The sequence below is a fragment of the Lytechinus pictus genome, chromosome 4, assembly GCF_037042905.1.
Source record: "Lytechinus pictus isolate F3 Inbred chromosome 4, Lp3.0, whole genome shotgun sequence".
Classification (NCBI taxonomy): domain Eukaryota; kingdom Metazoa; phylum Echinodermata; class Echinoidea; order Temnopleuroida; family Toxopneustidae; genus Lytechinus; species Lytechinus pictus.
In genome coordinates this window covers 9656018-9800196 of record NC_087248.1, presented here as the reverse complement: position 1 = coordinate 9800196, position 144179 = coordinate 9656018, and the positions used below count along the sequence as shown (strand labels likewise).

Sequence of the window (144179 nt, the reverse complement as noted above, 5' to 3'; positions counted from 1 at the left end):
TTGCCAAGAAAAGCAAAAGCTTGTAGAGAAGGCAAGCCCCTAAACTTAGTTTCAATACTAATTATAAACAAACTATATATACAACTCTATACAAAAATCGAGACGGACACAGAAGACAAACTTAAAACAAGTAATCCACAAATATCAAAATAAAACGAATAAGCGACAACAAAAATAAGAGAAAGTAATTCAAATAATAATAATTACATTGGTAACACACACAAAAAAGTACTTACAAAATCATAATAGGGAGGGAAAAGTGGCAAAGGAAAGAAAGAGGGAGATAAGGGAGGTGCAAAGAAAAAGTGCAAATGAAAAGAGGAACATGGCAGGTGCACAGGTCGTAATGTATTGTATTATGTTGTAGTGTTGTTTTTTTTATAAGTAAAGTTTGACAAATTTATTGGCAGTTAAAGGTTAAGTTATTATGTAGTTCTAGTTTAGGTTATGTGTTAGCTTGACTTGTTGGTGTGCAGTATTGACAAATGAGCATCGTTTAAAAATATTAAGGTTTGTAGATTCTTTAAAGTCGTTGGGCAGGGAATTCCAATACACAGGTCCAAAAAAGATAAAAGAGTTTTTCGCTAATATAGTACGGGTAGGGGGTAGGTGATAACAATTACGTTGTCTCGTTGGGTAATCGTGTATAGAGGAGTTTTTACAGAACATATTTGAAAAAATTGTTGGGAGATCATCTTTGTTTAGTTTATACATAAATTGGGCGAGTTGGAAAAGATATAAATCACTCACTTTAAGAATATTATTTTGGAAGAATAGTATATCTGTGTGTGATCTGAACTTGGTTTGAAAAATTATTCTAAGAGCCTTCTTCTGCAGCAACAGTATTCTGTGTTTGGATCGCACAACCCCATGCCAAAATGCCATAATTAATGTATGGTAATATTAATGTATGATACAGTGTAAGTAAAGTGTGAGATGGGAGAAAATATTTGAGTTTGTTGATAATTCCGATGTTTCTTGAAATTGTTTTGCATGTATTATTGATGTGTGGTTTCCATGATAGCTTATTATCAATAGTAACCCCCAAAAATCTTGTCTCTGAAACATTTTCAAGAACAGTATTATCAAAAATTATGTTATCAGGTATTGTATTTAATCTGTTACTAAAAATTAAATCAGTACAGTCGATCCTTTCCTTTATTGGACCAAGAATAGAAACATAATTTAATATGATAAAATACAAAATAATAAGTGGGAATATGACATCGTCAGCTTGCTCACTGCAAATTTATGAAGGCATGCATAAAACTGTTTCACCGAAATAATGCAAAACTTAAAAATGTCGTAACTTTGTTATTGCTAGTCTGATTTTGATGACAAAATTTGTTTGCTCCTTTAAATGCGAGAGAGTGAAACGAGCGAGGAAAGTTATAAGTATTCTTTAAACTGTTTCACCAAAATAAAGCAAAACTTAAAAATGTCATAACTTTGTTATTCATTGTCCGATTTTGATGACAAAATCTGTTTGCTTCTTTATATATATATGTATTTAAACGAATGCCAGAGAGTGAGCGAGCGAAGAAAATTATATGTATCCTTCGATTGGGGGAGGGGTAGAAATTGCACCAAAACGTAGCATGGGCCTTATTTTCTGTGTATTGATAGAAGTTTCATTTTGTGATATTTATCTACTATGGTTCTTTAAATTTTGTCGCCTGTTTTGCTCAACAGCACTCCCTGTTGTTACTATGAATCTGAGAGAGAAAGCACATCAAGCGATGAAAATAAGCACCCTTCGTACTGTTTCATTGTAAAAAAAATACACCATGAAAAAAAAGATTTGCCACTTTTGCTTTTCCAACTATCGTATAACTTATTGAATACGAACGAGCACGGCGACCGAGGAAAAAACTAATCCACTTTTATTCAGCAACTTCAACATATCACAGCATACGTGCCCCGTAATCTACATTAACTTATTTGATATAATAGTGGTGCCACATATTGGAAATCAAAGACAACATTTTGGGAGAGAGGCCATTTAATGAAAAAAAAAAGGTTTATGAAGCCTTGTCTAAATCCTATTTTTAACCAAGGGCTACATCACTGGCTGATTCACGGGAAGGAGCAGGGGAGGAGAAAGAAGGTTATCTTGTTCTATATTTCAACTTAGAGAGATAAAAAAAAACATGACGTCATTATACCGTCACCCCCCCTCCCCTCTCCCCGAATCATTATCATGATGCCATCCCTTCCCAAACCCATAAAAGCTCAGCGGCCACCAAGCAATTATTTAGAAGCCCGCCTATATCCAGGTCAGATAGAGATTACACAAACCGTTCAACATGTTCAAGGGTGACATGATACTACGGCAAACAATAACATGATGGGGAGAAAATGAATAGCGATTTTTTTTTTCTGCTAGAACCATGGTAACGCGGAACAATGTCAATATTACCGATTAATTTACTCCGTTCAGCGCTCCCTCAACAATCGCTTCGTATAAGCATGGACCTATTATGGTATAAGCAAGGAGCTGGTCGGTTGGGCAATGTTTTTGTGATGGGGGGGGGGGGGATACTCTATAGATGCCGGTGTAGCGGCAGATTGATTCCACCGGTGGATACGGTATCAGCCAGGCAGGTGTTTAAAGGTCCAGTCTGCCCCAACAATTTGTTGATTTGAATAAATAGAGAAAAATCAAACTAGCATAACACTGAAAATTTCATCGAAATCGGATGTAAAATAAGAAAGTTATGGCATTTTAAAGTTTCGCTTATTTTTTTACAAAACAGTGATATGCACAACTCAGTGACATGCAAATGAGTCAGTCGATGATGTCCATCACTCACTATTTCTTTTGTTTTTTATTGTTTGAATTATACAATATTTCATTTTTTACAGATTTTACCATAGGGACCGACTTGACTGAATCATATAGTATAACCAATGCTAATTCCACATGTTCAGGGAGGAATTAATCACTGTTTCACTTGACAATGAGGAGAAAAATAGAATATTTCACATTTCATATAATAAAATACAAAATAAATAGTGAGTGGATGACGTCATCAGTCTCATCATTTGCATACCAACCAGGATGTGCATATAACTGTTCTGTGAAATTAAGCGAAACTTTGAAATGTCATAACTTTCTTATTATACATCCGATTTTGATGAAATTTTCAGTGTTATGCTTGTTGGATTTTCCTCTTTTTATTCAAATCAAGTTTTTGTTGGGGTGGACTTGTCCTACAACAGCAGATATCGTTCTTACTCAGAACCTGATCTGCCGGGTTTGACGCGGTTTGATGTGTGCAGATTTGGTTCCTCGGCGTATTTGGTTCAGATTGGGTATATATAGACTACGTGCATTGTATAACTGATTTGGTATGACATGCTGCTCTGGCAATATCGGGGGTTTGGATTTACGGTCGCATTTTGGTCATTTTTATCCAGAGGCGGATCAATGTGGCTTCTGGCAAGGGGTGCGATGGGGATGGGGTATTAAATGTGAAATGTGTTGATGTTTCATGTATTAGTATAGACCTGGCAATCTTATATTCTAAACAGTTTTAGTAATCATGTTGAAGAAGAAATACATAGGAGTTGAAGGAAGTTCCTAAAAATGAAGTGTTTGGTTGCAAAAGGGGTTAGGTCCACTTTGGGCCATTCCGAGAAAAACCATGTTTTTTTAATTCTCACTTAGTGCAATATTCTTTTGAGAAACTAAATTGTCATGATGTACTACCCTATTATGTGAACATAAAATTGGGTATATAAGAAATCTATACCCGTCTTCAATTTTTTTTTTCTATATATTTCTTTTAAGTATCATTATGGACCTAACCCCTTTTGCAAGCAAACTGAAATGAATCCAATCTTTTTTATTTAAAAGGTGATTTTTGTTTGCCATTTTAGTTCACCTTTTAATGGAAATTTCAATTTTCTTTGGTATCATCTTATAGAGCTACACAAAAATACAAAGAGCTAATTAGAAAATATAGCTTGATAGACATTTGGAGGAAAATGCATAAGGAAGCCAAACAGTTTACATACCGAAACAAACATTTGAAAATGGCATCTCGTATTGATTTCTGGTTAGTACAAAATATCTTTACAGATTTTGTACTAAGTACTTGCATTAAACCAGTGCCAATGTGCCCATACTATTGTGGAATAACTGAACAACTCTCTATTGAAAAATTATGAATATATAACAGGTATTCGAACTGTCATTGAACGGGTTAAAAGAGAACACAAGTTCGAGACGAGTTCACAATATTTGTGGGATATTTGTAAAGTAAAAATTCGTGAATTTACCATATCTTTTTCGAAATTACAGAAATCAAATGAAAGAAAAATAGTGAGTAGTTTAGACAGGAGATACATTGAACTTCAGGATAAAGATATTAATGAAAATGAAGATAGAGATGCAGAAATGATCAAAGTTCAGCAGGAATTGAACAAATATTATAAACACTTGTGTGATGGAGCCAGAATCAGAGCAAGAGTTGAACATTTTGAAGAGGATGAAAAATACTCCAAGTATTTTTTGGGGTTTAGAAAAGAGAAAAGGTGTGAAACATACTCTTTCAAGTCTAAGGATTGGTGGGAAGATTGTGCAAGAACAAGGAAAAGTGAATAAGTTTGTTAAAAAATCTTATTCAACTCTGTATAAGTCTAATATAATTGATGACAGAATGATAGATAACTACTTGTCTGATATAAAGTGTCCACGTTTGAGTAGTGAGGATGCAGATTTTTGTGAAGGCGTTGTAGCCACAGCCGAAGCAACAGAAGTAGTCAAACAGATGAAATTAAACAAAGCTCGGGGCGTAGATGGGTTAGGTGTTGAAGTTTACAGGGAGTTTTGGCCTGAAGTTCAAGGCATTGTACTTAAAATTTTAAACGAGGCTTATGGAAAAGGTAGATTGAGTTATATCCAACGAAAAGGTATAATTTCCTTATTGTTTTAAGGTGGTGAAAAAGAAGTAGTCAATAATTGGAGACCTTTGACTTTACTAAACTACGACTATAAAATATTGGCGATGGTTTTAACCAAGAGAATACAAAAGGTGTTGAAGGTCAGGTTGGGTATTTGAAAGGGAGAAGTGGTTCTTCCAGTGGAAGACTTGTTCAAGATGTAATTGAATACTTCTCTATGACTAACAACAATGGTACTATCATCTTCGCAGACTTTAAAAAAGCTTTCGACAGTTTAGAGAGGAATTTCATTGATAAGTGTTTACAATTATACGGTTTCAAACAGTCGTTTAGGCATTGGGTTTCTGTATTATACGCTAAACCTTGTTTATCTGTCTTAGTAAATGGTTGGTTAACCGAAAATTTCACACCTTCTCGAGGTGTTAGACAGGGCTGTCCTCTGTCAGGCTTACTTTTTATTTTATGCATTGAAGTTCTTAGTAACAAATTAAGACAAGATAATACAATTAAAGGCCTGAAAATAGGTCTTCCAGCAATCGAAATAAAGTTAGCACAATTGGCTGATGACATGACACTTTTCGTCGAAGACGTAAAGTCTGGTGTCAAGGCAATTAATGTCATTGAAGAATTAAGCAGCATGTCTGGAATTACAAAATTTTGCAAAATCGTTCGGAATATATTTTAGTTATAATAATAAGATAAGTAAATAAATGAATTGGTCGCTAGAAAGGTTCATGAAGATAAAACTGATTTTGAATTCATGGAGGCAAAGAAATTTAACGTATAAAGGGAAAATACTTATTTTAAAAACTCTTGTGATATCAAAGCTTATAATAATAATAATAATAATAATACAGGTATATTTACCCAGGGAAGCCGCTTCAGTTCCGAAAACTGTTCTCCCAGCGGGCCCTGCTATTATTATTACCCCGGCTTTAGCTGGGCTGCCTAGGCGCTCAAAGCATTCAAGGAATTTCTTCCTACCGGGTACCCATTCATCTCACCTGGGTTGAGTGCAGCACAGTGTGGATAAATTTCTTGCTGAAGGAAATTACGCCATGGCTGGGATTCGAACCCACGACCCTCTGTTTCAAAGTCCGAAGACTAATCCACTGGGCCACAACGCTCCACAAGCTTGCATATATAGCACAAATTGTGACACGTCCGCTTTATTATCTAAAGGAATATGATTTAAAAAAATTCCAAAATTTCTTATGGGGCTCAAAAATAAAAGTTAAAAAGGAATATATGATAAATCCTGTTCAAGACGGGGGTTTAGGTATGACAGATATTCAGACACAATTTATGTCTTACAAGCTAAAATGGTTGTTTAACTTTTTAAGCAGTCTTGATCTTATAGAGCTACTAAAAAATCTATACATTGAGACATAAAAATCAAATTTGATGAAAAATGGACCTAACCCCTTTTGTGAGTGAGCTCTTCATATGTACAATATCTTTTATTCAGTTAATTTCATCTTTCTTTATTTGGCGCTCCTCCCTAAGTTACAGCTTGATTTATCCGGCCTTAAATCTAAGATCAGTGGGAGCCCCTTTAATTAGTTTCAGGTCAGTTTGGTTTCCCCAAGTTAAAGATCGAGTTCACAGATGATCGCACGCCGAGCCAGCGAAAGGCCGTGTGCATATAGCAAGCAGAGGTAGATATTTTTGTAAAGTGCACACCATGTTACCAATATTGGATAATTTTAGCATTTCAATTTATTTGAACGCAGGATAAAAGAGCATTGACGATTGCTCACGGGCATTGCCGAGGCCGGGCATCGAACCCCGGACTTTCCATGTATAGCCAGGCGCCTTAGACTACTCGGCCAAGGCACCCCCCGTCGATAACGATAGCAATAACGATATCTGCCAAAGAGAAATTGGTGCTGAATCCGCCGGAGTTGGAACACGATCCGCCGGCAGAAAGTGTTCCCAGAACCGTATCTGCCGATCGACATAATACCCACCGCTACACCGGCCGTGTTTGCGCGCTTGAATACCCGTCTTTGAAAGGAATTTTCTACCGTTTTCAGTTCTGATGCGCTTTCTGAATAAAAGAGGGATTTTCTTAATCTGAAATTAAGTTACATAACTTAACAAAACACAGCACGGAAACAACAAAGTACGAACAAAAGAGAGTCTTTTATATATCATGTATATTATATGACCTTGCGACGGCATATTCTAGTATGGTTTGGTCGGTACTGGGGAAGTAAATCTACTTTTACTGCTTCTACTTCTACTGCTGCCGCCTTACTGCTATTAACATAATTGAGTGATAATTAAATAATATACTATTAAGTGATGATTTACTGTTATACACCTACTATTCATCATACTACTACTACTACTACTACTACTACTACTACTACTACTACTGCTGCTGCTGCTATATTTTTTGCCAAATATTTGACAAGCCAGAATGTATACAGATCATCACGTTTAATTGGTCATAAGAAAAACATTGAATCAACGCCAAACATCTTTCAATCATGGGCGGAAATCCCCGGAGGGACAGGGGGGACGTGTCCCCCTATCCAAAATAGTAGGGGGATACAATATCAAAATATTTCCCCCTACTTTATTTGACATTCTATGATGGAAAGAAATACATCAAGATCAAAATGGAAATAAAACATGTATTTTGGACGAAATGACATTACTTCTTTGGATGATAACTTTTTTTTTGGCTTGTCGATTTTTTTAACGACCTTACATTTGGGGTGATAACCTTTTTTTGCTTGTCAAATTTTCCAGTCCCTGGTCCACCCTACCTTTGGGGAAAGATTTCCGCCCTTGCTTTCAATGACTTCTACCAAACTTCTACTACTATTACTACAACAACAACAACAGCAACTACTACTACTACTACTACTACTACTACTACTACAACTACTACTACTACTACTACTACTACTACTACAGCTTCTACTACTACTACTACGACTACTACTCAGGGACCTGGGAACGATTTTTTCAGTGGGGGTGCTGAAATCTCTTTTTTTTTTTTTTTTTTTCAAACAAGTTCACACCTAGTTACCAACAATGCATATAGCATTTCCATTTATTTTAAATCAGGTAAAAGAGCATTGTAGATTAAATGCCTTGCTCACGGGCATAGCTGCCGCGGCCGAGGATCGAACCCCGGACTTTTTCATGCGTAGTCAGGCGCCTTAGACCACTCGGCCACGGCACCACACACACAAAAACACCCTCACACACACACACACACACACACACACATATATATATATATACATACATATATATGAAAGTCACTTCTTAGCTTTCTTCTTATAAAAGAACATTGATATATAATTAGATAACTCCAGCGCGAAGCGCCAACCATTTTTTTTTTTTTGGGGGGGGGAATTTCATGTATTTTGCCCTGAAAATTGAACATGTTTGTGGTCCTGAACAAGATGCGTATGTAACAAATGATATCTGAGGACGTGATCAGCGCGAGCAGATATTTTTTATATACGCTCTGGCCTGATCGAAAGGGACGTGTTATAAGGACAATTGATGCGAGCGCAAAGCGCGAGCGGAAACAAAATTGAGATTTCAGACCTATAAACGGGACATTCTATTCATGTTTTGTAAATCAGAACATGATGGGTAATTTGATATATTCTGACATTAAAAATGTGAGCGCGAAGCGCGAGCAGATTTTTTTTGATATTTTGATCTGAAACTCCGTACTGAATGTAATATGGTTTGAAGTACAGATAAAGACAAATCAGACGAACATAAGAATAAAGATTTGATCAAAATCAGACAGAAAATATCAAAGTTATTGATTTTTAAAGATAAGCAGTATTCCGGTAAAACCGTTTTAAGCATGTCTTCATGAATATTCAATGAGCAAACTGATGATGTAATATCCCCACTTGTTCTTTTGTATTTTATTATATAGAATTAGGTTTATACAATATTTTCCCTTCAAGAACCAAAAACAGTTGAATTGACAACTGATTTAGTCCATTCGATATTCTTTGCTGCATCTTATTTCATTATAAGGGAGACATATCATTCACACTGGTATGAAAGAAATGAAACAATTTTGATTCCATGTAATAACACAAAAAACAGGATAGTGGGGATGTGACATCGTCAACCCACATGGGCGGAAATCCCAGAGGGGACAGGGGAACGTGTACCCCTACCAAAAATAGTAGGGGGACACAATATCAAATGTCCCCCTATAAAATACTATTTTTGGTCTTTCATGATGGAGAAAAATACATCAATTCACAATCGAAATAATACATGTATTTTGGACTAAATGACCATACAATTTGGGTGAAAACCTTTTTTTTTTTTTTTTTTTTTTTTTTTTGGGGGGGGGGGCTTTGTTATCAGATTTTCATAAAATTTAATTTATTTTGATAAAATTTATTTGATATAAATATTTTCAGCCCGGAGTACCCCCAAAACAAGCTGTGTATCTGAATAAACATGCATGCGTGCGCGTCTTAAGAGTTAGACCTAGTATCTGGGCGTTCTAAATACATTTTTTTATTATAAAAATCAATAATACGAGCGCGAAACGCGAGCAGAATTTTTTTTATATATTCCGATCTGAAAAAGGGTGAATTTAAACACTACTTTAAGTACTGTGTCGGAAAATTCTCAAGAGGAGGGGGGGGGGGGTTCTACAACACGTCGTTCATTTTGATGACATTTCTGTCATTTATCATACCTACCACTAGCTTTCCAGGAGGTGCTGCCTATGGAAAATAACATATGCAGCACACCCAAGCACCCCCAGCACTCCCGCTTCCCAGGGCCATGGGGCAGGGCGAAAAAGACTGAAATTTGATTTCAATTGTCTGACTTGTTATTGTTTATACAAAACACGAGCGGTCGGGCGCGCGCACATTTGGTGCCATGAGCCTAATTACATCAGGAGGGCTAAAGATATTCGTTCGACCCAACCCATTCGAATTTTTTTCAATTTGATATTGCTGATTGACAAAAGTGTATGAATATGATTCAAAATGTAACACTGATTCTAGAAATGGTAACTACTGAACTTCCTTTGCCCAAATTGGGAAGATATATCAATGATTTGGAACTATTTTTTGACTGGCGGAAGAATTGGGGCTATTTTACTGTTTCAGTTGATGAATTTGATCCCATCATAGTTATCTTCATAAATGGCGATTTATTTTTAAAATGAGCTGGCTACGATGGCTTCTCTGGTCAGATATGGAATGTCAGATATATATCCTATCCAAAGGTAGTAAACATTCCACCTTCTAATTTCACATTTAATTTTCATGAATTTTTCAAAAGTGCCCTTTTAACACACAAGTCTATAGGGAATGTTTTACGCGTGTGACACCTATAGGTCATACAGGCGAATTTCCTATAGTGGATGGAATACCTGCCCAATCTCCTCAGTAGCAAACAATTTCTAACTGATATCAATATGTTTAGTCATCAAGTCATGCAAGTGGTGCAAAAATGGATTTGATGGCTTAATAGCAAGGCTATATCAGGTAAAGTTAGTAGGTATGTGTATGTAAGCCTAGGAATGCATATAGACTGGTCAATGAGAGCCTAGGCCTCTTTATGATCGGATTCATCATTGGTTTGTGCTAGTGTATGATCACCTACTCAATGTTAGAAAAACCTTTACAAATTGCTCATATTAAAATTGTTAAAAGGTATCTGATAGTGCTCAACTAAGGAGGGAGGGGGGTGGCTGTGTGCTCCAATCTTAGTCTAGCCCCCCCCCTCTTTATAAGCCATGCCATCTATAAAATTATATTTCTTTCTTTCTCTCTCTCACTCTCTTTCTCTCTTTCTATCTATTTATGAATCTCTTCCTTCTAAAATCTGATAGGCAATAGCCCTAGGAAGATTTGGTATAATAGGTCAAATGCAAATGTACTAAGGTAATATGATCTCATTTTTTTATTGTTTCCTCATTCAATCCCATGTATATCTGGTAATTATGTTTGAGGAAGTTCTGGTATCCTGATATCTACACAAAATTTACATACACCTTTATATTACAAGGAGAATAGGGGCCTATATTGTCATTGCATTCACTGTTGGGCTATATGCAGGTAGGATATGTATACATCCATATATATAGTGAATATAACATGTATGAGTAACACATTAAAATGGGTCATTGCATAGAAAATAGGCATTTTCAATGCATTTCTTTGTGCTAGTGTGAGTGTACAGATATAAAAGATTAGCAAAGTGCCTATTTAAAATAATAAAATTCATAGGTCATGTAATATAGGTAATACAGGCGAATTCCCTATAGTGGATGGAATACCTGCCCAATCTCCTCAGTAGCAAACAATTTCTAACTGATATCAATATGTTTAGTCATCAAGTCATACAAGTGGTGCAAAAAATGGATTTGATGGCTTAATAGCAAGGCTATATCAGGTAAAGTTAGTAGGTATGTGTATGTAAGCCTAGGAATGCATATAGACTGGTCAATGAGAGTCTAGGCCTCTTTATGTTCTGATTCATCATTGGTTTGTGCTAGTGTATGATCACCTACTTAATGTTAGAAAAACCTTTACAAATTGCTCATATTAAAATTGTTCTTTGGAATGGGCCGGGTAGAGAGAACTTTGTGAACTTTACTGAAGAGAACTAGAGTGGTACCTTCAAGAAGGTATTTAGAAAAAGGCACAGAGTAAGGTAAGGTATCTAATAGTGCTCAACTAAGGAGGGAGGGGGGTGGTTGTGTACTCCAATCTTAGTCTAGCCCCCCTCCCTCTTTATAAGCCATGCCATCTATAGAATTATCTTTCTTTCTTTCTCTCTCTCACTCTCTTTCTCTCTTTCTATCTATTTATGAATCTCTTCCTTTTAAAATCTGATAGGCAATAGCCCTAGGAAGATTTGGCATAATAGGTCAAATGCAAATGTACTAAGGTAATATGATCTCATTTTTTTATTGTTTCCTCATTCAATCTCATGTATATCTGGTAATTATATTTGAGGAAGTTCTGGTATCCTGATATCTACACAAAATTTACATACACCTTTATATTACAAGGAGAATAGGGGCCTATATTGTCATTGCATTCACTGTTGGGCTATATGCAGGTAGGATATGTATACATCCATATAGTGAATATATCATGTATGAGTAACACATTAAAATGGGTCATTGCATAGAAAATAGGCATTTCAATGCATTTCTTTGTGCTAGTGTGAGTGTACAGATATAAAAGATTAGCAAAGTACCTATTTAAAATAATAAAATCCATAGGTCATGTAATATAGGTGCCATGAGCCTAATTACATCAGGAGGGCTAAAGATATTCGTTCGACCCAACCCATTCGATTTTTTTCAATTTGATATTGCTGATTGACAAAAGTGTATGAATATGATTCAAAATGTAACACTGATTCTAGAAATGGTAACTTCTGAACTTCCTTTGCCCAAATTGGGAAGATGTATCAATGATTTGGAACTATTTTTTGACTGGCGGAAGAATTGGGGCTATTTTACTGTTTCAGTTGATGAATTTGATCCCATCATAGTTATCTTCATAAATGGCGATTTATTTTTAAAATGAGCTGACTACGATACCCTTCTCTGGTCATATATGGAATGTCAGATATATATACTATCCAAAGGTAGTAAACATTCCACCCTCTAATTTCACATTTAATTTTTATGAATTTTTCAAAAGTGCCATTTTAACACACAAGTCTATGGGGAATGTTTTACGCGCGTGACACCACTTGATTCGACATGAAACCCGGAAGTTTCAAGTGCAACTACACCCATATTACATATGTCTCTTCCTGCTATCGAGCAGTGTGTAAACTATGGTTATCACGTATCGCGTGCGACCACGTCTGTATCGGAATGCCGGTATCATAGGCGAATTGGGCCGGGTACCGGCGGTCCAAAACGGCTAGCTGATTAGTACCGCCAGTACAAAACGGCTAGTTGATCAGGCACGCCAGATCCAAATGACTGGTTCAAATTTTTGCCGAAACGATATATAGGAGAGCCGCCGTTTGGTTCCACATTTAAACAAAATTTTGCATTTTGATTGTAAACATGGACCGTGATTTTTTAATGTAATGCGAGGACATATTGCACTATCTTAGGCATGGGGGTTATCTGTTTGCACACAATCCCCTTTTTTACATATATTATTCTCTGAAAATTGTGTCAAAATCTATATATCACAAATAATATTTTTTATAAAAATACGTCAACATTTTGCTTGCTCGCAGCTTAGAAAAATTCGTACACCAAGTCTGCCCCCCTCAAAACTTTTGCCTCATTATGCCACTGGGGTAGATAGTAGACTATTTTCTTTTAAAATTGTTACTTTTCAAAAGAGGAAGTGCCCCCATTTTCCCCGTGCCCCCCCCTTTCAAATTTGCTCCGCCACCCCTGATTATATTATTCACCTTTTTCTTCATATGTATACATTTGGTGAAATATATAGCGTGAGAATTGACCCGCGGACAGAACGTCGGTGCCATATATATTTTTTTCTCTTTAAACTTCTTTCGAGGGACTTTATTTACATCTCTATAATACAATTTACAAATCACAAAGTGTATACAGTGATCAAATTAATCAATCAATAAATGAGTTCCAGCAATTTGTCAATTTCTTTTGTATTCTTATTTTTGGTAACATATTTTGAACTTATATACCATCTTAGTTTCATTTTCAAATTCATCCATAATCTATTTACATTAACAAAGTAATAACCTTTTTTCATACTCGTTTCAATATAATTTCTGTAAATGGTGTATTGAATAAAATTCAAAATGATATTAAAGGAGAATGAAACTCTTGGAGCAAGTTAGCTTTTGTGAAAGCAGAAAAATCAAAGAATAAGATCAACAAAAGTTTGAGTAAAATAGGACTAGCAATAGAAGAGTTATGAGCATTTGAATGTCGAGATCACTAATGCTATGGAGATCCTCCCATTGGCAATGCGACCAAGATCTATGATGTCACAGATGAACAACTCTCCCCTTTTGGACACTAAAAATATACCCCAAAACATCTCTTTTTGCTCATTCTAATCATATGACAAACGATTCATCAATGATATAATGTTGTGAAACCTCTGTACTTGTCCTCTCATAAAGAGAACACCTCACCTTGTGATAGACTCTATAAAAGTGAGAATATAAGTGAAATAAGTACTAAAGTAATGAGGGAGTTGTACGTGTGTGACATCACAGATCTTGGTCGCATTGCCAATGGGAGGAACTACATGGCATTAGTGATCTCAATATTCAAATGCTCATAACTTTCTTATTATTCATTCAATCTTCCTCAAACTTTCAACAATATGTTTCTTTGATTTTTCTCTTTGATATGGATTCAGCTGGTTGCAAGGGTTTCATTCTCCTTTAATTAACCAGTATTTCGGTTCCTGTATATTCCAACCTAAAATTACTATGTTTCCATTAACACAGACCTGTACTTTAGAAACAGAAAGAATTGTGTCTTCTACCATTTTTCATAGAGGTTTTATATTCTCACATTTTATCAACATATGCATAATTGTTCCCTTAAGTAAACAAAGATTACATTTATCATCATTTTTTAAATTCCATTTAAATAAATTTGATTGGGATGGAAGTCGGTGCCATATATACTTCAATGATCAGTGAAAAAAAATGACAATACAAAACTTGTAGCTGCTTAGTATCTCTTATTGCGCCAAGCTTTGATGATCGTAAGAAGCTACGACCAGTTTTGAGTCGTCATAAAATATACACCTGTGTGTGTGTGTGTTTGCTTATGTCAGCACCAAAGCCCCTTCCCCCCGAGCTTAAGGTCAATTTGGCGGCCCCTCATTTATACAGGTCAATTTGATGCCCCCTAAGTAATCTAATGTCAATTTGTCCCCCCCCCATGTGGAACATGAATGCGCCCCATGCAGGCCAAACATCAAATTGCCGCCCAAAGGTCGAACATAATTATGATAAATTTTGCACCTCCTTACAGTTCAAACTTCAAATGGCCGCCAACGCTCTTTTATAACCCTTTTTTACCCCCCCTTGTCCCCTTTCTTTTTCCTGTTCTCTCCCCTCCTTAATTCCCTCTTCCTTTTTCCCCCTTTTCTCTTTTATACTTTCCCCCATTTTTTGCGATCTCTGCTTCGAATCTCCCTTTTTTCTCTCCCTTTTATTTCCTTCTCCTTTTGTGCATGTGTGTGTGTGTGTGTGTTTGTCTCAATGAGGTGTCACTGAGAGTTCCCTGTGTTTTTGGCAGCCTTGTTGGACTATTAAGCTTTTAGTTCTTTTATTGATATATTACATGCATTATTTTTTATTATTTTCTACTTACTTTCGGGGTTTGGTGAGCACGCAGCAGTGTTTACCCCCACCCACCCTCAGCACACCAGTCGCCATCCCATCCTTTTTCTTGCCCCGGTTTCTTACATGAGTAATGAAGACATATAGATCTATACAAAATCGAAGTTCACACCCCGAATAGCACAGGCGTACAAAGGGAGCACTCAGTGTGAATATGGCTTCGTGGCCCCACACAGCTGTAATCAACAATTGGAAGTGTGCTAAAATAATGCATAAAATGTATTCCCAAAACATATATACATCTCTATGTCCCAAAATAAGATTCTCAAATACTGTGGGTGTGGTTTATTTGGAGGAGCCAATTGGTTGAAAAGGACCACTGGAATTTCACATTTTTGCTGTAGGGGTGTCAAAGTTGCATGAACGGCGTATAGGAACAAATCGCCTGGTCGGAACAAATCGGCTATGACGATCGCATCACACAACAAAATTCGGAACTAATCGGCGGATAAAAGAGCCGCCGATTAGTTCCTCCGGCCCCGATCGGCTGCCCGGTCCATTTCGCTTATGACACTGGAGCTTGATTGAGTCGCGTTATATGAGGGATGTTATTGGAATATGTGAAAGACTATGTAAATGATTTGCGATTGTCGGATGTGATAATTATGTACATTATAACATATTGAAAAAATACAGGGAGAACCTGATTTCGTGGGGGTGCTGCCTATGGAAAATAATACACGCAGCACCCCCAAGAAACACCCCCAGCACACCCGCTTTCCAGGTCCATGCTACTACTACTACTTCTACTTCTACTACACAGCAAAAACTGTGGACCACACATGTTATTTTACACCGGTGTTAAATTGACAGTGTTAGTTTAACACCTATAGGTGTTATTACAACACCTTTTGTTGTTACATTTACACTGTTTGTTGATATGTTCATCTCTAGGGTGTAATTTTAACACCTTAGGGTGTGGCCTGTATTATCACCGGCTGGTGTCGGGTTTTAATACCAGTTTTTACAGTGTACTACTACTACTACTACTACTACTACTACTACTACTACTACTACTACTACTACTACTACTACTACTGCTAATTACTACTACTACGTCTACGAGTAGTAATTGTACTAAATAGTTAGTAATGAAATATAAATAACCTCAAGAATGAGGAAGGTAAACGTTAATGATATAAAAATGTTATTTAAACATTATTTCGAAAAACAGTGATACATTTCAGAATGTTACGACAACGATGTGTGTGTTTTACAAATTAAAAGCAATATAAATGCAATGGCTATTTAATACAGAATAAACTAACCTGCATTGGCCGAGAATGTAGCAAATACATACATATGATGTGGGCGTCGCTGGTTGAAAAACAGGAAAAAACGTTTAAAATTAAAAAGGCATGAATTTTCAGGCTTCAGATCCATCCAACCATGGTGTGTTTCCATACACTGTATTTTATATAAACCTCAAATGAATGAAGAATGGATCAAACATCTCTGAGCACACCCATCCTTACTTTCTCTCCACCACGGTTTGTCGAACCCCTTTGTATCTTGCTCCTTGATTCATAACATGATTCAGGCCTTCAATTATAAATATGCGTTCATCCTTGTTGCCATTATGACTTTCTCTTTTGTCGAATTCAATCTTTTTTCCCCTTTATATTCATCCGTCCAGCGCTCAATGAAGCATCACGTATACCGCTTGAAACACATTCTTGCCATCAGTGTGCCATTCGAACTGCACCGCGAACAGCGAGCAACATCGTTTCTTCCGTCATTGGCCTATATACAACGACGTATTCGCATACATTAGTAATTCCGAAGCTTCGTTATTCCGAAGGTTCGGTTATTCCGAAGGTTTGTTATTCCGAAGGTTCGTATTTCCGAAGGTTCGTAATTCCGAAGGTTCGTTAGTCCGAAAACGAAATAAGGTTCGTAATTCCGAAGGTTCGTTAGTCCGAAAACGAAGTGGGGTTCGTAATTCCGAAGGTTCGTTAATCCGAAAAAGAAATGAGGTTCGTAATTCCGAAGGTTCGTTAGTCCGAAAACTAAATGATTAACTAACCTTATTTCGTTTTCGGACTAACGAACCTTCGGAACAACGAACCTTATTTCGTTTTCGGATTATCGAACCTTCGGAATAACGAACCTTCGGAATAACGCCACAAATGTTCGGATTAACGAACCCTTTTACGTTTTCGGATTAACGAACATCGAGGTATAGGCAATTTGCGTGTTTCGGAATTACGAACCTTCGGAATTACGAAGTGTAACCGTATTTATGGGGGAGCTAGAAATTGTTGTGCCCTCTTCAAATAAATAATTTAAAACTGAAAAAGAAGAGAAATGTATCGATTTGAAGGCAAATAGTTCAATTTGACATTATATTTTAATGTTATATGAAAACTTGGCATAAAATTATATTTTCATAAAAAAAAGTATTTTCTTTGCTCGCTCACAATTCTGTATGCCATGTTTTGCCTATAATTCTCTCTCTCTCTCTCTTTTATTTATTTATTCATTTATTATTTTTTTACTAATACGCTACTAACTATCGGAAGACAAGCCCTGATTATGTACTGTTATCTTAAAGCCTAGTCAGATGAAAACATGTAAACTTACACGGATCTACACGGACCTGGCCTGCCACCAGAGCATGGCGTCTGCACGGACCATCAGGGCGTATAAGCACGGACTAGCACGGCAGCAACACGGACCAACCGGGCAGCTAAGGTCGCACATAGAGGCCTATTTATCTAGCGACGATAGCTGCATGGACCTGGGAAGCGGGGGTGCTGGGGGTGCTGAAGCACCCCCAGAAATTTTCTTGGGGGGGGGGGGTGCTGCGTGTATTATTTTCCATAGGCAGCACCCCCACGAAATCAGGTTCTCCCTGTATTTTTTCAATATGTTATAATGTACATAATTATCACATCCGACAATCGCAAATCATTTACAGTCTTTCACATATTCCAATAACATCCCTCCTATAACGCGACTCAATCAAGCTCCGGTGTCATAGGCGAAATGGACCGGGCAGCCGATCGGGGCCGGAGGAACTTATCGACGGCTCTTTTATCCGCCGATTATTTCCGAATTTTTTTGTGTGATGCGATCGTCATAGCCGATTTGTTCCGACCAGGCGATTTGTTCCTATACGCCGTTCATGCAACTTTGACACCCCTACAGCAAAAATGTGAAATTCCAGTGGTCCTTTTCAACCAATTGGCTCCTCCAAATCAACCACACCCACAGTATTTGATAATCTTATTTCGGGACATAGAGATGTATATATGTTTTGGAAATACAATTTATGCATTATTTTAGTACACTTCCAATTATTGATTACAGCTGTGTGGGGCCACGAAGCCATATTCACACTGAGTTCTCCCTTTGTTCGCCTGTGCTATTCGGGGTGTGAACTTCGATTTTGTATAGATCTATATGTCTTCATTACTCAAGTAAGAAACCGGGGCAAGAAAAAGGATGGGATGGCGACTGGTGTGCTGAGGGTGGGTGGGGGTAAACACTGCTTCGTGCTCACCAAAACCCCGAAAGTAAGTAGAAAATAAAAAAAATAATGCATGTAACATATCAATAAAAGAACTAATATAGTCCAACAAGGCTGCCAAAAACACAGGGAACTCTCAATGACACCCCATTGAGACAAACACACACATGTGTATGTGTAACACATACAAAAAAGGAGAAGGAAATACATGAAGATGAAAATAAAAGGGAGAGAAAAAAAGGGAGATTCGAAGAAGAGATCGCAAAAACTGGGGGAAAGTATAAAAGAGAAAAGGGGAAAAAGGAAGAGGGAATTAAGGAGGGGAGAGAAAAGGAAAAAGAAGGGGGACATGGGGGGGGGGGAAGGTAAAAAAGGGTTATAAAAGAGCGTTGGCGGCCATTTGAAGTTTGACCTGTAAGGAGGTGCAAAATTGATCATAATTATGTTCGACCTTTGGGCGGCAATTTGATGTTTGGCCTGCATGGGGCGCATTCATGTTTCACATGGGGGGGGGGGGGACAAATTGACATTAAATTACTTAGGGGCATCAAATTGACCTGTATAAATGAGGGGCCGCCAAATTGACCTTAAGCTCGGGGGGGGGGGGGGGGCTTCCGGGCTTGGTGCTGACATAAGCAAACACACACACACACGTGTATATTTTATGACGACTCAAAACTGGTTGTAGCTTCTTACGATCATCAAAGCTTGGCGCAATAAGAGATACTAAGCAGCTACAAGTTTTGTATTTTGTATTTTTTTTCACTGATCATTGAAGTATATATGGCACCGACGCCGCGACGTTCTGTCCGCGACTCAATTCTCACGCTATGTATTTTACCAAATGTATACATATGAAGAAAAAGGTGAATAATATAATCAGGGGTGGCGGAGCAAATTTGAAAGTGGGAGGGGCACGGGGAAAATGGGGGCACTTCCTCTTTTGAAAAGTAACAATTTTAAAACTGAAGAAAATAGTCTACTCTCTACCCCAGTAACATAATGAGGCAAAAGTTTTGAGGGGGGCAGACTTGGTGTACGAATTTTTCTAAGCTGCGAGCAAGAAAAATGTTGACATATTTTAATAAAAAATATTATTTGTGATATATAGATTTTGACACAATTTGACACAATTTGGGGGTGCTGCATATGTTATTTTCCATAGGCAGCACCTCCTGGAAAGCTCGCATTGTTGATTTTTATAATAAAAAAATGTATTTAGAATGCCCAGATACTAGGTCTAAATCTTAAGACGCGCACGCATGCATGTTTATTCAGACACACAGCTTGTTTTGGGGGTACTCCGGGCTGAAAATATTTATATCAAATCCATTTTATCAAAATAAATAAATTTTATGAAAATCTGATAACAAGGCCCCCCCAAAAAACAAAAAGGTTTTCACCCAAATTAAATGGTCATTTAGTCCAAAATACATGTATTATTTTTATTGTGAAGTGATGTATTTTTCTCCATCATGAAAGACCAAAAATAGTAAGGGGACATTTGATATTATATCCCCCTACTATTTTTGGTAGGGGGACACGTTCCCCTGTCCCCTCTGAGATTTCCGCCCATGTGGGTTGAAGATGTCACATCCCCACTGTCCTGTTTCTTATGTTATTACATGGAATCAAAATTGTTTCATTTTTTTCATACCAGTGTGAATGATATGTCTCCCTTATAATGAAATAAGATACAGCAAAGAATATCTAATGGACTAAATCAGTTGTCAGTTCAACTGTTTTTGGTTCTTGAAGGGAAAATATTGTATAAACCTAATTCTATATAATAAAATACAAAAGAACAAGTGGGGATATGACATCATCAGTTTGCTCATTGAATATTAATGAAGACATGCTTAATACTGTTTCACCGGAATACTGCTAATTTTTAAAATGCAATAACTTTGATATTTTTTGTCTGATTTTGATCAAATCTTTATTCTTATGTTCGTCTGATTTTTCTTTATCTGTACTTTAAACCATATTACATTCAGTGCGGAGTTTCAGATCAGAATATCAAAAAATTTCTGCTCGCGCTTCGCGCTCCCATTATTAATGTCAGAATATATCCAATTACCCATCATGTTCTGATTTACAAAACATGAATAGAATGTCCCGTTTATAGGTCTGAAATCTCAATTTTGTTTCCGCTCGCGCTTTGCGCTGGCATCAGTTGTATAGTTATATACCTATCCTGTTCATGATTAGAAAAGTGCTTGAGATGTTCTATTTTTAGGTCTGAAATCTCATTTTTATTTCCGTTCGCGCTTCGCGCTCGAATCAATTGTATAGTTATATACCCATCCTCATTTCATGATTAGAAAAGTGCTTGGAATGTCTCGTTTTTAGGTCTGAAATCTCAATTTTGTTTCCGCTCGCGCTTCGCGCTCGCATCAATTGTATATTTATATACCTATCCTGATCATGATTACAAAAATTGCTTAGAATGTCCAGTATTTAGGTCGGAATGTCAAAGTTTTCAGCTCGTGCTTCGCGCTCGCATTATTTAATTGTTGATATATGTATCGTCTTAATGGGTAACTGCAAACAGTCCTTATAACACGTCCCTTTCGATCAGGCCAGAGAGTATATGAAAAATATCTGCTCGCGCTGATCACGTTCGCAGTTATTATTTGTTACATACGCATCTTGTTCAGGACCACAAACATTGCTCAAAATGTTAAATTTTCAGGGCAAAATACATAAATCCCCCCCCCCAAAAAAAAAAATAGCTCGCACTTCGCGCTCGAGTTATCTAATTATATATCTATGTTCTTTTATAAGAAGAGAGCAAGAAGTGACTGTCATATATATGTATATATATATATATATATATATATATATATATATATATATATATATATATATATATAATATATATATATACATGTATATATGTGTATGTGAGGGTGTGTGTGTGTGTGTGAGAGGGTGTGTGTGTGTGTGTGTGATACTGCAGAAAGTATTGGAAATTGACTGTTCTTGTTTCAGTTTGGTTTATTTCCATATTTTGCAAAATATAAAAGGCCTACATTTAAATATTCGACAAGTAAGAAAACAAAAATAATACAATGGTACAATATCATAATTTAATAGACGTAAAAAGGGTAACATCATTTAAAGATGCAGATTTTGTGACACATGAAGGAAAATACAAGCAGTGCTTATAGTTTCCTCATTATCAATTTGATTTATTATGAATATTATTTTTAAAAAGAGAGAGAAAAAATAAATATGCTTTAAAAACAGGAAGAGAGAAGGGAAAATGAGGGTGAGCTGGCGACAGGAACTTTCACCCTAGAAAATGATTGATATGAATCGATAGAGAAAAATCAAACAAGCATAACGCTGAAAATTGCAGTCGAATTTAAAATAAGGAAGTTATGACATTTTAAAATTTCTCTTATTTTCAAAAACAGTTATATGCACAACTCAGTGATACGCAAATGAGAAAGTTGATAATGTCCCTCACTCACTTTTCCCCTGTGTATTATTGTTTGAATTATACAATATTTCAATTTTTACAGATTTGACAATTAAGGATCAACTTGACTAATATAAACTGTTAAAGTGATGGTACATAATTCCACATGCCAGGGAGGAATAAAATTTTGTTTCACATGACAATGAGGAGAAAATTAGAATTTCTCATATTTCACTGTATATATGTTACTATGCGCTTTACATTGCAATTATTATCATCCAGGTCATCGGGTATTTGCACGCCCGCACACAATGTGTGCAACATCTTCACTCCCTGGGGAGCATTCCAACGAGAGATCCGAGACCACTTTGCTAGGCATTATACTACATAGGCTTTCGCATTCTATCGGGGATTGACGCCTTTCAAAAGGGCGCTAGGTCGTGGTGGGATTCGAACACACGACCGCCTGATTACAAGGCGAGAGTCGGGACCGCTACGCCACGGCATTTCCTGACAGCTTCAAGCAATGTCTCCAATAAGATAACAATACCGCAACAACAAAAAAAGTGCGTTTTTGCCAATAAAATGAACTCAAATTTGTGATGGTGCTCAGCCAAATAACAGTAGAACACTAAGCATACAGGTTATAACAATAAAGTAAACATGGTAAACACGATTTGTATTCGGCCTATATAAATCAAATGCACAATTTTTTTAGTAATGATTTAGATAAATCATTATGGTATTAAGAAGAATGGTTATTCATACAATTTTAAACAATTCCCCGCCATCAGGACCATTTCAATAATTCTCAGTATCAAATCCAACAGAGATTCACTTCCACTCATCAAACAATTTCATAACGTATTTCGACAGTAGGAGGAGAAACCGATGACTCAACGGTGTACTTTTTTCCGGAATGGTTAGTCCATACAATTTATCATTTAATATACCGGGCATGTAACTACTTCAATGGTAATCATTTCAATAATGTAATATCACACTTTATGACCGAGAATCAATGAAATAACTGTGATATCAAATAGTTGAATGATTATGATAGTTACCTATATTCAAAAGGGGAGCTATCGGTAAGCAATCCTGTAAGATGTTTAGTGGTGTTTAAACAAAATATCGTAGTACGAGTAGAATATGTGGAAACTCCACGGGGGTAACTGTACAGCAATTGTAATGTCGAAGTCACGCCAACGGTACCTGCCCCACATCGAGCAAATATTACTCACTATTATGAAGGGCATACAAATTGGGTTGAAATGGCTAATGTGACTGCTACTAAAGGGACATGATTTCTGAACTGCCGAAACAAACGCATTGTTTTAGTGCGTTCACGACACTTCAAAAGAGGTTCATTATTTTTTCAGTCCTAACGTTATACTGGTACAAAATACCCGTAAATGTTTGAGTGACAACAGAACATCGCACTGCCACGGATAAAGGATCTGTGAATGAAAGATAACATTGAACTTTTCAAGCTAGTAGTTCTTCACCTTTATCGATTAAACGATAACAATGACAATCACTCTTTCTATCAAAACAACCCAACTATTGGTTTATTATTTTTCATAATCGTTAATTATCTCATTGGGTTTCTTATGTATTTTATTTGTTGTTTTAAAGGGCAATTTTACCATGTAGTCCAATTGATTTCGATAATGACAAACATACAAGAGAACTAGTATATATATGAAATAAGGTAAGGCGACAATCCAACAAGCTATCTTAAATTAATTTTGTTGATCTGGTCAAAACTAAGATTAGTACTAAGATGGATCAATTTTCAACTCTTAGCCAGACTACAGTTTTTTTTAATATGAAAAGTGCAGTAAAAGTAAAAAGGGGGTTTCTTATGCTCACTCATAAAGAATTTTATGAGGCGCCGAATGTACCAATATTATATAGAACAATTATTTGTTATATAATCATTATTTATTAAATAATAACTATTATTTATATATAATTTACATTTTATTTGTAAATAACTACTATTATATAAAATATCATTTCTAATTATTTATATATAATTCAAAGTAATACTTCATTATTTGTAAATAATAATAGTTCGACATTCCATTATTTATAAATAATGATTATTTGTTTTTCATTATTTATAAATAATGATTATTTGTTTTTCATTATTTATAAATAATGATTATTTGTTTTTCATTATTTACAAATAATGATTATTTGTTTTTCATTATTTATAAATAATGATTATTTGTTTTTCATTATTTATAAATAATGATTATTTGTTTTTCATTATTTACAAATAATAATTATTTGTTTTTCATTATTTATAAATAATGATTATTTGTTTTTCATTATTTATGAATAATGATTATTTGTTTTTCATTATTTATAAATAATGATTATTTGTCTTTCATTATTTACAAATAATGATTATTTGTTTTTCATTATTTATAAATAATGATTATTTGTTTTTCATTATTTACAAATAATTATTATTTGTTTTTCATTATTTATAAATAATGATTATTTGTTTTTCATTATTTATAAATAATTTGTTGAGTTTTCCATTATTTATAAAAAATGATTATTTGTTAAATAATGAAAACGTCTACTTCATTATTTATAAATAATTTTTTCGAGTGCACCATTATTCTCATTATTTATAAATAATCATTATTTAATGTTCGAGTTTTCCATTATTTATAAATAAAGATTATTTGTTAAATAATGAAATATCTACTTCATTATTTATAAATAATAATTTTGTTTCAATATCCCATTATTTATAAATAATCATTATTTATAAACAATTTTTACAGTTTGCCATTATATACAAATAATCATTATTTATATACAAATAACCATTATTTACCATACTTTTAGAAATAGTGCGGTATGGTGTGTAATCCCGTAGGATTTTTTTTGCCAAAATTGATTTATTTGGTTGCTTTGGCTTGGATAGGGTCCCTTAAGACAAAAAATGAGATCAGATCTGGTTGGTTTGAGAGTGTGAAATGAAATAAGTAGGGATTTCAAAATGATACATAACTTCTAATTATCATCAAGGATTCCTATTTTCAATATTTAGAGCACGCCGAGAAAGAAAGATGAACAAAACATTAAAATACATAAACTTGTCTCAGTCAGATGTTATACATCATATATTGCGCACTTGAATACTATTCACTTCGTTGAAAGCTACGCGGGGGGGGGGGGGGCGAGCTGAGTCGGGGTACATACCCCATCCTCCTAGCTAGCAGTTGCCAAAGCTGTTGTACATGTATAACTTTACACATTTGTATACGTTCTCCCTTACGTGTACTGTATCAAAGCAATAGCTTTGATCCAGCTGAAGCATGGCGGCTTGTCATTGTTCGAAACCCACCTTCACCCGACAAAGGAAATTATAATTGGTATAGTGTCGAAAATCTGTCTATCTGACGGTCAATCGGATCGGGTTCGCCCTAGCCTCTTGTCGAGGCCCTGTCGGCTGCTTTCCGAGCGAACATGGCAAAGCACGGGAGAGAGCTTTGATCAGTGAACTATGGAGAGGTCACTTTTCTGTCCGAGCTACATGTATGCAGAAAACTCTATGATGTCTATGAGCTTATCTGGGAAATTATCAGAAGAGAGAAATGCTCTAGTCGTGACCACCTTAAAAATTACTGTGCAAATCTCTCTATACTCTCAGTTACAGGGATTTTTAAAAACCAAATCATGTCTATACGTCTGCCAATGGTGTTAGACAGGCGCGGATCCAGGAGGGGGCCGAGCCGGCCCCGGCCCCCCCCCTATTTTTTGACAACCTGCAGAAAAAAATGTACTCTTTGACTTGATAGAAACTATGAAAAACAGAAAGAAAAGAAAGAGGTATCATACCCATTTGAAAAATGGTGTCGATCCTCCAACCTTTCAAATGTTGATTTAACATTTCGATTTTAGAGTGTATAATATGAAGAAGATTTTTGTTGTTGAAAATTGATAGATGTTCTAATGTTCCTCTATCAGCTGACATCAGGGTCCCGTCTTACAAAGAGTTATGATTGATCCAATCAACCTCAACTGTATATGGAAATCAATCCTTACCATTTTTTGTTTTTCTCTAGGAAGATTGCACCATCTCCTAGTAAACAGAAAAAATCACAGTGAATTTTCAAGAGAATGGTGAATACATCATATCTGGAAAATATTTTGAACAAACATGCTGCTTGCCGTCCATAATTGTGGTTGATCGGATCAATAGCAACTCTTTGTAAGACAGGGCCCAGGAAGACGATATTTTTTTCCATGCTTTGAGTGAATATTGATCTTTTCTGCCCAGGGTGTGAAAAAATTAAAGAAATGGACACAATAAATACCGCAATCTCCATTGGTCATGTGTGCACTCCCAATCAAATTAATTTATCTTTGCATACCTGTATGATTATGTCTGACGGTTTTGATTTAATCATTATTTATTTATGCTGCTTTATTCAAAAGGGTGGTCTCTTCAGTACAAAACTGCTTTACAAGAGCTGAAGAGAGTCCTTTTCTTATTTGTTTATGCGTGATTTCGAATTAGAAGTGTGCTGGGCGTTACTTTTATTTGGGAGCTTAACCAGGCTCTTTTATTTAAACAGGTTGGATACGCAAACGAATAAGAAGAAGACACAAACTTTCAATGACGATAAAAAGTACCAATACCAATAATCATTTCACTTGCCCATAGCTCGTAATAATCAATGTTTTTTCTGCCAATTATAAAATATTGTTGATTTACTAAAATTGTTTGTATTCATTTTCATGCATGTATACGCGGTAAGATCTTGAAGGTAATTACATATCAGTAATCCGCAGGAAAGCAAACATAAAACACGATATTTGATAGTATAATTTGACAAATAATTACAATGTATTACATATTTCGATCACTGCAGAAATATTGGCAATCGAATGATATATCGCACATTTGAACACAGCTCTCGTTTGGAGCGTGACCTTAGGAATACAATATTTCTACCAGCAGCAATGTATACAAAAGTAGTTTATTGATCGATATTGGAAAAATTGCAGATGTCGTGTGTAATATAAAAAATACAATTTTAGGACGGTTGTTGAATCGCATAGATGCATATTACGGTGAATAGTATTATGTCGGCCAATACATGTATCATTCTTCACTGAACGCAACAAATAGATGCAGATGATGAAGGACATATTGATATTTTTCTTCGTTAATGACCATCAACTGTTATTGTGATGTCGACCAGCAACAGTCAGTGATGGGTTATACCATTTTGAGCAGAGTGACAGCAAAGAGGGTTCGTTTATCGGTGCTCTTACTGACGGTCCTCGCCATCTTTAATGCCATCGTCGCCTCCTTGCTACTAAAGAATTCTGCCGATATTCACCAACCGCGGGATTCAAAGAAGAATGTCAAGAATAGTTTTCATTATCACAAGCCCACCGTTGACCTCAAGAAGGCGGACAAGTGGATGTTGGAATTTGCCAACATGTCCCAGAAGGAATCGGTAACCCCATTGCAGAAGGACAACCCTGTAGGGCTACCGCCTGGTTGTTGGGACAATAGCACCTTCGTCATCACACTGGTGGTATCAAAATTTGAAGCCAGTTCTCGCCGCCAAGCGATCAGGGATTCATGGGCAAGACCGTTCACGGTGGAAAATAATACTGCCCACACCGTCTTCGTGGTGGGCGATTATCTAGATTCAAGAACACGCTACTGACATTACTGGATTGACCAATGAAATCATCAAGAATAAGGACATTCTGAAAGGACAGTTCAACCTTGATACAAGGTCAGGTTCCCTGGTATTTCTTGGTCTTCATTGGATTCTACGAAATTGTCATCAGGTCAAATATGTCCTAATTGTCCATGATACCATGTCTGTCAATTACAGGCAATTGTTCAAACTTCTGAAGCATCACAATGTTCACGCCAATAATAGAAAGTTACTGATAGGCAACATTCAAAGAAGCCAAACTCACAAGCCATCTAATTTTAACGTTGTTTCAGAGAAACAGTTCGGCCAATCTACGGATCCTCTAATTCCCATTTCCAGTGCTGGCTTCGTTATGAGTATTGCTGCAGCCAGAGATGTATACAAATTATAATTGACTAATAACATGTTTCCACGGTGCCAGGTAAAAATGGCAGAGGTAATAATGGCAGAGGTAAAAATGGCAGAGGTAAAAATGGCAGAAGTAAAAATGGCAGAGGTAATAATGGCAGAGGTAAAAATGGCAGAGGTAAGAATGGCAGAGGTAAAAATGGCAGAGGTAAAAATGGCAGAGGTAAGAATGGCAGTGGTAAAAATGGCAGAGGTGAAAATGGCAGAGGTAAAAATGGCAGTGGTAAAAATGGCAGAGGTGAAAATGGCAGAGGTAAAAATGGCAGAAGTAAAAATGGCAGAGGTAATAATGGCAGAGGTAAAAATGGAAGAGATAAAAATGGCAGAGGTAATAATGGCAGAGGTAAAAATGGCAAAGGTAAAAATGGCAGAGGTAATAATGGCAGAGGTAAAATTAAAGGGGTTATAATGGGAGAGGTAAAAATGACAGCTCTAGGTAAAATATGGCCAGTCTTTAACCCCCATGCAGGTATCAGGACAACTACCCCCTGAACAATCACCCCCGGACAACTACCCCCGGGACAATTACCCCCCGAGGACAATTACCCCCGGACAATTACCCCCCGGACAATTACCCCCTGAGGACAACTACCCCCCGAGGACAATTACCCCCGGACAATTACCCCCCGGACAATTACCCCCGGACAACTACCCCCCGGACAACTACCCCCCGGACAATTACCCCCCGGACAATTACCTCCCGGACAACTACCCCTCGGACAACTACCCCCCGGACAATAACCCCCGGACAACTACCCCCCCCCCGGACAATTACCCCCTAGACAAAGGGAGTGCACAGAGTCGGTTACACTTCGTAATTCCGAAGGTTCTTTATTCCGAAGGTTCGTTAATCCGAAAACGAAAAAGGGTTCGTTAATCCGAACATTTGTGGCGTTATTCCGACGGTTCGTTATTCCGAAGGTTCGATAATCCGAAAACGAAATAAGGTTCGTTGTTCCGAAGGTTCGATAATCCGAAAACGAAATAAGGTTCGTTGTTCCGAAGGTTCGTTTATCCGAAAACGAAATAAGGTTCGTTGTTCCGAAGGTTCGTTAATCCGAAAACGAAATAAGGTTCGTTAATCCGAAAACAAAATAAGGTTCGTATTTCCGAAGGTTCGTTAATCCGAAAACGAAATAAGGTTCGTTAATCCGAAAACAAAATAAGGTTCGTTAATCCGAAAAATGAAAACCGGGAAAGCAGAGGCAGAGGCAAGGGGGGGGGGGCGGGGGACACTGTTGCCGTTCAATTGTTATGAGGATGGGAAGGCAAGGGCGGCCGAACGAATTTTCGTTCGGGGGGTAAAGCCAACAAATTAAAATCATACGTCAAAATGGGCACTTTGGTGATATTTTCACCTTAAGATTATCATCTGCTTGAAGTCATTGTGTGTTAGATAGTGATTAAATAGAGAAATACTTTTTGAAGTGACTTCTTATTATGGCAAAATGTATATTTAGGCTTTATTTTTCGGGAGAGAGTATAATGAGCGAGCGGCTTGGTAAAAAAAAATTAAAGGTGAAGTTGTAAAACTCGTTTAGGGGTAAATTATTCTTAAAATGGCATTATTGCGAGGTGTTGCGAGCGTAAATTACAAGCTAAAACTTAAGGGTATTTCAATAAAAAATGAAAATAAGTTTTTAAAAATCCGAGCAGATTTCTGCTTTCATTAAAAAGATGTGCATCTAACTAAAGAATTAACACGAGCGCAAAACGCGAGCTTAAACATACTGACCAGAAAAGGAACCTGTTAAAGAAAGCATTTCGTGATCTCTTTAGGATACATATTTCTCCAATCGAATAATTGAGAGTGTGAAGCGCAAGCTGAAAATTTGCAATATTCCAGCCTGAAAACTTAACTTGTATACTTTAAAAAGAGTATTTTATTTCGAAAAACATGAAAACAGCATATTTATTTTTGAAAAAGGAACTCTCCCATTTTGGAAAAATATGCATTTCCCTGTTTTCTATTTCATTTTTGGGGTGCAAGTGCCCCCTGCCTCCCTCCCAGCGGATCCAACTTTTGTCAAATAGGGGGGGGGGGGGCAAATTCTTTTTTCAGCCATATTTTCCTCGATCGGCAGCTTAAAGTTGATTTTTGTTTGTTTCTTTGAAAGGGTAGTCCTAACAGTCAATAATTAGCTTTATACTTATAAAATAAAGTAAATATGTAATAACATGATAAACCCTTATTAAATAATGCGAGCACGAGCTATATATTTTTTTTAATATGATGGGCAATATGTTTGTGATATTCAAAACGAGATGCCTATGTAACTAGATAATAACTGCTAGCAAGAAGCGCGAACAGAAATTTTAAATATAAGCTCTGACCTGATCTAAAGGGGACATTTTAAGAACTTTTTGCAGTTTGCCATGAAGACGATGCGTGTTTTTAAACCAGTGGCGGCGGAACGTATTTTTCCCCCTTTTTTTTTTGGGGGGGGGGCATAGCCCAAAAAGGGGCCAATAGGGGCATTTTGGTGCAAACGGATATTTTCGCCATAAGATTATCATCTGTGTAAAGAGGTTGTGTGTTTTGAAGTAATTAAGTTGAGCAAAATTTTTTAAGTGATCTCTGATTGATAAGTTATATATTTACGTTTCATTTCTGCGAGCGTAGCGAGCAAGCGGTTTGGGGAAAAAAAATCAAATCTGAAGATGTAAAATTCACCTGGTCAATTACTGTTAAAAGGGCATCCTTGTGAGATGTTGCGAGCGGATCACGTGCTCAAACTTTTGGAAATTTCATGTAGGCCTAACATGATAATAATGATATGGATATCCAGGGAAGCCACTTCAGTTCTGAAAACTGTTCTCCCAGCTATTATTATTATCCCGGCTTTAGCTGGGCTGCCTAGGCGCCCAAAGGAAGGCATCGAATTTCTACCGGGTACCCATTCACCACACCTGGGTTGAGTGCAGCACAGTGTGAATAAATTTCTTGCTGAAGGAAATAATGCCATGACTTGGATTCGAACCTACGACCCTCTGCCTTAAAGTCAGAAGACTTATCCACTGGGCCAAAACGCCCCACATAAAAAGTAAACGTTCCGATTTTAATTCGTAATCATGAAAAAAGGATATGAATTTAACTAAAGAATCAAACGCGAGCGCGAAGCGCGAGCTGAAATTTTTCATATACTGACCAGGAGAGGAACCTTTTGCATTTGGTGACTCATGAATGGGATATGTGCTAGGCCTACATATCTCACCAATCGATTAGTGCAAGCGCGAAGCTCGAGCTGAAAATTCTATCCATGAAACTGGACATTTTAGGAATTTTATTTCACCAGGATCTGAATGACTACCTTAATGAGCAATAATTAGTGCGAGCGCAAAACGCGAACCAAAAATGTGTGATATTCCAACCTTAAAAGTGAATATTCTATGCATGTTTTGTTACCAAGAACTGGACGAATACCTTATACCAAATAAAAAACTGATGAGGAGCGAGCTTCTTTTTTCTTTTTTGTTGTTGAAATTTCATGATGGCCATTTTCTAGTCAATTTAAACAGATTATTGTGCTCACGATTCGATTTTTGTAGCTTTCAGCGAGATACGCGATTACGCATTCTTTTCATGATTACAAAAGTACTGAATATGGAAAAAATGTTTAGCTTGCGCTACGAGCTCCCATCATTTGATTAGAGAGATTTATATCCCATTCCTGAACTCCAAGTAATAATCTTTAAAATATCCACTTTTCTTGTCAGTCGGCCACTCTGCCTATCTGCCTATAAATATATATATATATATATATATATATATATATATATATATATATATATATATATATATATATATATATATGAACCTCCAGTCAACCTTGTGAACTTGTGTTTATTATATATATATATATATATATATTCATATTTGTCATTGTTCAAAACCCACCTTTACCCGATTATGTCATATTGTTTACAATTTAGTAAATTTGGTACTTAATTTCCTTCTTTAATGTTTAATTGCTTTCACCCAAGAATAATACACACAAAAACACCTTGTAATTTACCAGGTGTTCTTGTGTGTATTATCTCTGCATAAAGTTTTTTAGCTTACTGTATTAAGTTATAAAGCCACATCTTAATCTGGAATGTGCACCAATTGTTTCATAATTCTTAGCTTCTTGTTAGTTGAACTGTTTTAAAATGACAGATTTATAGGTCTACTTGACAGTGTTAGTGTTGATAGTTGCGTTATCCACTTTCAATATTTCTACCTATGAAGGTGTCTTTTTTACGTTTTATCTATTTGCCTGATTTCTTTCCTGAAATTAAACCCAAAATAAATATTTAAAAAAACAGATCAGTTGGAATCAGAGACATTCAGCATTTGTGATTATTATGACTAATCGTGTTCAATTGTTCTATGAAAACTTAGAATGAGGGCCAGTTTACAAATTTTCTGATGTATATATGCATAGCCAAACGGGAGGTTTCGGGTGCGAGCCCCCCCCCCCCATTTTTCATGATGCAGAAGGCGCCGCTAAACAAAAAGGGAAAAAAGAAGAAAGTGAGAGAACAGGAGAAAGAGCAATATAAAAGAGAAAGAAAAAGTTATTAACGTAAGGTAAAGTAGAAAATATTTCGGAAACCTGTGCCACCGACCAAAACTTACAATGGGTCCCGCTTAATTCTAACATTGATGCTGGAGAGAAGGGGGGATTTTCTGAAGGTAATTGTCCGGGGGTAATTGTCCGGGGGGTAGTTGTCCGGGGGGTAATTGTCAGGGGGGTAGTTGTCCGGGGGGTAATTGTCCGGGGGGTAATTGTCCTCGGGGGGGGGGGGGGTAGTTGTCCTCGGGGGGTAATTGTCCGGGGGGTAATTGTCCTCGGGGGGTAATTGTCCGGGGGGTAGTTGTCCGGGGGGTGATTGTCCAGGGGGTAGTTGTCCTAGAACCCCCCATGCAATGAATTGTCAAAAAGCCCCCGCATGTAAAATCCTGAAGATTTTTCCACATTTTAACATTGGTACAGATCCATTTAAGCAAATGACGATATAACTGTCGAAAAATATTTCCGCTTGAGTGAGCACCACTTACTTTTGAAAAGTTATTGAAAAATGGGGTGCTGGTTTGTTAAAAATCCGAGAAAAGGTAATGATCATTGTTAGTGATCAGTAAAATTTTGAGAGAGACAAGTGTTAGCTTTATTAAAGAATAAGTCAACTATGTAAATAGTTTAAATTGAGTTAGAACGTGCATCTGATCACTAGTTGCATATCATGTGAAATAATCACAGCGGGGAACTTGCATGATAATATGCAGCATTCATATCGCGCTTAATACAAATGATTCTTAGCGCTCCATACTATTACCCCGGCTCTATAATGACATGTGCTCGTATAAAGCCATTGCAGTTTGAAATCCCATCGAGGCAACAAGTTTCCCTCCCCTCCCACCCTATGTATTTTGTTTTATAATATCAGGGTTTTATTTTATAATATCGAGATAGGACCTAACGTCAGTACAAAATTTAGACACACGAGGTGACAGTGTGTCGGGGCTACATGATTGTGAGCATTGCAGTGTAACAATAAATGATTGTTGTGTGTTACCACACCAACTGACTTTATACGTAGAGCTCAGTTACTGTTGAGAATAACCATATCTAGGAATTTTGTGTATCACAATTTACAATATTCATAAGAGATATTACATGATGGTTGGGAGGCTGGGCAGAATTACAACAGTAGGTCAGCATGGTTGGGAGTTTTGGAGCGACATTGAGTTTTGAGTCTCTTTGATGGAATTCAGAGCATGGAAAATAACTAGGAAATTTTGTGTTTCACGACTTATAATATTTTTGTGAAATTTTATGGTTGGGAGGTTGGGTAGAATTATGTCAGGATTGTTGGGAGGTTGGGAGAGACATTGATACCTTGAGCTCTATGATGCAAATAAGGAGCATGGAAAATGATTAGGAAATTTTGTGTATCAGGATGTATGATGTTCCTGTGAGACATACACCACGGTTGTGAGGCTGGGCAGAATTATGTCAGCATGGTTGTGAATTTTGGAGCGACATTGAGTTTTGAGTCTCTTTGGTGGAATTCAGAGCATGGAAACTAAATAGGAAATTTGGTGTTTCACGACCTATGATATTCTTGTGAGATTTTATTGTATGGTTGGGAGGTTGGGCAGAATTATGTCAGCATGGTTGGGAGGTTGGATGAGACATTGAGTCCTTGAGCTCTATGATGCAAATAAGGAGCACGGAAAATGATAGGACATTTTGTTTCAAGATTTATAATGTTCCTGTGGGACGTTACATTATCAGAGCTGCCAAGTAGTACTGATTTTCCGTATTTAGTACTGAAAATAGAAAAGAATACTGATGGTTTCATGCAAATACTGCTTAAGTTTCAGTTTATGTGTTGTCCTATGGTATTCCTGTGAAAATACTAATTTCCTCACCAAAATAATGCCTGGGAACGCATGCTTATTGTCATTCAAATATTTAAAAAGAATAGTACAGACGACATTACAAATAAGGACATAATATTTAACCACAATCATTCGTGACAATTTCAACGTATAAGCTTTCCCCGCTATGTTATCTATGTTTTTCCCCGCCCCCGTAACCCTGTCTGTCTCTCCACCTCTCTTATGTCTACTCTTCCTCCTTTTTGCATCGGTAAACCTGGCAAAACTTTGGATATAAAAGAAACCAGCCAGACAAAAATGAATGTTATGGAATGATGAATAAGAATAGTGCAGTTTCATTTTGATCCTGATAAATTGAATGAAAAAAAATCTGTCGTTTGATTTCTTTTTAAAAAGCGTTCACGGTTCACCTCCAACGAATTCGTAAATGGCATTGTTTGGCCGATGAAGACATTATTTATTATTTAGTATTCTTTTGTTTGGCGTCACCTGTGCCTGGGAGGCGAAAAGCGAACTGAATCCTCCCGATATAACTGATTGGGGGTAATGCAGATGGAATGCAGGTGGACCACTACACCACTACATAATGATGATGAAATGCCTAATAGTGACATGCACTTCTTATTTAATGTATGTACATGCGGGGGCTTTTTGACAATTCATTGCATGGGGGTTTAAAACTGGCCATATTTTACCTAGAGCTGTCATTTTTACCTCTCCCATTATAACCCCTGCCATTTTACCTCTGCCATTATTACCTCTGCCATTTTTACATCTGCCATTTTTACCTCTACCACTTTTACCTCTGCCATTTTTTTTACCTCTGCCATTTTTACCTCTGCCATTATTACCTCTGCCATTTTTACTTCTGCCATTTTTGCCTCTGCCATTTTTACCTCTGCCATTTTTACCTCTCCCATTTTTACCTCTCCCATTTTTACCTCTCCCATTTTTACCTCTCCCATTTTTACCTCTGCCATTTTTACCTCTGCCATTATTGCCTCTGCCATTTTTACCTCTGCCATTTTTACACCGAGCCGTTTCCACTATCAGGCATTGGACATTGGTCAATCGGGACAAGCTATTTACCACGACGCACTTATCCTCCAACCCTTGCTTAGTTGATCACATTGTTTCAGCAATTGTACCAGATAATCCAAATGCAATGGTTAAAATAGTGGATCAACTCAGCAACCAATCCTGTCTCATGAACTGCAGAGATCCGGATTTAGACATCGTTCTTCCAAGCGATATCGACAACATACCTTATTTAGATGAAGTGTTGCAGCTCCAGTTTGACCATCCAGATATCTGCTTCGCGCCAGGAACTCAGAGATCCGGAAGGCCATCCGTACAACCTGGGGCTCGGGGCTATCTATCAATGGTGATATCTATGGGCTATCTATCATCAGGCTGTTGTTTATCCTCGGAAAGCAAGAAGTGTCAACAGATACAAGTGATGTAAGGAACGAGGTTGTATAGCACCAGTACATTCTCCAAGGGAATTTCATTGACTCCTTTCCAAATCGGACGCTGAAGGTCATCACAGCGCTTCGCTGGATCACCAAGAATTGTGCGCATGCGCGTTATTTGTATGTAGGTGATGACGATCGTTTCGTAAACTTGCGAAGTGTTGTTCGCTACTTGAAAGACCTTCGAAGCAAGGGACAGGCTGGAAAGAGAGTTTACCTTGGTTCGAAAATTTATGGCGACGGAAGATTGTCCGTCAAAATGAAGGGTGGAGTAAACGTGAAGAGTTATCAAGTGCATGATGAGCTGTACAGGGGGCGCTACTACCCACCTTTCTGCAGCGCCAGTGGGTACATCTTATCCGCCGATGTGGCGCCTTCTATGTACAGGGTGGGGCTGCGGACGCCTCTTATCGGTATTGCAGACGTCTTCCAAGGAATCATTGCTAAGAGGGTGCTTGTTGAACCTGTTGGACATCGTGGTTTCAAAACATGGAGTGGGAGATTTGATGTATGTTCTTTGAGGAGTGACGAGACCCTAACTGTTCGTGGGATTGTTATGTTGGGATGGGATCGGTGATTATTGAAGGGAAGCGTAATACGGAAACTTTGGCGAAAGGTATGCAGTTCAAATCACAAAGTATTTAATCATCAATATTCAGCTAAAGTTCGAAGTACATGAAGATTCAGATATAATAGAAGACGATGAATATAAAATAATTTCGAAGTATAAGATTAAGATTCGAAGTGAAGTTAAATTAATACTGGATGGACATCTAAGTCTTGAAGTCAGTCAGTCAGGATTCGTGTGGGTCTTGTATTTTATCGTTGGTATTCTATCTCTCCAATGATCAAGAAGTCTTATTTATATCATTAGTTTTGGGGGTGTAACAATTTAAGGTGGGATTGATCTAAACTTGATCTGATTGGTCTACAGGTAACTGTCTATCAAACTTTCTCTGGTATAAGGGGTGTGGTGATGCTCTGTGCAAGTGACTGGGGCTGGAAGTGTGAGTAATACTTCTTCCTTGAAGTTAGCTGACGTCACTGAGGGTTGGTCTTTTTATGGTCAAGGTTTAGGAGTTACATGGTATTGGGTGTTAGGGAATTCTTAGATGACATTGGGGGAGTTTGTAAACAAGTGAAGATGAATGACTGAAAGGATAACAGGAAGTTAAATACATACTACATAACATCCCCTTTCTTTAGAAAATGAGGCTCCTCTCCTCATTTAGAAAAAAATGTATATAAGTAGATTACAAAGGTCATTTTGAAAAGTGAGTGAAACCAGAAAAATGTATCTCAATTATCCACTGTACTTTCACTCTCTCTCTCACACCTACTATTTACACTAAAAGGATATTAAACTTATTCTACATCTTAACTAATTGCAACTAATAGATATAACACATCGAATACATTCACTAAATATATTGAAATAAAGTAACACACAAGAAAATTAATCAACTAATTAACCAATAATGACACTATATACGTTAACTCGTGGAGACTTATGCACTTTGAAATCACTTAAAAACTTAACTAGTTCAAGTAATAACAGTAATAACAAGAAAAAAATGTATGCTATACAATTCTTAGCATCTGATCAACACGATAATTAGCGGAAAGTTAACAGGTGCGCTCTAGAAATGACAGTTTCTCTATGTTAGGAAGGCCTAATATGTACTTCAAATGAAGCAATCAACATAGATTTCAATTATTACTATCATTCCTATCCTGTTGGAGAATATCTTTCCTTATTCATGTTATAAAAGAACAAAATAAACAAGTACTTTCAAACTTGAAAGATATCATCATATTATAAGTATAAATTCAAACTTATCTTGGTAATCAACCTTGCGATGATAAATATTTGTTCAATAACATATGTATACTATACTAAATTAAATTAAACACATTGTCAACAATTAGTACTAAGTTCTAATTCAATCACATACATATCACACATTTAGCAAAACATTAAACAATCACTTATTTACATCAAATAAATTTGTCTGAAATATCTCTCTCTGATAAGTAATAGGTCCATGGTAGGTCACAGTAAACTTTAATGGTCTCGAAGGGATTAAGAGGTCACAGGGCAATTCTCTGTAATGGTCATTTATGTCATTAATGTCTTTGTACATGTCAAATAGTCTGGATATTGTAATAAAACAGGTGGATTGGGGTACAGCTTGCCTTGTGTTGAGGATTAGTTTTTCTTAGGGTCTGTTCACACTTGTAAGATTTCAGACAATAGTGATGTTACCAAAGTAGTTTCTATACACTCCACAACAATACTATATAAATCAATCAATTTGTGAGCGGTGGGCGTCCTCATCATAGTGATATGTGCTTCTATTTTCACTTCTATTTCTGAAGTATATTTATGTCATAGAATTACGCACCAAATCTTCTATATGAGTTTCACTCCTAATTTGCTCTGATAATGTCTTAATGGTTATTTTCAAGTACATTCAAACTTGATAAATTTCATGCTATACACAAAGCGGCGAAATACTAAAAGAAAATAATAAAAACCAAAATAAAATCGTATTTCTTGACACACAAGGCCTATGTGTAGTCCAGTATCATTCATCACTGGAAAATGCTTTGCTTTACATGTTAATGTTAACCAAATACAACATCATCATGATTTTGATTGAAATATAAACCATTCTTGCTTCGTAATATCATCTACCTTGATTACATCACATCCAAATGTTGTTTGAGAAATAATGAAATATTACCTGTTACATTAACGAGGTTAATCCTTATCTAGCTCAATATTCTTTGGAATCGTCAATGACTTCTTATAGTTATAAAGGTGGTTTCATTTTCGTCATGGTCAATTCTAAATCAGAATTAAGAATCTGGTTTGAAAAGTTAAGTGTTTGTCAAATTTTGGAATGTTGTTATTACAAAGGTCAAATCAAAAGGATAAAGATGATGCTATTATAACAAATTAATGAAACTGTGAACAATGAAAATACAATTATACACATGTATATAGCCTCTCGCACTCTCTCATTTGCCAGTGGAACAATAAAGAAAATGGTTTCACTTACCGATCAGAGATGAAGAAGATATCTCAAAAGAATGATTAAAATTTAGTATAATGAACAGCACAATTAATTAATGTCCAGTATTTTATATATTTGAGGGAAGAGTCAAAGTCATTCATTCTATATATCGGGATTTATGTTGTAGTTGTAGTGGTGGTCGATGCAGGACTGGGTCGATGTCGTTAACGATGGCGTCTTGTCATACTTCCAGTTAATTTAATTGTCATCGAGGTCCTTGTCATAATTGTCCATCCATCTGTATCGTCCGTCTGCTCTTCCGTCTGTATCATCCGTCTGTCCGTCCGTCTTGAGTAATGTCTCTGTCATCGTACGTACACGTATGTTTGCGGTAACATGTGTCCAAGCGTTTTCGTTAGCCGATCGAGTTCATGTTAGTGCTGGTTAAACTCTTTCCATATATCGCAGTTTCTCTGAGATTGCATTTTATTAGAGAAATCCTCAGTCTTTTATGGAAGCACAGATAGACGGGTCAATATACAACCAAAAATACCCTTACCCGGAACAAATTGCAACAAATGATTTTTCAATGGCTTTTTGTACTATTTGACCTCAGGAATAACATACTAAAAATCTACCAAAATCAGCATCCTGGAAAGTGGTTATTTTCAAGATGGCGCCCAAGATGGCCACCATTCACTGAAAATGGATACAACTGACTCATTATCCACCCTAGAATCCTATATTTCAATTCATAATCCATTGTCTAAGGGGTAAACAAGGCTAGAGTGAATTATAAGCCCTCCAGTGTACCTGGCAAATCCAAGATGGCGCCCAAAATGGCTGCCGTAGGCTGAAAATCCCCAATTCATCTAAGTGGCTTTAATTTGGTTTTTATTCAAAGGATTTAAGGGTGAAGTAGTAAATTGGAACAAGTTACAAGGACAGCCAGTGGTCTGGTGTGTCAACAAAAATCCAAGATGGCTTCCAAAAATGGAGCTTAAAATGGCTGTTGATAATCGACATGGACAGTTAATTTCATATCCACCTGGGACATAATGATTTTGGTGTCTAGACCATGTTTTCAATTGTCAAATAAGACATAGGGACAAGTGACAAGGACAGTCAGTGGTCCAGTATGTTAAAAAATCCAAGATGGCTTCCAAAAATGGAGTCTAACATTGCTGTTGCTACTTTAAAAAAACCTACATAGTTTATTCAATATCCAGAAATATGATTTATATGTCTATACCATGGTTAAATGATACATTGGGGCAAGTTACAAGGAAAGCCAGTTGTCTGGTACGTGCAAAAATCAATGACAGATTCCTAAAAATGATTCTGAAATGGCTGCTAATACTAAAAGCGGACAAAGCTCATTTTAGTTTGGCCTGGGAGATGTGATTTTGATGTCAAAATCACTGGTTTCAAGGTCAAATATTATAGTAGGATAAGTTACAAGGACCGTCAGTGGTCTGGTATGTCCAAAATTCGAAGATGGCTTCCGAAAATTGATCTTAAAAATAGGCTGCTGATACTTAAAGCGGACATAGCTCATTTCATATCGGCCTGGGAGATGTGATTTTGGTGTCTAAACCACTGGTTTCAAGGGTCAATTAATACATTAGGGCAAGTCACAAGGACAGTCAGTGGCCTGGTATTTCAAAATATCTGTTGACTTCCAAAAATTGATTTTAAAATGACTGCTGTTACTTAAAGCGGACATAGTTTATTTCATATCGGCCTGGGAGATGCGATTTTGGTGTCTTAACCACTGGTTTCAAGGGTCAAAATAATACATTAGGACAAGTCAGTGGTCTGGTATGACCAAAATCCAATATGGCTTCCAAAAATTGATTCCAGAATGGTTGCTGATAATTAAAAGTGGCATGCATAGCTCATTTTAAATCCGCCTGTGAGATATGATCTCAGTGTCTAAAATATAGTTTCAAGGGTCAAATGATATATTAGGACAAGTTACAATGACAGTCAGTGGTCTAGTATGTCAAAAATTCCAAGATGGCTTCCAAAAAAGGAGTAAAAAATGTCTGATGTTACTTATAAAAGGACATAGTTTGTTCAATATCTGTCTGGGGAATATGAGTTTGGTGTCTAAACCATGGTTTAAAGGGTCAAGTAATACACTAGGGTAAGTTACAAGACCAGTCAGTTGTCTGTATGTTATAAAAATCCAAGGTGACTTTAAAAAAATGGGGTGTAAATTCACTGTTGTTACTTAAAAGTATACATAGTTTATTAGAAATACACCTTGGAGGTATGATTTTGATGTATACACTAGAGTTTAAAGGTCAAGTAATATATTGGGTTAAGTTGAAAGGATAGTCAGGTGTCAGGTATGTCCAAAAATCGAAGATAGCTTTAAAAATTTGGGTTTTAAATGACTGTTGTTACTTGGGGGATATTATTTTGGTGTTTACACTAGGGTTTCAAGGGTAAAAAAATACTTTGGGACTGGTTACCATGATATGCAGTATTCCATTTTGTCTTAAAATCCAAGTTGGCTTTAAAAAAAAATGGGTTCTAAAGTGACTGCTGTTACTTAAAAATGGACATACTTCAAACAATATCCATCTATGAGAAATAATCTTGGCATCTACACTTAAATGCATGGGGATAAGTTATCATATTGTTTCATGAGTTGGTAACAGCAACCACTTTTATGAAATTTTAGAATCCACCATGGATTTTTTTGTAATACTAACCATCCTTGTTACTTGTCTGAATGTATTATTTGACCCTTCATACCACAATTTAGACACCACATTATTTCTTACAGATAGATATTGTAGAACTCTGACTATTATTGAGTGATATGACTCGTTTTAGATGCATTTTTGAAAACCCTCTTGTATTTTTGGCAAACTGGACTACTGCATATCAATGTAACCAGTCCAAACGTATTATTTCAACCATGAAACCATAGTGTGGACACCAAAACCACATCTCCTTGGTGGATTTTAAATGAACTATGTCCATTTCTAAAGTAACAGCAGTAATTTTAGACTCCGATTTTTGGAAGCCATCTTGGATTTTCGACATGCTGGACCACTGACTGTCCTTGTTACTAATTTTCTGACTTTCAAAACCATGGTATGGACATCAAAATTATATGCCCTTGACGGAAATTACATGAACTATATCCATTTGTAAATACTAGCGGCTAATTTGTACTATTTTTTTTAGCCACCGTGGACTTTTAGACATACTTGACCTTGTAACTTATCCCAATGTTTTTTCCCCTTTTAACCATGGTATATGCACAAAAATCATATTCCCGGATTTTGAACAAACTGTTCGTTTTTTTTGTAAGTAGCAACAGCATTATTTTTACTCCATTTTTGGAAGCCATCTTGGATTTTTTAACATACCAGACCACTGACTGTCCTTGTAACTTGTCCCAATGTATTATTTGACAATTGAAACCATGGTCTAGATGCCAAAATCATATCTCCCAGGTGGATATGATAATGAGCTATGTCCATTTTAAGTATTAACAGCCATTTTAAACTCAATTTTTGGAAGCCAGGCCGGGATTTTTGGACACACAAGACCACTGGCTGTCCTTGTAACTTGTCCTAATGTACTACTTCACCATTAAAACCATTGAATAGAAACCAAAATAAAGCCACTTAATAGATTAATTGTGGATTTTTTTGCCTACGGCAGCCATTTTGGGCGCCATCTTGGATTTTCCTGGTACCCTGGAGTGGTAATATTCACTCTAACTTGTATCAACAATTTGTTTACCCCTTAGACCATGGATTATGAATTGAAGTAGGATTCTAGGGTGGATAATGAGTGAGTTGTATCCATTTTCAGTGAATGGCGGCCATCTTGGACGCCATCTTGAAAATAACTACTTTCCCATATGCGGATTTTGGTAGATTTTTAGTATGTTATTCCTGAGGTCAAATACTGCCAGAAACAGTTGAAACATTATTTGTTGCAATTTGTTCCGGGTGAAACCATATATTGACCCGTCTAAGAGCCATGATCACAATTAAGCGTTGGTCGAATTAAAAACCGGGTTCGCCACCATGTTATGTTGGGATGGGATCGGTGATTATTGAAGGGAAGCGTAATAAGGAAACTTTGGCGAAAGGTATGCAGTTCAAATCACAAAGTATTTAATCATCAATATTCAGCTACAGTTCGAAGTACATGAAGATTCAGATATAATAGAAGACGATGAATATAAAATAATTTCGAAGTATAAGATTAAGATTCGAAGTGAAGTTAAATTAATACTGGATGGACATCTAAGTCTTGAAGTCAGTCAGTCAGGATTCGTGTGGGTCTAGTATTTTATCGTTGGTATTCTATCTCTCCAATGATCAAGAAGTCTTATTTATATCATTAGTTTTGGGGGTGTAACAATTTAAGGTGGGATTGATCTAAACTTGATCTGATTGGTCTACAGGTAACTGTCTATCAAACTTTCTCTGGTATAAGGGGTGTGGTGATGCTCTGTGCAAGTGACTGGGGCTGGAAGTGTGAGTCATACTTCTTCCTTGAAGTTAGCTGACGTCACTGAGGGTTGGTCTTTTTATGGTCAAGGTTTAGGAGTTACATGGTATTGGGTGTTAGGGAATTCTTAGATGACATTGGGGGAGTTTGTAAACAAGTGAAGATGAATGACTGAAAGGATAACAGGAAGTTAAATACATACTACATAACAGGATTACCGCCACGCCCAAAGAGCTTTGCAAAGTTTGGGAAACCTTCTCGAATAAGTCAATCTTATGTTCGTCACCGAAAAGAGAGATACTTTGAGAGAAAGCAGCTTACATATTATCCTAAAACTAAAAAAAAAAAAAACTACGAGTAGGATATGAAGGAGAACAGTCAGACCGCAGGTCCCTATGCTAATGAGCAAAAAGGCCAGATTCATCCAAATCATCTCGTGGCTGAATCCTCCTCCTTGCAAAATCTCGTGATTCGTGAGATTTTCTTTCTCTAAGAATTTACCTGTTTTAACCTCAAGTTAAATGAAATATTATTACACCATCAGATAGAGTATAAGTTACTATTTCATATTGGTCATTTATTTTGTATAAAATATTTTGTTAAATAAGTAAATTTCTGGCCTGAAAATGTGCCTTAAAACTGAATTTTCTTCCTCTGTTTTCTTTTGCAAATTGTGCAAAACTTTTTATTTTGAGCCTCAATGATATCTATATCACCATAAAGCTGAACTTCTGTACTTTCTCACAATGCCAATCTTGATATGCGGCACCTTTTAATCGGGTCAAGATCACACTTTTCCCACCAAGGTACAAGACGAGATTTCTGAAATTTTGCACTTGCAAGAAATCCAGAGTTCTGATTGGCTGGATAAGGTTCACAGAACAACAGGCGCGGGGTATTTGAGGAGATTACCACATGGGAAGTGTGACCTTCCCACGAACCCAGGCACTGGAACCGTTGGAATTTGCCATTGTGTGGTCTCTTTGACCAATCAGAGAGCAGTATTCTTGTTTTCAAGCTGCTTTATGTACCTGGCAAATGAAAAGTGTGATCTTGACCCGATTAAACCAATTCTTATTTTGAAACCTATATCATTTTAAAACATACATATTAAGCTTTATCATGATATAAAAATCATTTGGGCTCAAACAAAAGTAAAGTGTGAAAATAGCAGCTTTTGTCAGGTGAAAATATTTATTTTATAGCATATTTTAGATTAAAATTTTAACCTATATTACAAAATCTTTGAATAAATCCAAACACATGACCTGAAAGAATGATTCTTCTTCTTTACAATGGTACCAAATTCATGAAATTCGATGCACAATTAGAGCAGCAATGACCGAATGAATAGAGGTGTTTTGGTCCGCATCAAGCTCATTAAATATGCAAAACATCTCAAGTCATGAATATCACTTGGATGAAAGAAGCCACTTTCTTGGGACCTGCAGTCTGACTGAGAATAATGAAGTTTTGGTTTTGCGCATCCTGATTTTGGTGAGCAGATTTTATTTTTTTAATTCAATTTTCTTCATCATAATCAAAACAGTTGAGCCATTCAAAATATAAAAAGGGAGTCATGTAAGTTTTATTTGGCCGCAGTTATATTTTACTATCAGTACCGACTTCTGAAGGCAGCGAAATGTTATTATGTATGGGCGATGATGGGGGGGGGGCGTGACAGCCTGAAAATTTGGGATTTTGTGAGAGTGTCGCTGCCCACTAATTTCCTCCCAAAATCTAGAAATCGTTCTTTTGGTACGTTGAATGGAAGAGTGGGTTATGACCAAACGGGAAGTCGAGACACATTGCCTCCTTAAAAAACGTAATTCAGTGTAATTTCTTGCTATCTTGGTCATAAATCTTCATTGTACATGAATGGAAATATATGTGCTTCTCTTCTATGCAGCCCATCTCAACGTTCATAATGCACGCATGACTGATTGTGGTCCTACCAAATTTTCATTTGATCATGTTGATCGAGCTAATTACGATTTTGAGTGAGTTTTTCTGGCTTTTACTGCCATCTATTCGGAAGGTTCATAACTTTAATATCCGTCTTTTCTTACTTCATACGAGACCTTATGCCTAAAATATGAATTACGCATGGTCGAGGAAATGTTGAATGAAAACATGCTTAATTTTTACCTTTTCGACAGATCGTTGAAAAACATGCATTTGGTTTTCCAAACAAAGCAGCAGCAAATAAATTGGCCAACGATTTTCATTAAGAAATTTGTTCTAACACCTTTAATCGTAAAGTTCGTTTGCCTGAAGAAATCGGTATGTCTAAACGTAATGCATATTCAAAGATATGTCAAATTGTAGCCTCTTTCCTTGTTTTTTTTAAACTAGTCATTAAAACATTATTCAAGGTACAATCGCCTCAGCGCCATTGTTATAGTACGCAACCACAAATTAGTTATCGTTATGATAGGGGAAATAGACTTCTTAAAAGTCAAGTCCACCTCAGAAAAATATTGATTTGATTATACTGTATTGGGGAAAATCAATCCAGCATAGCGCTGTAAATGTCATCCAAATCGGAAGTGAAATAAGAAAGTAATGACATTTTAAAGTTTTGCTTATTTTTCACAAAATAGTGATATGCATAACCTAAGTGACATGCAAATGAGGCAGACGATGATGTCCCTCACTCACTTTTTTGTTTTCTACTGCATACAGACCAGGATGTGCATATATCTGTTAAGTGAAATTAAGTGAAACTTTAAAAAGTCATAACTGTCTATATTTTACATCCGATTTTGATGAAATTTTCAGTGTAAAGCTTGTTGGATTTTTTTCTTTTTATTCAAATCAACTTTTGTTGAGGTGGACTTGTTCTCTAAGTAAAGGTCAAAAATAAATTTCAAAAAGAGGGCGGCGAGACTGATATGAACTGTAATGTATACCTCATCGATTCAATTTTACTAGCGTAAGATGGATGCTTTTAAGAAAGTAATAGAAAACGTCAGGTGTATAGGCCTAATATTTTTTATCCATACCTGTTTAAATGATGCTATCAGCTGATTGTGTAAAAAACGATTTTAAAGAGATATTTTAAAGGTCATAATATCAATACTCCACAAATTGATGCAGAAGTTCGAGGTTCGAACCCTGGTCACCGTCTTTCGGATGGTGACGTTAAAGGTCGGTCCCAGACGTAAATAATCATATCTGATTGATACACGTCTGACAAAACTCAAATACACACACACACACACACACGTTATTCAGCATTAATAAGATAGTGGGGTCTTTCTTACTTTTTTTTCACTTTTTTAAAAATGGTTTGTAATTTTGAAATAAGTGGGTGTGGAGGGGAGACTACACTATATTTCCATGTTTTTCAACATCAATAAGATTGCGGGGTCTTTGTTATTTTTTAATATTTTGTTTTGTATTTTTTTATTTGTTGTTTGAAATATCTGGGTCTGGAGGAAAGACTGCATTTATTTTCATGTTATTCAACATCAATAAGATTGTGGGGTCTTTGTTTTTTATCATCTATCTTTTTGTGATTGTTATTTTGAAATAACTGGGTCTTGAGGAAAGACTACGCTATAGTTTCAAGTTCTACATTTTGAAGTTCCCCTTAGTCTATGTACACAGGGGTCATCCATCTATGAATCGATAGAACATTCCAAATAACCATGTAAAACATATAACATTGAATAATAACAAATGAGATTAATCGCACCGAGCACAAGCCCAGAATGTATGCATTCATTAATTGTTTCTTTTGTATAGGTTATGGTATATCATGCAGTAACATGTATTTTATATTACACATTTTTTATTTTTCTCTTTTCAAACTTCGGAAGGAGAGGTCTGTTGACAGGCAACACACTGTCTTGGTTGGGTAATGGGTAGCCTCTTGTCGAGGCCCTGTCGGCTGCTTTCCGAGCGAACATGGCAAAGCACGGGAGAGAGCGAAGCAGAGCGCCGCGAGACAGGGCCTCTGGACATCTGTACCGAATTTCACCGACTTTCTTTTGTTTTTTATTGTTTTTACCAATTCACCGACCAAAAACTGGTCGGTGAAAATCATCCAATGAGAGCGCGAGCTGCTATGACGTCATATTAAATATTCATGAGCTCATCTTGAATGGCGACCCTTGGATTCTTGGCGAAGAGTGACGACGAAATATCAAAGAGCACTGAATATGCCTCTAAAATGCTGAATATTGACCGATTTAAGGATTTGCAAGTCGATGAAATTAACTCTGCACTGAAAGGACGAGATGTCTTTGTAAATCTACCCACAGGATATGGAAAAAAAAGTAATATTTCATGCGATTCCACCGGTCGATCCGGGGCGTCGATTATCGATCTCCGCTGTGCAGTGCAGTGAGGGAAGCTGGAGTGGAGTTGCTGGGAGTTGACTCGAGTCTGACCAGCGGCTGAGCAGTATCTCCCGGGAAGTTTCGGGGCGGTGATGGGTCTGTTACGGCCAGTAGTAATAGTAGTAGTAGTAGTAGTACCACTACTTGTAGCATTTTGCTGGTTATATCCCCTTTAGTGTCCCGCAATTAAATGAATCCCCTGCAGAATAGTGTACTACTATATAGTATTCCGAACCCAAGACGAAACAGCTCTGACATTTCATTGGTTTACTCGGTGACCGGTAATATCATGATTCATGTATATTCATTAGGAAGACGTTCCTCATGAATATATAATTCAGTTCAGATGTCAAGAGGCCCTGGCTCGCGCCAGGCCTAATTCGCTTCGCGAATTAGGAAAGCCCTCGCTTCGCTCGGGAAGCAGCTGCCAGGGCCTCGACAAGAGGCTAGGTAATGGGGGGCCTAGGCAGTGCTTGCTTTTTATTAGCAATCATGCGCATGCTGAGAAGCCCGTTCAGATTACTGAACGAGGTTGGCCAGAAAATACTATTCAAACAATCAATGATTTGTGATGAGCCGCCTTCACGATCTCATATAAATTTTCTTAAAGCAGCGCTGATCCATAATGCATCAAATTTTATAACCACAAAAACGACAAATTAATCATAGGCGTAAATATTCATATCTGAATGACACGGGCGTTAAAACCTAAGTTAACAACAACAACAACAACGTTATTCGACATCATTGAGATTGTGGGGTCTTTGTTAATATCGTTTGTTTGTTATTATTGTTTTTATCATTTGCTATTTTGAAATAAATGGGTCTGTAGCAAAGACTACACCATATTTCCATGCTATTCAATGTTGATAAGATTGCAGGGTCTTGTTTGTTGTTGTTTTGTTTTTAATGATTTTTTATGACTGGGTCTGGAGGAAAGACTACGCTATACTTCTATGTTAGAATGATACACGCCGTATAAGCTAAAACAACAACAACAACAACAGTTATTTAACATTAAGAAGAATTAATTTTCGATCTTTGTTTCGAAGATTGTTTAAATGTTTTATATAACTGGGTCTGGAGAAAAAAGATATATGAACGCATTACTATAGGGTTTTAGTTCAAGAACAGATTCGCGAAAAATCCCTTTAAATTCATTACATTTGTGGATAAAGTCATTATAACATTTTTGGGCGATCAAAAATTATTACATTTGTGGGTAAAGTGCATTTTTACATTTGTGGGTAAAGTGTTATTACATTTGTTGGTAAAGTGTTATTACATTTGTGGGCTTTTATTACATTTGTGGGTGTAACACCCCCCCCCCGCCGCCTCTTTGAAAAGCGTTTCATTGCCGATGGCACTGTAGCTTCCTTATGCAGGCATGTTTTTCATTTTAACAGCAATGTTATGACACATTTCATGAGAAATAGACTTGATATTGATAAAAACAGTGATTTGCACATATCCCGGAGGTTTGCACATTTCCCGTGAAAATTGTTCATTTGTACATATCCCGTCGTCACGTTTGCAAATTTTGATAAATTTTGACAGATTTGCACAATTCCCGGCGTGGCGTTTGCACAAATACCGTTGTTTGCACAAATCCCATTGTGTGGTCTCTTTGACCAATCAGAGAGCAGTATTCTTGTTTTCAAGCTGCTTTATGTACCTGGCAAATGAAAAGTGTGATCTTGACCCGATTAAACCAATTCTTATTTTGAAACCTATATCATTTTAAAACATACATATTAAGCTTTATCATGATATAAAAATCATTTGGGCTCAAACAAAAGTAAAGTGTGAAAATAGCAGCTTTTGTCAGGTGAAAATATTTATTTTATAGCATATTTTAGATTAAAATTTTAACCTATATTACAAAATCTTTGAATAAATCCAAACACATGACCTGAAAGAATGATTCTTCTTCTTTACAATGGTACCAAATTCATGAAATTCGATGCACAATTAGAGCAGCAATGACCGAATGAATAGAGGTGTTTTGGTCCGCATCAAGCTCATTAAATATGCAAAACATCTCAAGTCATGAATATCACTTGGATGAAAGAAGCCACTTTCTTGGGACCTGCAGTCTGACTGAGAATAATGAAGTTTTGGTTTTGCGCATCCTGATTTTGGTGAGCAGATTTTATTTTTTTAATTCAATTTTCTTCATCATAATCAAAACAGTTGAGCCATTCAAAATATAAAAAGGGAGTCATGTAAGTTTTATTTGGCCGCAGTTATATTTTACTATCAGTACCGACTTCTGAAGGCAGCGAAATGTTATTATGTATGGGCGATGATGGGGGGGGGGGGCGTGACAGCCTGAAAATTTTAGATTTTGTGAGAGTGTCGCTGCCCACTAATTTCCTCCCAAAATCTAGAAATCGTTCTTTTGGTACGTTGAATGGAAGAGTGGGTTATGACCAAACGGGAAGTCGAGACACATTGCCTCCTTAAAAAACGTAATTCAGTGTAATTTCTTGCTATCTTGGTCATAAATCTTCATTGTACATGAATGGAAATATATGTGCTTCTCTTCTATGCAGAGACTACGCTATACTTCTATGTTAGAATGATACACGCCGTATAAGCTAAAACAACAACAACAACAACAGTTATTTAACATTAAGAAGAATTAATTTTCGATCTTTGTTTCGAAGATTGTTTAAATGTTTTATATAACTGGGTCTGGAGAAAAAAGATATATGAACGCATTACTATAGGGTTTTAGTTCAAGAACAGATTCGCGAAAAATCCCTTTAAATTCATTACATTTGTGGATAAAGTCATTATAACATTTTTGGGCGATCAAAAATTATTACATTTGTGGGTAAAGTGCATTTTTACATTTGTGGGTAAAGTGTTATTACATTTGTTGGTAAAGTGTTATTACATTTGTGGGCTTTTATTACATTTGTGGGTGTAACACCCCCCCTCCCGCCGCCTCTTTGAAAAGCGTTTCATTGCCGATGGCACTGTAGCTTCCTTATGCAGGCATGTTTTTCATTTTAACAGCAATGTTATGACACATTTCATGAGAAATAGACTTGATATTGATAAAAACAGTGATTTGCACATATCCCGGAGGTTTGCACATTTCCCGTGAAAATTGTTCATTTGTACATATCCCGTCGTCACGTTTGCAAATTTTGATAAATTTTGACAGATTTGCACAATTCCCGGCGTGGCGTTTGCACAAATACCGTTGTTTGCACAAATCCCGGCGAAATTTTGCACATATACCGCTGTTTGCACATATCCCGGCGTTTGCACATAACACGGCTTCACAGGGGGCAAAAGCCAAAAAAAAAAAAAGTCTTCAATCACAAATGAAGGATTTCGTACCAGAAAAAAATTTGACAAGCAAAAAAAAAAAAAAAAAAAAAGCTTCAAGCTCGTCAGGGGGGGGGGGGGGGGGGCAATAAAGGTATTCAAGATCGTCAGGGGGGGGGGCAAAAAAGGTCTTTCAAGCTTGTCAGGGGGGCAGGGATACGTCCTTTGCATGGGTTGTGGCTAGTCAGGGGGGGGGGGGCAGGCCGCCCCTCTGCCCCCCCCCGTGGGTACGCTAATGCATATCAGTAATCCACAGAAAAGCAAACATAAAACATGAAATTCGATAGATGTATAATTTGACCAATGAATAAATAAAATGAATTACGTATTTCGATTACTGCAGAAATATTGGCAATCGAATGACATATCGCACATTTGAACACAGCTCTCGTTTGGAGCGTGACCTTAGCAATACAATATTTCTACCAGCAGCAATGTATACAAAAGTAGTTTATTGATCGATATTGGAAAAATTGCAGATGTCGTGTGTAATATAAAAAATACAATTTTAGGACGGTTGTTGAATCGCATAGATGCATATCACGGCGAATAGTATGATGTCGGCCAATACATGTATCATTCTTCACTGAACACAACAAATAGATGCAGATGATGAAGGACATATTGATATTTTTCTTCGTTAATGACCATCAACTCTTATTGTGATGTCGACCAGCAATAGTCAGTGATGGGTTATACCATTTTGAGCAGAGTGACAGCAAAGAGGGTTCGTTTATCGGTGCTCTTACTGACGGTCCTCGCCATCTTTAATGCCATCGTCGCCTCCTTGCTACTAAAGAATTCTGCCGATATTCACCAACCGCGGGATTCAAAGAAGAATGTCAAGAATAGTTTCCACTATCACAAGCCCACCGTTGACCTCAAGAAGGCGGACAAGTGGATGTTGGAATTTGCCAACATGTCCCAGAAGGATTCGGTAACCCCATTGCAGAAGGACAACCATGTAGGGCTACCGCCTGGTTGTTGGGACAATAGCACCTTCGTCATCACACTGGTGATATCAAAATTTGAAGCCAGTTCTCGCCGCCAAGCGATCAGGGATTCATGGGCAAGACCGTTCACGGTGGAAAATAATACTGCCCACACCGTCTTCGTGGTGGGCGATTATATAGATTCAAGAACACGCTATGGCATTACTGGATTGACCAATGAAATCATCAAGAATAAGGACATTCTGAAAGGACAGTTCAACCTTGATACAAGGTCCGGTTCCCTGGTATTTCTTGGTCTTCATTGGATTCTACGAAATTGTCATCAGGTCAAATATGTCCTTATTGTCAATGATACCATGTTTGTCAATTACAGGCAATTGTTCAAACTTCTGAAGCATCACAATGTTCACGCCAATAATAGAAAGTTACTGATAGGCAACATTCAAAGAAGCCAAACTCACAAGCCATCTAATTTTAACGTTGTTTCAGAGAAACAGTTCCAATCTACGGATCCTCTAATTCCCATTTCCAGTGCTGGCTTCGTTATGAGTATTGCTGCAGCCAGAGATGTATACAAATTACCCTTGACTAATAACATGTTTCCACTATCAGGCATATTAGGAAGGAAGCAAAATTGGACATTGGTCAATCAGGACAAGCTATTTACCACGACGCACTTATCCTCCAACCCTTGCTTAGTTGATCACATTGTTTCAGCAATTGTACCAGATAATCCAAATGCAATGGTTAAAATAGTGGATCAACTCAGCAACCAATCCTGTCTCATGAACTGCAGAGATCCGGATTTAGACATCGTTCTTCCAAGCGATATCGACAACAAACCTTATTTAGATGAAGTGTTGGAGCTCCAGTTTGGCCATCCAGATATCTGCTTCGCGCCAGGAGGAAACAACCGAGACATATTCATGGTTTTGTTCATTAACTCCTATCCTAGGAACTCAGAGATCCGGAAGGCCATCCGTACAACCTGGGGCTCGGGGCTATCTATCAATGGTGAGTCCATCAGGCTGTTGTTTATCCTCGGAAAGCAAGAAGTGTCAACAGATACAAGTGATGTAAGGAACGAGGTTGTACAGCACCAGGACATTCTCCAAGGGAATTTCATTGATTCCTTTCCGAATCAGACGCTGAAAGTCATCACAGCGCTCCGCTGGATCACCAAGAATTGCGCGCATGCGCGTTATTTGTATGTAGGTGATGAAGATCGTTTCGTAAATTTACGAAGTGTTGTTCGCTACTTGAAAGACCTTCGAAGCAAGGGACAGGCCGGAAAGAGAGTTTACCTTGGTTCGAAAATTTATGGCGACGGAAGATTGTCCGTCAAAACGAAGGGTGGAGTAAACGTGATAAGTTATCAAGTGCATGATGAGCTGTACAGGGGGCGCTACTACCCACCGTTCTGCAGCGCCAGTGGGTACATCTTATCCGCCGATGTGGCGCCTTCTATGTACAGGGTGGCGCTGCGGACGCCTCTTATCGGTATTGCAGATGTCTTCCAAGGAATCATTGCTAAGAGGGTGCTTGTTGAGCCTGTTGGACATCGTGGTTTCAAAACATGGAGTGGGAGATTTGATGTATGTTCTTTGAGGAGTGACGAGACCCTAACTGTTCGTGGGATTACCGCCACGCCCGAAGAGCTATGCAAAGTTTGGGAAACCTTCTCGAATAAGTCAATCTTATGTTGATCACCGAGAAGAGAGATACTTTGAGAGAAAGCAGCTTACATATTGTCCTAAAACTAAAAAAAAAAAAAACTACGAGTAGGATATGAAGGAGAATAATGAAGTTTTGGTTTTGCGCATCCTGATTTTGGTGAGCAGATTTTATTTTTAAATTCAATTTTCTTCATCATAATCAAAACAGTTGAGCCATTCAAAATATAAAAAAGGGAGTCATGTAAGTTTTATTTGGCCGCAGTTATATTTTACTATCAGTACCGACTTCTGAAGGCAGCGAAATGTTATTATGTAAGGGCGATGATGGGGGGAGGGGGGGGGGGCGTGACAGCCTGAAAATTTGGGATTTTGTGAGAGTGTCGCTGCCCACTAATTTCCTCCCAAAATCTAGAAATCGCTCTTTTGGTACGTTGAATGGAAGAGTGGGTTATGACCAAACGGGAAGTCGAGACACATTTCCTCCTTAAAAAACATAATTCAGTGTAATTTCTTGCTATCTTGGTCATAAATTTTCATTGTATATGAATGGAGATATATGTGCTTCTCTTCTATGCAGCCCATCTCAACGTTCATAATGCACGCATGACTGATTGTGCTCCTACCAAATTTTCATTTGATCATGTTGATCGAGCTAATTACGATTTTGAGTGAGTTTTTCTGGCTTTTACTGCCATCTATTCGGAAGGCAAAGTTCATAACTATAATATCCGTCTTTTCTTACTTCATACGAGACCTTATGCCTAAAATATGAATTACGCATGGTCGAGGAAATGTTGAATGAAAACATGCTTAATTTTTACCTTTTCGACAGATCGTTGAAAAACATGCATTTGGTTTTCCAAACAAAGCAGCAGCAAATAAATTGGCCAACGATTTTCATTAAGAAATTTGTTCTAACACCTTTAATCGTAAAGTTCGTTTGCCTGAAGAAATCGGTATGTCTAAACGTAATGCATATTCAAAGATATGTCAAATTGTAGCCTCTTTCCTTGTTTTTTTAAACTAGTCATTAAAACATTATTCAAGGTACAATTGCCTCAGCGCCATTGTTATAGTACGCAACCACAAATTAGTTATCGTTATGATAGGGGAAATAGACTACTTAAAAGTCAAGTCCACCTCAGAAAAATATTGATTTGATTATACTGTATAGGGGAAATCAATCCAGCATAGCGCTGTAAATGTCATCCAAATCGGAAGTGAAATAAGAAAGTAATGACATTTTAAAGTTTTGCTTATTTTTCACAAAATAGTGATATGCATAACCTTAGTGACATGCAAATGAGACAGACGATGATGTCCCTCACTCATTTTTTTTTGTTTTCTACTGCATACAGACCAGGATGTGCATATATCTGTTAAGTGAAATTAAGTGAAACTTTAAAAATCATAACTGTCTATATTTTACATCCGATTTTGATGAAATTTTCAGTGTAAAGCTTGTTGGATTTTTTTCTTTTTATTCAAATCAACTTTTGTTGAGGTGGACTTGTTCTTTAAGTAAAGGTCAAAAAATAAATTTCAAAAAGAGGGCGGCGAGACTGATATGAACTGTAATGTATACCTCATCGATTCAATTTTACTAGCGTAAGATGGATGCTTTTAAGAAAGTAATAGAAAACGTCAGGTGTATAGGCCTAATATTTGTTATCCATACCTGTTTAAATGATGCTATCAGCTGATTGTGTAAAAACCGATTTTAAAGAGAAATTTTAAAGGTCATAATATCAATACTCCACTGAGTAATAAAGTTTTGTAAATGCCATACAGATTTCTATTAGAGTGTTTTTATCATGATAGCCCCGTTCATGTAATATGTTAACTCATGGTATTTAGGATATGCTCATAATTTCAAACTATCTCTAAAAACATGTTCTGGATTTGACTGGTTAGCTTGGATACAATAGTGCCCCCCCCCCCCCCATCAAAAGCTCCTGAATTCTATCACTTAGTTGTCTGTGCAATTATCTCTTTCCTTAATTATTTTAAACTGTTCTCATGATATTCATTTTTAATGGGTTTAGATTATGGTTGTAATTCCAATGCATTGGTTATTCATTGTTCATTGTTATTAAAAACATATACTTGTATTATTTGCATCAAGGGCCTCATGGAAGATTTAATTTTGTTAAATTGGATAACATGTTGAAATATGATTAGATGAATGATCATTACATTATTATTACTGTCAATATCAGTTTTGTTTTAATTTCTCAATTACTATTAACAGTTATGATTGCTATCATTAGGCGTATTGTTACCACTACTACTACTTCTACTACTACTACTACTACTACTACTACTACTACTGCTACTACTACTACTACTACTATTAATACTATCATGTAGTTTTTCATTAGGCCCAAATAGATTACAATGAATTAAATTGTGTACAACTATGTAATCTTAAAGGGGAAGTTCAACCTGAAGATTAGTTTGTTGTAAAAAAACAGCAGAAAAACATAATTATAAACTATTGGTGAAGATTTGAGGAAAACCCATTAAGAATTATTAAGAAATTTATTAGAATTTCAAGTTATGGGTTTGTGACGTCATAAACGAACAGTTACCCCATATTTTGTAATATAGAATGCATAAACTTGTTTTTGCTTATATACTTTTTAGGAAGGAGCGTGAAATGATTTGTGTAGTGATAATATACTGAAGAAACATTAAAAAAGCATATTCAATTTTGTGAGAAAATTACATTTCTTTGATTTTTTGCCAAAGGATATGTAGGAATCTTGCTCGCTAATGAAGTCACAAATCAAGTTATTAATAACTATTATCATTGTCATAATTATTAATAATACTAATAATTATTATTCTAATATTAATTATTATCTTTTTTTCTCAAACCTTCGGCAAAATCTTTTATTTTGTTGGGGCTATTTTTACAATAAAATCTTTGTCAGGGTGAACTCTTCCTTTAAAATTACAAAATGACAGAAATATGTTTTTAGGCCTTTCTGACACAGATTAAAACAAATTGGACAAACAGCTTGAAGCTGACAGAGTAATAATTCTTTCACCGGCTAAGCTATTAGGTGCAATTTGGTGGTGATTTTTCTACCTGATTGCTAAAAAAGCATAAATGCTTGTAAAGAAGCAACCAGAGAATCGACGGCTTAAGATCCTCTCCAAGGACCTGGTAATGAGGATTAATGCCTTACCAAAGGGCACTCGCGCACCAAGTGGGAATCGAACCCGGGTCACCGGAATCCGAAACCCCGCTATACCGACTGAGCTATCGCGCCTCCCTTATTTGTGTCTGTACCGTGAACAGACAAGTAAGAACATGGAGATACAACAGAAAAGGAAAGAGGGAGAGGGATTAATGTTACAAGTGGCAAAGTAAGCCAAAAGTGAATAAAAGGCACAATTTTGGTTTGTCTGGAAATAAAATCTTTAAAAGAGTTCGGCCTTTTTAAAATAAAAAAATCCTACTTTGTGAAAGATTTTGGCATAAAATTTCCCCCCAAAAGATATATATGACATTTTACCCTTTTAACTTCCCCTTTCTTTAGTTTTCACATTTTGCTTGTATTGGTCGTGGAACTTTTTTAATGGGGGGGGGGGGGTCAGTGTATGTGATACAATTACCTACATGATTAGGGAAATGAATGTTTATAACCTAGACGACAATTCCCTCAGCGTCCCGAGGAAAAAAATCAAAGGCCCCAGGTAATTTCTTAATGAACTGATTATGGCCAAAACAGAATGAAATTAGATGCCTTTGCATTTTTAAAAGGAAAAAATATCTATCGTTTGACTGTATCATATTTCACTTAGCAGTGATCATTGACGACAAAATGTCTTCGATCAAGACCCTATAATGAGACATTACCTTTGCATATATAAATGAATTTGACAAAGTTTTAACTGAAAGTCTCAAGGTGAATCTCCGTGGGGGCGGGGGGGGGGGGGGGTGGGCGTGGAAGAGTAGGGTCCATAGGGGGAACAATTTCCGGTCACTCACTGTGCAGTGACCGTGCTGTATATCCGATCCACACTGATCTCCACCACTGATAACCTGAATTTGCTGACACAAAAAGCCGCGCGCTATGCGAGATGAGATGGATGAACTGCAGCTGATCGCATCTCAATTCAGTAGCACTCTCCCCGCGCACTGATCACAGAAGCCACTTCTCTCCAGAGCTGGTTGTGTTCTCGCGTATTGTTCGAAATTTGGAAGATTGAAAATGGGATACTCGACGGACAACAACTCTCGGACAGTTGTCCTGTGTGGAATTTTGCTTGCCCTTACAGCAAGCCTGGTCGCCCTGATCATCGGGTCAGTCAGCCTTGCCAAGTCAAGTCATAGTATTGTGCAGATGAGCGATCTTACAGAGCAATGGTACCGGACACAAAAAGGTAAGTACATCTCAAAATCCGGGGGAGCAAAAAGGGAGGAGTCACAATCATTGTGCTCCTCATACTTGTTGTAAAGAGGAAGTTCACCTAACTAAAAGTTTATTTTAAAACTACCGGGAAAAAATAAGAATTTATTTATTTATTTTTTTAATTTGGAACCTTATGAAGTAATATATTCAAGTCAATGTTCATATACTCTTTCAACATTGCATGGTATAAAATCATATGATATAATATAAAGAGAATAAGAATCGGGGCGGACGAGAGTGAAGTTGACAGAAGAGAAAATAGACTGGAAAATAGTGGAGAGTGGGGATCAAGCGAGCATTTGTCCCATTCGGTCTGTAATATAAATTGCAGGAATTTCGATTTCATATGGTTCATGCCTGAGTTCATGATGACTAAAGTATTTTTTTTCGTCGGGGAGCAGATGCAAAATTATTTTTTGTTGATATACTGAAGGTACAATAAAAACCATTTACATTTTTTTGAGAAAATGACATTTGATTATTGTTTTAATTCACGATACATGCACAGCTGCTCGCATGTGACGTCACAAAAAAATGATATACTTATTCTATAAAAACTTTTTAACCCTTAATGGATTTCCTCAAACCTTCATTTAACAATATTTGTTTATGTTATGTTTTATGTTATTTTTACCAAAAAAATTTTGGTCAGGGTGAACTTCCCCTTAAAACTCTTTCAATATTAGTATTTAAAATGTAGGTAACATTGGTTTTTCAAAAATATTTCAGTTGAGCCAATAACATCATAATCATGATTATTGTAAGAATTAAAAAAAATGTTCACAATGCAACATTAATGTCATCGCCGCTAAAGTCATGTAAATTTATTTCTGAATTGACCTTTACAAAACTTCCAAAATCATATTTAAGTCATTCATGTTTTGCGAAACTCGCAATATGAGTCAGAAATAATAAGAATTATATTCAAATAACTAGAACACAATATTCTGGCACAAAAATCAGGGAAATTATTGTCATTCATGGGGAATGGGGATTCTTTTACCATTTTATTTGATTTTGGAATCAGTTGCCTGAAATAAATCAATCAATGCGTCCGTCTGGCATGCATGTCTGGGTAAAATCCACTGCAGGTCAGACGCGTTAATTGACGGTTCCTACAAAATAATAAGGACCGCCAAACATCCGTCTATTTTACTTCATTGTTGAATTATTTGTTATCATATTAGTCAGCTGGATTATATTGATATTATGACAGACCTTATCTTAAGTTAATCCTCTTTATTTCTGCTATATGGTGTCTCTAATTTTAGCTGGTATACATCCTGGCACTATAAATGCATTTTTGCTAGTACTTTCTGGTGTCATGGGGGTAATTCTCGTCAAATCATTATGTACTTGGTAATGCATTTATTGTCCAGACCAAATGGTGAATTATTATCAAACAACATACTATATAGTAAACTTATATTAATTTATGTCTAGTTATCTGTCATAATTGCTATATTGCCTGAGTGCTGCAAAACTCGATTAAAAATCAAGTCAAATATTTCCTCGCGTTAGCAAAGATCATGCTTATTATAACTGTGCATGTTGATTGAAGGGGGGGGGGGGGATGTGATATTAGTATCATGTCTTACTTATAATACATGTACATGTAGATACCACGTTAAATTAGGAGTTATCAAACACGTTCTTTTTTACACAATCGGATATCATTGAATTAAGTATCACGAGTATTTTTTTTGGGTGAAAATAGGTCTTTGAACTGGATTTTAAGCGCAATAATATTCGTGGGAACCTATTACACTTGAACTAAAACTAGTCCCTAAAGTGACAACATCGGGGATTCGTAATGGGCCATTAACACGAATTCATCGTTTCGCGTCAGTCATGGGAACCCGAAAATGGAATAAAAACAACAGATGTCCCAATGTTCATTTTGATAAATTGTTCTTTTGTCATAAAATACAAATATACGAAATACACATAATAATCAGCTTCTTACTTTTATCATGTTTATTGAGTTAGACATACACGAAACAAAGTTTTTTTTAAGGCTTATATTACTAGTATTTCTTAGTTACTTTAAAAATACTGTATTTTTTCAAATCATATTTGTCTTACGATTTAATGTAATATGTCCTATAAAAGATTTGAAAAGATTTTGAAAATTTTGAAAAAAGGCAAACCCTCAATCTCAAAACAAAAACAAAAGCAAAAACATCTAGTGCCTAGACTTAACCCGAAACTATGATCCCATTCCACGTGGCCTCAAGTAAAATTTCATTTATAAAAGTGTAACTGTCATTTGAGGTCAATGCTGAATTAATAAAAAAAAAAGAGCAACGACTCTTTTGGGGGCAGTGAAGGACATAGGGCCTTATATAACCCGGAGCGATCAGCTGTTAAAGTATTGCAAGTGGCTGACCGAATTTTAACAATGTCATGTTCAAAACAACTTTACCTTCATATTTCATATCCCGTATTGATATTCCCAAAAGCTATGTACCAACATGGGATTCTTGGTAGGCCTAATATTTCCTTGGTTATTTTAGTCGGGTTTAGAAAAAAAGATCGAATTTGACTAGCTTGTTGAAATACATATGTTTTTTCAGACAATATACACTTTTTTTCAAATTCTTGGAATGAAATCTCGTTCCTCTCTCTTTCGCTCTCGAATTGAACAGTTTCTTACGATAATTGAAAGACGATTTTTAAATTCTATAGGGCCTAATAAACACATCGGTTTCATCTTTCAGAACATATTTTTACACTTTAAAGCTTTCAAAAACTCCAAAATGGATTTGGCGCGATTGAGACCGATATTATTAATATTATTTTTTATTATTATCATTATCAATATCATTATTATTGTTAAAAATAAACAAAACAAATTAATAATTAATTACAAATATATGAATTATTATCATAATTAGTATTATTATCAATCATCATCATCATCATTATCATCATCATCATTATTATTATTATCATTATTATTATTTATTATCATTATCATAATTTTTTGTTATAATGTTTAGGGCCTTACATAAAAAGAGTGTTTAGTAATTAACTGACGGGATTCACACTTGGTGAATATAAGATAAATCAATCAACCGATGTAATGTTCTATCTGCTTATCTTTCTGTAAAACTTTTATGTTTTTCATGTTTACAAGAACATATCAACACTATCGCTCAGCAATCCTTCCGTTTATTCTCTTTTTTTGTAGATAAAATATGAATACAAAGAAATGAACCAATGGCGTGGGGAGTAAATAGCCAGTTCGTAGTTCCATTCTGCGCATGATCAGAAGATTCTGCGCATGATCAGAGAAAGGTCATTTGTACTAAAGTGACATGGTAGTTTAAAATCTAATGAGATAAGCACCAACTTTGATGTCCTGATTAATCATATATTCTTTTGAATTGTGTTTTTCATTCACATCCACAAAGAGCAAACAATGAGTCCACGAACGACTGGTATTTCACAGTTTGTCATGTACATTGGACAGCATGCTATAATATGCATTCAAAGTAGAAATACAACAAATACCTTCATGGAGTGTTTACTGGTGTGCTATTCTAGTCACCTGGACTATTCAATTTCTTCATCCTGCTATGTAAGGCATGCATACGTAATATCTTGCTTTGAAATCTGCCTATCACAATGAAATAAATGAAAGGTCATTTGACCAAAATTGTCCATGAAGTAACTACGAACTGGTCTATTGGCATGTAGGCCTACATTGAAAGTGCACCAGGAATACGCATCATCAGTACGTTGAGGGTTGGAAGGAAATTAGCATAATTACATGCAAGAAAACCGCATCTGAAGTGACTACATTGCTTCAAGGTTTTGTTTGATTAAAATATCTACTCCCGCCCGATGAGGGACTCGAACCCGCGACCCTCAGATTAAAAGTATGATGCTCTACCAACTGAGCTAACCGGGCTCTAGGGGCAAATGATAATTCTAATTGTGTCTACAAAAATAGTGAGCTGAAATATCCCGACTCCCATTTTATGCTCGAACAATGTGAAATATTTTGGTGTGGTTATCGAATTTCTAAGATCATGATACTGAACTAAAAGGAAAGGGTTTTGGTGCAGACGTGCCCCCGTTATTCCATGGATATCGCCATTGTTCCCCTTTCTAACAAAAAGTACCTTCCCCTTTTGAAATGAAAACCATTCCTATGTCATTCATATTATTGTGAAGAAATCAAACCTCCATGTTTAATGATAAACCTTTTCTGGGGGAGGGGGGGTGTTTCTCTACATATCTCCCCTCTTTGAATTTACTGGATCCAACAGAGGTAAATGTCTTCGACGATGGGTTATTATCTAGTTGATTTGTATACATAATGATTTAGGCAGGTGCAGATCCATTAAAAAAGGCCGAATGAGCCTTACCCCTCCTCCTTGAAAGAGAGAGAGACAGAGAGAGGTGGAGAGAGAGAGATGAAGGAAAAGGAAAAGAAAAACATAAGAAAAATGAAGAGGGGAACAAAGAGTAAAAGACATCCTGATAATACGGCCCTGAACCCCTTCCCCATGGGAAAATAGCCAAGTGGTAAAAGGAAACACACATTTTCAAAGAGTCGGGGCAGAAACGGCCTCGCTGCTTGCTAACCATTCAAATAATAAAGAGATAGCAAGGAAATGGAAAAGTAAAAGAAGGTAAAGGGAAGAAAAAGAGAAAGAAATATTGTGTGAGATACGGCGTCCTGTTCGTCATTAGATCCCGTATTTAGGTCTCAATATAAAAATTAAGCTCGCGCTTCGCGCTTGTATTTTTCTTTTTACTGCTAAAAAAATGCGTCAAATTCTAATAAGTGAGCCTATAATGTCATGAAGTAATCAATTCACATGCATGTTCTTATGTTGTGAATTAACATTTATGATGCTAAGTTTAAGGCATCAAAAACAAAGCTCTCAAAAGTTTTGCATTGTATGATAATTTCATGAAAATTAGAATGTATCGCCCGATGAGGGACTCGAACCCGCGACCCTCAGATGCTCTACCGACTGAGCTAACCGGGCTTAAGTTAGGTTAATATGATGATGGGTCAAATTCTAATAAGTGAGCCGATAATGTCATTAAGTAATCAATTCACATGTTGTGAATTGCTTAATCGTAAAGACAAACAGTGTCCGATTGTTCCAAAAACAAGGAAATTGGCAATATCTCAACTTTTTTTTAAAACTTAGAGTACTTCACAATTAATATATCTACAATAATTTAAACTTTTTATAATTCTATGCATGATCTGAGACGAAATGAAGGCGTATTTTTAGATTGAAACAAATGGACGTTTGTAAAGACTAGACGTTAAAAAAATGAAACAATTTCCGGAAGTTTTGCATATCATGATTTTCATGAAAAAATGATAACCATCGCCCGATGAGGGACTCGAACCCGCGACCCTCAGATTAAAAGTCTGATGCTCTACCGACTGAGATAACCGGGCTTGAGTTGGATTAACATTATCCTAGGTCAAATTCAAATTAGCCATTTATGTCATAAAGTAATTAATTCAAATATGTCATGATTTGAGATATTAAATCGCAAAACACTACTATAATCTGTAAGATGGTGTGACTCTCATATACGAACGTTGAAAAATAACCAGTATTATCTTGTTTAGATTTGTCGTTCAATGAAAATCTTTTTAATTATAAAGTCTACAATAATTTAGATTATTTGGTATTTCATTATTTACAATACTTTCATACTTTTCATATAACAAATAATGAGTTCGAAGCAAATTTGCAGAGTTTTTACAATAAAGTTAAAAATTTATGAAGATTAGAATTAGATGTAAAAAAAGTAAAACGCTTTCGAAAATGTTGCATTGTTTCATAATTTCATGAAAAATGATAAACATCACCCGATGAGGGACTCGAACCCGCGACCCTCAGATTAAAAGTCTGATGCTCTACCGACTGAGCTAACCGGGTTGTTGTATAGATATAGATTTTAAAAGGATCGAATTCAGATAAGTGAGCCGATTATGTCATTAAGTAATTACTTCACAAACTCTTAATGTTTTAAAACATTTCATCTCAAATACTATCGATAATCTAAAACATGGTTTAACTCTTCTATGAACAATAGAAATTGCATGTATTTGTTTAGACATGTCATTCAATAAAGAGCTTCTTAATTATTAAGTCTATACATTAATGTTAATTATTTGGTATTTCATTATTTATAATACTTTAAACAATTCGTATTACAAATAAGTTGAGGCTGATTAACAGGGTTTTTACAATAAAGTTCAAAATTTATGAAGATAAGACTTAGACGTCAAATAAGTAAAAGGCCTTTGAAAATTTTGCATTGTTTCATAACTCTCATGAAAAATGATAAACATCGCCCGATGAGGGACTCGAACCCGCGACCCTCAGATTAAAAGTCTGATGCTCTACCGACTGAGCTAACCGGGCTTGCGTTAGTTGTGTATTAACATGACTCAAATTCTAATTAGTGAGCTAATAAGTTCACACTTCCTTTTTTTATCATTTAATCGCAAAACTTACCTATGAAATCTAAAATAGCGATCGCTTGTTTCATGAAAAATGAAATTTGTTCATGGAACATTAAATAAAGAGCCTCTCAGTCATTAAATCTCAAACAATAACTATCATAATTCAAATAATGAGTTGAGGCGAATTCTTAGAATGAAATATATGAACATTATTTTCATCAAGATTTGATATCGAAAAAGATAAGGCATTTGAAAGTTTTGCATTGTATAAATGAAATGTAGATTAGATTTAGATGTCAAAAACGTAAAAGGCTTGTATCATAACTTTCATGAAAATGGCAACCATCGCCCGATGAGGGACTCGAACCCGCGACCCTCAGATTAAAAGTCTGATGCTCTACCGACTGAGCTAACCGGGCTTGTTGTAGATATGTATACATTTTAACTGGATCGAATTCAGATAAGTGAGCCGATTATGTCATTAAGTAATTAGTTCACAAACTCTTAATGTTTTGAAACATTTCATCTCAAATACTTTCGATAATCAAAACATGTTTTAACTCTTCTATGAACAATAGAAATTGCAAGTATTTATTTAGACTTGTCATTCAACAAAGATCTTCTCAATTATGAATTCTATATAAATAAATGTTAATTATTTGGTATTTCATTTTTATAATGCTTTAAACATTTCGTATACAAAAGTTGAGGCTAATTAATAGAGTTTTTGCAATAAGAAAGCTCAAAATGTATCATGACTAAGTTTAGATGTCAAAAATTCAAAATGCTTTCAAAGTTCTAGCATGCTCTTCGTAAAGAAAAAAGTACTAACCATCGCCCGATGAGGGACTCGAACCTGCGACCCTCAGCTTAAAAGTCTGATGCTCTACCGACTGAGCTAACCGGGCTTGAGATAGTTGTGTATCAACATGACTCAAATTCTAATAAGTGATCTAATGATGTCCTTGATTATTAGTTCACATTTTCTTAGGTTTTTTATATTTCATCGCAAAATTTACCTACAAATCTAAGATAGAGATATATTGTTTCATGAACGAAGAAATTTAGTTCATGGAACATTAAATACAGAGCCTCTCAATTATTAAATCTCCAGTAATAATTATTATGTTTTAAATAATGAGTTGAGCCGAATTTTTAGAATGAAATATACAAACATTTATCAAGATTCGATATCGAAAAAGATAAGGCATTTGAAAGTTTTGCATTGCGTAAATAAAATGTAGATTACATTTAGATGTCAAAAACGTAAAAGGCTTGTATCATGACTTTCATAAAAATGGTAAACATCGCCCGATGAGGGACTCGAACCCGCGACCCTCAGATTAAAAGACTGATGCTCTACCGACTGAGCTAACCAGGCTTGCGTTAGTTGTGTATTAACATGACTCAAATTCTAATTAGTGAGCTAATAAGTTCACACTTCCTTTTGTTATATTCAATCGCAAAACTTACCTATGAAATCTAAAATAGCGATCGATTGTTTCATGAAAAATAACATTTGTTCATGGAACATTAAATAATGAGCCTCTCAGTCATTAAATCTCAAACAATAACTATCATAATTCAAATAATGAGTTGAGGCGAATTCTTAGAATGAAATGTATGAACATTATTTTTATCAAGATTTGATGTCGAAAATGATAAGGCATTTGAAATATTTGCATTGTATAAATGAAATGTAGATTAGATTTAGATTAGATTTAGATGTCAAAAACGTAAAAGGTATGTATCATAACTTTCATGAAAATGGTAACCATCGCCCGATGAGGGACTCGAACCCGCGACCCTCAGATTAAAAGTCTGATGCTCTACCGACTGAGCTAACCGGGCTTGTTGTAGCTATGTATACATTTTAACTGGATCGAATTCAGATAAGTGAGCCGATCATGTCATTAAGTAATTAGTTCACAAACTCTTAATGTTTCGAAACATTTCATCTCAAATACTATCGATAATCTAAGGCATGGTTTAACTCTTCTATGAACAATAGAAATTGCATGTATTTGTTTAGACATGTCATTCAATGAAGAGCTTCTTAATTATAAAGTTTATACATTAATGTTAATTATTTGGTATTTCATTATTCATAATACTTTAAACACTTCGTATTGCAAATAAGTTGAGGCTGATTAACAGGGTTTTTACAATAAAGTTCAAAATTTATGAAGATAAGACTTAGACGTCAAATAAGTAAAAGGCCTTTGAAAATTTCGCATTGTTTCATAACTCTCATGAAAAATGATAAACATCGCCCGATGAGGGACTCGAACCCGCGACCCTCAGACTAAAAGACTGATGCTCTACCGACTGAGCTAACCGGGCTTGCGTTAGTTGTGTATTAACATGACTCAAATTCTAATTAGTGAGCTAATAAGTTCACACTTCCTTTTGTTATATTTAATCGCAAAACTTACCTATGAAATCTAAAATAGCGATCGATTGTTTCATGAAAAATAACATTTGTTCATGGTACATTAAATAAAGAGCCTCTCAGTCATTAAATCTCAAACAATAACTATCATAATTCAAATAATGAGTTGAGGCGAATTCTTAGAATGAAATATATGAACATTATTTTTATCAAGATTTGATGTCGAAAAAGATAAGGCATTTGAAATTTTTGCATTGTATAAATGAAATGAAGATTAGATTTAGATGTCAAAAACGTAAAATGCTTGTATCATAACTTTCATGAAAATGGTAACCATTGCCCGATGAGGGACTCGAACCCGCGACCCTCAGATTAAAAGTCTGATGCTCTACCGACTGAGCTAACCGGGCTTGTTGGAGATATTTATACATTTTAACTGGATCGAATTCAGATAAGTGAGCCGATTATGTCATTAATAAATTAGTTCACAAACTCTTCATGTTTTGAAACATTTCATCTCAAATACTATCGATAATCAAAACATGTTTTAACTCTTCTATGAACAATAGAAATTGCATGCATTTATTTAGACTTGTCATTCAACAAAGATCTTCTCAATTATAAATTCTATATACATTAATGTTAATTATTTGGTATTTCATTTTTATAATGTTTTAAACATTTCGTATACAAAAGTTGAGGCTAATTATTAGAGTTTTTGCAATAAGAAAGCTCAACATTTATAATGACTATGTTTAGATGTCAAAAACTCAAAAGGCTTTCAAAGTTCTAGCATGCTCTTCGTACTGAAAAAATACTAACCATCGCCCGATGAGGGACTCGAACCTGCGACCCTCAGCTTAAAAGTCTGATGCTCTACCGACTGAACTAACCGGGCTTCAGATAGTTGTGTATCAACATGACTCAAATTCTAATAAGTGATCTAAGGATGTCCTTGATTATTTAGTTCACATTTTCTTAGTTTTTTTTATATTTCATCGCAAAATTTACCTACAAATCTAAGATAGAGATAGATTGTTTCATGAAAGAACAAATTTTGTTCATGGAACATTAAATACAGAGCCTCTCAATTATTAAATCTCCAGTAATAATTATTATGTTTTACATAATGAGTTGAGCCGAATTTTTAGAATGAAATATACAAACATTAATCAAGATTCGATATCGAAAAAGATAAGGCATTTGAAAGTTTTGCATTGTGTAAATAAAATGTAGATTACATTTAGATGTCAAAAACTTAAAAGGCTTGAATCATGACTTTCATGAAAATGGTAACCATCGCCCGATGAGGGACTTGAACCCGCGACCCTCAGATTAAGAGTCTGATGCTCTACCGACTGAGCTAACCGGGCTTGAGTTAGTTGTGTATTAACATGACTCAAATTCTAATTAGTCAAGTGAGCTAATGAATTATCACTTTTTTTTTAATTTAATCGCAAAACTTACATATGAAATTTAAAATAGCGATCGATTGATTCATAAAAAATGAAATTTGTTCATGGAACATTAAATAAAGAGCCTCTCAGTCATTAAATCTCAAACAATAACTATCATAATTCAAATAATGAGTTAAGGCGAATTCTTAGAATGAAATATATGAACATTATTTTCATCAAGATTTGATATCGAAAAAGATAAGGTATTTGAAAGTTTTACATTTTATAAATGAAATGAAGATTAGATTTAGATGTCAAAAACGTAAAATGCTTGTATCATAACTTTCATGAAAATGGTAACCATTGCCCGATGAGGGACTCGAACCCGCGACCCTCAGATTAAAAGTCTGATGCTCTACCGACTGAGCTAACCGGGCTTGTTGGAGATATTTATACATTTTAACTGGATCGAATTCAGATAAGTGAGCCGATTATGTCATTAATAAATTAGTTCACAAACTCTAAATGTTTTGAAACATTTCATCTCATATACTATCGATAATCAAAACATGTTTTAACTCTTCTATGAACAATAGAAATTGCATGTATTTATTTAGACTTGTCATTCAACAAAGATCTTCTCAATTATAAATTCTATATACATTAATGTGAATTATTTGGTATTTCATTTTTATAATGCTTTAAACATTTCGTATACAAAAGTTGAGGCTAATTAATAGAGTTTTTGGAATAAGAAAGCTCAAAATTAATAATGACTATGTTTAGATGTCAACAAATTCAAAAGGCTTTCAAAGTTCTAGCATGCTCTTCGTACTGAAAAAATACTAACCATCGCCCGATGAGGGACTCGAACCTGCGACCCTCAGCTTAAAAGTCTGATGCTCTACCGACTGAACTAACCGGGCTTCAGATAGTTGTGTATCAACATGACTCAAATTCTAATAAGTGATCTAAGGATGTCCTTGATTATTTAGTTCACATTTTCTTAGTTTTTTTTATATTTCATCGCAAAATTTACCTACAAATCTAAGATAGAGATAGATTGTTTCATGAAAGAACAAATTTTGTTCATGGAACATTAAATACAGAGCCTCTCAATTATTAAATCTCCAGTAATAATTATTATGTTTTACATAATGAGTTGAGCCGAATTTTTAGAATGAAATATACAAACATTAATCAAGATTCGATATCGAAAAAGATAAGGCATTTGAAAGTTTTGCATTGCGTAAATAAAATGTAGATTACATTTAGATGTCAAAAACTTAAAAGGCTTGAATCATGACTTTCATGAAAATGGTAACCATCGCCCGATGAGGGACTTGAACCCGCGACCCTCAGATTAAGAGTCTGATGCTCTACCGACTGAGCTAACCGGGCTTGAGTTAGTTGTGTATTAACATGACTCAAATTCTAATTAGTCAAGTGAGCTAATGAATTATCACTTTTTTTTTAATTTAATCGCAAAACTTACATATGAAATTTAAAATAGCGATCGATTGATTCATAAAAAATGAAATTTGTTCATGGAACATTAAATAAAGAGCCTCTCAGTCATTAAATCTCAAACAATAACTATCATAATTCAAATAATGAGTTAAGGCGAATTCTTAGAATGAAATATATGAACATTATTTTCATCAAGATTTGATATCGAAAAAGATAAGGTATTGAAAGTTTTACATTTTATAAATGAAATGAAGATTAGATTTAGATGTCAAAAACGTAAAATGCTTGTATCATAACTTTCATGAAAATGGTAACCATTGCCCGATGAGGGACTCGAACCCGCGACCCTCAGATTAAAAGTCTGATGCTCTACCGACTGAGCTAACCGGGCTTGTTGGAGATATTTATACATTTTAACTGGATCGAATTCAGATAAGTGAGCCGATTATGTCATTAATAAATTAGTTCACAAACTCTAAATGTTTTGAAACATTTCATCTCATATACTATCGATAATCAAAACATGTTTTAACTCTTCTATGAACAATAGAAATTGCATGTATTTATTTAGACTTGTCATTCAACAAAGATCTTCTCAATTATAAATTCTATATACATTAATGTGAATTATTTGGTATTTCATTTTTATAATGCTTTAAACATTTCGTATACAAAAGTTGAGGCTAATTAATAGAGTTTTTGGAATAAGAAAGCTCAAAATTAATAATGACTATGTTTAGATGTCAACAAATTCAAAAGGCTTTCAAAGTTCTAGCATGCTCTTCGTAAAGAAAAAAATACTAACCATCGCCCGATGAGGGACTCGAAACCGCGACCCTCAGATTAAAAGTCTGATGCTCTACCGACTGAGCTAACCGGGCTTGAGATAGTTGTGTATCAACATGACTCAAATTTTAATAAGTGATCTAATGATGTCCTTGATTATTAGTTCACATTTTCTTACTTTTTTTATATTTCATCGCAAAATCTACCTACAAATCTAAGATAGAGATATTGTTTCATGAAAGAACAAATTTTGTTCATGAAACATTAAATACAGAGCGTCTCAATTATTAAATCTCCAGTAATAATTATCATGTTTTAAATAATGAGTTGAGCCGAATTTTTAGAATGAAATATACGAACATTCATCAAGATTCGATATCGAAAAAGATAAGGCGTTTGAAAATTTTGCATTGCGTAAATAAAATGTAGATTACATTTAGATGTCAAAATCGTAAAAAGGCTTGTATGATGACTTTCATGAAAATGGTAAACATCGCCCGATGAGGGACTCGAACCCGCGACCCTCAGATTAAGAGTCTGATGCTCTACCGACTGAGCTAACCGGGCTTGAGTTAGTTGTGTATTAACATGACTCAAATTCTAATTAGTGAGGTAATGAGTTCTCACTTTTTTTTATATTAATCGCAAAACTTACATATGAAATCTACAACAGCGATCGATTCATTCATAAAAGAACAAATTTTGTTCATGGAATATTAAATACAGAGCCTATCAATTATTAAATCTCCAGTAATAATTATTATGTTTTAAATAATGAGTTGAGCCGAATTTTTAGAATAAAATATACAAACATTTATCAAGATTCGATATCGAAAAAGATAAGGCATTTGAAAGTTATACATTGCGTAAATAAAATGTAGATTACATTTAGATGTCCAAAACGTAAAAGACTTGTATCATGACTTTCATGAAAATGGTAAACATCGCCCGATGAGGGACTCGAACCCGCGACCCTCAGATTAAAAGTCTGATGCTCTACCGACTGAGCTTACCGGGCATGCGTTAGTTGTATATTAACATGACTCAAATTCTAATTCGTGAGCTAATGAGTTTTCACTTTCTTTTCTTATATTTCATCGCAAAATTTACCTACAAATCTAAGGTAGAGATAGATTGTTTCATAAAAGAACAAATTTTGTTCATGGAACATTAAATACAGAGCCTCTCAATTATTAAATCTCCAGTAATAATTATTATGTTTTAAATAATGAGTTGAGCCGAATTTTGAGAATGAAATATACAAACATTTATCAAGATTCGATATCGAAAAAGATAAGGCATTTGAAAATGTTTGCATTGCGTAAAAAAATGTAGATTACATTTAGATGTCAAAAACGTAAAAGGCTTGTAGAATGACTTTCATGAAAATGGTAAACATCGCCCGATGAGGGACTCGAACCTGCGACCCTCAGATTAAGAGTCTGATGCTCTACCAACTGAGCTAACCGGGTATGAGTTAGTAGTGTATTAACATGACTCAAATTCTAATTAGTGAGCTAATGAGTTTTCACTTTCTTTTCTTATATTTCATCGCAAAATTTACCTACAAATCTAAGGTAGAGATAGATTGTTTCATAAAAGAACAAATTTTGTTCATGGAACATTAAATACAGAGCCTCTCAATTATTAAATCTCCAGTAATAATTATTATGTTTTAAATAATGAGTTGAGCCGAATTTTGAGAATGAAATATACAAACATTTATCAAGATTCGATATCGAAAAAGATAAGGCATTTGAAAATGTTTGCATTGCGTAAAAACATGTAGATTACATTTAGATGTCAAAAACGTAAAAGGCTTGTATCATGACTTTCATGAAAATGGTAAACATCGCCCGATGAGGGACTCGAACCCGCGACCCTCAGATTAAGAGTCTGATGCTCTACGAACTGAGCTAACCGGGTATGAGTAAGTAATGTATTAACATGACTCAAATTCTAATTAGTGAGGTAATGAGTTCTCACTTTTTTTTATTTAATCGCAAAACTTACATATGAAATCTAAAATAGCGATCGATTGATTCATAAAAAATAAAATTTGCTCATGGAATATTAAATAAAGAGCCTCTCAGCCATTAAATCTCAAATAATAACTATCATAATTCAAATAATGAGTTGAGGCGAATTCTTAGAATGAATTATATGAACATTATTTTTATATCATGATTAGATATCGAAAAAGAAAAGGCATTTGAAAATTTTACATTGTATAAATGAAATGTAGATTAGATTTAGATTAGATTTAGATGTCAAAAACGTAAGAGGCCTGTATCATAACTTTCATGAAAATGGTAACCATCGCCCGATGAGGGACTTGAACCCGCGACCCTCAGATTAAAAGTCTGATGCTCTACCGACTGAGCTAACCGGGCTTGTTGTAGATATGTATACATTTTAACTGGATCAAATTCAGATAAGTGAGCCGATTATGTCATTAAGAAATTTGTTCACAAACTCTTAATGTTTTGAAATATTTCATCTGAAATACTATCGATAATCAAAACATGTTTTAACTCTTCTATGAACAATAAAAATTGCATGTATTCGTTTAGACTTGTCATTCAACAAAGATCTTCTTAATTATAAATTCTTTATACATTAATGTGAATTATTTGGTATTTCATTTTTATAATGCTTTAAACATTTCAAATACAAAAGTTGAGGCTAATTAATAAAGTTTTTGCAATTAGAAAGCTCAAAATTTATAATGACTATGTTTAGATGTCAAAAACTCAAAAGGCTTTCAAAATTCTAGCATGCTCTTCGTAATGAAAAAAAATACTAACCATCGCCCGATGAGGGACTCGAACCCGCGACCCTCAGATTAAAAGTCTGATGCTCTACCGACTGAGCTTACCGGGTATGAGTTAGAAGTGTATTAACATGACTCAAATTCTAATTAGTGAGCTAATGAGTTTTCACTTTCTTTTCTTATATTTCATCGCAAAATTTACCTACAAATCTAAGGTAGAGATAGATTGTTTCATAAAAGAACAAATTTTGTTCATGGAACATTAAATACAGAGCCTCTCAATTATTAAATCTCCAGTAATAATTATTATGTTTTAAATAATGAGTTGAGCCGAATTTTGAGAATGAAATATACAAACATTTATCAAGATTCGATATCGAAAAAGATAAGGCATTTGAAAATGTTTGCATTGCGTAAGAAAATGTAGATTACATTTAGATGTCAAAAACGTAAAAGGCTTGTATCATGACTTTCATAAAAATGGTAAACATCACCCGATGAGGGACTCGAACCCGCGACCCTCAGATTAAGAGTCTGATGCTCTACCAACTGAGCTAACCGGGTATGAGTTAGTAGTGTATTAACATGACTCAAATTCTAATTAGTGAGCTAATGAGTTTTCACTTTCTTGTCTTATATTTCATCGCAAAATTTACCTACAAATCTAAGGTAGAGATAGATTGTTTCATAAAAGAACAAATTTTGTTCATGGAACATTAAATACAGAGCCTCTCAATTATTAAATCTCCAGTAATAATTATTATGTTTTAAATAATGAGTTGAGCCGAATTTTGAGAATGAAATATACAAACATTTATCAAGATTCGATATCGAAAAAGATAAGGCATTTGAAAATTTTTGCATTGCGTAAAAAAATGTAGATTACATTTAGATGTCAAAAACGTAAAAGGCTTGTATCATGACTTTCATGAAAATGGTAAACATCGCCCGATGAGGGACTCGAACCCGCGACCCTCAGATTAAGAGTCTGATGCTCTACGAACTGAGCTAACCGGGTATGAGTAAGTAATGTATTAACATGACTCAAATTCTAATTAGTGAGGTAATGAGTTCTCACTTTTTTTTATTTAATCGCAAAACTTACATATGAAATCTAAAATAGCGATCGATTGATTCATAAAAAATAAAATTTGCTCATGGAATATTAAATAAAGAGCCTCTCAGCCATTAAATCTCAAATAATAACTATCATAATTCAAATAATGAGTTGAGGCGAATTCTTAGAATGAATTATATGAACATTATTTTTATATCATGATTAGATATCGAAAAAGAAAAGGCATTTGAAAATTTTACATTGTATAAATGAAATGTAGATTAGATTTAGATTAGATTTAGATGTCAAAAACGTAAGAGGCCTGTATCATAACTTTCATGAAAATGGTAACCATCGCCCGATGAGGGACTTGAACCCGCGACCCTCAGATTAAAAGTCTGATGCTCTACCGACTGAGCTAACCGGGCTTGTTGTAGATATGTATACATTTTAACTGGATCAAATTCAGATAAGTGAGCCGATTATGTCATTAAGTAATTTGTTCACAAACTCTTAATGTTTTGAAATATTTCATCTGAAATACTATCGATAATCAAAACATGTTTTAACTCTTCTATGAACAATAAAAATTGCATGTATTCGTTTAGACTTGTCATTCAACAAAGATCTTCTTAATTATAAATTCTTTATACATTAATGTGAATTATTTGGTATTTCATTTTTATAATGCTTTAAACATTTCAAATACAAAAGTTGAGGCTAATTAATAAAGTTTTTGCAATTAGAAAGCTCAAAATTTATAATGACTATGTTTAGATGTCAAAAACTCAAAAGGCTTTCAAAATTCTAGCATGCTCTTCGTAATGAAAAAAAATACTAACCATCGCCCGATGAGGGACTCGAACCCGCGACCCTCAGATTAAAAGTCTGATGCTCTACCGACTGAGCTTACCGGGTATGAGTTAGAAGTGTATTAACATGACTCAAATTCTAATTAGTGAGCTAATGAGTTTTCACTTTCTTTTCTTATATTTCATCGCAAAATTTACCTACAAATCTAAGGTAGAGATAGATTGTTTCATAAAAGAACAAATTTTGTTCATGGAACATTAAATACAGAGCCTCTCAATTATTAAATCTCCAGTAATAATTATTATGTTTTAAATAATGAGTTGAGCCGAATTTTGAGAATGAAATATACAAACATTTATCAAGATTCGATATCGAAAAAGATAAGGCATTTGAAAATGTTTGCATTGCGTAAGAAAATGTAGATTACATTTAGATGTCAAAAACGTAAAAGGCTTGTATCATGACTTTCATAAAAATGGTAAACATCACCCGATGAGGGACTCGAACCCGCGACCCTCAGATTAAGAGTCTGATGCTCTACCAACTGAGCTAACCGGGTATGAGTTAGTAGTGTATTAACATGACTCAAATTCTAATTAGTGAGCTAATGAGTTTTCACTTTCTTGTCTTATATTTCATCGCAAAATTTACCTACAAATCTAAGGTAGAGATAGATTGTTTCATAAAAGAACAAATTTTGTTCATGGAACATTAAATACAGAGCCTCTCAATTATTAAATCTCCAGTAATAATTATTATGTTTTAAATAATGAGTTGAGCCGAATTTTGAGAATGAAATATACAAACATTTATCAAGATTCGATATCGAAAAAGATAAGGCATTTGAAAATTTTTGCATTGCGTAAAAAAATGTAGATTACATTTAGATGTCAAAAACGTAAAAGGCTTGTATCATGACTTTCATGAAAATGGTAAACATCGCCCGATGAGGGACTCGAACCCGCGACCCTCAGATTAAGAGTCTGATGCTCTACGAACTGAGCTAACCGGGTATGAGTAAGTAATGTATTAACATGACTCAAATTCTAATTAGTGAGGTAATGAGTTCTCACTTTTTTTTTATTTAATCGCAAAACTTACATATGAAATCTAAAATAGCGATCGATTGATTCATAAAAAATAAAATTTGCTCATGGAATATTAAATAAAGAGCCTCTCAGCCATTAAATCTCAAATAATAACTATCATAATTCAAATAATGAGTTGAGGCGAATTCTTAGAATGAATTATATGAACATTATTTTCATCATGATTTTATATCGAAAAAGATAAGGCATTTGAAAGTTTTGCATTTTATAAATAAAATGTAGATTAGATTTAGATGTCAAAAACGTAAAAGGCTTGTATCATGACTTTCATGAAAATGGTAACCATCGCCCGATGAGGGACTCGAACCCGCGACCCTCAGATTAAAAGTCTGATGCTCTACCGACTGAGCTAACCGGGCTTGTTGTAGATATGTATACATTTTAACTGGATCGAATTCAGATAAGTGAGCCGATTGTGTCATTAAGTAATTAGTTCACAAACTCTTAATGTTTTGAAACATTTCATCTCAAATACTATCGATAATCAAAACATGTTTTAACTCTTCTATAAACAATAGAAATTGCATGTATTCGTTTAGACTTGTCATTCAACAAAGATCTTCTCAATTATAAATTCTATATACATTAATGTGAATTATTTGGTATTTCATTTTTATAATGCTTTAAACATTTCGTATACAAAAGTTGAGGCTAATTAATAGAGTTTTTGGAATAAGAAAGCTCAAAATTAATAATGACTATGTTTAGATGTCAAAAAATTCAAAAGGCTTTCAAAGTTCTAGCATGCTCTTCGTAAAGAAAAAAATACTAACCATCGCCCGATGAGGGACTCGAAACCGCGACCCTCAGATTAAAAGTATGATGCTCTACCGACTGAACTAACCGGGCTTGAGATAGTTGTGTATCAACATGACTCAAATTCTAATAAGTGATCTAATGATGTCCTTGATTATTAGTTCACATTTTCTTAGTTTTTTTATATTTCATCGCAAAATTTACCTACAAATCTAAGATAGAGATATTGTTTCATGAAAGAACAAATTTTGTTCATGAAACATTAAATACAGAGCATCTCAATTATTAAATCTCCAGTAATAATTATCATGTTTTAAATAATGAGTTGAGCCGAATTTTTAGAATGAAATATACGAACATTCATCAAGATTCGATATCGAAAAAGATAAGGCATTTGAAAGTTTTGCATTGCGTAAATAAAATGTAGATTACATTTAGATGTCAAAATCGTAAAAAGGCTTGTATGATGACTTTCATGAAAATGGTAAACATCGCCCGATGAGGGACTCGAACCAGCGACCCTCAGATTAAGAGTCTGATGCTCTACCGACTGAGCTAACCGGGCTTGAGTTAGTTGTGTATTAACATGACTCAAATTCTAATTAGTGAGGTAATGAGTTCTCACTTTTTTTTTTATTAATCGCAAAACTTACATATGAAATCTACAACAGCGATCGATTCATTCATAAAAGAACAAATTTTGTTCAAGGAACATTAAATACAGAGCCTATCAATTATTAAATCTCCAGTAATAATTATTATGTTTTAAATAATGAGTTGAGCCGAATTTTTAGAATAAAATATGCAAACATTTATCAAGATTCGATATCGAAAAAGATAAGGCATTTGAAAGTTATACATTGCGTAAATAAAATGTAGATTACATTTAGATGTCCAAAACGTAAAAGACTTGTATCATGACTTTCATGAAAATGGTAAACATCGCCCGATGAGGGACTCGAACCCGCGACCCTCAGATTAAAAGTCTGATGCTCTACCGACTGAGCTTACCGGGTATGAGTTAGAAGTGTATTAACATGACTCAACTTCTAATTAGTGAGCTAATGAGTTTTCACTTTCTTTTCTTATATTTCATCGCAAAATTTACCTACAAATCTAAGGTAGAGATAGATTGTTTCATAAAAGAACAAATTTTGTTCATGGAACATTAAATACAGAGCCTATCAATTATTAAATCTCCAGTAATAATTATTATGTTTTAAATAATGAGTTGAGCCGAATTTTTAGAATAAAATATACAAACATTTATCAAGATTCGATATCGAAAAAGATAAGGCATTTGAAAGTTATACATTGCGTAAATAAAATGTAGATTACATTTAGATGTCCAAAACGTAAAAGACTTGTATCATGACTTTCATGAAAATGGTAAACATCGCCCGATGAGGGACTCGAACCCGCGACCCTCAGATTAAAAGTCTGATGCTCTACCGACTGAGCTTACCGGGTATGAGTTAGAAGTGTATTAACATGACTCAAATTCTAATTAGTGAGCTAATGAGTTCTCACCTTTTTTTAAATTTAATCGCAAAACTTACATATGAAATCTAAAATAGCGATCGATTGATTCATAAAACATAAAATTTGTTCATGGAATATTAAATAAAGAGCCTCTCAGTAATTAAATCTAATATAATAGCTATCATAATTCAAATAATGAGTTGAGGCGAATTCTTAGAATGAATTATATGAACATTATTTTCATCATGATTAGATATCGAAAAAGAAAAGGCATTTGAAAATTTTACATTGTATAAATGAAATGTAGATTAGATTTAGATTAGATTTAGATGTCAAAAACGTAAGAGGCTTGTATCATAACTTTCATGAAAATGGTAACCATCGCCCGATGAGGGACTTGAACCCGCGACCCTCAGATTAAAAGTCTGATGCTCTACCTACTGAGCTAACCGGGCTTGTTGTAGATATGTATACATTTTAACTGGATCAAATTCAGATAAGTGAGCCGATTATGTCATTAAGAAATTTGTTCACAAACTCTTAATGTTTTGAAATATTTCATCTGAAATACTATCGATAATCAAAACATGTTTTAACTCTTCTATGAACAATAAAAATTGCATGTATTCGTTTAGACTATTCATTCAACAAAGATCTTCTTAATTATAAATTCTATATACATTAATGTGAATTATTTGGTATTTCATTTTTATAATGCTTTAAACATTTCAAATACAAAAGTTGAGGCTAATTAATAAAGTTTTTGCAATTAGAAAGCTCAAAATTTATAATGACTATGTTTAGATGTCAAAAACTCAAAAGGCTTTCAAAGTTCTAGCATGCTCTTCGTAATGAAAAAAAATACTAACCATCGCCCGATGAGGGACTCGAACCCGCGACCCTCAGATTAAAAGTCTGATGCTCTACCGACTGAGCTAACCGGGCTTGAGATAGTTGTGTATCAACATGACTCAAATTCTAATAAGTGATCAAAGGATGTCCTTGATTGATTTGTTCACATTTTCTTAGTTATTTTAGTTTCATGAAAATGGTAAACATCGCCCGATGAGGGACTCGAACCCGCGACCCTCAGATTAAAAGTCTGATGATCTACCGACTGAGCTAACCGGGCTTGAGTTAGTAGTGTATTAACATGACTCAAATTCTAATTAGTGAGGTAATGAGTTCTCACTTTTTTATATTTAATCGCAAAACTTACATATGAAATCTAAAATAGCGATCGATTGATTCATAAAACATAAAATTTGTTCATGGAATATTAAATAAAGAGCCTCTCAGTAATTAAATCTAATATAATAGCTATCATAATTCAAATAATGAGTTGAGGCGAATTCTTAGAATGAATTATATGAACATTATTTTCATCATGATTTTATATCGAAAAAGATAAGGCATTTGAAAATGTTGCATTGTATAAATAAAATGTAGATTAGATTAAAATTAGATTTAGATGTCCAAAACGTAAAAGACTTGTATCATGACTTTCATGAAAATGGTAAACATCGCCCGATGAGGGACTCGAACCCGCGACCCTCAGATTAAAAGTCTGATGCTCTACCGACTGAGCTAACCGGGCTTGTTGTAGATATGTATACATTTTAACTGGATCTAATTTAGATAAGTGAGCCGATTATGTCATTAAGTAATTAGTTCACAAACTCTTAACGTTTTGAAACATTTCATCTCAAATACTATCGATAATCTAAGACATGGTTTAACTCTTCTATGAACAATAGAAATTGCATGTATTTGTTAAGACATGTCATTCAATGAAGAGCTTCTTAATTATAAAATTTATACATTAATGTTAATTATTTGGTATTTCATTATTTATAATACTTTAAACAATTCGTATTACAAATAAGTTGAGGCTGATTAACAAGGTTTTTACAATAAAGTTCAAAATTTATGAAGATAAGACTTAGACGTCAAATAAGTAAAAGGCCTTTGAAAATTTTGCATTGTTTCATAACTGTCATGAAAATGGTAAACATCGCCCGATGAGGGACTCGAACCCGCGACCCTCAGATTAAAAGTCTGATGCTCTACCGACTGAGCTAACCGGGCTTATGTTAGTTGTGTATTAACATGACTCAAATTCTAATTAGTGAGCTAATAAGTTCACACTTCCTTTTTTATATTTAATCGCAAAACTTACCTACAAAATCTAAAATAGCGATCGATTGATTTATGAAAAATAACATTTGTTCATGGAACATTAAATAAAGAGCCTCTCAGTCATGAAATCTCAAACAATAACTATCATAATTCAAATAATGAGTTGAGGCGAATTCCTAGAATGAAATATATGAACATTATTTTCATCAAGATTTGATATCGAAAAAGATAAGGCATTTGAAAGTTATACATTGCGTAAATAAAATGTAGATTACATTTAGATGTCCAAAACGTAAAAGACTTGTATCATGACTTTCATGAAAATGGTAAACATCGCCCGATGAGGGACTCGAACCCGCGACCCTCAGATTAAAAGTCTGATGCTCTACCGACTGAGCTTACCGGGTATGAGTTAGAAGTGTATTAACATGACTCAACTTCTAATTAGTGAGCTAATGAGTTTTCACTTTCTTTTCTTATATTTCATCGCAAAATTTACCTACAAATCTAAGGTAGAGATAGATTGTTTCATAAAAGAACAAATTTTGTTCATGGAACATTAAATACAGAGCCTATCAATTATTAAATCTCCAGTAATAATTATTATGTTTTAAATAATGAGTTGAGCCGAATTTTTAGAATAAAATATACAAACATTTATCAAGATTCGATATCGAAAAAGATAAGGCATTTGAAAGTTATACATTGCGTAAATAAAATGTAGATTACATTTAGATGTCCAAAACGTAAAAGACTTGTATCATGACTTTCATGAAAATGGTAAACATCGCCCGATGAGGGACTCGAACCCGCGACCCTCAGATTAAAAGTCTGATGCTCTACCGACTGAGCTTACCGGGTATGAGTTAGAAGTGTATTAACATGACTCAAATTCTAATTAGTGAGCTAATGAGTTCTCACCTTTTTTTAAATTTAATCGCAAAACTTACATATGAAATCTAAAATAGCGATCGATTGATTCATAAAACATAAAATTTGTTCATGGAATATTAAATAAAGAGCCTCTCAGTAATTAAATCTAATATAATAGCTATCATAATTCAAATAATGAGTTGAGGCGAATTCTTAGAATGAATTATATGAACATTATTTTCATCATGATTAGATATCGAAAAAGAAAAGGCATTTGAAAATTTTACATTGTATAAATGAAATGTAGATTAGATTTAGATTAGATTTAGATGTCAAAAACGTAAGAGGCTTGTATCATAACTTTCATGAAAATGGTAACCATCGCCCGATGAGGGACTTGAACCCGCGACCCTCAGATTAAAAGTCTGATGCTCTACCTACTGAGCTAACCGGGCTTGTTGTAGATATGTATACATTTTAACTGGATCAAATTCAGATAAGTGAGCCGATTATGTCATTAAGAAATTTGTTCACAAACTCTTAATGTTTTGAAATATTTCATCTGAAATACTATCGATAATCAAAACATGTTTTAACTCTTCTATGAACAATAAAAATTGCATGTATTCGTTTAGACTATTCATTCAACAAAGATCTTCTTAATTATAAATTCTATATACATTAATGTGAATTATTTGGTATTTCATTTTTATAATGCTTTAAACATTTCAAATACAAAAGTTGAGGCTAATTAATAAAGTTTTTGCAATTAGAAAGCTCAAAATTTATAATGACTATGTTTAGATGTCAAAAACTCAAAAGGCTTTCAAAGTTCTAGCATGCTCTTCGTAATGAAAAAAAATACTAACCATCGCCCGATGAGGGACTCGAACCCGCGACCCTCAGATTAAAAGTCTGATGCTCTACCGACTGAGCTAACCGGGCTTGAGATAGTTGTGTATCAACATGACTCAAATTCTAATAAGTGATCAAAGGATGTCCTTGATTGATTTGTTCACATTTTCTTAGTTATTTTAGTTTCATGAAAATGGTAAACATCGCCCGATGAGGGACTCGAACCCGCGACCCTCAGATTAAAAGTCTGATGATCTACCGACTGAGCTAACCGGGCTTGAGTTAGTAGTGTATTAACATGACTCAAATTCTAATTAGTGAGGTAATGAGTTCTCACTTTTTTATATTTAATCGCAAAACTTACATATGAAATCTAAAATAGCGATCGATTGATTCATAAAACATAAAATTTGTTCATGGAATATTAAATAAAGAGCCTCTCAGTAATTAAATCTAATATAATAGCTATCATAATTCAAATAATGAGTTGAGGCGAATTCTTAGAATGAATTATATGAACATTATTTTCATCATGATTTTATATCGAAAAAGATAAGGCATTTGAAAATGTTGCATTGTATAAATAAAATGTAGATTAGATTAAAATTAGATTTAGATGTCCAAAACGTAAAAGACTTGTATCATGACTTTCATGAAAATGGTAAACATCGCCCGATGAGGGACTCGAACCCGCGACCCTCAGATTAAAAGTCTGATGCTCTACCGACTGAGCTAACCGGGCTTGTTGTAGATATGTATACATTTTAACTGGATCTAATTTAGATAAGTGAGCCGATTATGTCATTAAGTAATTAGTTCACAAACTCTTAACGTTTTGAAACATTTCATCTCAAATACTATCGATAATCTAAGACATGGTTTAACTCTTCTATGAACAATAGAAATTGCATGTATTTGTTAAGACATGTCATTCAATGAAGAGCTTCTTAATTATAAAATTTATACATTAATGTTAATTATTTGGTATTTCATTATTTATAATACTTTAAACAATTCGTATTACAAATAAGTTGAGGCTGATTAACAAGGTTTTTACAATAAAGTTCAAAATTTATGAAGATAAGACTTAGACGTCAAATAAGTAAAAGGCCTTTGAAAATTTTGCATTGTTTCATAACTGTCATGAAAATGGTAAACATCGCCCGATGAGGGACTCGAACCCGCGACCCTCAGATTAAAAGTCTGATGCTCTACCGACTGAGCTAACCGGGCTTATGTTAGTTGTGTATTAACATGACTCAAATTCTAATTAGTGAGCTAATAAGTTCACACTTCCTTTTTTATATTTAATCGCAAAACTTACCTACAAAATCTAAAATAGCGATCGATTGATTTATGAAAAATAACATTTGTTCATGGAACATTAAATAAAGAGCCTCTCAGTCATGAAATCTCAAACAATAACTATCATAATTCAAATAATGAGTTGAGGCGAATTCCTAGAATGAAATATATGAACATTATTTTCATCAAGATTTGATATCGAAAAATATAAGGCATTTGAAAGTTTTGCATTGTATAAATGAAATGTAGATTAGATTTAGATGTCAAAAACGTAAAAGGCTTGTATCATGACTTTCATGAAAATGGTAAACATATGAGGGACTCGAACCCGCGACCCTCAGATTAAAAGTCTGATGCTCTACCGACTGAGCTAACCGGTCTTGAGATAGTTGTGTATCAACATGACTCAAATTCTAATAAGTGATCTAATGATGTCCTTGATTAATTAGTTCAAATTTTCTTAGTTTTTTTAAATTTCATCGCAAAATTTACCTATGAAATCTACAATAGCGATCGATTAATTCATAAAAGAACAAATTTTGTTCATGGAGCATTAAATACAGAGCCTCTCAATTATTAGATCTCCAGTAATAATTATTATGTTTTAAATAATGAGTTGAGCCGAATTTTGAGAATAAAATATACAAACATTTATGAAGATTCGATATCGAAAAAGATAAGGCATTTGAAAATTTTGCATTGCGTAAATAAAATGTAGATTACCTTTAGATGTCAAAAACATAAGAGGCTTGTATCATGACTTTCATGAAAATGGTAACCATCGCCCGATGAAGGACTCGAACCCGCGACCCTCAGATTAAAAGTCTGATGCTCTACCGACTGAGCTAACCGGGCTTGTTGTAGATATGTATACATTTTAACTGGATCTTATTTAGATAATAGAGCCGATTATGTCATTAAGTAATTAGTTCACAAACTCTTAACGTTTTGAAACATTTCATCTCAAATACTATCGATAATCAAAACATGTTTTAACTCTTCTATGAACAATAGAAATTGCATGTATTTATTTAGACTTGTCATTCAACAAAGATCTTCTTAATTATAAATTCTATATACATTAATGGTAATTATTTTGGTATCTCATTTTTATAATGCTTTAAACATTTCGTATACAAAAGTTGAGGCTAATTATTAGAGTTTTTGCAATAAGAAAGCTCAAAATTTATAATGACTTGTTTAGATGTCAAAAACTCAAAAGGCTTTCAAAGTTCTAGCATGCTCTTCGTAAAGAAAAAAAATTCTAACCATCGCCCGATGAGGGACTCGAACCCGCGACCCTCAGTTTAAAATTCTGAGGCTCTACCGACTGAGCTAACCGGGCTTGAGATAGTTATGTATCAACATGACTCAAATTCTAATAAGTGATCTAAGGATGTCCTTGATTAATTAGTTCACATTTTCTTAGTTTTTTTTATATTTCATCGCAAAATTTACCTACAAATCTAAGATAGAGATAGAGTGTTTTATGAAAAAACAAATTTTGTTCATGGAACATTAAATACAGAGCCTCTCAATTATTAAATCTCCAGTAATAATTATTATGTTTTAAATAATGAGTTGAGCCGAATTTTTAGAATGAAATATACAAACATTTATCAAGATTCGATATCGAAAAAGATAAGGCATTTTAAAGTTTTGCATTGCGTAAATAAAATGTAGATTACATTTAGATGTCAAAAACGTAAAAGGCTTGTATCATGACTTTCATGAACATGGTAAACATCACCCGACGAGGGACTCGAACCCGCGACCCTCAGATTAAGAGTCTGATGCTCTACCGACTGAGCTAACCGGGCTTGAGTTAGTTGTGTATTAACATGACTCAAATTCTAATTAGTGAGCTAATGAGTTCTCACCCTTTTTTTAAATTTAATCGCAAAACTTACATATGAAATCTAAAATAGCGATCGATTGATTCATAAAAAATGAAATTTGTTCATGGAATATTAAATAAAGAGCCTCTCAGTCATTAAATCTCAAATAATAAATATCATAATTCCAATAATGAGCAGAGGCGAATTCTTAGAATGAATTATATGAACATTATTTTCATCATGATTAGATATCGAAAAAGAAAAGGCATTTGAAAATTTTACATTGTATAAATGAAATGTAGATTAGATTTAGATTAGATTTAGATGTCAAAAACGTAAGAGGCTTGTATCATAACTTTCATGAAAATGGTAACCATCGCCCGATGAGGGACTTGAACCCGCGACCCTCAGATTAAAAGTCTGATGCTCTACCTACTGAGCTAACCGGGCTTGTTGTAGATATGTATACATTTTAACTGGATCAAATTCAGATAAGTGAGCCGATTATGTCATTAAGAAATTTGTTCACAAACTCTTAATGTTTTGAAATATTTCATCTGAAATACTATCGATAATCAAAACATGTTTTAACTCTTCTATGAACAATAAAAATTGCATGTATTCGTTTAGACTATTCATTCAACAAAGATCTTCTTAATTATAAATTCTATATACATTAATGTGAATTATTTGGTATTTCATTTTTATAATGCTTTAAACATTTCAAATACAAAAGTTGAGGCTAATTAATAAAGTTTTTGCAATTAGAAAGCTCAAAATTTATAATGACTATGTTTAGATGTCAAAAACTCAAAAGGCTTTCAAAGTTCTAGCATGCTCTTCGTAATGAAAAAAAATACTAACCATCGCCCGATGAGGGACTCGAACCCGCGACCCTCAGATTAAAAGTCTGATGCTCTACCGACTGAGCTAACCGGGCTTGAGATAGTTGTGTATCAACATGACTCAAATTCTAATAAGTGATCAAAGGATGTCCTTGATTGATTTGTTCACATTTTCTTAGTTATTTTAGTTTCATGAAAATGGTAAACATCGCCCGATGAGGGACTCGAACCCGCGACCCTCAGATTAAAAGTCTGATGATCTACCGACTGAGCTAACCGGGCTTGAGTTAGTAGTGTATTAACATGACTCAAATTCTAATTAGTGAGGTAATGAGTTCTCACTTTTTTATATTTAATCGCAAAACTTACATATGAAATCTAAAATAGCGATCGATTGATTCATAAAACATAAAATTTGTTCATGGAATATTAAATAAAGAGCCTCTCAGTAATTAAATCTAATATAATAGCTATCATAATTCAAATAATGAGTTGAGGCGAATTCTTAGAATGAATTATATGAACATTATTTTCATCATGATTTTATATCGAAAAAGATAAGGCATTTGAAAATGTTGCATTGTATAAATAAAATGTAGATTAGATTAAAATTAGATTTAGATGTCCAAAACGTAAAAGACTTGTATCATGACTTTCATGAAAATGGTAAACATCGCCCGATGAGGGACTCGAACCCGCGACCCTCAGATTAAAAGTCTGATGCTCTACCGACTGAGCTAACCGGGCTTGTTGTAGATATGTATACATTTTAACTGGATCTAATTTAGATAAGTGAGCCGATTATGTCATTAAGTAATTAGTTCACAAACTCTTAACGTTTTGAAACATTTCATCTCAAATACTATCGATAATCTAAGACATGGTTTAACTCTTCTATGAACAATAGAAATTGCATGTATTTGTTAAGACATGTCATTCAATGAAGAGCTTCTTAATTATAAAATTTATACATTAATGTTAATTATTTGGTATTTCATTATTTATAATACTTTAAACAATTCGTATTACAAATAAGTTGAGGCTGATTAACAAGGTTTTTACAATAAAGTTCAAAATTTATGAAGATAAGACTTAGACGTCAAATAAGTAAAAGGCCTTTGAAAATTTTGCATTGTTTCATAACTGTCATGAAAATGGTAAACATCGCCCGATGAGGGACTCGAACCCGCGACCCTCAGATTAAAAGTCTGATGCTCTACCGACTGAGCTAACCGGGCTTATGTTAGTTGTGTATTAACATGACTCAAATTCTAATTAGTGAGCTAATAAGTTCACACTTCCTTTTTTATATTTAATCGCAAAACTTACCTACAAAATCTAAAATAGCGATCGATTGATTTATGAAAAATAACATTTGTTCATGGAACATTAAATAAAGAGCCTCTCAGTCATGAAATCTCAAACAATAACTATCATAATTCAAATAATGAGTTGAGGCGAATTCCTAGAATGAAATATATGAACATTATTTTCATCAAGATTTGATATCGAAAAATATAAGGCATTTGAAAGTTTTGCATTGTATAAATGAAATGTAGATTAGATTTAGATGTCAAAAACGTAAAAGGCTTGTATCATGACTTTCATGAAAATGGTAAACATATGAGGGACTCGAACCCGCGACCCTCAGATTAAAAGTCTGATGCTCTACCGACTGAGCTAACCGGTCTTGAGATAGTTGTGTATCAACATGACTCAAATTCTAATAAGTGATCTAATGATGTCCTTGATTAATTAGTTCAAATTTTCTTAGTTTTTTTAAATTTCATCGCAAAATTTACCTATGAAATCTACAATAGCGATCGATTAATTCATAAAAGAACAAATTTTGTTCATGGAGCATTAAATACAGAGCCTCTCAATTATTAGATCTCCAGTAATAATTATTATGTTTTAAATAATGAGTTGAGCCGAATTTTGAGAATAAAATATACAAACATTTATGAAGATTCGATATCGAAAAAGATAAGGCATTTGAAAATTTTGCATTGCGTAAATAAAATGTAGATTACCTTTAGATGTCAAAAACATAAGAGGCTTGTATCATGACTTTCATGAAAATGGTAACCATCGCCCGATGAAGGACTCGAACCCGCGACCCTCAGATTAAAAGTCTGATGCTCTACCGACTGAGCTAACCGGGCTTGTTGTAGATATGTATACATTTTAACTGGATCTTATTTAGATAATAGAGCCGATTATGTCATTAAGTAATTAGTTCACAAACTCTTAACGTTTTGAAACATTTCATCTCAAATACTATCGATAATCAAAACATGTTTTAACTCTTCTATGAACAATAGAAATTGCATGTATTTATTTAGACTTGTCATTCAACAAAGATCTTCTTAATTATAAATTCTATATACATTAATGGTAATTATTTTGGTATCTCATTTTTATAATGCTTTAAACATTTCGTATACAAAAGTTGAGGCTAATTATTAGAGTTTTTGCAATAAGAAAGCTCAAAATTTATAATGACTTGTTTAGATGTCAAAAACTCAAAAGGCTTTCAAAGTTCTAGCATGCTCTTCGTAAAGAAAAAAAATTCTAACCATCGCCCGATGAGGGACTCGAACCCGCGACCCTCAGTTTAAAATTCTGAGGCTCTACCGACTGAGCTAACCGGGCTTGAGATAGTTATGTATCAACATGACTCAAATTCTAATAAGTGATCTAAGGATGTCCTTGATTAATTAGTTCACATTTTCTTAGTTTTTTTTATATTTCATCGCAAAATTTACCTACAAATCTAAGATAGAGATAGAGTGTTTTATGAAAAAACAAATTTTGTTCATGGAACATTAAATACAGAGCCTCTCAATTATTAAATCTCCAGTAATAATTATTATGTTTTAAATAATGAGTTGAGCCGAATTTTTAGAATGAAATATACAAACATTTATCAAGATTCGATATCGAAAAAGATAAGGCATTTTAAAGTTTTGCATTGCGTAAATAAAATGTAGATTACATTTAGATGTCAAAAACGTAAAAGGCTTGTATCATGACTTTCATGAACATGGTAAACATCACCCGACGAGGGACTCGAACCCGCGACCCTCAGATTAAGAGTCTGATGCTCTACCGACTGAGCTAACCGGGCTTGAGTTAGTTGTGTATTAACATGACTCAAATTCTAATTAGTGAGCTAATGAGTTCTCACCCTTTTTTTAAATTTAATCGCAAAACTTACATATGAAATCTAAAATAGCGATCGATTGATTCATAAAAAATGAAATTTGTTCATGGAATATTAAATAAAGAGCCTCTCAGTCATTAAATCTCAAATAATAAATATCATAATTCCAATAATGAGCAGAGGCGAATTCTTAGAATGAATTATATGAACATTATTTTCATCATGATTAGATATCGAAAAAGAAAAGGCATTTGAAAATTTTACATTGTATAAATGAAATGTAGATTAGATTTAGATTAGATTTAGATGTCAAAAACGTAAGAGGCTTGTATCATAACTTTCATGAAAATGGTAACCATCGCCCGATGAGGGACTTGAACCCGCGACCCTCAGATTAAAAGTCTGATGCTCTACCTACTGAGCTAACCGGGCTTGTTGTAGATATGTATACATTTTAACTGGATCAAATTCAGATAAGTGAGCCGATTATGTCATTAAGAAATTTGTTCACAAACTCTTAATGTTTTGAAATATTTCATCTGAAATACTATCGATAATCAAAACATGTTTTAACTCTTCTATGAACAATAAAAATTGCATGTATTCGTTTAGACTATTCATTCAACAAAGATCTTCTTAATTATAAATTCTATATACATTAATGTGAATTATTTGGTATTTCATTTTTATAATGCTTTAAACATTTCAAATACAAAAGTTGAGGCTAATTAATAAAGTTTTTGCAATTAGAAAGCTCAAAATTTATAATGACTATGTTTAGATGTCAAAAACTCAAAAGGCTTTCAAAGTTCTAGCATGCTCTTCGTAATGAAAAAAAATACTAACCATCGCCCGATGAGGGACTCGAACCCGCGACCCTCAGATTAAAAGTCTGATGCTCTACCGACTGAGCTAACCGGGCTTGAGATAGTTGTGTATCAACATGACTCAAATTCTAATAAGTGATCAAAGGATGTCCTTGATTGATTTGTTCACATTTTCTTAGTTATTTTAGTTTCATGAAAATGGTAAACATCGCCCGATGAGGGACTCGAACCCGCGACCCTCAGATTAAAAGTCTGATGATCTACCGACTGAGCTAACCGGGCTTGAGTTAGTAGTGTATTAACATGACTCAAATTCTAATTAGTGAGGTAATGAGTTCTCACTTTTTTATATTTAATCGCAAAACTTACATATGAAATCTAAAATAGCGATCGATTGATTCATAAAACATAAAATTTGTTCATGGAATATTAAATAAAGAGCCTCTCAGTAATTAAATCTAATATAATAGCTATCATAATTCAAATAATGAGTTGAGGCGAATTCTTAGAATGAATTATATGAACATTATTTTCATCATGATTTTATATCGAAAAAGATAAGGCATTTGAAAATGTTGCATTGTATAAATAAAATGTAGATTAGATTAAAATTAGATTTAGATGTCCAAAACGTAAAAGACTTGTATCATGACTTTCATGAAAATGGTAAACATCGCCCGATGAGGGACTCGAACACGCGACCCTCAGATTAAAAGTCTGATGCTCTACCGACTGAGCTAACCGGGCTTGTTGTAGATATGTATACATTTTAACTGGATCTAATTTAGATAAGTGAGCCGATTATGTCATTAAGTAATTAGTTCACAAACTCTTAACGTTTTGAAACATTTCATCTCAAATACTATCGATAATCTAAGACATGGTTTAACTCTTCTATGAACAATAGAAATTGCATGTATTTGTTAAGACATGTCATTCAATGAAGAGCTTCTTAATTATAAAATTTATACATTAATGTTAATTATTTGGTATTTCATTATTTATAATACTTTAAACAATTCGTATTACAAATAAGTTGAGGCTGATTAACAAGGTTTTTACAATAAAGTTCAAAATTTATGAAGATAAGACTTAGACGTCAAATAAGTAAAAGGCCTTTGAAAATTTTGCATTGTTTCATAACTGTCATGAAAATGGTAAACATCGCCCGATGAGGGACTCGAACCCGCGACCCTCAGATTAAAAGTCTGATGCTCTACCGACTGAGCTAACCGGGCTTATGTTAGTTGTGTATTAACATGACTCAAATTCTAATTAGTGAGCTAATAAGTTCACACTTCCTTTTTTATATTTAATCGCAAAACTTACCTACAAAATCTAAAATAGCGATCGATTGATTTATGAAAAATAACATTTGTTCATGGAACATTAAATAAAGAGCCTCTCAGTCATGAAATCTCAAACAATAACTATCATAATTCAAATAATGAGTTGAGGCGAATTCCTAGAATGAAATATATGAACATTATTTTCATCAAGATTTGATATCGAAAAATATAAGGCATTTGAAAGTTTTGCATTGTATAAATGAAATGTAGATTAGATTTAGATGTCAAAAACGTAAAAGGCTTGTATCATGACTTTCATGAAAATGGTAAACATATGAGGGACTCGAACCCGCGACCCTCAGATTAAAAGTCTGATGCTCTACCGACTGAGCTAACCGGTCTTGAGATAGTTGTGTATCAACATGACTCAAATTCTAATAAGTGATCTAATGATGTCCTTGATTAATTAGTTCAAATTTTCTTAGTTTTTTTAAATTTCATCGCAAAATTTACCTATGAAATCTACAATAGCGATCGATTAATTCATAAAAGAACAAATTTTGTTCATGGAGCATTAAATACAGAGCCTCTCAATTATTAGATCTCCAGTAATAATTATTATGTTTTAAATAATGAGTTGAGCCGAATTTTGAGAATAAAATATACAAACATTTATGAAGATTCGATATCGAAAAAGATAAGGCATTTGAAAATTTTGCATTGCGTAAATAAAATGTAGATTACCTTTAGATGTCAAAAACATAAGAGGCTTGTATCATGACTTTCATGAAAATGGTAACCATCGCCCGATGAAGGACTCGAACCCGCGACCCTCAGATTAAAAGTCTGATGCTCTACCGACTGAGCTAACCGGGCTTGTTGTAGATATGTATACATTTTAACTGGATCTTATTTAGATAATAGAGCCGATTATGTCATTAAGTAATTAGTTCACAAACTCTTAACGTTTTGAAACATTTCATCTCAAATACTATCGATAATCAAAACATGTTTTAACTCTTCTATGAACAATAGAAATTGCATGTATTTATTTAGACTTGTCATTCAACAAAGATCTTCTTAATTATAAATTCTATATACATTAATGGTAATTATTTTGGTATCTCATTTTTATAATGCTTTAAACATTTCGTATACAAAAGTTGAGGCTAATTATTAGAGTTTTTGCAATAAGAAAGCTCAAAATTTATAATGACTTGTTTAGATGTCAAAAACTCAAAAGGCTTTCAAAGTTCTAGCATGCTCTTCGTAAAGAAAAAAAATTCTAACCATCGCCCGATGAGGGACTCGAACCCGCGACCCTCAGTTTAAAATTCTGAGGCTCTACCGACTGAGCTAACCGGGCTTGAGATAATTATGTATCAACATGACTCAAATTCTAATAAGTGATCTAAGGATGTCCTTGATTAATTAGTTCACATTTTCTTAGTTTTTTTTATATTTCATCGCAAAATTTACCTACAAATCTAAGATAGAGATAGATTGTTTCATGAAAGAACAAATTTTGTTCATGGAACATTAAATACAGAGCCTCTCAATTATTAAATCTCCAGTAATAATTATTATGTTTTAAATAATGAGTTGAGCCGAATTTTTAGAATGAAATATACAAACATTTATCAAGATTCGATATCGAAAAAGATAAGGCATTTTAAAGTTTTGCATTGCGTAAATAAAATGTAGATTACATTTAGATGTCAAAAACGTAAAAGGCTTGTATCATGACTTTCATGAAAATGGTAAACATATGAGGGACTCGAACCCGCGACCCTCAGATTAAGAGTCTGATGCTCTACCGACTGAGCTAACCGGGCTTGAGTTAGTTGTGTATTAACATGACTCAAATTCTAATTAGTGAGCTAATGAGTTCTCACCTTTTTTTAAATTTAATCGCAAAACTTACATATGAAATCTAAAATAGCGATCGATTGATTCATAAAAATGAAATTTGTTCATGGAATATTAAATAAAGAGCCTCTCAGTCATTAAATCTCAAACAATAACTTTCATAATTCAAATAATGAGTTAAGGCGAATTCTTAGAATGAATTATATGAACATTATTTTCATCAAGATTTGATATCGAAAAAGATAAGGCATTTGAAAGTTTTACATTTTATAAATGAAATGAAGATTAGATTTAGATGTCAAAAACGTAAAAGGCTTGTATCATAACTTTCATGAAAATGGTAACCATCGCCCGATGAGGGACTCGAACCCGCGACCCTCAGATTAAGAGTCTGATGCTCTACCGACTGAGCTAACCGGGCTTGCGTTAGTTGTGTATTAACATGACTCAAATTCTAATTAGTGAGCTAATAAGTTGACACTTCCTTTTTTTTTTATTTAATCGCAAAACTTACCTATGAAATCTAAAATAGCGATCGATTGATTCATAAAAATGAAATTTGTTCATGGAACATTAAATAAAGAGCCTCTCAGTCATTAAATCTCAAACAATAACTATCATAATTCAAATAATGAGTTAAGGCGAATTCTTAGAATGAAATATATGAACATTATTTTCATCAAGATTTGATATCGAAAAAGATAAGGCATTTGAAAGTTTTACATTTTATAAATGAAATGAAGATTAGATTTAGATGTCAAAAACGTAAAAGGCTTGTATCATAACTTTCATGAAAATGGTAACCATCGCCCGATGAGGGACTCGAACCCGCGACCCTCAGATTAAAAGTCTGATGCTCTACCGACTGAGCTAACCGGGCTTGTTGTAGATATTTATACATTTTAACTGGATCGAATTCAGATAAGTGAGCCGATTATGTCATTAATAAATTCGTTCACAAACTCTTAATGTTTTGAAACATTTCATCTCAAATACTATCGATAATCAAAACATGTTTTAACTCTTCTATGAACAATAGTAATTGCATGTATTTATTTAGACTTGTCATTCAACAAAGATCTTCTCAATTATAAATTCTATATACATTAATGTTAATTATTTGGTGTGTCATTTTTATAATGTTTTAAACATTTCGTATACAAAAGTTGAGGCTAATTATTAGAGTTTTTGCAATAAGAAAGCTCAAAATTTATAATGACTATGTTTAGATGTCAAAAACTCAAAAGGCTTTCAAAGTTCTAGCATGATCTTCGTAAAGAAAAAATACTAACCATCGCCCGATGAGGGACTCGAACCTGCGACCCTCAGATTAAAAGTCTGATGCTCTACCGACTGAACTAACCGGGCTTGAGATAGTTGTGTATCAACATGACTCAAATTCTAATAAGTGATCTAAGGATGTCCTTGATTATTTAGTGCACATTTTCTTAGTTTTTTTTATTTTTCATCGCAAAATTTACCTACAAATCTAAGATAGAGATAGATTGTTTCATGAAAGAACAAATTTTGTTCATGGAACATTAAATACAGAGCCTCTCAATTATTAAATCTCCAGTAATAATTATTATGTTTTAAATAATAAGTTGAGCCGAATTTTTAGAATGAAATATACAAACATTTATCAAGATTCGATATCGAAAAAGATAAGGCATTTTAAAGTTTTGCATTGCGTAAATAAAATGTAGATTACATTTAGATGTCAAAAACTTAAAAGGCTTGTATCATGACTTTCATGAAAATGGTAAACATCACCCGATGAGGGACTCGAACCCGCGACCCTCAGATTAAGAGTCTGATGCTCTACCGACTGAGCTAACCGGGCTTGAGTTAGTTGTGTATTAACATGACTCAAATTCTAATTAGTGAGCTAATGAGTTCTCACCTTTTTTAAAATTTAATCGCAAAACTTACATATGAAATCTAAAATAGCGATCGATTGATTCATAAAAATGAAATTTGTTCATGGAACATTAAATAAAGAGCCTCTCAGTCATTAAATCTCAAACAATAACTATCATAATTCAAATAATGAGTTAAGGCGAATTCTTAGAATGAAATATATGAACATTATTTTCATCAAGATTTGATATCGAAAAAGATAAGGCATTTGAAAGTTTTACATTTTATAAATGAAATGAAGATTAGATTTAGATGTCAAAAACGTAAAAGGCTTGTATCATAACTTTCATGAAAATGGTAACCATCGCCCGATGAGGGACTCGAACCCGCGGCCCTCAGATTAAAAGTCTGATGCTCTACCGACTGAGCTAACCGGGCTTGTTGTAGATATTTATACATTTTAACTGGATCGAATTCAGATAAGTGAGCCGATTATGTCATTAATAAATTCGTTCACAAACTCTTAATGTTTTGAAACATTTCATCTCAAATACTATCGATAATCAAAACATGTTTTAACTCTTCTATGAACAATAGTAATTGCATGTATTTATTTTGACTTGTCATTCAACAAAGATCTTCTCAATTATAAATTCTATATACATTAATGTTAATTATTTGGTGTGTCATTTTTATAATGTTTTAAACATTTCGTATACAAAAGTTGAGGCTAATTATTAGAGTTTTTGCAATAAGAAAGCTCAAAATTTATAATGACTATGTTTAGATGTCAAAAACTCAAAAGGCTTTCAAAGTTCTAGCATGATCTTCGTAAAGAAAAAATACTAACCATCGCCCGATGAGGGACTCGAACCTGCGACCCTCAGATTAAAAGTCTGATGCTCTACCGACTGAACTAACCGGGCTTGAGATAGTTGTGTATCAACATGACTCAAATTCTAATAAGTGATCTAAGGATGTCCTTGATTATTTAGTTCACATTTTCTTAGTTTTTTTTATTTTTCATCGCAAAATTTACCTACAAATCTAAGATAGAGATAGATTGTTTCATGAAAGAACAAATTTTGTTCATAGAACATTAAATACAGAGCCTCTCAATTATTAAATCTCCAGTAATAATTATTATGTTTTAAATAATGAGTTGAGCCGAATTTTTAGAATGAAATATACAAACATTTATCAAGATTCGATATCGAAAAAGATAAGGCATTTTAAAGTTTTGCATTGCGTAAATAAAATGTAGATTACATTTAGATGTCAAAAACTTAAAAGGCTTGTATCATGACTTTCATGAAAATGGTAAACATCACCCGATGAGGGACTCGAACCCGCGACCCTCAGATTAAGAGTCTGATGCTCTACCGACTGAGCTAACCGGGCTTGAGTTAGTTGTGTATTAACATGACTCAAATTCTAATTAGTGAGCTAATGAGTTCTCACCTTTTTTAAAATTTAATCGCAAAACTTACATATGAAATCTAAAATAGCGATCGATTGATTCATAAAAATGAAATTTGTTCATGGAACATTAAATAAAGAGCCTCTCAGTCATTAAATCTCAAACAATAACTATCATAATTCAAATAATGAGTTAAGGCGAATTCTTAGAATGAAATATATGAACATTATTTTCATCAAGATTTGATATCGAAAAAGATAAGGCATTTGAAAGTTTTACATTTTATAAATGAAATGAAGATTAGATTTAGATGTCAAAAACGTAAAAGGCTTGTATCATAACTTTCATGAAAATGGTAACCATCGCCCGATGAGGGACTCGAACCCGCGACCCTCAGATTAAAAGTCTGATGCTCTACCGACTGAGCTAACCGGGCTTGTTGTAGATATTTATACATTTTAACTGGATCGAATTCAGATAAGTGAGCCGATTATGTCATTAATAAATTCGTTCACAAACTCTTAATGTTTTGAAACATTTCATCTCAAATACTATCGATAATCAAAACATGTTTTAACTCTTCTATGAACAATAGTAATTGCATGTATTTATTTAGACTTGTCATTCAACAAAGATCTTCTCAATTATAAATTCTATATACATTAATGTTAATTATTTGGTATGTCATTTTTATAATGTTTTAAACATTTCGTATACAAAAGTTGAGGCTAATTATTAGAGTTTTTGCAATAAGAAAGCTCAAAATTTATAATGACTATGTTTAGATGTCAAAAACTCAAAAGGCTTTCAAAGTTCTAGCATGATCTTCGTAAAGAAAAAATACTAACCATCGCCCGATGAGGGACTCGAACCTGCGACCCTCAGCTTAAAAGTCTGATGCTCTACCGACTGAACTAACCGGGCTTGAGATAGTTGTGTATTAACATGACTCAAATTCTAATTAGTGAGCTAATAAGTTGACACTTCCTTTTTTTTATTTAATCGCAAAACTTACCTATGAAATATAAAATAGCGATCGGATGTTTCATGAAAATAACATTTGTTCATGGAACATTAAATAAAGAGCCTCTCAGTCATTAAATCTCAAACAATAACTTTCATAATTCAAATAATGAGTTGAGGCGAATTCTTAGAATGAAATATATGAACATTATTTTCATCAAGATTTGATATCGAAAAAGATAAGGCATTTGAAAGTTTTACTTTGTATAAATAAAATGAAGATTATATTTAGATGTCAAAAACGTAAAAGGCTTGTATCATAACTATCATGAAAATGGTAACCATCGCCCGACGAGGGACTCGAACCCGCGACCCTCAGATTAAAAGTCTGATGCTCTACCGACTGAGCTAACCGGGCTTGTAGATATGTATACATTTTAACTGGATCCAATTCAGATAATAGAGCCGATTATGTCATTAAGATATTAGTTCACAAACTCTTAATGTTTTGAAACATTTCATCTCAAATACTATCGATAATCAAAACATGTTTTAACTCTTCTATGAACAATAGAAATTGCATGTATTTATTTAGACTTGTCATTCAACAATTCTATATACATTAATGTTAATTATTTGGTATTTCATTTTTATAATGTTTTAAACATTTCGTATACAAAAGTTGAGGCTAATTATTAGAGTTTTTGCAATAAGAAAGCTCAAAATTTATAATGACTATGTTTAGATGTCAAAAACTCAAAAGGCTTTCAAAGTTCTAGCATGCTCTTCGTAAAGAAAAAAATACTTACCATCGCCCGATGAGGGACTCGAACCTGCGACCCTCAGCTTAAAAGTCTGATGCTCTACCGACTGAGCTAACCGGGCTTGAGTTTGTTGTGTATCAACATGAATTAAAATCTAATAAGTGATCTAATGATGTCCTTGATTAATTAGTTCACATTTTCTTAGTTTTTTTTATATTTCATCGCAAAATTAACCTCTAAATCTAAGATAGAGATAGATTGTTTCATTTAAAAACAAATTTCGTTCATGGAATATTAAATACAGAGCCTCTCAATTATTAAATCTCCAGTAATAATTATTATATTTTGAATAATGAGTTGAGCCGAATTTTTAGAATGAAATATACAAACATTTATCAAGATTCGATATCGAAAAAGATAAGGCATTTGGAAGTTTTGCATTGTGTAAATAAAATGTAGATTACATTTATATGTCAAAAACGTAAAGGGCTTATATCATAACTTTCATGAAAATGGTTACCATCGCCCGATGAGGGACTCGAACCCGCGACCCTCAGATTAAAAGTCTGATGCTATACCGACTGAGCTAACCGGGCTTTGACGGCTCATTAAAAAATTGTTTAAAGATTTGAAAGCATATTTATAATGAATAATTTATAATGATTTCTAGTTGAAATCATCATCATTATGGAATCTCATTGTACACTCTCATAATATGTTCGTACCATCTCAAAGGTTCATTAAAAACTTCCTGACCGGTGGTTAAGACAATTAATATAGAAGCTTCAAATTTCAAGGTTTATTCATGTCAACATTCTACATTTTCAAATATCAACAACCCAATACAAACAATAATAAATGATACAGATTTCCGTAGATAAGCATAAATAAATATCCTTGTAAAATATGAAATGTATACATTACTAAATAACAATAAAAGAAAAAATACAAAGTATTCTTGAATTTGTTATAAAATAATGACCCTATACTCCCAGTTCATTTTGCATACATGTTTTTTTTTTTACCAGTAGTTATTAAGTACATATTTTAACCAACTTCAATCATATAATCAATATGAATTAGGTTGAATGAATGAATTGTGAAAGTATCAAGCAAGGTAAAGATGGTTGATTATAATTGTAACACAATTAACATTGAGACTTCATAAGGACCAATGCCATCTGTTAACCGATATACGATGTATGGAATGATTATATCATACCCATGGAGTTTCTTATACCATTTAAACCCAATGTACGAAATTAAAATTGAACAGCGCCAGCCCATGACCTAAACTGATGTAGTTCCTGTGGTTCCCATGATACAACATTCTGATCATGTAGTCTGACCATTACACTCGAGGATGATAACCAATTTTCCGCTTCTCTTCCCCCATTCATCGTACAAATTAACACTTGCAAAGGAATCAAATGATTATATTTTGCTTCCAAGTTTTTTTTTTTTTATTAAAATTGATTGACCCCCAAAAAAATCTTTATGAAAAATTCTCAGTTTATTTCATCTTGTTTTATGAAAGGGTATTTGTATAAAGACTATCCTAATACACGTGGTAATTTATATCGAGCAGGTGGAGGGGCTCAATGATGCCTAAAACGGCAACATATTTACTGACATAGCAACGACCCTCGTTTTTATATAACCTGTTGAATGTGTTTTTGCTGTTGTTACGGCCTTTATGACCGCCGTACTACCATGGGCGGAAATCCCAGGGGGGACGTGTCCCCCCTACTCAAAATAGTAGGGGGGGACACAATATCAATTGTCCCCCCTAATATTTTTTGTCTTTTATGATGGTAAGAAATGCATTATTCTGAATCGAAATAAAACATGTATTTTGGGACGAGTTGGGACGAGATGACCGTACTTTTGGGATGATAACCTTTTTTTTGCTTGTCAAATTTTCCCGCCCTTGTCCCCATAGGCGGATCTAGGGGGACCTAGGGCCCCCCCCCCCTATTGGCGGAGCAAAAAAGAAAAAAGGGAAAGAAAGAAGGAAGGAAAAAAGATGGAAAAGAGAGGAGGAAAAGAAAAGAAGGACGACGAGTGCATAAAATAAGATGAGGGGAAGACTTGGAAAATAAAAAGAATCTTTCGTGCCACTATATAAAATTTTCGCTCGCGCTTCACGCTCGCATTGCCTGTTAGGTGATTTACATATCTTGTTCAATATGGAGCTCAAATATCAAGTTTGTAAGTCAATATACAAAACATATTTCACCTCGGAAATCGAACTTTCATTATTTTGTGTGATTAACAAATTGATTTTTAAAAAGTGCTCTGTAAAAATGTCAGTTTAATGGTTTAAATATTTTTATCAACATTTGCTGCTTGCGCTGCGCACTCGCAAATTTTGATTTATCAGGTACCTATTATTTTCGTGTATTCCATAAAGTTTTCAAAATATCCCTTTTCAGGTCTGATTGTCAAGACGTATCAGCTAGCGCTGCAGGCTGGCATTTTGATTGGCGAGTTAAGTATGTTTCAATATTGATTATGCAACAAACTACTTAAAATCCCCTTTACATGACAGTTTATCAAAAGTTTTAGCTCGCGATTTGCGCTCGCATTAATGGTTAAAAATATATTAACTGATGCATCCTATTCATAATTACAAAAGTGAAATGTCCAGTTCTTATGCCATAATATCATCAGATTTCGCGCCCTCATTAGGCATTAATAAATATGATATTGATTTAATAGTTAAATTGTCCCTTTTGTTTCATCTCGCGCTTAGCAAGAGGAATAGGAAGATAGTCATCATTTTCATTACATGTCATAAGGATGTCCCTGTCCTATGTCAAAACTCAAAGTAATAATAATGAAAATTTTAGCTCTTTTTTTAAAGTGCGATCCATATCCATCTTACAATTTTTCTACAAAATGCTTGAAATATAAAGCTGTAATTGACTCTTTTTTCAGATCGGAATATCAAAGTTTCATGATTTTCATGATTAAAGATGTATTTAGACTGCCTAGATTCTAGGTCTAAATATGAAACACGCGCGCGCATGTTTATTCAAATACTCAACTTGTTCTCTATTTAAATCATTATCCAGTTTCAGATCACAATATTCAAAATTTTCTGCTAGCGCTTTGTGGTCGCATTATTAATGTAGGAAGACCCCCTATAACTCATCCTTTTCATGATTTACAAAACATTGATTTTGATTGATTTATTTTATTTAAACACGGTAAAAAGCCCTCGATCAGCCTATGGCTGTTTACAAAACATGAACAGAGTGGCCCATTTTTAGGTCTAAATCTCGATTTTTTTTCTGCTCGCGCTTCGCGCTCGCATCAATTGTTGAATTATATAGCTACCCTGTTCACGATTACAAAATTTGATTAAAATTTTCCATTCTTTCTTTAGAAATTTTCAAAAATTTTCAGCTCGCGCTTCGCGCTCGCGTTTTTTTTATTGTTGAAATATGTAACGCCTTCATGGCTAAGTGCAAGCAGTCCTTAACAGGTACCTTTTCAACAGGTACCAGTTCAAATCGTATATACAAATTTTCTGCTCGCGCTTTGCGCTCGCATTATTAATACTCATCCTTTTCATGATTTACAAAACATGAATAGAGTGTCTCGTTCAGTATATATTATAGGACTAAATCTCGAAATTTTCCGCTCGCTCTTCGCGCTCGCATCAATTGTCTACTTATATACCTATTCTGCTTGAGTTACAAAAAGCGCTTAGAATTTATATTCTTTAGGTGAAAATGTAAAAAAAAATCAGCTCGCGCTTCGCGCTCGCATTATTTGATTATTAAATGCTAACTGCACGCAGTCTTTAACAGGTATCTTTTCCATCAGTTCATTTCTGCTCGCGCTTTGCGTTCGTAGTATTTTTTTCAGGATAACAAACATTGCCCACAATGTTCAAATTTTAGGAAAAAATACATAACATTTCCAAAAAATTAGCTCGCGCTCGCATCATATAAATAAGGATTATGATATTATATATGAATTCATAAGAATAAAGCTAAGAAGTGACTAATGAGGACTACCCCTTCAAAGAAACAAACAAATCATCTTCGAGCTGCCGATTGGGGAAAATATGGCTGAAACAAATTTCCGCCCCCCTCCTATTGGCGAAGGCTGGATCCGCCCCTGTGTCCCCCCTACCTTTTGTGAAAGATTTCCGCCCCTGCGTACTACAATGCTTTAAATTCAAATTCTTCTGTAGGTTTAATGACAGAGGAATCTCTTTGTTATATAGCGTTCCTTGGATTTCAATTCTTCTTTGATTATTCAATAAAGGTCTGGTCCCACTGGCCGACGGACACAAAACGTATTCATAACGGGTACAGTGGACAAGCAAAATTTCGGGTTGGCTCCATCGGTTTTCATCCGCTCCCAGACAATGGACAAAATGGGCGAACAATGAAATCAGAGTGGACGGATGCTCGATGGATATAGAGCGTAAAGAGTACACAACGGATACATAACGTTTCCCAACGGATGGCAATATTCTTGTCCGTTTTACATCCTCTCTGCATCCGTAAGTGAAGTGGGACCAAGCCTTTACATTACGAGCCTTAATATGTCGCATCTAATTTTTTTTTCAATGTTCTTGACATTCATGGTTGTCGTTTGATTATTCATTACAGAGAAGGTGTGGACCCTAGCAATCGGAGATTTTGGTGTCAACCTTGAGTATCTGTAAGTATTATCATCAATGAAAGTTCAATTTCAAAATTAATAAAGAGCAAACTGCTGATTTGTTATATACCTAGTACCTCACTGTCACGATTTACACTGCGTACCTAATCGTGGAGTGATCGTAGTGATTTGATCAGATCGTATCAGTTTAGATTAGCCGTGGCAATCGTATTGATCGTAGAGAGAAAAAAAATGAATGGTTAAAAATTTCCACGATCATCTACGAAAGGCCAATCGCGGCGGTCTTATGACTTTAACCCGGCGACAACTGCTCCGATGTAAATCCACACGTTAAAGGAGAATGAAACCCTTGAAACCAGCCGAATCCATATCAAAGAGAAAAATCAAAGAAACATATTGTTGAAAGTTTGAGGAAGATTGAATGAATAATAAGAAAGTTATGAGCATTTGAATATTGAGATCACTAATGCCATGTAGATCCTCCAATTGGCAATGCGACCAAGATCTGTGATGTCACACACGTACAACTCCCTCATTACTTTAGTACTTATTTCACTTATATTCTCACTTTTATAGAGTCTATCACAAGGTGAGTTGTTCTCTTTATAAGAGGACAAGTACAGAGGTTTCACAACATTATATCATTGATGAATCGTTTGTCATATGATTAGAATGAGCAAAAATAGATGTTTTGGGGTATATTTTCAGTGTCCAAAAGGGGAGAGTTGTTCATCTGTGACATCATAGATCTTGGTCGCATTGCCAATGGGAGGATCTCCATAGCATTAGTGATCTCGACATTCAAATGCTCATAACTCTTCTATTGCTAGTCCTATTTTACTCAAACTTTTGTTGATCTTATTCTTTGATTTTTCTGCTTTCACAAAAGCTAACTTGCTCCAAGAGTTTCATTCTCCTTTAATTGAAGAAATAGTATTTCCTATTGATATGCAGACAAACCAGGGGCTTGCACATGGGCCTAGGAACGGTTTTGTCTTTTAACAGGGGGCTGGCTTAAATTTGAAAAGCAAAAAAAAAAAAAAAAAAAAAAAAAAATTAATTAATAAATAAAAGACAAAATAAAAATGTATTTAACTACAAAATGAAGGTGATTTTGGTGCGAGAAAAATTAGATAAGCTAAAACAGGTTCTCACTAAAAATGAAGATCATTTTGGTTACATTTATGTTATATAGCATACCAGATATCAAGGGGTGCTGCCTATAGTAAATAACATACGCAGCACCCCCAAAGTTAAAATTTGGGGGTGCTTTAGCACCCTCAGCACACCCGCTTCCCAGGGCCATTGGCGTGCATCACCTCTGAACGTGCATGTTCTGATTACACTTTTCCCGGATGGTGTCTCGTATAGCTGTTTCACCCTGATTGTAAGTCGTTTCGATACCTATATGCCTACCAGCTAAAGTTGAAAGTAGATTTATTAAATTATTAATTCCAAAAGGCATGTGAATGATGAATTAAATGTTTTCAAACACAGATAACGGTTAGAAAGTATAGAAGAAATGCACTACCATAAGACGCGGAGATGCTGCATGGTTATAGCACCAGAAAGGTGTACCAGTAAGTGTTAATCCTTTCAGTTTGATTACACCTGTTGTTGATTGGTTTCTATCCCCTTCTCAGGGACGAGGCGTCTTATCAGATCAAAGGATACAACATTGATGTGGTCGAAGCAGGTAGGATATGACATATGACCCCCCCCCTCTTCCACCCCTTACCTTCGAAACTGCAAGCACGCTAACCTATTAAGGATTTGAATAAATTCTTCTGGTCTCGGGAGAAGTCTAGCACATGTGCCTATATTGGGTGGCAAAACTGTCGAAGGGGAACGCCTTTCCCCAAATGATATAATTTGATTAAAGTACAGGAGCAAAATGGTGAACATTTCATAATCATTGAATAAATAATAGATAGTCTTTGGGTTTTAAAGGGATGGTCCGGGCTGAAAATATATCTAAATAAACAGAGTAAAGTTCATAAAGCAAAATGCTGAAAATTTCATCAATATCGGAACGAAGTTATTGAATCTTAAAGTTTAACAATATTTTGTGAAAACAGTTATATGCACATTATCATGAATGTTCATTAGGTGGGCTGATGATGATGTCACATCCCACTTTTTCTTTTTCTTTTGTTATTACATGAAATCATAAATGTTTCATTTTTTCATACATGTGTAAATGATGTGTCTCCATTATGATGAAATAAGTTGCGGCAATAAATAACTAATCAGTTGTCGATCCAATTACTTTAGTTCTTGGTAGAATTTTTTTTTAATAAACCTAATGTCATACGATAAAATACACTCTAAATTACAGGGATTTAAAATAAATCCTGATCGGCTGTGAATAGGGACCAGTCGATTTTGGATTTAGATTTGAATATTAAGGATTTATATTCAATCCACAAATGCTTAAAATTTAAATCTCTAAGATTTAAATCTAAATCTTTAAGATTTAAATCTAAATCTTTAAGATTTAAATCTAAATCCAAAATCGACTGGCCCCTATTCACAGCCGATCAGGATTTATTTTAAATCCCTGTAATTTAGAGTGTACAAAAGAACAATTGTGGATATGACATCATCAGCCCACCTAATTAATATTCATAAAGACATGCCTAGAACTGTTTCACCAGAATAATGCAAATCTTTAAAATTCAATAACTTCGTTATTTGTTATCCGAAATGGTTCTCGCACATTTTGGCATGAATACGCAATGAGCGAGTAAATGATGTCATGACCTCTCGTTCTTTTTACCTTATTTCATTCTATTTAATTAGTTTATGTTTCTTATCACACATAACAAGTTTCAGCAGAGGTACATTCAATCAGTAGTCGGTCATATTTGTACATTCTTGGAGCAGAAAATTGAAATCATTACAATTTCATTTTATACTATGATATGGAATACATAAGAAAAGTAGGTAGATTACATCATCAGCTCACTCGCTGCATTTTAATGATGACATGCAATTTCCAATAATGCATTTATTCCGCTTAATCAACACTCATCTTGGGGCAACGGTAAAATGTATTTTTATTTGTCGATTTTTAGTTGTTGTTCAAGCCCTTCTCTGCCAAGGGGATATAATAAGTGTGTGTAATGTATAATGTACCATTCGCAACACAAATACAGGAGTTTGCGCAGTCTGTATATCCGGTAAATTCGGTAATTTCCCCCTTAATGAATATGAATGATTTGTGGATAAACGCCTTAATAATTCTGAAGATATTTTATGTAGTCACTCTTTTTCGGCTGTTTTAAGTGGATCTTGAATGCCTATTCCCTCCTATCCAGCCTGCCTATATGCCTTTTCACTTTCTCCTACCTACCTACTTTCTCACCCTCTCTGTCGTTCTGTTATGTATTCAGCATTTTGTAATCAATATTAATGTTTTCAAGGGATTTATTTTGATCATTTTTTTCAGTCTGTCGGCTCGCTAATAAGACTTGCGTTCTAATGAAGGACGTCAACCAACGGTGTTGGGATTCGGAACCAGGCCAGCAGGCACGGGGAGGAGAGGGATTGCTGTCCGGTTGGTACGATGCGTGCACAGGTGAGGTGGATGGGAAAATGAATTTGGAAGTTGGTGTGATGTCGACGGTCAAGATGGCTAAGAACATTTTGATGTGTGATGATGGTGGTGATTATAATGATAATGACGATAATGATGAAAATGGTGATAAAGAATTATGGTAAATAGGAAAATGATGATGGTGATGATGATGACGACGATGGAGGATGATGATGATGATGACAATGATGATGATGATGACGACGATGGAGGATGACGATGATGATATGATAGTGATGAAGGTGGTGGTAATGATGATGACAATGGTATTAAAGATAACGAGGGTGATGATGACGATGATAACGACGATGATAATGATACTTCAACCCGGCCTTCTTCTTTTCTAGCCTCACTCTGACTCTCTTTCATTCCAGGTTGGGTTAAAACCTACCCGAGAAGTTTAAGTTTTGACTTCACCCGAGCCTTTGTGAAAAGAAAGGACGTAGCCCTCTACGCTCCGAGATCATCGACCATCAACTTTCGTAATCTAACTGGACTCAACGTCGGCTTCATCGACGGATGGGCCTCGGATGAACATTGCTTAGCTAGATATGAGGCTGAAAACATTTTGGTAATTACACTTTAATACATTTCTCTTCCATGTCTACCGTGTGAGTAAAAAAAACTTGACACCTCACAAATCCCCAATTAAAATAAGGAAAAATATGTCTTTAACCCATAATTATATATGGCCTGAAAAAGTATGTTCTCCAATTTTTTTATGCGGTATGTGTTAACGCTTGGATGATCAAGAGGTATTCTTTGCAGTGATGTTAATTTGGATTTGCGCCAATATAAGGCATGACTGCAATAAATGAATCCAGATGTCAATGGTGTCATAATCCTACAAGGGTTGCATTAAAAACCATTTCAAAACACCTTCTCAATAATTTACATTATCATTGTTTAATAAACAGTTTTTAGTATCAATTCTCAAGCTAATTTCATTGAAAAGGGATTTGCAAATGTGTTTACTATAACTCATGATCATGTGTGATTATGACATAATTGGCCTCTTGATTCATTTATTGCAGTCACGCCTTTCTTTGGCTCAAATAAAAATTTGCATTACTGCAAAGAATACCCCTTGATCATCCAAGCGTGAAGACATACCACGTAAATATGGTCTAAAATTATTCGGGATAAGATACTCTTTCAGGCCATATATAATATATATATGTGTTCATGAAATATTTGGGGATTTGTGAGGTGTCAAGTTTTTTTTTCTCGCACGGTATTGTATGTTGTGCAACTATATATCTGGCAAACTTAAACGTAATCATTAATCTGTACCTGTCATATTGTGTTTTGTAATATTTGTTTTAATTAATTGTAATATGTTCATCATATTATGTACAAATGTGAAACGGAAATCATTTTATCATATCAAATCAACCCAATAAATCAACTAATCTGTTATTAAGCAGGTCACGGGTGTACAGGGTTTTTTTCGGGGGGGGGGGGGGACTTTGGGGGCCATGGAGCCCCAATTTTTCCGACCAAGAAAAACATCAGAAAATGAAGAAAAGGAAAGGAAAAGTGTGAAATGTGGTATTATTTTCCAAATATTATGTCAAATCTATCACAGAATTTGACTCTTGTGTACATGCATTTTTCTATAAAGAAATTGTTACCCCATACGCCATTAACTCATTACGCTACTGATTTTTTTCGGATTGTTATTTCGTAGGTTCGTAAATCCGAGTATAAGATAAGGTAAACACTGCTCCTACAGTTCCTTATTCTTGAATTGTAACAAGGTTCATTATTCCAAAATTTCGATAAAGAGTTCGAAAATGTAATAAGGTTTTCAGTACAACAACAAAAAACAATAACAAATAGACTATAGGAACATTACTTCATTTTGGGGCTGTCAAACCTTCAGAATCTTCCCGAATATTGAACCTTATTTAATTTCGGACGAACCTCCTGTATAATCCTTAGACTGACTAACGTGTGAAATAATGAATTTTTGGACTGTTGAACATTTTAGAATAACGAAATAACGAATTGTAACTAGGGATATTTGTGGGTCGTCTGAGTTTTTATCACTCGGAATTAACCATTAGACTTGTTAATGACCGTGATTTTTTTTTACTATTCATTCCTGAGTATTAGATACTTACAAACAATAACAACTTACATAGAAGACTGCTTTAGCTGTATTACCAGATCACATTTGTTAAATTTCTCCTAACTTACAGAGACTCTTCGGCTTTACAATGTTTGCCTTCACTAAAAATACGTAATTAAAATAGGCCTAATCAAACCAATAGGAATCAAAATCAAGTACAAACTTCTTAATTTCTATTCAAATTCAAACGATTCAATCAATTTTCGCAAATCAGCTTTGCGGAGAATGAATGAAATCTAAAACAAAAAGAAAATGAATAGAATGTATAAGAAAATAAATATAAACGTAGGAAGATTTTGATCCAAATCATATTGTTTAGATATGTTTAACACTCATTAAGAGAAAAAGAATGTTTCATTTTTTTCCAGCTAACTTTCTTCTTGTGCCGAATGATAAAAGACAATTGAAAATTGATGAATTTATTCTGACATCGTGGTGTATAGCGGTTCGGACTTGGGAGTGCAATATAATATTTAGATGACGTCATTTTTATCGTTCAAAATATGGTTTTACACAGATAGAACACATAACCCCTCTTTTTATGATCTTCTTCATTCTCTCCTCCATTTTCACAAATAAAAAAAATAATTGGAGACTGACACCTCTTCCGCCCTGAAATACAGTTATGGTAATGTTTTTAATGCAAGGTCATATCAATTTTCTAAGAGAATAATTTAATATATTCAAAGTGGATGCGCATAGCGCTGTCAGTGGTGTGTTCTAGGCGTGATGGATTAATGCACACACAAGAAAAAAAAATCTCATACAATTACGAGTAAAAAGCAAATTCGAAATCTTGGTTGGCCTGGCAAAAAATAACCAAATGCTGAGAGTTAGGGCTTAGTATTATTTAGATTTTCTATGTATTACGTTACTCCCATCAGTGTGTCACGAAATTCACAAAATATCATTGTCCTTAGATGAAAAAACAAGCACTTGTTTTAATATTTATGTTACTCAATAAGCTCTTACCGCATTTTATATGTAATATGATTAGTCTTAAGCAACATTCTACCCACACACTCCGTAACTCAAACAATATAATAAACTTGAAAACACCCAATAGAGACTTTGCACGAAATAGCAGCCTATATCTTGCCATACTTGATTTTAATTCATTTGCAGAACGTATTCGCACTTTACCAAATCTTAATTCATTTGAATCTGAAATTGAAAAAGTCCTAAAATCTTGGTTATCCCTATTTACCCAACTTTTTTATTTTGTTACAATTGTGTTTTTGTTTTCTGTTTTGAATTTGTTTCTGTTTGGTTTCATCCTCCCTCTTTTGTTTTGTATATAGGTTTTTGTTTTACTTAATTTACTTTATTATGATTTGTTATTCTTTCTATTGGTTGTATATTGCACGGCCTCATTTGAAAACCAGCCATTGGCTGATCGAGGGCTATTTACCGTGTAATTAATAAATCAAATCAAAATCAAATCATTATGCTGCATAACAATAATTATTTTCATCAATTTTGCAGGCTGCAAATTAATTTTATGTTTCCCACTATCAAAATATCCCTGTGTTGCAATAAAAAGGATTGTGCCGTATAATTGGTAATGGAAGATAGGAGAAATAGGAAGGAAGGAATTTCCTCTATTCTAAACAAATTGGAACCTTTGTCCTGTATTTGGAACTTCAAACAAGCAGAAGAAATTTTTAACGATTATCTAGAACCGTTCTTGGTCTTACAAGGAACCTGTTAAAGGGGTACTCCGGGCTGAAAATATTTAGATCTAAATAAATAGAGTAAAATTCACAAAGCAAAATGCTGAACATTTTCATAAAAATCGAATGATAAATAACAAAGTTATTAAATTCTAAAGTTTATCAATATTTTGTGAAAACGGTTATATGCACGTCGTCAGGAATATTCATTAGGTGGGCTGATGTCACATCCCCACTTTCCTTTTTCTTACGTTACAACACGAAATCACAATTGCTCCATTTGTTCACACTTGTGTGAATGATATGTCTCCCTTATAATGAAATAAATTGCAGCAATATATACACAATGCCCCAAATCAGTTGTAAATCCATCTTTTTAGTTCTTGGTAGAAAAAATTGAATAAACCTAATTTCATATCATAAAATACAAATGTAGCTTTGTTATTTCTTGTCCGATTTTGATCAAATTTTCAGTGCTTTGTTTGTCTGATTTTTCTTGATATGCATAAATCATATTATTTCAGCCTGGAGTACCCCTTTAAGGCCCTCGAATCTTTTTAGTCTCTCTTTCGCTTTATTACGTCCAGATATAACATGTTAAATAAGATCAAATCGGTATGTCCTAAATTATATCCCGTGATCTATCAGAGAATGTCGATTTATTTTATGAAGGAATGTTGATTTGACAAACTGTAGGCTTAGGAGAAGAGCATCCACCATCGTCCATTCCGCCGGTTACTATGTACAGAAATCCACAATCTGAGCGGGGGTTGTCAGGCTGATTTTTGTTCCAATCTGAAAAAATAGAGAAAAGAACATAAACGATTCTTTCTTACTCCTGAGACGCCCTCGAAATGCACATCGAGCGGGCTTGTCAGGATAACGTGCTATACAGGGCAGGAGAGGTGGTCTTGCACGATTTCCTAAGAACTTTTCTTTCCTCTCTCCTTTATTTCCTAACTGATATAGATTCAACAAAGAAATTATTCTGCTTTGAAAAAAAAAGGAAAGCAAATTTACAAGGCAAGAATAGTCAAAACTGACTAGTTTGCCTATTCAAAATAACAACAACAACAACTTTCTCGGGATGAAATACTAGTATCACAGAGGCTAAGTGCGCGGCGCCCTCTTGCGTTGGATGACGCCGACAGGTAAATAATAATAAAGGTGGAGTGAAAGAAAGAAAGAAAAGTACAAATATATTGATAATAGATTTAGGAACAATTAACAGTAGGAAGAATTGAATAAAGGTGTCTTAAAGGAAGAGTGAACTGTGTGTGGTCTCTCTTTGACTGTGTGTTATAAAAACATAGTCTTAAAATATACGTTTTCAGATATCTACTAATACTACAGATAGTAAATTGACCTATAATTGTATATGTATAGAGAAACTTAACTGTTTTGAGAGGACAAGTAATTGTTTTGCTACTTGGTAACACAATTATTGCGGAATTTAATGTATTGAGTACTTAATTAGCATGTTATTCAAGTGTGTCTATATTACTAGAATACACTAGCATTATGGATCAGGAAACTGGCCAGGTATGAATAGTTGAGGAAACGAGATGGTGCTATTGGTTCGTATCTGCTTTAATGTAACGTTTAAATGTGTCAATGTGTGAAGGTGCCACAGGCCTAATTACAACAGAAGGCAAAAGATATTAATTCGACACAACCCATTCAAATTTTTAAAAATTTGATATTGCTAATTGACAAAAGTGTATGTACTAGTATATGATTGATCATCTAACACTGATAATAGGGAGGGCAACTACTGAACTTCCTTTGCCCAAATTAGGACGAAATATTGATGACTTTGGAACTATTCTTTGACTGGCGGAAGAATTATGGGTACTTTACAGTTGTTTTGGGTATGAATTTGATCTTCATAAATGCCGATTTTTTTTCAAAATGAGCTGGCAAAGTTACCCTATTCTGGTCAGATATGGAATGTCTGATATATCCTATGCACTGGTAGTAAACATTTAACCCTTCAATTTCATTTCTTTTTAACAGTACAATTTTTAACACACTAGTTACTATTTTAACGCGCGTGATCCCTATACGACACCAAGTTTGCCTGCTTTCACGAAGTCATCATTATTTTACAGTGATTGCCTGACTCTCCATGGAGAACACTACCTTTTACACAGGCAATATGAAGTTGGTACCCATTTGTAATTACAAACTATAGAAATAATTGCAAAAATTTTGTGACAAATTTTTGGATGACGTAAAGCTGGTGATATGATAAACTCCAGCGGCGGATCCCGAAATTCATTGCTGGGGGACACCAAATTCCAAATAAGCTACTTGGAAAATAATGAGAAATAAAGTGCATATAATTCCCTTGCGGCTGGTGTGTGTCGGCTTAGACAGTCGTGATCCCAGTCATCCCATGCGTCACTGGCGTATCGATGGGGAAGGGGGTTGGGGCGCTTGCCATCCCCCCCCCCCAAAAAAAAAAAAAACGTCCACGACCAAGAAATAAAGAAGGGGAAGGGGAAGAAAGAAAAGGAAAGAAGAAATATGATATTTCCTAAATATTATGTCAAACTCTGTCCCAAAATTATAGATTTTCAATTAAAAACAATATTTTCGGTCCCTTGCTACTGTTTAGAAGTTTTGCCCAATATGCCATATTCTGTCCCCTCAAAATCTTCGTCTCTTTACGTCCCTGACATGGGTTTCAATGAAGATAGGTTATAGAACGTAGCAGGATCTGCTTAGGAATACCAGACCCTAACCGTTCCCCGAATCGTCACGGATATTCATGAAATAATACAAATCTAGACTCACTATGTTATCAGGCTCCACCCCCCCAAAAAAAAAGGGGGTACAAAGACGGACGTGGGAGGGGTGGGAGCATTGACAAAAATATTGGTACTCAGGTATTTTTCGCCTGTAGGTATTATACCTGTTTCCCATTTTCACGATTTGCCCCACGATTAAAACGGTGATCTTAGATTTTGTAGATCGTAGTGATCGTATCAGATCCTATTACATCGTAGATCTTTTTAGTTGTGGCAATCGTAATGATCGCTGAAAAAAAACTGAATGGTTCAAAAATTCTCATGATCAGGTGGCGTTCGTGTTGGATCGCAGGACAGTTGAAACGAGAATACCTAGCTCCCACTTTCACGATTAACATGATTAAAACTGTGCTTTTAATCGTGGATCGTATCAGGTCATATCAGATCGTATCAGATCATATCAGATCGGTTGTGGCAATCGTATTGATCGTAGAAAATTTTTAAATGGTCCAAAAAAAATTGCGATTATAGTTACGAAAGGCCAATCGTCGCGTTCGCAATGGATCGCACGACAGTTAGAATAAGGAATGATAATTTACCCCCACCAAGGATAAGGGTGATGATAAGCCTAGAAATATGCCCCTTTTCTCATTTTTAAATTTCTAACTCCAGAAACTGCCCCTTTTTTCTGACTTTGATGTTGGTTTGTTTTTCTTCCTGAATCTCAGCCACGATATACGTACTGTTGAATGCGAATTAAGTTTAGTGACAACCCCCCCCCCCCCACCTCCCTCTCCGGGCGTTATGACATTGTGAAGCGTCGTCCACTTTCCGAGTTAAACCAGAATCATTTACGAACTCAGCTGCCTGAAACGAAAAAAAAGTTTTATTGGACTTCTTGAATGAATCAGTTGTTGGGGATTGTTTTAATGTGAGATGGAGTTTGTTCTAGTCCATCGAGGATGCAACAGTGAAGGCTGGGTTATTAAGAGATTTGTATACCGAAAGAAGTAGCTTAAAAGTAATCCGGTGTCTAATAGGGAGCCAGTGCAGTTATGTAGCAGGGGTTCAGAATGCCGCCCGTCTTGTTTTAGAAGTCCGCTAGCGCATTCTGTGGGCGCTGGCTGGAGACCATCTAATTGGGCTGCTAGCTGATACTGAAGAAAAAATATTGTAAAAATGAATACGAGAAAGGATAATATCTACTTGATTTACACCACTTGGTATACATGGTTAGATGAACTTTGTACAAACCAAATTTTAATTTTGACAAAGTAAAAACAAGAAAAAATAATGTAAGTAAACGACGTGGAAACTAAACTGGGAGTTGTGACGTGCGCCTGTAATCCAAGCTACGTGGGGAAGTTACAAATTGATGCGGAGGTTCGAGGTCCGAGCCTTTGTCACGTCTTTCGGATGGTGACGTTAATGGCCGGCACCAGATAAATCGTATCTGTTATACGTCTGTAAAATATCAATCACACATACAAAAGAACTGCATGGGCATTCGACTATATAAGATTATGAGATTTACAAATTGTGTATTAGAAGAAGTGATGTGCACTGCATACCAAACGGCAGTTGATAGGAGACCATTGGACTATCTCGGAATTTAACCAACCGATTGTAGGTCAAGTGAAAAACCCTTCTAACATGTCCAAAGTACTTACTTCTATATGAACTGGTTGTACCCAGACCGTCCCTGATGCACACCCATGTCCCCTCGACGTCAATGTCGTTACAATTCATCCAAGGTGAACCGCCGGATACATGGCGTTCCAGAAGATCAAACTCTTCATCGCTCTCTATGAACAACAGGGATGGTTTAATCCTTTCCCCGTTATCGAGTGATACCTCGGGTAAATTTGAACAGAAGAGTCTAGCACTCTGCCAGTTCGATATGTCTTGAGCGATTAGAAAGCATTTGGTTATCCCGTAAACCCATCCATCTGGACATATACCTAAATTATCTGATTTGATATTAAAAAAATAAACAGAAAAACAGGTATTGATATTTCAATGATGATTTTCAATGATGATTCCAAGATTTTCGGTCTTGTATACTTTTAAACCATGGAAGGATTCAAACAAAAAAGAATGCATCAACCATTGTAACAAATAATGAAACCCACGAATTAAATATCAGGTTAGATTCCAGACGATAAAACACATATATAGGCCCTTTTAAGTAACGGAATCAGATGTTAATTTATTCGGATGCCATTTTAAAAAGGTATGCATTACAAACCTATAGGTAAGGGCCGGATACATAATAAGTAGCTATTTGGGTTTCTAATCTTTTGTGAGCCTTGTGCTTGAATCGGTATGGGTGTTTCCATTTACTAACACCCCGATGTCTGACACACCTTTTCCCCATTCACTTTTGAAAAAGTAGTGAATATTCATTAGTGTCTCATGTATTTTGCACCAAAAAGAGGCGTGGCAAACTTCGGCTTTTATGATATTTATTGCTATTGAATATCCATTATTAGCCATCAACGCTTCTTCGTGTGAGGGCAAGAATGGGAAACTAAACAGGGTCTTGCCCAGCGATCTACCGACCTTGCCTGGCCGCGCGCGCGGGATGCGCATGCCAAGGGCAAGGCTGGCCGCCCAGCCGCCTGGCTGGTTACGGTTAACGGGCGGTTTATGCCCATATAGCAAGCGACGACGAACCACGATGACTTGAAAACGAATAAGTTCGACCCTGTTACTGCCACAAACTTGGTTATGACTGAGAACAAATATTTGTCAGATTCATACATTTAAACATCCCAGGATCGAAAACCATACCTCAGAGATCATTAATTACTCATTTCTAAAATTCTCGCTAAAAGTTTAACGAGCATTATTATTTTTAGAAAAAAGTTTATCGTTTTCTTCGCGTAATGAACATGATGAAAAGGGACCAATCAGCGAAACGAACATCGTTGATGGCCAATGGAACATGTTCAATAACACGCCTCTTTTTTATGAAAATACATGATGCACTAATGAATAGGGGAAGGCGGGGTAAGTTGTGACAGTTTTTGCATGTTAGAATTTATATGATTTATAATCTTGTAGAAATAAGTACCTTGCCTTAAAATTAAATTCTTTTGAAATATTTTTCACCTATATATAACTTCCTACCCCCACACTGAAAGTCATTGTCACCTTTGCAAAAAGAGATGTCAAATGGCTCAACTTGCCCCATCTGCGGAATAAGTTTGAGCCACCTTCTGGGGTAAGTTGAGCCACAAAAACTTGTACAAAATGTATGGGGGAAGAACCAGCATGCTAATTTTTTCATTTAAAGTCTTTTCACTTGCTCATTCTCTATAAATACTAACATCCTCTAAAAGGAAAAGGACAGTCATGTAAATTTGCTCCTTTCAGCCTGCATATCAATGGATTTTATAGGTTTTTTTTTAAATAAATACATTACCATAAGAATTACCATGGCTCAACTTGCCCCATGTTGTCGGTCTCAACTTACCCCAGTCCGAACCTAATGCGATAATTTCGTATCCTTACATTTCTTATGCATCCATCAAACAGACTATGACAAGAATGAAGATCCATACCTGGACTAACAATGTTGTTCTTATGTCTTTATTTAATTTAAAGACGTGTGTTTGTGTGTATTATCTATTTCACACTCTTTTTTACTTTCTTGACTGAAATTTGTATTTTCCCTCTAAAAAGTACTTTTTGTTTCAAAGTTGAAAGCAATGTGATGGGGTAAGGGGTTATGCTATGGGTCATCAATACATGACAGCACCACAATGTCAGACTCATTCATTGTTGGCCTGGGGCTGGTGGATCATCTTGCCCCTCTGTTCAACTTACCCCGCCCTCCCCTGCTTCTTTACGTGTACAAAAGTGAATGGGGAAAAGGGGTGACGAATAGGGGTGTTAGAGGTGTCAGTACATGGAAACACAATCGGCATGCATTAACATATTTTGATTGTGGGGAAACCTTTGTAGCACAGTGTTCTATCATGCCACACATAGCCCGGTTAGTAGCACCAGCGGGAAAATTTTCTCTGCTTTATACTACCAGAGTCAAACAGCCCTTTATGCAGCTAGGAATAGATTTCTTTTTAAGATTTAATTATATTCTTTCAGATGACTCTTTTTTTTTTCATTTTGCGAATGCACCAGGCACCGAGCAATTTGTACCGCCACGCTAAGTTTGGAGGCACACATACGGACCCCGTTCGATTTTCATTTCTACGGCGTGTGAGGTCCCATTATTCCCTAATTCGTTTGAATAAAAAAATCACACTTGGGAAGATGCCCCACTATTAGATTGTACTGCGGGTCTGAATCAAATGCGATGAGACCACTCAGATATACTGATGAAATAAGTAAATAAAGAAATAAATTAACATTATTTTATTTATATTAACTAGATAGTGCCAGAGAATTGATTTGGAAATTGGGAACATACATCTCCCGCAGTGTACTCCTTCGTAGGCTGCCACACACACGCAGCTATATCCATCAAGCTCTTCCACACAGGTACCTCCATTGAGACATGTATGCGAGTGGCAAGCTGAAAGATAATGACATAAATTTATTATTATCATGACAATTGTCGAGGGATTGTGGGCAGTCTGGTTCATTTAAATGTGGGCTTACCTCTCCAAGTGTGAACCAAGCGGATTGTTGTTCCCATATCTGATAAAATATGCCCACAGTCATGACAGTAGTAGTATTAGGAAGACAAATTATTGATAACAAGAGAAATAATAATGAATCGGCGATGATGATAATAGCAATCTTATAATGATAATGAAGATGACAACTTCCATAATTCCTTTTCAGATGATCCTTATCATTACTATTATTATCATTTTAGTATCATTATTCTTATTATTGTCATTATTATTCTTTTTATTATCATCATTGGCAGGGTCCATTGTCAACAGATTCTGCTATTGTGATCTTGGTTAAGATCCCCACCCCTCCTAAAATGCACACACACGCACCCTCACACACACACACGCACACCCCCCCACACACACATATATATATATATATATCCGTCTTATGAATTTTCATGAGTATTCAAGAAAAGTGACGATTTGTCTATTCGTGATCATGTGACAAACTGTAATCGCTGCAAATAGCTCCATATAGTTTTCTTCTATCTCCGTATATTTTTCGATATACTTTCATGGGGAGAACTGCGAATGCTCATGCTCGATATGTTCCCAAACGTCATGAACGTTGAACTAGGTTCGGCAGCGTTAGAATTGATCTAGATTAGTAAAACCTCAGCAAGGACTAGGTCTACAAGTTAAAGAGGGATATATTATATAGAAATATATACGATGATATACGATATATACGATAATGAAGATGTCTGAATGTGGGCGAATCACCCCCTTCTTTAATTAAAAAGATTGATGAGTTACACCGTTGAGTTGTCGATTACCTGGCTGCGTGCAGTACAGGTTGACTTTGTCTCTCAGTTCTTTTGGAGTTCTGACGTCATATTCAAGATGATCACGTGGTAGATACTTGGGAACCAGTTTCAGAGTTTCTCCTGTTTGTTCAGAGATACCATAAGGACAGGGGGCATCGGGTTGAACGGAGGGACATGATCCCACTCCGTCAGTACCTGTTACAAACAGATTCATGATCATGATTCATTTTTATTCATATCCACAAGAAATAATTCAAAATAAATGTAACAAACATTCCTTGCAATGTCATAACTTAGAATAAACAAGGTGCACAATGCATAAATTTGTATTTTGATTAATATACAGTATATAAACTACAGTTAACCATGGGATTCTGTAAAACAGCAATGATTGTTCTCTGATTAGACTGAATGACATTTAGACCAAAATACCACGGACCTTTACTGGTTTTTAGCGCCATTCTTGGTCACGTGTTTGATAGAAATTATGATAAATCATTACTTTAATTAGTTATAAATCTAAAAATGTTAGAGATGTATAACTAATTAGGATGTCTTTGAAAGTTAAATTCAGTTTTGAAATTCACATGAATTTCAAAATGAAATTAAAGTTTCAAAGTCATGCTTCTGTGTGAAGTCAAACACGTTATCCATTTCTTTTTACCTCTGACTTTGAACCTGCAAATTAGAGACAGCAAAAAATATTTCCAAATGATAGCTGACTAAACATGATAATGTTTTATAACTGTTGAATTACTAAATCCTTAATATTTTTGATTTGCAACTAATTAAAGTCAAGATTTGTCATAGTTTCGGTCGCACACGTGACCAAGAATGGCCTTTAACAGAAATGATTAGTAGCCGATATTGTTCAATTGTCCGTGGACCATATTAGTATTGGGTACTCAATGTATTCATTCAGTTCATCACACAATGACATTTAATACAAGATGTAACAAATTTAATAAACTCAAAGGGTGTTTACATTGACCGACATAGATTCATAAAAATATACTGCATTATTGTATACAATTGACATCATAATTGTATATGACATTGGAGAATCAGGATTTAACTTTTATGTTGATCATACCAGGCGAAAAAATAGAGAATTGAATATGGGTATTGGACCGGGTGCCAATGGAGTTGACTAAATACATCGTCACGAATACTGTTTCAATTCAAACAAACTCTACAGTAGGCATACAGACCAAGAGTTTGGGGCCACCAGCCTCGGACAAACTTTCAGGTTATCAAAAACAACCTTTGTTTTAAATATATTCAAATTGTATGCATACCTGTCAATTTTAAAGGTTTGCATAAAATTTGAATATGAAAACCAACTGGGATTCACATAAGTGCAGTCGAAATCAGTTGGAAACATGCTTGTGTAATATAATGGAACTATCATAGCCTATTAATTTGCTTATATGCAGAATGCAGTGTTATGTATGATAATCTTTTAAATTTGAGGGTGGCCCCAAACTTTTGACCTGTACTGTACATGAAAGTAAAATAAACCATATTAAACTGATATAGTCATGTCTACATTTTCTGTAATCTAATCTCATACAGGGGCGTCGCTAGGCCTTTTCCAGGGGGGGGGGGTGTAAAGGCCTTGAATACCGACAAATGTCGGTACCGATTACCGACATCCGACGACCATCAGTCATGGTAGAGTTACCGATTCTCCTCAGTCACATTTTCTTTAGGGGCAGATCCAGCTTAACCAAGGTTAAGTTTTTGAAATGCTGTCATGACTTCAAAAGTATATAAACCTAGTTCATTATACTTAGACATAAGGGTAATAGTATATCACTGAAGATCCTGCCTGAGTTTCAGGTCACATGATTAAGGTCAAAGGTCACTTAGGGTAAACAAACTTTGGCCATGTTGGGGTTATTTGAGGAATTGTCATAACTTTAAAAGTTTATGAATCTAGTGCATGAAACTCGGACATAAGAGCAACCATGTATCCCTGAATATCATGCGCGAGTTTCAGGTCACATGACCAAGGTCAAAGGTCACTTATGGTCAACGAACTTTGGCCATGTTGAGGGTATTTGAGGAATTATCATAACTTTGAAATTTTATGGGTCTAGTTCATCAAACTTGGACATATGAGCTTCAACTATCCTTCAACATCCTTTGCTAGTTTCAGGTCACATGATTAAAGCCAAAGGTCATTTAAGGTCAACAACCTTTGGTAATGTTTGGGGTATTTGTGGAAACGTCATCATAACTTTAAAAGTTTATGGATCTAGTTCATTTAACTTGGATATAAGAGCAGCAATGTATCCCTGAATACCCTGTGCGCGTTTCAGGAACATGGCCAAAATCAAAGGTCATTTAGAGGTCAATGAACCCAGGCCGTGTTGGGAGGATGTGTTGAATCGGCATCATAACTTAGACAGTTTAGGGATCTAGCTCATGAAACATCGATATTAGGGTAATCAAGTATGAATAATTGTTTGCGCATGTCTTAGGTCACATGATCATGACCAAAGGTCATTTTGGGTCAATGGACATATTTTATTATCATAATCTCTTTTCAATTGCAGCACTGCTGCTATATCGAATTGCATAATGCAGGCGAGACTACCAGAGGCGTTCCGCTTGGTTTTTGTCTCGCCTGCATAGCAGAGCGAGACTATAGGCGCTGCTTTTCCGACGGCGACGGCGGCGGCGGCGTCAACATCAAATCTTAACCTAAGGTTAAGTATTTGAAATGACATCATAACTTAAAAAGTATATGAACCTAGTTCATGAAATTTAGCCATAAAGTTAATCAAGTATTACTGACCATCCTGCCTGAGTTTCAGGTCACATGACCAAGGTCAAATGTAATTTAGGGTTAATGAACGTAGACCATATTGGGAGAATTATTTTCAAAATCTTAACCGAAGGTTAAGTTTTTGAAATGACATCATAACTTAAAAAGTATATGGACCTAGTTCATGAAACTTCGACATAAGGTTGAGCAGGTATTAGTAAAGATCCTGCTTGAGTTTCAGGTCACATGATCAAGGTCAAAGGTCACTTAGGGTCGATGAACTTTGGCCAAGTTGGGGGTATTTGTTGAATTACTATCATAACTTTGAAAAATTAAGGAACTAGTTCATGAAACTTGGACATAAGGTTAATGTATTAGTGAACATCCTGTCTGGGTTTCAGTTCACATGACCAAGGTCAAAGGTCATTTAGGGTCAATGAACTTTGGCCAAGTTGGGGGTATTTGTTGAATTACTATCATAACTTTGAAAATTTATGGATCTAGTTCATGAATTTTGGACATTAGGTTAATCGAGTATCACTGAATATCCTGTGCGAGTTTCAGGACCATGGTCAATGGTCATTTTAGGTCAATGAACTAGGGCCGTGTTGGGGGTATTTGTTAAATTACCATCATAACTTTGAAAATTGATGGATCTAGTTCATAATTGGACATAAGAGTAATCAAGTATCACTAAACATCCTGTACGAGTTTCAGGTCACATAACCATGGTCAAAGGTCATTTAAGGCCAATGAACTTTGGCCGTGTTGGGGGTATTTGTTGAATTACCATCCTAACTCTGAAAGTTTATGGATCTAGTTCATAAAACTTGGGATATAAGATTAATCAAGTATCACTGAACATCCCCTGTGAGTTTCAGGTCACAAAACCGAGGTCAAAGGTCAGTTCAGGTCAAACTTAGGCCATGTTGGGGTAAGTGTTGAATTGCCATCATAACTTTGAAAGTTTATGGATAGAGTGAATGAAATGTGGACATGGGTGTAGTTGACAAGTCTTAAGTCACCGTTCAAATGCCATTTATGGTCAATGAACGTGATATTATGTCATTATATGAATGGTATTTTTGTGAATGATTATTTTATATTAAATCGCGTAATGCAGGCGAGACTGCCAGAGGCGTTCCACTTGTTTAAATGTTAGGGTCCTTTTAACTAAATTCTCATCTTAGAAACAAGAAAAGGTATTTCGTGTGGCCAGAATATCAAATACCATGCGAGTGCGAAGCGCGAGCTCAATTTTTTTTTTATATATATTTAGATCAAAGAATTCAACATTTTGAGCAGCGTTTGTTTTCTTTTTAGGGACAGGTGTGAAATGATTTGTCTATTGATATACTGAAGGTAGCGTATAAATCATTTTCAACTTTCGGAGAAAATGACATTTCATTGATTTTTCACCATACGATGTGTAAGAAACCTACTCGCATATGACGGCACTAATCAAATAATTGAAATTTTGATATTTTTTTATTCTTTGATGGATTTTTCTCAAACCATCGTCAATATTTGTTATTATTTTTTTCTACTACTTTTATATATGATAAGCTTTTTTTCAGGGTGAACTTCCCCTTTAACTGTATTTGATAAAAGCATAGCATCATCCAAGCGTGAATTAGTTAAATGGTTTCACTGCTGCCATGGAAATCATAATTATCGAAGATATTCTAATAAATACATTTATTAGGCCAGAAAGCCTATATGATATTGCGACAGTAGATACAAATTTCGTGTGTAGACAGGTTATAATTCATAGCATTCAGAGGATTATAAAATGTGTTGGTATTATTATTACACTATTGCCCATCTCCAACTGCCACCGGGACTCCGAACTAAAAACTACGGTGACAGAATCCTCAGTTATAGCCCCCAGGCTTTGGGATAGTATCTATACTGATGTATGAAATCCCTTCTTAAACCCCACCTATTGTTTTTTTTTTTTTTTCATTTCACAAATTTCTACTTTTTTCGTGAAGATATATTCATCCAAAAATCAGTTTGTCATGAAAAATATTAATATGTAAAAGAAATATATAAAAAAGTATCTTTCAAAATCCACATACAATAATACAACCGTCTTCCTTGTGATTATGATTATGAGGATGGCAGATTAAAAAAAGAAGTATACTCACCGTGAAGCAACCACCAGAGGAGGAAGAATCCAGTTTGTACCTTTAAAATGTCGACACACTTCGAGTAGAAAATAGAAAAAACCTAATATGAAATTTTAGTAGAAAATCAGTAATTGGTCGATATACCAATGAATTTTCAAACTTCTTGTTAACAAAGATATTGCATTGGGGTGGATTGATGCAATCGGATGGTAATGCGAATGGGGGGGGGGGGGGGGGGGAGAAATTTCGCCTGTTCCGAAAAATTGAAAGTGGTTTCGGGACTGCGACATCAGTTCTGAAAAATGAGTATAGATTATTTGTATGCGAGGAGCGAGTCCGAGCGAGAAAAATTCGTTATTTTCACAATGGATAATTTTGGTCAAGTGATGATCAGAATATTCACATTCATCATGTTCTTTAAACAAAAAAAAACGAATTTAAGGAAGTTTATTACATGACAACGGAGGAGCTGCTCGCATATGACGTCACAAATTAAAAAACCTAAAAAGTCGTAATTATTTCATTCTTCGACGAATTTTCATCGAACTTTCTCTAATATTTTTCCACATCTTTTTTTTTACATTCATCAAAATAAACTTAACCTCAGGGTAAAATAACGCTTCAAAAGTACACACCACATAAAGTTCCTTCAGCAAAAGATATATCCAATTTGCTTTACTCAATGTCAGGTGAGATACATTGGGACGTTGGTGACATGAATTAATATTTTCAAACGCTCTGCTTTGCAAAGGCCTTTGTGATTCTGCTGCATTATTTATTTTAGAGCCCTTAGAAACTTCCTAAAAAGTAAGTAATGAGCGCTATAAGCAAGTATAATCAACAATAATGATAATGAATATTACATAGATTAGGCCTACTAATTAATAAAAAAAATTCTTATTTAAATTTTGAGTATGATGACCACTGAGTAGCTCGGATATTAAAGGGAAATGGAAAGATGTATTTAGAAGATTAAGAACAATAAGACAAAGCGGTAAGTGAAAGTGTGAATTTATAAAAGTTGTACAAATTTTAAGTCCCTATATATCTGGAGACTTCAAATTGGCCACATTGGTGATGTCATGGTGAAATGGGATAAGGACTACTCTTAATTTCTTTTGTTCCAATACAAAAAATTGCTAAAGAAAATAATGACAATATTTTTTTTCAAAAGGTTTACGCCATAAAACATCTATCTTCCATGATGATTTAGATAAAATGATGTCTGTGATACTGTTTGATCAAGACCCCCATCGGGATGTTTGCTTATGAGAAAACGAAAAGTCCCTGAAGTACACAGGCTATGGGAACGTTATTCCTACCTCTTGTTAAAATTTACCACCAAATTGCCATTTTGAAGTTTACATGGTAATCTAATATCTTACATGTACATCCAGTCGACTATTATTCTTATTTCTTGTCCAATTTCGTTTGAACTTTCAACATTTTGTTGGTTTCTTCTCTACCAAGGTTGGATTCCCCTTGATATAAGTGCAAGCGAAGCGAGTAAAGAAGTATATGACATTGAAATTACTGTATAACGTAAATTAAAAGGGTCTTAAGAATGTGACCTTAAAGACCCTAAAACTAAATTTGAGACTAATGTACGAAATCCTGATGTGATGAGTGAGCCTTGTAAAGTTGATAGGTTTGTCCTTAATAAGTTTACCATTTTTATTTCAAATCTGCAGTAAAATTTATTTGATATTGATTAAATAAACAGAACTGAATGAAAAGGGATCACTTTTCACATTATTATTTTAGATTGATGATAGTGATAATTGAATAATGATTGAATCGACGTAAATTCGGATCTTCATAGTAAATTTGCCATGTTGTGATAAAACATGTATGTCTGAACGATTGGCAGTACCAATGTCATCTCTTGAAAAGAGGACAATTTAATGAAAAACATACCCCGGACTTCAGTTCGCACCCATCACTGTAAAAAAAAAATATTGAGTAAAATTTAACCAGCACGAGATTAATTATAGGTGTCCAACCAAGTTGGGGCAGTATTTTACCCAATGCGGGAAGCAAATTGTCAAGCAAGGTTAAAAAATACGCAGCAATTACTTTAGAATGGGCAAAATTTTCATCACACTGGATAAATAAAAATGCCAAAAGAAATGCCCAATGTTAGTTGGACAAATAATTACCCTCATGAAGCATTTTTATCAAATGTGTAATAGAGTCCATATGAATTAAAAGTAAAAAAAAATTAAAACTTATTCAAGAATAGTAAAGCATACCATTGTAATCAAATTCGTCAAAGCTACTTAGTTGGCAATATGGTCCAATGCGGATCCTTAGAATGGTAGGTATTCGTAAAAAGGTACTCGTAAAGGTACTCGTAAAGGTCTATTATCGTCCGAGAGTTCCGTGGGAGAAGAGGTATCTGCTTTTGATTTCCTTGTATATACATGGTGATGTATTGTATTAATACGAGAGTAATTGCACTGTATTGACGCGCGTGCATTGAGGTTATAGCGTATTGGATGCACAGTCGACATCTAAAAGGGGAAGTTTACCCTGACAAAAAGTTAATTGTAAAAATAGCAGAATAAAGAAAAAATATCGGTGAAGGTTTGAAGAAAATTCATCAAAGGTATTTAGAAAAATTATTAGAATTTTATGAATTTAAAAAATCAGTGAAATTTCTTTTTTTCTTAATAATTGAAAGTGAATTTTACTGTATCTTCAGTCGGTCTTTATCTATGATGGATTTTCTTCAATCCTTAATTTCGTCAGAATTTTCTTTATTATCATTATTATTATTATTAAGTTTTCGCGTAACATCATAATGCAGCATAAAGTCGTATTTGTTATGTCAGTATATCAATGCCCATTAAATTTTGAGCAATTTGATACCTGGTTCAACCTTTTACAATCGACAATAAGAGAATGCGCGTCCATACAGTTTGCAACACGCGCGCGTGCAATCTCTCACAATAGGTCATAAATGGCAAAAATATGCTTACATAAAATTCACTGTAGCTCATCAGAAAGAACGGGGATCCCTATTTTTTTTCATGGTTAGATTGATTATGAACCCTAGATATGATTTCATATCTGCATATACTGACCAGAAAAGGAACTTGGTAAGGACTGCATTATTTTAGTGACTCATGCGAAGGATACACATCTCACCAATCGAATAATGCAGGTGCAAGCGCGGGCTCAAAGTTTGTGATATTTCAAACTGAAAACTAGATATTCTAAGCATTTTTCGTAACCAGGAAGTCAACGAGTACCTTACTAAACAATAATTGATGCGAGCGCGAAGCGCAAGGCAAAAGTATTTGCGATTTTCTAACCTAAAATGTATTATGTTTAACTTAAAAAGGGCAATTCATTTTTAAAAGGGGTACAATTCTTTTTTAAAGAAGACACTTTCCATTTTGAAAGAAGAGCATTTTCCTATGGGGATTTTTTTTGGGAGGGGCGAGTGGCCCCTGCCCTCCCCCTTCCGCCACCCCTGATTTGTGTACAAAACAAAAGGAGAGTCTTTCACATAATCAGCCGTTTTTAAGCAGGTTTGCCAAGTTAAGGATCCTCTCTTATTTTATAACTGGTTTTGATGAAACTATTTGTATATTGAACCCCTCATTTTACTCTTTCCACCCAGATCGATCCTCTCATTGGATTTTTCTTTCATTTAAGCCTGATAAATTCAGTTGACAATATCAAATATTTTACACTTTAAGTTACGTTTGGTTGTTTGGATGGTAACTGTTACCTTCTTTCTTTTTTTCTCGTATCATAGGGTGCTAGTGTCCCATCTGATCGCATTCATCATTTTTCTACTGGACTCGAACTGATTCAAGCATTAACGAATGGCCAGGTAAGGACAACAAATTATTAGTACAAACAGTACTCCCCAATGCTGCAGTCACATTTCCCCGATAGTTTTGATTGCCGCTTATAAAAGAATCAGAGTGAATCACTCTAATACAACCGATACCTTGACTAGAACATACACACACACGCCGGGGCACACACTCACACACCACAAATGATCTTAACAACTTTTCATTTTCGCTTTTCAATACCATCAAGGTCGATGTAGCCTTTGCTATTAAGCTGCCCCAACTCGAAGCCGGATTCCAGCGCCTCACGCCAAACGACTTCGCGAATAATTGCTACCTGGATGGAGCCGGTATGATGACCCGAAAGGACAACACAGAGTTTTTGACCTGGTGGAACGATGCATTTGGACGTCTGGTTGGAACGCCTACTTATGACGAAATCTGCACGAAACTCAAGACTGTACATGGTAAGTCGCATGCAATCTGAACTTCAATGCAGTCGTTTTCTGGCAAGCTGATTCTTCCCTTTTAAATACTTCATTGTCAAATGTTATAAATACCATGCACATATTTCAGAGTGAGGGAATAGCTAATGAATTAAGGCTAATGTTCAAAGAGATTGAACGGGAGATTGAGTGTAACAGTACAGGAAGGCGGACAAAACAGGCACTTTATTGTGCCAAATCGTCTGCATGTATAAAGGATCATTAAAGGGATGGTCCGGGCTGAAAATATTTATAACTCAATAAATAGAGTAAAATTCACAAAGAAAAATGCTGAAAATTTCATCAAAATCGGGTAACAAATAACGAAGTTATTGAATTTTAAAGTTTAATAATATTTTGTGAAAACAGTTATATGCACATTGTCTTAAATATTCATTAGGTGGGCTGATGATATCACATCCCCACTTTCTTTTTTCTTAAGTTATTACATGAAATCTTAAATGTTTCATTTTTTCATACATTTGTAAATGGAGGTCTCCGTTATGATGAAATAAATTGCGGCAATAAATAACTAATGCACTTAATCAGTTGTCTTAATTTCATATAATACAATACAAAAGAACAAGTGGGGATATGACACCATCAGCCCAACTAATCATGATGACATGCCTAGAACAGTTTCACGGGAATAATGCAAATATTTAGAATTCGATAACTTCGTTATTTGTTATCCGATTTTGATCAAATTGTCAGCATTTTGCTTTGTGAATTTTATTCTATTTATTTAGATGGAAATATTTTCAGCCCGGAGCATCCCTTTAACCAATGTATGACCTTCACTGAGGGTGATAGGAGTGTTCTTGCAAGTTCTATAAGTTATATGTCGGGGCCTTTATATCAGTTCCTTAACCAATAATAATCTTAATTATAATTTCTTTAAAATATGTATTACAACTTGTCCAGTCGATACATAAGAGGGTAATTCAGAATGTCAGTTTTAAAATAATTTAATTTGAATAAGAACTGTATATGTCCATGAGCAATGCCCACCACATTCTTTTAATAACGTCGTATATTCCTCGTGATTACACAGTCAAGGTTATTTTGTGATTGATTTGATATAAAGGTTTAATAATGATTAATGGATATATTCCGACAATTTAAAAAGTGATGTCAATTAAGTTCCTGGCGTTGTTCTTCCTGGCGTGGTCATGATGGTTCTGAATTTCTGAAATTTCTCTATCTCTCTCATGATTTCTCCGCCAATTTCAGGACACAAACCCGGATCTGGGGCCAGAGATGTCTGTATCGGATACTAGAAACCCATTGATTCATCACCGTCATGTCTTTGAAGCTTCCCGATCGGTCAACGGATGCTTTTGTGACTAAGAAATTGACTATTGAACCATTCAATTCTGAGGTCTCGTCGGTCCTTCAATTTTTACGACTGCTTTCGGGTTGTGGTAGCTAGCGTTGTGGTGACAACGACAACATGACCCAGGTCAAATTGGTCACGCGATTCTTTTCAGTATAAGTAAGGAGAGTACCTCTTCGTCCTAAAAATCGAAATACTTTATTCGCAGGACGAAAAAATTTATCTAACGACACATTCATAAGTTTTCAACTGTCACAGAAGTATTCATCGTCCAAAACGAAAGTTCATTAAAGGACAAGTCCACCCCATCAAAAGGTTGATTTGAATAAAAACAGACAAATCAAACAAGCACAACACTGAACATTTCATCAAAATCTGATGTAAAATAAGAAAGTTGTGAAAATAGCAAAATAGCTATATGCACATCCAGGTCAGTATGCAAATGAGGGAACTGACGACATCACTCACTTTTTTTGGTATTTTATTATATGAAATATGAAATATTGTAATTTTCTTTCTAATGTCCTGTGAAACCAAGTTTTATTTCGCCCTGAACATGTAGAATTACCATTGGTTAACATTATACGGTTCAGTGAAGTTGGTCCTTATTGTCAAATCTGTAAAAATTGAAATATAGTAAAATTCAACAATAAAAAACAAAAAATAGTGAGTGAAGGACGTATTTGATTCTTTCATTTGCACGTGACTAAATTGTGCATATGACTATTTTGTGAAAAATAAACAAAACTTTAAAATGTCATAACTTTCTTATTTTACATCCGACTTTGATGAATTTTTCAGCATTATGCTTGTCTGGCTTTTCTCTATTGATTCAAATCAACATTTTTCTGAGCTGGACTTGACCTTAATGAAACTTTTACTACAGATCGATTGCTGTCTGAACTTGAGTCTTCCGCTGTGAATTGAAACGAATTTACTGCGGGTCTGACAAGATCTCATACGAGAAAGAGGCAAATCAGTGTACATCGACGATTGCTGTTTGAACCCGAATCTTCCGCTTTAACAATATATGATTGTAACGGAATTTACTTTAACTCTGCATTGAAATAAATGTCAAGGGAGATTTAAAAAAAGATCGTAATGACACCAGGCCCTCGTTGCACAATGTCTCGTGAGTGACAGTATCATTAAGTCTAAAATAAGATTGATTGTACATAATAATCAATATAGTCTGTTTTAAATATCAGTCGTATAATCAATCGCTAAGCAATGTCTTGCAGGACATACTGGTCCTTATAATTATATTTCTTATAAAATGTATTAATGTATATACTTTCTGAGTGTAGTATAAAGTTACATGGCGGATAAGATTGGTATATTATCATGTTTGAACTCTATACACAGGTCTACAAAAGAGAATATTGTTCCTGATATGTAGTAGACCGTTTCCATATTGGAGTTGTGTAATGAATCGACTTACCCTTATAAATAGGCTGTATTGGTAGAAAACTATAAATTATACATCAGGAATCCGGTTTATTAGTCGCAAAATTATATTATTTTTTTTTTTATTTTTTGCGAGATATACACTGTGAAATGGAACAAATGTCGTATTTCTTGAAATTATATGTTTCGACATTATTTCTTTTTAAATCAAGAGGGCGTCCAAAATATCAATTACAAGTCTTTCAACATTGATTGATGAAATCTTTATTGTCACAAAAGGGATACATGATCTCCTGTGGAAATAATTCATCGATCATTGGATATTTTTTTTAATGAAATGTTTAGCAACACTCCCAAAAAGTTAGAAAGAGAGAGAGAGAGAGAGGGGGGGGGGGCTGTAGAGAGTGACTTTAGTGAGGTTTCCATAAGGCAATATTTATTAGGTAAGTACCCTTTTTGTAATTATACAAGGATATCTGTTGCGTTTATTTTAACTTCGAGAAAATAGCTTGAATCATGGACCTATTACATGCTTGAATGAATGAACAATGATAATAATAATAATAATAATAAAAATAATGATACATTTAAATGAACAGGGACGTGTTTTGAAGTGAGCATGCTTTTTATTCAGCCTAATAATTGTTCAGAGTCTTTTGAATACAGATTACATGTAAAGGTAAGTAAATGGTTAAGAGTAATCTTTTCCATAACGCAGAAACATGTGATGCAACATGACAGTACAGTGTAAGGTTAAAAGGAGTAGAAAGAGCAATTAAAATTGGGGGTGAATGTAGATATCGGTATGTCGATGATAAATCGGTCCGTCACGCGACGATGACGAATACTGCAACAAAATTGTAAATAGCCCTTCATGACAATGCAGTCATTGTCGAAATTTGCAATTATTCATCAGCTCGGAATCTTAAGACGATCAGTTGTCCAGGTTCACCAATCTTCGACAAAGACCTTTGAGCTGTTCATTGTGATTTGCGAAAACTCGCTATTATTAAGAGATTTGTACATCAGACGGTTGCCTATGCACGAGGCAGAGCTCCACGAAATTTGCATTTGTTTTATAATCTTTGTCTTTTTTACAATTTTTGTATTCAAATCGATGTTATGTTAATTTTGTAAATAATACGAATGTATCTTTTTAAAGTGCCGAATAAATAAATTCATGCAACAAAAAACTAATTCTAAACAAGATAAATCTTCCTTTCATCAGGTGCTCTTTTACTTGTGTTGGGGTGTAATAACGTTTGGTTATCAAGTGTCTCCTTTACTCGAATGACATAAGGGGTAAATAGAGGTAGATAGGGTAGGAGGGGAGGTGAGAGGGTATGTGTGGGTGCGTCACCGTGCGTGTGTGTGTGAGAGAAAGAGAGAGGCAGAGATGGGGAGTGAGGGAGAGAGAGAGAGAGAGATAGAAACATGTCTCTCCATTAGCAGATAATTTTATTTTGTACCCTTCTCCTAATTTCGGACAGGGGGTTTCCATACCAGTTCTTTAATTTGAACAACATGGGGGGGGGGGGTAGAATCGATATGAGAGGTGAGAAGTTAAGTGAATGGGACTGAGGGGAAAGAACTAAGAGTGATAAAAAAGGAAAGATAAGAAAATAGAGAGATAGAGACATGTCTCCCTATAAGCTGATAATTTCAGTTCGTATCCTTTTCTCCTTGACGACAGGGATTTTCATACAGTTCTTACATATGAACGACGCGAGGACAGGCGATAGAAGCGATAGGCATGTTAAGAGAAGAGAAAAGGGAGGAATAGCGAGAGAGATATATTTCTCCCGATTAGCCGACAAATTTCAGCTCCTACCAATGGGCGGCAGTGTGTACAGGGCCTTTAGGCCCGACATACACTGTAAGTGCACCCATTTCCAGTAATCGGAAGAAAAGAGAGCGTCATTTGTCCACCATATCCATGTAGGGGCACCACTAGAATATTTTGTTAGGGTGAGGTGGGGAGATGATCAAGAGGTGATGTCCTTTTTTTCTCTCGATTGATTTATAGAGACGATGTAGAGTTTAACGGCCCAGATATCTACTTTTTGTACTCTTCCTTATTTTATTTCTTCATTATCTCACTCTTTTTCTTAATTCACCCTTTTCCTACTTGTTCGCTCCTTGAAAAATTATAGGGGCGCTTACCCCCTCCCCCCCCCCCCCCCTGTGTCCGTGGCAAAAGTACCGAAGGTACAGGGGAAGCATCCACAAACCAGGTCATGCCTCAATAAACTGACAGAGTCATTGTCCGAAATATTTCCTTTTGTGTTTATTGGTACAAATACCAGCCGCACATGCACATGCTGAAAATGGTTGATTTGATTTATCAAAGAAGGAAGAGTGTAAAGGCTTGAGGTAACCCGCTCGCCAGCATGATTCAATGAGCGAGCTTTGAACGAGTTAGCCAAGTGACTCGGCACTAGATATCGGCGATTTGTAGGCAACCACATTTGCTATAATGGATTGACCTGTCGCTGATGTCCAGCTTTCATATTGTAAGTATATTATTCAAGACATTTTACCGCCTTTTATATTCATCAATCATCCTAGAAAGCTGTTTTATGTAGGAAGGTAATGTCAAAGACGTAATACTGTGATCATGCATGGTTGCAGGTTCTTGTCCACTGCAACAACCCTGCCTATGGAGAATCTACATGTAGTTCTATGCAGTAAACACACATTTTAAAAATTCTTCAAAATATCACATTTGTAACCCGAAATACTTTTTAATTAACTATGGGGCCATTTTGTTTTTATTCACCAGAGCGCTCAACAAGTTTAATTTTGAGCATATTTTTGTGTTGGACCTTTATAGGTGGAAAGTATAGTTGGTCTGAATTGTTACCAAACACTCTCTCTCTCTCTTTAATTTAGATTACTTTAAAACCAAGTTGTATGATGAATAGCTGTAATACAAATTGACAGTGAAAAATCAAGCATTTATCCCCAAGAGGAAGAGAAAATAAGCCATACAACTTTCTTTCACCACACAGGGAGTGCTAACAGAGAACAAGGTTATGTAATAACCTTGTACATTGGATGAGTGCTTTAGAATATCGTCTTTGTAACAAAAAGATCAATGTTCTTTTTTTAAATTATAACCCTTAATGTTATTTCATTCACCAAAGCACTAACAAACCTGTGATTCCGGCATTATTTTGTGCGGCCTTCTGTTGATTGAAAGTAAAAAAAAAATGTAGCCCATAAGCCCTCGTCTTCGGTTTTCTCATTTGCAAACCAGTCAGAGTGTGAATATGACCAATTTGTGAAATTAAGCGAAATAAAATATTTCATAACGTTCTCTTTTGACATCCTATTTTTTTAATAGTGTTAACATGGTTAAGCTAACCACCACCAAATGTATGCTACATGTACGTCTTACCCAAGGAGAGAGGGCTAGTAAATTTATTTATAGTAAAAAGCTGGAACAAATTTAAGCCTTTGCTGCATTCGTTGGTGTAGACTACCTGGGACTTCGGAATAAAGATAGCTATTCGTGCAGCAGAGAAGTTTGCGATTGACTTGCAGCCCGGCCCCGGGAGCCCGGCCCGACCAGCATCAAACGAACGTTACATCTTGCCCAGAGTCAGGTCAAACATCGTTCATATTACCAGCAATCGAGCGATCGAAGGTGAACAAGAACAGAGGGTGATTTTGAAGATGATGATCTTTGTGACAACGACCTTTGTACATGCCCCCCAAAAAATACGTTGCGCTCTTGCATTTCAATCTCTGCAAATGTGAAGCAGTGCACACTTTGATTAATTTTGTATCTAGGTCTAGATCTAGATTTCTTAATTGAGTCGATGAATAATGTGACTCATGACTTACTCCGGACTTACTGCATCTTAAATTCATACGCCTTGTAAACATTAATGTGGTGGTTTCTATTTTCATAACTCAAGAATGAAAGATTAACTGATTTAATAGGACTTTGTTGTATAATTTGAGATGTTCCTATGAGCTTTAAAATGCTAGTCCCAGGAAACAATATTTACGAATCTATTAATGCTCTATTAAAAAAATCATAAAATTGCTAGGGTAGCTAAACAGCGCATACATTCGAAATTCCGACGCTTCGTTATTCGGAAGGTTCGAATATTCGGAAGGTTCGTTATTCCGAAGGTTCGTAATTCCGAAGGATCGTAAATTCGAAGGTTCGTTATTCCGAAAACGAAATAAGGTTCGTGATTCCGAAGGGTCGTTAGTACCAAAACGAAATAAAGTTCGTTATTCCGAAAGTTCGTTAGTACGAAAACGAAATAAGGTTCGTAATTCCGAAGGTTCGTTAGTCCGAAAAAGAAATGACGTTCGTAATTCCGAAGGTTCGTTAGTCCGAAAACGAAATGAGGTTCGTAATTCCGAAAGTTCGTTCGTCCGAAAACGGAATGAGGTTCGTAATTCCGAACGTTCGTTAGTCCGAAAACAAAATGAGGTTCGTAATTCCGAAGGTTCGTTAGTCCGAAAACGAAATGAGGCTCGTTAATCCGAAGGTCCGCGCTCGAATAAATTAGTTAGCCCCATACGTGTCTTGTTCATAATCACAAACATTGCTCAGAATGTTCAATTTTTAGGACTAACTTCCTGAAATTTCTAAAAAAAAATTTCAACTTTTTAGCCCTCCAAAGGCCTTTTATTGAATCAAATAATATCACAATATACAAAAGCAAACATTATTACACAATAAATGATCTCAAACAATAATAATACTTAAACATTTCTCTCAAGTAAATAAAGAATGAAGTGACATCCATTTAGTATTAAATTTGTTAAACAAACCCGATATAGAACCTCTCATCTTCATAATATTGAATCATTTTTTTATTTGCATATGTAAACACTGGTTTTTTACTATTTAACTTTTGAAAAAATAAATGCTGTTTGATTATACATACCAAACAATTCAATGCATCATTTCTTTTCTCATCAAAACCAAAAATTACGTTTTTCAATCTAAACTTAACATGTGCCTGAGAACCATTATTAATCCAATTTTCTGTTTTCTTCCAAATTTCTTTACTAAATTTACATTCATAAAAAAGTGTGCAATATCTTCCAACTCCCTATTACAAAATGAACATTTTTCATTTTTAACAATCTTCATCTTATATAATTGTTTGTTCAGAAATAATATTCATTTAATATCTTATACTGGAAATATCTCAAACCAATATCTGAAGTAAAACGAAATATCATAATATGGTATTTTTCCCATTTTTTATATAATCAGGATGGTCATCTAAATACCGATCCCATTTTGAACATATTAAAGGAACACATTTTGTTTTTCCAAGCAAAGTTTTATAGATATATTGACATCTTTTTTCTGTCATGTACTAATATTTTAATATGTGAAGGTATCAAAGGATTTTCTATATTTTTTTCACAAGTTTCGACATTTACTCGATATCGATACTTTATTGTTTGTCTTATAGAAAAATGAAACAAATAATTTACTTTGAAACCAAATTTTTGTTCACATTCATCATGAGTAAGTAAATTTCCTTTATCATCAATCAAGTCATCAATAAATCTAATCCCCTTTTCATACCATGATTGAAAATATGCAGACTTATTCCCTTTTTGAATAGCATTGTTTCTCCACAAAGGATAGGTAAGCCCATTATTATTCCCCGCTTGAATTACCAAAAACATAGCATGAAATACGTCTTTCCAAAATGCAACTTCATGAGATAATGACAGAAAATATTCATCCCCAAACTCTAATACAAATGGCTTAGTTAAAAATGACTTCATCAGATGAAAGACGTCATCACATTTGCCTAAGATCATTCTCCGAATCCATTTAAGCTTTAATGACATATAAAAAAAAAATCAATTTTTATAATCAATTTCTATAAAATCGATTTCTATCAAAATCAATTTCTAAAATTTTTTGTTCGCTTCTCGCGTTCGCATTATTCAATCAGGGATTATGATATACAATTATCTTGTTTTTCAGAATAAAGCTAAGATGTAACTACCCCTTCAAAGAAAAAAAAAACTCTTTAAGCAGCCGATGGGGGAAAATTTCAAAGAAATCCCCCACCCCCCTTATTGGAGAAAGCTCGATCCATCTGTATACATGTATATGAATAATCAAGACAACAAAGTTGGTGCTTATCTCATTAGATATTAAACCACCATGTCACTTTTAGTCCGAATAACCTTCTGCTGATCATGCGCAGAATGGAACTGTGAACTGGGCTATTGGTAAAACACGCGCGCGCCTCGCGGGGAGCGTGGCCGGCCCGCCCGCCCGGCGCTATGCGCTCATCTGCACCGTTCGAGCTCGCCGCTCCGACCGGCTGAGTAGTTGATGATGGGCGCTGGCGTGCAATCGAACGATTTATCACGAATTTTAGATTCTCCGGAACGGAAAAAAATAGGAATCTATGCTCTGGAACGGAATTAGGCAGAAAATGAGGGTCTCGTTACGTATCATACATTTATACTGAGTAGGCTACCCCGCCCCCGGATGGTGGTGGTGGTGATGGTGATGATTATGATGATGATGAAATGATACTGATGGCTCATGGTTGTGAGGGTCGACGATGGTGGTGGTGATGACGATGAATAGTCGATGATTATGATGGTGGTGATGATCATAATGACGATAATGATGAAAATGGCGATAATGATGATTAAGCCTATGGTAATTTGGTTAATGACGATGTTGATGATGCTGATGGTGGTGGTAAGATGATGATAACGACGATGATGATGAAGTTGATGATAACGATGGTAATGATGCAATGACAATGACAACTATGATGATATTGATACTTTAACATTGCTAAGCAAGATATGACGCTGACAAAATCTTGGTAATGAATTTTTGATATATTTCTCTTCTATGTCCACCGTGTGAGGAAAAAAACCAACTTGACACCTTATTGAATCGCCAATTGTAATAAGGAAAAATATATGTCATGAACACATGATTTTATATCCCGGTTTTATATATGGCCTGAAAGAGTATGTTCTCCCATGTAATTTGATACCATATTTATGTGGCATCTGTTAACGCTTGGTTGATCGAGAGGTATTCTTTGCAGTGATGTAAAATGGATCTTCGCCAAAGTAAGGAATGAATGAATCCAGATGTCAATGATGTCATAATCCGAGAAGGATTACAGTATAAACCATTTCAAAACACCTTTTGAACAACATTGTTAAATAAACACTTTTTAGTATCAATTATCCTAAAAAGAGATACTTCGGCTTTGATTTCAATAAAATACATATATAATACTAAAATAGGGCTTCTCAAATTAATCAGGGTCGGAGCAAGTAGGCACTTTATAATATATATTCATATTTCAAACAATTGAATTAATTAATTAATTAAATAAATTTTTAAAGTCAGATTACGCGGAGAATGAATAATATCTAAGAAAACAAAATGTACAAGAAAACAATAAACCCAGTAAGATTTTGATCCAAATCGTTATTTGTTGAGGTAATTGTCTTAATGTTTCATTTTTTTCAGTTAACTTTCTTCTAGTACCGAATGATGAAAGCCAATTTAAATCTGTGAAATTATTTTGACGCCGTGATGTAGCGGTCGGACTTGGGGTGCAATATAAATAATCTTAAATTACATCATTTTTCCTCTTTCAAAATTGGGTTTTACACAGATAGAACACATAACACTCCTTTTTTATGTCCTTCACTTTTCTTCATTCCCTCCTCCATTTTTACGTCCAGATATAACATGTTAAATAAGTTCAAATCGGTATGTTCTAAATCTTATCCAGCGATCTATCACAAAATGTTGATTTATTTTTGAAGGGATGTTGATTTGGCAAACTGTAGGCCTAAGAACAGAGCATCCAGCATCGTGCATTCCACCTGTTACCATGTACAGTGATCCACAATCTGAGCTGGGATCGTCAGGTTCACCTGTGTCCCAATCTGAAAAGAGATAGAGAAAATAACATAAATGATTCTTTCTCGGGATGAAATATCACAGAGGCTAAGTGCGCGGCGCCCTCTTGAATTGGATGACGCCGACAGATAAAGGTGCCACAGCTATGGCGCGCCATCTGTTTCATAAAGGCGATAAACTCAGTTTATCGCCGAAAAACCTAGTTTATCAATCGAAAAACCTAGTTTTTCAATTGAAAAACTAAGTTTTTCGCCGATAAACTTAGTTTTTCGCCGATAAACTAAGTTTATCACTTGAAAAACTAAGTTTATCAAGAAAAACTAAGTTTATCGCCGAAAAACTTAGTTTTTCAATTGAAAAACTAGGTTTTTTTGATAAACCTAGTTTATCAATTGAAAAACTAAGTTTATCGGCGAAAAACTAAGTTTTTCACCGATAAACTAAGTTTTTCAATGAAAAACTAAGTTTTTCAATGAAAAACTAGGTTTTTCAAGTGAAAAGCAGAGTTTCTTGAAAAACTTAGTTTTTCGACTGATAAACTGAGTTTTTCTAGATAAACTGAGTTTTTCAAGTGATAAACTTAGTTTATCGGCGAAAAACTAGGTTTTTCAAGTGATAAACTTAGTTTTTCAATTCTGATAAACTAAGTTTTTCGAATCTGATAAACTGAGTTTTTCTAAGAACGCCATTTGTCCCATAAAGGCGATAAACTAGGTTTTTCAAGTGATAAACTGAGTTTTTCTAAGAACGCCATTTGTCCCATAAAGGCGATAAACTAGGTTTTTCGCCGATAAACTAGGTTTTTCAATTTCGATAAACTAAGTTTTTCAATTCGAAAAACTCAGTTTATCGAAATCGAAAAACTAAGTTTATCGAATCGAAAAACCTAGTTTATCGCCGATAAACTTAGTTTTTCGCCGATAAACTAGGTTTTTCGATTTCGATAAACTAAGTTTTTCGAATTGAAAAACCTAGTTTATCGAAATTGAAAAACTCAGTTTATCGAATTTGTGAGCGGGCGCGCGCACTTACTGCATGCATTTACACGGCAAACAAAGCTGCCATTGCGATTATTACAAGAAACACAGTATTTTACCACTTTTACCAGGTCTGAAGTTAGTTTTGGACGTCAAATTCATCAACGCCAACTGTACTGCTGGATAACTGAAACTAAAGCCAAGGTAAGTTCTAATTATACATTTTTTTATAATACAACGGCAGCCATGGTTGTCGGCTTTCATGGTGTTACTGTTAACAAACCTGACACCCCAACCTGAGCAGCGGATACCGCTGATCCCTGCCCCGAATATCGGGGGAGAACAACGGAGAAGATGATGGTTCGATGCTTTCCGTGCCGCTTGGTTGCTAACCCAGAGGCAGAGAGCCCACACCCGCGAAGCTGCCCGGCCGCGGTGTGGATTCTCCCTGCTGCCTGGGTACGATTACGATTCTGCTGCTTTGAGTATGATATTGATAGCTAAGTAAGAAGAACTTTTGTCCATGGTGACTCGATGCTAATGTTGTAACTTGGGCATGAGCGCGAGTGCCTGTTAAGTGTTACCATTGAGGTTATCCAGCACAGCAAGAAGAAAAAGCACGGAAGATGTATTTCATTTTCAACACTGAAAGTTGAAACTGAAAAGTATCATTGATCATACCCAGGCCCTGGAGCGCCGGCATGCTTCGCGGGCCGGCGCCCAGGAGCTCACCGTGTATTTACCCATACTCACAGGACAAGGGTAGATTATGTTCACTATATCTATTAATCTAGCAAGATAAATTGTGAAAACAGAAATTATGCACTTAGGCCTACCACGATGGATGAAGGTCTATCGAGTGGTACATGTAGTATCCTGACATCGAGGCACGGACTGGAAGTTGAAACCTAAAAAAAACGAGAAGTTCTCCCAGGTCAGAGCTCACCGTGTATTTACCCATACTCACGGGACAGAATACCTCGTGGTACATCTCCTAATTTTTTTCAAAATTCATAACAAAATGGCTGATCGAGACTGGGGTAGCAGGAGATAACTTTTTCGTTTTTTTGAGATTCCAGTCTGTACCTCGATGTCAGGATACTGCCACACGATTGACCTTCATCCATATAATCATGGTAAGTGCATAATTTCTGTTTTCACAATTTTCTTTCCAAGTTATTGAGACCACAATCTACCCTAGTCCCATGTCTATGTTTAAATGCACTTTGGACTCCTGGGCTCTGGCCTGCTTCAGGCCAGCAGGCATGTGCAGCAGGCATGATTTTAGCTGTTTCGCTGTAGTTTTTCAGGCAAATTACACCATTATGTTTCATTCCTGACTTTCTGAGTCATGGTACTTTCCACCAAGAAAGTGAGTAAAGTATGAGATAAATAGGATCTATATATATGTAACATACAAATGTGAAAATTTGGAACGGAAAGTGCACGAGTCAAGTGAAAGTTTTAACGCATGTATTAAGTGCCCATTACAAGCGGCTAGGTTCAATGCTTGTATTTTCTGGTAGCCACTTTTGATGACAACAAAGGGCGATGAAATGTCCAGCTCCTACGTCACTCTCAATGGGACGGTTCGCCGATGAATATTCATTGGATCATGTGCATGGGTGTGTGTGTGTGTGTGTATACTATACCGAGTGTAAATAACAAGAGTTTTCAAATGGTGAGTGTGTATAAAACAACGTAGGGATAGGAGTTTATTTAACAGAGAATGAGTAGTATAGTGCAGAAAATAAAAGCGTACAATGAAGTTTTACAGAAGAGGAAATAATATAAATATATGGAGGACAGTGCAAGATGAGGTAAGGCAAGTACAGTGATGTTTTTTCAAAAGTATTAGTAGAGGAAATAATACAAATATATTATTGAGGACAATGTAAGATGAGATAAGGCAAACTTGTGTGCAGTGAGGGTTTTTTCAAGAGGAGATAATACAAATATGGAGGACAATGTAAGATGAGATGATCAAGGGCTCAAGGCAAGTGTACAGTGAGAGCTCATCCTACATTGTCCTCTACAGTCTACATCATCATTATACATTATTTGATAAAACCTCAATGTACACGTGCCTCATCTTACATTGTCCTCTACATATTTTTTTATCATCTCCTCTTTTGAAAAAACCTCACTGTACACTTACATGTACCACACAGCTCATCTTACATTGTCCTCTTTTTATCTTATCCTTATACATTCTTTGTTAAAACCTCACTGTACACTTAATTGCCTCATCTCATCTTACATTGTCCTCTAGATATATATTTGTATTATCTCCTCCTTTGAAAAAAAAACCTCATTGCAGACTTGCCTCATCTCATGTTACATTGTCCTCTATAATATATTTTTTCCACATGATTTCCTCTACTACTAATACTTTTGAGAAAAAAAAAATCACTGTACTTGCCTCACCTCATCTTGCATTGTCTTCCATATGTATTTATATTATTTCCTCCTCTGTAAAACTTCATTGTACACTTTAATTTTCTGCACTATACTACTCATTCTCTGTAAAATAAACTCCTACGTTGTACACACACACACCATTTGAAAACTTTCTTTGTTTTTTACACTCGGTATTGTACACACACACGTGCACACGACCACAATCTAATGAATATTCATCGGCGAACCGTCCCATTGAGAGTGACTATTTGAATTAGTTTATATTTTTGATAGCAGATATTGTTTTAACCAAAAGTAAGGTTTTGTGAGAGAAAAGGATTTCCAAAATTAGGAAAAACAATTATTTCAGAAAAAGGATAAATTATGCACCTAGCATTAGAATGTTTTGTTTTTATATGTGGAAACTGCACAGATAGTGTGTGTGTGTGTATTTGAGTTTTTGTCAGACGTGTATCAATCAGATATGATTATTTACGTCTGGGACCGACCTTTAACATCACCATCCAAAAGACGTGACCAGGGCTCGAACCTCGAACCTCTGCATCAATTTGTAACTTCCTCACATAGCTTGGATTACAGGCGCACGCCACAACGCCCAGTTAGTGTGTGTGTGTGTGTGTGTATTTGAGTTTTGTCAGACGTGTATCAATCAGATATGATTATTTACGTCTGGGACCGACCTTTAACGTCACCATCCGAAAGACGTGACCAGGATTCGAACCTCGAACTTCTGCATCAAATTGTAACTTCCCCACGTAGCTTGGATTACAGGCGCACGCCACAACGCCCAGTTGAAATGCAAACATTAGTCTTCTTTCAGACATTTAGATTTGTCTTTGGCAGAGTTAAATGCAACAAATATGCATCATTTATTTACTGCTGCAGACACCTGTTCAGACATAGAAGATTATTTTTACCAACAATATTCAATTTATTTGTCAAGTCCATTTAATTCAGACTGTAGAGTCAAATATGCATTACATGTAGGTTCATGATGATATAGAAAGTTATGTAAACTACAATTTCAGTGATATATTTATGGTCATGAAACTGAGGATGTTTTTTCCCTCTTTTTCTTTTAACCTCCTAGATTGAATAAACACAGTTACATTGGTTCTTCGGAGGCCAGCTCAGTTGATTGTTGTACTTATACAATCCCAAGAGGAATTTGCCATCCGTAATAGTTCCTTTTCGTCAACAAGCCACCTGACTTAACAAAGGTATGTTTTATATGGGCATATGGGTCATATCTGCAAATTGTGCAAGGCTACAAAAAATACACAAAATGCACAGGGGTGAACAATTCTCAGTATTGACGTTATCATGATGAAGTTTACAGTTTTGTAGGAAATTGTCTTCATTGTTTATTTTTGTTCGTATACATAATTACACATTTTTAGTGTTTTCTAAGTTTGTAGGAGCAGGATGGGGATGCACAACTGACATAGAATGTAATCATGATTATAATCAAAATTAAAACACTTAGTTTCTCAATATGAAAGAATATGTCATTGAAAAAAGAAATGTATTCTACTAAAATTGAAAACTTAACTTGCCTTATCAAAATCTAAAAACTTGCTTTTCGATATAAAAAACACGTCTCTCATTTGTTTACTTGTTACTGTCGCAGCTTTAATGAAACTTCCATTTAAAAGTTGTAAACAACGGGTCTCCTGGAGGATACAAGCACTTGGGCTGGTACCAACCTACACCATGGACGAGAAGAGGTTTCATATTCAACAAGATGGATTTTCCATTTCTTTCATTAAAAGAAAGAGTACCGAATTCCAATGACTTGGGCAGTCCTTTGATCGATGAGGTA

The 144179-nt window shown here is 35.0% G+C and overlaps 3 protein-coding genes, 2 long non-coding RNA genes and 44 other non-coding genes across 49 annotated transcripts in view; 4 read left to right on the top strand and 45 right to left on the bottom strand.

Moving 5' to 3' along the window:
- The first annotated feature begins 51876 nt into the window (after positions 1 to 51876).
- On the top strand, positions 51877 to 54250 carry LOC135153952 (uncharacterized). The gene has a single exon (XM_064098908.1). It carries the CDS (start codon positions 52024 to 52026, stop codon positions 53992 to 53994), a length of 1971 nt encoding a protein of 656 aa, XP_063954978.1. The 5' UTR covers positions 51877 to 52023; the 3' UTR covers positions 53995 to 54250.
- A 9499-nt stretch (positions 54251 to 63749) lies between these two features.
- TRNAK-UUU (transfer RNA lysine (anticodon UUU)) lies at positions 63750 to 63822 on the bottom strand. Its single transcript has one exon. It is a non-coding gene; the product is annotated as a tRNA-Lys (tRNA).
- Positions 63823 to 64239: 417 nt separating this feature from the next.
- On the bottom strand, positions 64240 to 64312 carry TRNAK-UUU (transfer RNA lysine (anticodon UUU)). The gene has a single exon. It is a non-coding gene; the product is annotated as a tRNA-Lys (tRNA).
- Positions 64313 to 64728: 416 nt separating this feature from the next.
- Positions 64729 to 64801, bottom strand: TRNAK-UUU (transfer RNA lysine (anticodon UUU)). The gene has a single exon. It is a non-coding gene; the product is annotated as a tRNA-Lys (tRNA).
- A 387-nt stretch (positions 64802 to 65188) lies between these two features.
- On the bottom strand, positions 65189 to 65261 carry TRNAK-UUU (transfer RNA lysine (anticodon UUU)). The gene has a single exon. It is a non-coding gene; the product is annotated as a tRNA-Lys (tRNA).
- An 889-nt stretch (positions 65262 to 66150) lies between these two features.
- Positions 66151 to 66223, bottom strand: TRNAK-UUU (transfer RNA lysine (anticodon UUU)). The gene has a single exon. It is a non-coding gene; the product is annotated as a tRNA-Lys (tRNA).
- A 397-nt stretch (positions 66224 to 66620) lies between these two features.
- Positions 66621 to 66693, bottom strand: TRNAK-UUU (transfer RNA lysine (anticodon UUU)). The gene has a single exon. It is a non-coding gene; the product is annotated as a tRNA-Lys (tRNA).
- Positions 66694 to 67571: 878 nt separating this feature from the next.
- TRNAK-UUU (transfer RNA lysine (anticodon UUU)) lies at positions 67572 to 67644 on the bottom strand. Its single transcript has one exon. It is a non-coding gene; the product is annotated as a tRNA-Lys (tRNA).
- An 890-nt stretch (positions 67645 to 68534) lies between these two features.
- TRNAK-CUU (transfer RNA lysine (anticodon CUU)) lies at positions 68535 to 68607 on the bottom strand. Its single transcript has one exon. It is a non-coding gene; the product is annotated as a tRNA-Lys (tRNA).
- Positions 68608 to 68995: 388 nt separating this feature from the next.
- On the bottom strand, positions 68996 to 69068 carry TRNAK-UUU (transfer RNA lysine (anticodon UUU)). Its single transcript has one exon. It is a non-coding gene; the product is annotated as a tRNA-Lys (tRNA).
- Positions 69069 to 69959: 891 nt separating this feature from the next.
- TRNAK-CUU (transfer RNA lysine (anticodon CUU)) lies at positions 69960 to 70032 on the bottom strand. The gene has a single exon. It is a non-coding gene; the product is annotated as a tRNA-Lys (tRNA).
- Positions 70033 to 70419: 387 nt separating this feature from the next.
- On the bottom strand, positions 70420 to 70492 carry TRNAK-UUU (transfer RNA lysine (anticodon UUU)). Its single transcript has one exon. It is a non-coding gene; the product is annotated as a tRNA-Lys (tRNA).
- A 417-nt stretch (positions 70493 to 70909) lies between these two features.
- Positions 70910 to 70982, bottom strand: TRNAK-UUU (transfer RNA lysine (anticodon UUU)). The gene has a single exon. It is a non-coding gene; the product is annotated as a tRNA-Lys (tRNA).
- Positions 70983 to 71381: 399 nt separating this feature from the next.
- TRNAK-CUU (transfer RNA lysine (anticodon UUU)) lies at positions 71382 to 71454 on the bottom strand. The gene has a single exon. It is a non-coding gene; the product is annotated as a tRNA-Lys (tRNA).
- Positions 71455 to 71832: 378 nt separating this feature from the next.
- Positions 71833 to 71905, bottom strand: TRNAK-UUU (transfer RNA lysine (anticodon UUU)). Its single transcript has one exon. It is a non-coding gene; the product is annotated as a tRNA-Lys (tRNA).
- Positions 71906 to 73207: 1302 nt separating this feature from the next.
- Positions 73208 to 73280, bottom strand: TRNAK-UUU (transfer RNA lysine (anticodon UUU)). Its single transcript has one exon. It is a non-coding gene; the product is annotated as a tRNA-Lys (tRNA).
- An 871-nt stretch (positions 73281 to 74151) lies between these two features.
- On the bottom strand, positions 74152 to 74224 carry TRNAK-CUU (transfer RNA lysine (anticodon CUU)). Its single transcript has one exon. It is a non-coding gene; the product is annotated as a tRNA-Lys (tRNA).
- An 848-nt stretch (positions 74225 to 75072) lies between these two features.
- On the bottom strand, positions 75073 to 75145 carry TRNAK-UUU (transfer RNA lysine (anticodon UUU)). The gene has a single exon. It is a non-coding gene; the product is annotated as a tRNA-Lys (tRNA).
- An 871-nt stretch (positions 75146 to 76016) lies between these two features.
- On the bottom strand, positions 76017 to 76089 carry TRNAK-CUU (transfer RNA lysine (anticodon CUU)). The gene has a single exon. It is a non-coding gene; the product is annotated as a tRNA-Lys (tRNA).
- Positions 76090 to 76925: 836 nt separating this feature from the next.
- TRNAK-UUU (transfer RNA lysine (anticodon UUU)) lies at positions 76926 to 76998 on the bottom strand. Its single transcript has one exon. It is a non-coding gene; the product is annotated as a tRNA-Lys (tRNA).
- A 2261-nt stretch (positions 76999 to 79259) lies between these two features.
- Positions 79260 to 79332, bottom strand: TRNAK-UUU (transfer RNA lysine (anticodon UUU)). Its single transcript has one exon. It is a non-coding gene; the product is annotated as a tRNA-Lys (tRNA).
- Positions 79333 to 79749: 417 nt separating this feature from the next.
- Positions 79750 to 79822, bottom strand: TRNAK-UUU (transfer RNA lysine (anticodon UUU)). The gene has a single exon. It is a non-coding gene; the product is annotated as a tRNA-Lys (tRNA).
- A 579-nt stretch (positions 79823 to 80401) lies between these two features.
- TRNAK-UUU (transfer RNA lysine (anticodon UUU)) lies at positions 80402 to 80474 on the bottom strand. Its single transcript has one exon. It is a non-coding gene; the product is annotated as a tRNA-Lys (tRNA).
- Positions 80475 to 80892: 418 nt separating this feature from the next.
- Positions 80893 to 80965, bottom strand: TRNAK-UUU (transfer RNA lysine (anticodon UUU)). Its single transcript has one exon. It is a non-coding gene; the product is annotated as a tRNA-Lys (tRNA).
- A 1306-nt stretch (positions 80966 to 82271) lies between these two features.
- On the bottom strand, positions 82272 to 82344 carry TRNAK-UUU (transfer RNA lysine (anticodon UUU)). Its single transcript has one exon. It is a non-coding gene; the product is annotated as a tRNA-Lys (tRNA).
- A 417-nt stretch (positions 82345 to 82761) lies between these two features.
- Positions 82762 to 82834, bottom strand: TRNAK-UUU (transfer RNA lysine (anticodon UUU)). The gene has a single exon. It is a non-coding gene; the product is annotated as a tRNA-Lys (tRNA).
- A 579-nt stretch (positions 82835 to 83413) lies between these two features.
- Positions 83414 to 83486, bottom strand: TRNAK-UUU (transfer RNA lysine (anticodon UUU)). Its single transcript has one exon. It is a non-coding gene; the product is annotated as a tRNA-Lys (tRNA).
- A 418-nt stretch (positions 83487 to 83904) lies between these two features.
- On the bottom strand, positions 83905 to 83977 carry TRNAK-UUU (transfer RNA lysine (anticodon UUU)). The gene has a single exon. It is a non-coding gene; the product is annotated as a tRNA-Lys (tRNA).
- An 854-nt stretch (positions 83978 to 84831) lies between these two features.
- On the bottom strand, positions 84832 to 84904 carry TRNAK-UUU (transfer RNA lysine (anticodon UUU)). Its single transcript has one exon. It is a non-coding gene; the product is annotated as a tRNA-Lys (tRNA).
- Positions 84905 to 86264: 1360 nt separating this feature from the next.
- TRNAK-UUU (transfer RNA lysine (anticodon UUU)) lies at positions 86265 to 86337 on the bottom strand. Its single transcript has one exon. It is a non-coding gene; the product is annotated as a tRNA-Lys (tRNA).
- Positions 86338 to 86754: 417 nt separating this feature from the next.
- On the bottom strand, positions 86755 to 86827 carry TRNAK-UUU (transfer RNA lysine (anticodon UUU)). Its single transcript has one exon. It is a non-coding gene; the product is annotated as a tRNA-Lys (tRNA).
- A 579-nt stretch (positions 86828 to 87406) lies between these two features.
- Positions 87407 to 87479, bottom strand: TRNAK-UUU (transfer RNA lysine (anticodon UUU)). The gene has a single exon. It is a non-coding gene; the product is annotated as a tRNA-Lys (tRNA).
- A 418-nt stretch (positions 87480 to 87897) lies between these two features.
- Positions 87898 to 87970, bottom strand: TRNAK-UUU (transfer RNA lysine (anticodon UUU)). The gene has a single exon. It is a non-coding gene; the product is annotated as a tRNA-Lys (tRNA).
- An 854-nt stretch (positions 87971 to 88824) lies between these two features.
- Positions 88825 to 88897, bottom strand: TRNAK-UUU (transfer RNA lysine (anticodon UUU)). Its single transcript has one exon. It is a non-coding gene; the product is annotated as a tRNA-Lys (tRNA).
- A 1360-nt stretch (positions 88898 to 90257) lies between these two features.
- Positions 90258 to 90330, bottom strand: TRNAK-UUU (transfer RNA lysine (anticodon UUU)). Its single transcript has one exon. It is a non-coding gene; the product is annotated as a tRNA-Lys (tRNA).
- A 417-nt stretch (positions 90331 to 90747) lies between these two features.
- Positions 90748 to 90820, bottom strand: TRNAK-UUU (transfer RNA lysine (anticodon UUU)). Its single transcript has one exon. It is a non-coding gene; the product is annotated as a tRNA-Lys (tRNA).
- A 114-nt stretch (positions 90821 to 90934) lies between these two features.
- On the bottom strand, positions 90935 to 91007 carry TRNAK-UUU (transfer RNA lysine (anticodon UUU)). The gene has a single exon. It is a non-coding gene; the product is annotated as a tRNA-Lys (tRNA).
- Positions 91008 to 91890: 883 nt separating this feature from the next.
- Positions 91891 to 91963, bottom strand: TRNAK-UUU (transfer RNA lysine (anticodon UUU)). The gene has a single exon. It is a non-coding gene; the product is annotated as a tRNA-Lys (tRNA).
- An 854-nt stretch (positions 91964 to 92817) lies between these two features.
- Positions 92818 to 92890, bottom strand: TRNAK-UUU (transfer RNA lysine (anticodon UUU)). The gene has a single exon. It is a non-coding gene; the product is annotated as a tRNA-Lys (tRNA).
- Positions 92891 to 94231: 1341 nt separating this feature from the next.
- On the bottom strand, positions 94232 to 94304 carry TRNAK-CUU (transfer RNA lysine (anticodon CUU)). The gene has a single exon. It is a non-coding gene; the product is annotated as a tRNA-Lys (tRNA).
- A 386-nt stretch (positions 94305 to 94690) lies between these two features.
- On the bottom strand, positions 94691 to 94763 carry TRNAK-UUU (transfer RNA lysine (anticodon UUU)). The gene has a single exon. It is a non-coding gene; the product is annotated as a tRNA-Lys (tRNA).
- Positions 94764 to 96108: 1345 nt separating this feature from the next.
- Positions 96109 to 96181, bottom strand: TRNAK-UUU (transfer RNA lysine (anticodon UUU)). The gene has a single exon. It is a non-coding gene; the product is annotated as a tRNA-Lys (tRNA).
- A 1345-nt stretch (positions 96182 to 97526) lies between these two features.
- Positions 97527 to 97599, bottom strand: TRNAK-UUU (transfer RNA lysine (anticodon UUU)). Its single transcript has one exon. It is a non-coding gene; the product is annotated as a tRNA-Lys (tRNA).
- An 872-nt stretch (positions 97600 to 98471) lies between these two features.
- TRNAK-UUU (transfer RNA lysine (anticodon UUU)) lies at positions 98472 to 98544 on the bottom strand. The gene has a single exon. It is a non-coding gene; the product is annotated as a tRNA-Lys (tRNA).
- An 869-nt stretch (positions 98545 to 99413) lies between these two features.
- On the bottom strand, positions 99414 to 99486 carry TRNAK-UUU (transfer RNA lysine (anticodon UUU)). Its single transcript has one exon. It is a non-coding gene; the product is annotated as a tRNA-Lys (tRNA).
- Positions 99487 to 103166: 3680 nt separating this feature from the next.
- LOC135153951 (uncharacterized) lies at positions 103167 to 107728 on the top strand. The gene is made up of 5 exons (XM_064098907.1): positions 103167 to 103412; positions 103522 to 103573; positions 105178 to 105230; positions 106986 to 107114; positions 107507 to 107728. Exons 1-5 carry the CDS (start codon positions 103373 to 103375, stop codon positions 107716 to 107718), a joined length of 486 nt encoding a protein of 161 aa, XP_063954977.1. The 5' UTR covers positions 103167 to 103372; the 3' UTR covers positions 107719 to 107728.
- A 3875-nt stretch (positions 107729 to 111603) lies between these two features.
- On the bottom strand, positions 111604 to 120781 carry LOC135153971 (aggrecan core protein-like). Its single transcript, XM_064098961.1, has 6 exons — positions 120735 to 120781; positions 119773 to 119786; positions 119118 to 119303; positions 118128 to 118232; positions 115363 to 115662; positions 111604 to 111734 (listed from the first exon to the last, which is right to left on the bottom strand). Exons 1-6 carry the CDS (start codon positions 120779 to 120781, stop codon positions 111604 to 111606), a joined length of 783 nt encoding a protein of 260 aa, XP_063955031.1.
- A 6994-nt stretch (positions 120782 to 127775) lies between these two features.
- On the top strand, positions 127776 to 132247 carry LOC129259056 (uncharacterized). The gene is made up of 3 exons (XR_008584335.2): positions 127776 to 127857; positions 128073 to 128289; positions 129541 to 132247. It is a non-coding gene; the product is annotated as an uncharacterized LOC129259056 (long non-coding RNA).
- A 7741-nt stretch (positions 132248 to 139988) lies between these two features.
- The window catches only part of LOC129278352 (uncharacterized), a 5568-nt gene continuing 1377 nt past the window's right edge, over positions 139989 to 144179 (top strand). Inside the window, exons 1-3 of the long non-coding RNA XR_010293343.1 lie at positions 139989 to 140140; positions 143448 to 143577; positions 143988 to 144179. The exon at positions 143988 to 144179 is cut by the window's right edge and continues 1377 nt beyond it. This is a non-coding gene — a long non-coding RNA (uncharacterized LOC129278352). The remainder of the gene's footprint in view (positions 140141 to 143447; positions 143578 to 143987) is intronic.

Bases quoted from the DNA above. Each gene is read 5' to 3' on its own strand.
- LOC135153951 (XM_064098907.1), top strand. From the start codon at position 103,373: ATGGCAATATTCTTGTCCGTTTTACATCCTCTCTGCATCC. The intron at 103,574-105,177 runs GTAAGTATTATC...TCCCCTTCTCAG, and splicing joins GGTGTCAACCTTGAGTATCT to GGACGAGGCGTCTTATCAGA. The intron at 105,231-106,985 runs GTAGGATATGAC...CATTTTTTTCAG, and splicing joins CATTGATGTGGTCGAAGCAG to TCTGTCGGCTCGCTAATAAG.
- LOC135153952 (XM_064098908.1), top strand. From the start codon at position 52,024: ATGGGTTATACCATTTTGAGCAGAGTGACAGCAAAGAGGGTTCGTTTA.
- LOC135153971 (XM_064098961.1), bottom strand. From the start codon at position 120,781: ATGACTGATGGTCGTCGGATGTCGGTAATCGGTACCGACATTTGTCG. The intron at 118,233-119,117 runs GTAATCGACAAC...ATTATCTTTCAG, and splicing joins CCTGTACTGCACGCAGCCAG to CTTGCCACTCGCATACATGT. The intron at 115,663-118,127 runs GTATGTTCCCAA...ATATCAAATCAG, and splicing joins AGGAGTACACTGCGGGAGAT to ATAATTTAGGTATATGTCCA.